The following is a 114310-nucleotide window of genomic DNA, read 5'->3' as shown; positions in this document are numbered from 1 at the left end:
TTGGCCACCTGGTGGCAGCACAGCCTGTTGAAATGGACGCAGGTGTGTGTGCGCTTGTGCGTGTGCACGTGGTGATGGGGAGCCAGTGATTACTGGGGGCACCGGCAATCTCAGGGAAGGAAGAGAAGGAAGGACTCCTAAGCTCACTTCTGGGCTCCTGGAGCAGCGGCCCCCACTCATCCCCCTGGCCACCGTGGACAAGCTTGGACCCTGGGTGTCCATTGAGCTGAGGGCTGTGTCCAGCCTGCCTGGCCAGCAGAAAACCTATCTCAGCCACAAGCCTCAAACACCCATCATGCTCATGACCCCCGAGTGGCTGAGACATCACCCTGCTTCTGCATCAGGCGTGTGTGCAGGTCCCGGGCACCTTGGCCTGTGCCTGACACCCCCCCCCAATGCCCTGCACCCCCAGACGCTCCACGCCCCCAGACTCCCTGCACCCCCAGACGCCCCTCACACCCCAGATGCCCTGCGCCCCCCAGTTCCTGGGGTGTGTCACTCCTGTGTCTCATGTCCATTTTCCATCTAGAAGGTTTTCTGCACACAGCTGCCCCTTGACCTTGTGGGGAGTCAGGTCGCTGTCTCCCCAGCGCTGTGCCCAAGGGAACGAGGGGCCCCAGCAGCCGCATTTGCAGGCTTTTGTTCAGAGCTGCCCTGTTCTGGGGGCCGGGCCTCAGAGGGGAGGGGGCAGGCCTACAGGCTTACATACCTGCTTGCCTCAAAGGACTGGGCCATGCTGGGACGGATGATAGAAATGCTTAAGGATAGAAATTCGTAGAAACGGGAACCAATAACCTCCCCAGCCAACACCTTGGCCTTGTTGGCAATTTTGGTGAAATAAAAAAAATCATTGGTTGTGCAGTGCTGGGTTGGACCCACAGGTTGGGGCCTAAAGAGGCTGGAAGTGATGAAGGTTCTTATCGTGAGAGATGTGGGTCCAAAGGATCGCTGCTTGTGAGGCTGCCTCCCTACCCGACCCTCCTGGAAGTTCAGTTCGCAGGTGGTGTCCTCCGGTGCGGGAGCTGCAGTTCACACATATGGACACCGGATGGCGCCAGAGAACCAGCACTGGCTGCTCTCACCTCAGGCCGGAGGGAGCCAGGCACTCAGATCAGACCTGCCTGGACCCATCGTCCTGGTTCTGAAAACTCCTGTGGGCAGGGCCTAGGCTATGCACAGAGGGGACTCTGGCTGCTGACGGCTGAGTGGACAGTACCTGAAAGCAGAGGGCTTGGAGCGGTTTGAGTCCCAGGGATAGACCAGGAGGTAGACTGCGGTCCAGGTGGGTCCAGCTGGGAGACCTCAAGTGTCCCTCCCTGTTCTCCTGGAGGCCTCTGTGGTAGCAGCCTCGCCTCCTGGCTCCCCTCCTTCACAGGCTCCATATGAACCAGAGGTGCAAGCAGGAGCCCTCAGATGCGTTTACAGGTGGACATATTCCTTCCGGCGTGAGGCACCCAGGGGTCTGGCCCAGGGACCAAGTCGGGGGCATGACTGCTCTGATTGGAGCTGAGGGTTCTTCCCTGCCCCCACGACCCAGGAGTCCTGGACCCTGGTGGCATCGGAGCCCCTGACCTCAGACTGAAACAGGGGCTGCCGGGCCATGGCTCTGTCCTCCTCGGACCTCCTCGGCACTAACTGCCTGGATTCAGATGCTGGGGGGTGGGAGTACCTGCTAAGCGAGTGGAAAGAGTTGGGAGCAGGGGGAGGGTTGGGCACAAACCAAGTTTTCCATCTTAACCACAAGGTTGAGTAAGATAAGTTCATTTTAATTTTGTGAAATCTGAAGGTGAGAATGTGGAGCCTGAGTTCGGTCCAAATGCCAGAGGCTGTGCCCTTCCCACCACCCACAGCTGCTGCTTGAGGCCGGGATGGGAGAAAGGAGCCCTAAGTGTGGATGACTCGCACTGAAACCCCACCGCCTGCCATGGTCCCAGGCCCCAGCCATGTGGGACAACTTTCCCCTCCAGGAGGTGAACCTGAGACTGTGGGGGAACACCTTAAATGTGGGCACCAGTGGGGCCTGAGGGAAGGAGGGAGCCTGGGGGGCGGGGTCTGGGGCTCGAGGGGCCCGGCTCCTCACAGGACACCTCAGTGGGAGCCACCAGGTAAGCTGAGCCCTCTTCCTCCTCACCCCCAACCCCCCCACACACCTGGGCCAAGCAGAGAAGACAGGCATCTGTGTTTGGGGGGCTGAGTGTGAGAGCCAGGCTAAAGGGATGGGCAGGACCTCAGGGGGGTGGGGAGCCCCCAGCCCAGCACATCGGGCATTGTTTAGGGGTGACTCTGCTCTTGCACATGTGGGTGGGCTGTGTGGCTGGGGTGAACCTCAGGTACCAACAGTTGTCGGACACCTGAACAAGGGAACGATACCCAAGGAACGGGTATGATGAAAACTAGAACTTGGAGCAGGAATACTCAATAGCCTTAGGCAGAGAGCCTTAGTCTTACACTGCGCCCTCAAAAAGGCCAACTAGAGTGTTTGGAAAATTAAATCTGGTCATTGGAGAAACTTGATAAATGGGCTGGATGGGTTAGTGGACACAGTTGAAGAGCAAGTAGATGCGTTGGATGATTAAGCCAAGGGCTCGCAGCATGAAAGGACGAGGAACGAAGGTGTAGATGCAAAGGACAGAGTTCATTTTTTGGTCCAAAAGGAGACAAAGATGCAGGAGGGAACTTCCCAAAGCTGAGAATGTCCTGGAACTCAGATTGAAAGAGGCCACAAGGGCCAGGCAGGATGAATCTACCACTGGACAGGGGTTGATGTTTTATTAGAGCCTAAATATTTCCAAACAGAAACCAGACAACTTGTAAGAGAATGTAACAAATACTAGAAACAAACAAAAAAAAAAGGTAGTAATTATCTCCAAATCCTGAGGGAAAATAATTGCACACTCAGAGTTCTATACCCAGCTGAATGTAAGAATAAAAACACTTCCTAATGACATGGGAGGTCTCAGATCATTTGGCATCAGAAACAATTCCTTTTTGAAAGAATACTACTAATTGTTCTCTGGCAAGAAGAAAAACTAATCCAGGAAATGGAATATAAGAAACAATGATGAGTCAAGAATGATAAAAATTTGCTAAGTCTAAAAGCGTGTTGGCTGCTTAAGGATTAGTAACAATTTGGGACTAAAATTATAGATGTTATGAAAAAAGAAGGTAGTTTATGGGACAGAGGAAAGCATGCCAAAGCTCTTGTCGAGGTACAGGTTCAGAATGAGTACAGTACTGGTACAGTAAGGTTAAGTATGTGAGTGAAAGTGTTAAGGGATATCTGCATAAAATAGAGTGTATAACTTGTAAACTATTAGAAGGAAACACTGAAATGGGAAAAATGAAATAAATCCAACAATACTAGAATGCATGAAAGACAAAAGCACAGGAAATAGAAAACAAAAGTGACACCAGGAATAAGATCAAATATTTCAGCCATTGCAGTTAACATGTATGTGTGTTGTGTATGCTCAGTTGTGTCTGACTCTTTGCAACCCCATGGACTGGAGCCTGCCAGGCTCCTCTGTCCATGGAATTTTCCAGGCAAGAATACTGGAGTGGGTTGCCATTTGCTTCTCCACGGGATCTTCCGGACTCAGGGATCAAACCCACGTTTCATTATGTCTCCTGCATGCAGGTGGATTCTTTACCAGTGGGTTAAATATGCCTATTCAGGAAAAAAAATCTCCAGAGATAAAAAACAAAATCCCGTCTTCAAGAAACATGTATAAATGACAATGACCCATGACAGTTTCATAGCAGAAGGGAAAATACCTTCTTAAAAAAGTCCTAACCAAAGGAAATAGATGAGTGCACATCAGAATCAGACAAAACAGAAAACAAAGGAAGAGTACTTTAAAAGGGACGAAATTAGATCCATTCATTCAAGGCTGCAAGAAGCAATCTGCCAGCAAAATAAAGGTTATGGAATGTTGTTCCCCTAACAGCATAGTTTCAATATGTTTAAAATAAAAACTCACAGAACTATAAAGAGAAATGGTCAGTTGCAGTTAGGGATAGGTTTTAGTACTTTTCCCACAGAAACTGACAGGTCAGAGAGGCGTGACTGGGAATATATGTACACAAGCAGTCCAAAGAGACATTGCATTGTTTTCAAATGAACGTGTATGGACTGGTCATAAAAACAAAACGTTGCCAAAGGAAGGATGAAGCTGTGGAGCCCTGTTATAAGGTCACATACCAAAAACCTCTGGCAAAAACCTCACTACCAAGCCCCATAGCAACTGTTGCCATGAGTCTCCGGATCTAAACCGGCCAGTTCCCGTGTATTAGGTAAAATACCCACTGTGTTACCCACCCTATCAGTTGAGTTCACTCAGTCGTGTCCAACTCTTTGCGACCCCATGGACTGCAGCATGCCAGGCTTCCCTGTCCATCACCAGCTCCCGGAGCTTGCTCAAACTCATGTCCGTCGAGTCGATGATGTCATCCAACCATTTCATCCTCTGCCTTCCCCTTCTCTTCCTGCCTTCAGCCTTTCCCAGCTTCAGGGACTTTTCCAATGAGTCAGTTCTTCGCATCAGGTGGACAAAGTATTGGACCTTCAGCTTCAACTTCAGTCCTTCCAATGAATATTCAGGACTGATTTCCTTTAGGATTGACTGGTTGGATCTCCTTACGGTCCAAGGGACCCACCCTATAGCATCCTAATAATCACCTAGTGCCACCCCTCCAGCAGGAATTTACTCTATCTTGAGGCTATAAAAATTGGCTGCTAGCCTGCAGAAGAGTTTGGCTCTCCCTTGAGCCAGCCGGCTATTCTAACAGTGCCTCCCACCTGGGCTTCCAGGTGGCTCAGTGGTAAAGAATCTGCCTGCTGATACTAGAGACACAGGTTCAATCCCTGGCTCAGGAAGATCCCCTGGAGAAGGGAATGGCTAATCCATTCCAATATTCTTGCCTGGAGAATGCCTGGTGGGCTACAGTGCGTGGGGTCACAGTGAGTTGGACACAACTGAGCATACACACACACACACGCTCTCATTCTGGAAATTCTTTTCCAGCCCAGGCATGAAGCACAGCAGGAGCTAGTTATTCTGGAGACAATAAACCATCTCCTTAGAAAAGAGAGAGAAACCTGTGGCTGAGCTCAGCAGACCAGTCAGATTGTATCCTCTTGTGCAGAAACCACAGCGAGGGCAGTGGGACCAGTAGGAGGGAACAGAGGGGGGAGGGAGGCAGCATCAGGGAGGGGAGGGAGCAGGGCTTGCCTGTGAGTCCAGACTTGCCAACCTCCGCCAAGCAGCCCCTGAGCTTTCCGTGAGCCACTCCCTACACCCACTTTGCGGATGCGAAGTCTGAGGTGCCCACAGGTCCAGAGGGTCACAGCAGGGCCAGGATCGGGACCTGGACCCATCAGCAGCCCACACAGCCAGGAATTGCAAAGCCCCAGGGGGAGCATGAACCACTGTGAGAGCGGCTCTGACGCTGCTCCGGTCCCTCTGGGGAGAGAGCTGGCCATCTCAGCTGACCCTCTAAGAAGTTTGTGACCTAGGAAACTTTGTTTGTGACCTAGAAAATTTTAAGAACCCCTGACTCACACACTGGGATGCTTCCCAGAACTGGAAACGAGGGACTCCAAGAGCCAGGCATGGGGGTGGATGGGGGTGGGCACAGACTCCCCCGGGGCCGAGAGGCCCTGGATTGACTGCCCGGGCCCTTCTGGCACACCACAGGTCGGGACAGGACATTCGGAGTGAAAAGATAGACTCTCCAGAGATCCTATCTCTAGTCTAACACTGTTGTTTCACCAATAAGTTCTGAGTCACCTGTGGTCCTTCAGCTGGCGGGTAGCTGCCCTCACCTCGGGAGTCCAACCTCTCCTATGTGACTCCCGGGTGGAAGATGGAGCTCAGTCCCCGCAAGGAGCCTCCAAGGCAACAGAGCGACCAGAAACCATCAGCCAGGGGCCAGATGATATGGCTTGGGTTGTATTTCTTTTTTTAAGTTGTGTATGTGTTAATTGCTCAGCTGTGTCTGACCCGTTAAGACCCTATGGACTGTAGCCCGCCAGGCTCCTCTCTCCATGGAAGAATACTAGAGTGGGTTGCCAGGCCCTCCTCCAGGGGATCTACCCCAGCTAGGGATGCAACCTGGGTCTCATTATGTCTCCTACATTGGAGTGGGTTCTTTACCACTAGTGACACCAGGAAAGCCTGAAGACCCAGGGCAGGAGGGCTGAAAGAAGACCCGGGTGGCTGTGAGTATAGACAGGGTCACGAGCAGGTGGGGCAGGAGACAGAGGTGAGCACAGACAGCCTCCACCTGCCCCAACCTCAGCTTATTACTGTCCTCAGACCACTAGCCCAAGGTACTGCTATGACAGTGACCCCTGCACCTGGCTCCCCTGGGTGACTGTACACATCTCCGGGGTAACTGGCCGCCTTCCTCAGCCTCATCAGTGCCTTGGGCAGGTCCCGGTCAGTGCCTGGGGAAATCTGCCAGGAGGATAAATAGGTGTTCAGATCAAGCAACAGAGCTGTCAAGGATTAGGTAAGGCTGAAGGATCTGTGTTCCTGCTTTAACCCCGAACTTCCTGGGATGGGTAGGGCAGCCCCCCAGGGGGTGCCTCCCAGATGGCAAGGGGTGTACTTTCAGGAGCCAAACACCACCAATAAGAAAATAGGTCTTCCAGGCTCTCCTGAGAGGTGAAGCAACTTCTTGAAAACTTGGAGGGCTTCCTGGAGGAGGCAAGCCCACTCTGCCTGGAACCCAGAAACCAAGTGTATTTCCTTTCCATCAGGGGCTCCCCTCCCCTGGCTCCCAGGCCACAGGAAATGGAAATGGGCAGCCAGCCCAGCTTGGGGACACTGCTTAATTCATCAGGTTTCACTGCTTTCCTGAGCACTGTGCCCTCCAGCTGAATATTCAGGCTGGCTCCCGGCTTAGCTGCGTCTGCGTCTGTGCAGCTCTATTTTTACAGCCGTGGGGATGGCTGACGAAAACATTTTAAAAGACACACAAAAAAATTAAAAATGTAAAAGCCGGGTGCCAGCTGTTTTGTTCAGAAAGCGGGGTAACACCTGCATTCTGTCTCACAGAACGGCACCCTATGTTTTGCCCCCCAGCCCCACCCAAGGGCCCAACCCGCTTCACCCCTCACCCCTTTGTGTCCCCACCAAGCCCCTTCCCATCTGTGCCTTGGTTTCTGCCTTGTGAAAAAGAGATGTTTGGGTGAGAGGATTCCCACTCCACTTGGGTGATTCAAGAACTATTCCCTGCACGGGTGGAGGGAGGCAGGGTCAAGACCCTGGTTCCAGTCCTGCAACCACTGATCCTGCTCCCTTGCCGTGGCCCAGAGTCCATGCCTCCCTCCGCGGGGCCGACACCAGCCACTCTGTCTGACTGGCACTTCTGAGCATCCTTCCCAGGTTAGGGGATTTTCCCATGGGGAAGACGGAAGTGTGCTTCCCTGAGCCCCTGGCTGCCAGGCTCCTGCGCCTGGTCTGAGTTTGGCCAGACAGACAACCCACAGGACTTGCTGCGGGAGCTGTGGGCAGGGCCACCAGGGTCCAGAGGGACTAGTGCTTATGTCCATTGTAAGCCTTCATGTCTTTTTTGTTTCTTCACTTCTAAAATGAGGTTAACAGTGTTTGTCCCTCTAGATTCAGCATCCACCTGGTCCATTGTTGTAATCCTGGACATGGGCCCTTCCTGGGCCTCTGGCTTCTGTGGGAGGATCCATCAGAGAGCAAGGGAGGGAGGGAGCAGCTGGGGGTCTCTTCCTAGCCCCCTCCTCTCCTCAAGCCATGAGTCTCACTAAGGGGCAGCCCTGGGGGCTCTGAGAGGCAGTGTAATAGCAACTGTCCTTGGAGCCCAGGAGAGCACTGTTTGTATATCCTGGCTGCAGAGGATGAAACCAGAGCACTGCTGACGATGCCCTTGGCGCACCCTTGGCTGGCCTTGCTTTCACTCCCGTTGTTTTCCTCTGGTATCACACTGTCATCTTGTTTCTCAAGTGATGATTTTCTTGTCCACTTCTGCCAACAGAGTGGGTCTGAAATGCACAGGCCATTCTCAGCTGTCTCCCCAGCACACAGTCAGCGAGAGCACTCGATGAGTTCATGGTCCCTAATGGGCCCCAGCCCTGCCAGGCGCCAGGAGGAGAGGCAGGAGTGCCTACAGGCCTCCTTGTGCAGTCGTTCAGGTTGCGCATTGCAAGACTTGCCTGGCCGGTGAAACAGGGGGAGCTGAGATCAGCCTGAGTGTTCCCACCAAGCTGCACTTGGGAGAAAGAGGTGTCTTCTCTGAAGCACCCAAAGGGGCTGCATGAATGAGTGCGTCTCTACCCCAAAGCCTGATTTTTATTTATTTACACAGAAGACTCCATCCTCCCGCCTGTGTTCCGCCTCCCAGCCCCAGGCACCTCCCTTTTCATTAAGTCCTCTTTGCCTTCCAGGAAGCCAGCAGCTCCCCTACGGAGTGTTGTGGCCTGAGAGAGGCCTGCAGGGACCAGCGGGGATCTGAGCTCAGAGACGCTGACCTTCCAGATAAAGGCGGGGTCGGGCCACTGGGAGCAAGTGGTCAGGCCTGGAGAAACCAGTCATGGACGGCTGCAAGAATAATGACCCTGGCCACAAAGTGGACTCAGAGTGGCCTGAGAGGCAATTAGCACAGACCCCCTCCCCTACAGCCCATTAAACTTAGGGCGGCTTAAACCAAACCCCATCCTAAAGAGCTCTATTCAGAGTCTGCTTAATATAAATTGTTTTATAAAGAGGAAAAACTCCCAACAATCCAGGCAAGAGAGCAACTCCTGGTGGGAGCTGTTAACGGGTGGGCTGGAGAGGCGTCCTGAGGGTCATTGAGCTGCTGGGCAGGTGGAGCCCAGAGGTGTCAGGCCCAGCTCAGCCCATTCTGTCTCACTCTGTCCCAGGGCCCCCACCACCCCCACTCCCTTTAATGTCTGGAACCCAGAGGGGCTGCATGTGGGGGGAACTGCCTGTCTGCCTCTGCCCAGGGCCATCAGACCTGGGCAGGACTGGACCCCGCAGTTTGAGGCCCTGGTTGTGTCCCAGCACTAGGGGCATTGCACTCAGCTCTCCCCCTCCCCGAGAAGGAGAAAGTCCTGCAGACAGGGCTCCCTCTGGGCAGCACCCAAGTGTCTCCTGGCTGCATGCAGAAAGCCCAGCTGGGACTCCAGGCAGCTGGTGGGGAGTGGGGCCCCGTGTGGGAAATGGTGAAGGTCCCACCTCCATGTGTAGCCGGGCTGAGACCACTGGTGCCCAAGGCCTCAGGTGCTCAGCCTCCCCTTCCTGGGGCAGGCAGGGCCCGTCTCAGACCCCAGAGCCGCAGCTGTTGGGTGGGGCCCCTGGAGCAGCAGCAGCAGCATCACCTGGAAAGGTGTCAGGAATGCTCACACTTCCCTGATGGCTCAGCTGGTAAAGAATCCACCTGCAATGAGAGAGACCTGGGTTTGATCCCTGGGTTGGGAAGAGCCCCTGGAGAAGGGAGAGGCTACCCACTCCAGTATTCTGGCCTGGAGAATTCCATGGGCTGTATAGTCTATGGGGTCACAAAGAGTCAGACACGATTGAGCGACTTTCACTTTTCTTTTCAGGCTTAGCCGCAGACCCTGGAACCAGAAACTGTGGCAGCGGACCTAGCCCTCCAGGGGTTTCTGGTGAGCTCTCACATTTGAGATTCCTGTAGAATTATCGCTGCTGTCCATGATTTTCAAACTTGAACCTGACCAGGACTCACCTGTGGAGCCACTGAAACATAGCTGCTGATGCAGCCCAGGGAGGCCCAAGACTCTGCATTTCCAGCGAGGCCCTGATGCCGCTGGCCACTGACCTGCGCTGAGCAGTGGGAGTGCAGGCACGTTGATCAGGTGCTTGCTGTTTGCCAGCAAGGCTCTGTGCCAAGACTGTGCCCAGATCGCCTCACTTCATCTTCCTGGAAATGCTGAGAGACAGATATTATTCTTAGCATTTCCACTTTGTGACAGCTTTATAAAGAAATAGTTCACAAACCATACAATTCACCCATTTAAAGTGTGCAGATCAACAGCTTTTGGTCCATTCATAGAGTCGCACAGTCATCAGCATGATCAATTTTAGAACATGTTCACCACCCTCAAAGGGAACCAGCTCCTCTTCACCACCCCTCTTCTGGCCCTTGTCTGGAAGCACACTTACCTGTTCCAGACACTTCACGTAGATGTAATTGTACACATGTGACCCATGGTGACTGGCTTCTTCCTGAGCATAATCCAGTCTCATCCACTTTGCAGCATGGTCAGTGCTCCATTCCTTCTGTGGCTGAGTAACATCCCATTGTTGCATGGACCATGGCTTGTTTGTCCATCATCTGCTGATGGACACGTGGGTTGCCTCTATTTTTTCAATATTGTGACTAGCACTGCACTGAACATCCGTGAACAAATGCTTCCATTTTACAGATGAGGACACTGAGGCTGAGGGCCAGGCAACCTGGGCAAGGTCACTGCCCCGTCCAGGGTGCCCTTCGTTTCCTGGCCACCCATCCCAGAGGCCAGCAGAGCTTGTTTCTGGAGGAGGAGCAGGGCCTTGAGGTGGGAGCTCCTGAGTCTTCATCTTGACCCAGCTCCTCCCTGGGGAACCTTGGGCTCTCACTTAAGTCTGAGCCTTGGGAGACAGAAGATGAGTCTGTTAAGAGCTGTGTATCTGGGAAGGAAGCTGGGAAAGTATTCTCGGTGGGGACAGTGGATGAGGTCTCAGCAAGTGTCTGCTAGACAGAGTGCCCAGATCAGGGGTCAGAGGGGCCAAGGGCACTGGCTGGGGCCCTTGTTGGGGGGTGTGGCGTGGGGAGTGGGGAGGGCAGGATGCTTCGGGCAGTGCACAACCCATTCAGCTGTCCGTGGCGGCCCTGGGGGTGGGCAGCTCTAAGGGACACAGACTGAGATCAGCTCTGGTGTGACTGTGGGGCTGGGAGCATTGTGGAAAGGCCCAGAGACTGGCAGTGGCTCCTCGCCACGTTCTTGGGTGCCCAGCAAAACCACAGTCAACATCCCCGCCTCTGAGGCTGGGGCCCACATGCTCAGCCCGTGGGACCACCGAGATGGGGAGCCTTTGGTCTGTGCCCTGGGCTAGGACCAGACACGGTGGAGGAGACCAAAGTCAGGAGCAAGCCCGGTCCTCGATGCACCAACATGGAACACGTGGGCTCTTTTTTAAATTGGAGGTTAATTGCTTTACAATGTTGTGCTGTTTTCTGCTGTACTACAGCATGAATCAGCCATGAGTATACATGTGTCTCCTCCCTCTTGAACCTCCCTCCCACCTCCCACCCCATCCCACTCCTCTAGGTTGTCACAGAGCACCGAGTTGAGCTCCCTGACACACCAGCGTGAGAGCAACTGACGACCGGGTCTAGCTGGTCTGCCCACCTTTGACGATGTCTCTGAAGCAGCTGGGAAAGTGGCCCGAGTGGCCAGAATAGGAACAAGCCATCCAAACCGAGGTTCTAAAAATATGCCTGGGAAAATGGACTTCCTGTGTCCACGCAGAGCAGCAGGTGGACAGGGCAGCCCGGGGGTTGTCTGCAGCCCCCGACCTGCTCTGCCTGCCGCTGAGTGGCTGGTATGAGCCTTCGTCAGCACACCCACCACCACCTCCTCCCACTCTCTGTGCCCAGAGGGCAAGGTGCCTGCTGCTGCCTTCCAGTTACCATCGCGCACCCAGTGTAGGGGAGAGGTGGGTGGGCAGAGGAGGTCAGCCAGCACGCTGACTGCGGGAGAAGCCACCTGCTCCGTGGGCAGGGAAGTTAAAGGACACCCAGAGCCAGGAGGGGTGAGGGCAGGTGCCTCCCCCCCGCACCCCTGTGGCCCAGGCTCTGCCCCTGCCCTGCCCCCTGCCTGCTCAGACGACCACCCTCCACCACCATGCTCCAGCTGCCTGTGGTCAGACCAGCAGGATGAAGGAGCATGGGGGCCCCTTGGCAGGCCAGGGTCTGATGGCTCTTTCCAGGCTCCAGGGTCTGCCCCTCTCCTTGCCCTGCAACCTTGGGGTGGCGACAGCCTCCACTCTGCCAGCCCTGGGCACTGGTTTCCTCCGACAGTGCTCAGACCACATCGTACCCCACCCCACCCCACCAGTTACCTGCTGCGCGTGAGCTCCATCTCCTGCCAGACCCCGGCCGTGGTCCCAGATGAGTACAGGTCTTTAAGGTCAGCTACCCAAGGAGAGTGGCCACCTCTGGGTGGCTGGGCTCTGTCAGGCCAGCCTGCGTCAGGCCCATGGTCTTCCAGAGGGTGACCATGACCCCAGATGAGACCACAACTCAGGCTGGGGCTGCAGCGTGTCTGGCGTGGCCCGTGCCTGGGACTGACTCTCCTGATGACCTGGGCAGTGGGCACCATCCTCGTTTTATAGACAAGGGGACTGATGGTCCAGGAGGTGTGAACTGGCTCAGGCCTGAACACCCAACAGGCTCGGAGCCCACCTCCCCCTCCTAGCCCTGAACACCCCGGCTGTTGCCCCAGATGTTGCCCCTGGGAAGCCCAGGGTGAGAGGGAGCCCCTAGCACATGTCCATGAACGGTGTGGGGGTTTGGGGGCCTCAGTCTCCTGTCCATAAAAGGGGCAGAGCCCCTCCTGGGGTTGTGGCGAAGCTGAAATGGACATGACAGACATGGACGTGACAGCCTTCATAGGACCCTTCCCGTTCTCCCACCTCCCTCCTGCTCCTGCTTGTGTTAAGGACACCCAAGGCTGTGGAAAGGAGCCTGGTAACCACTATGTCCAAGTCACTCAGAGATGCCGGAAGCTACAACACTGGAGGCCAGGTGGGTGTGGCCAGGTCACCCCTCTACCTGTATGACAGCCGAGGCAGCAGGACTGGGGTGTTTGTTATGTTCTGAACATTTCTCCAGCATGGGAGGGGGGTGTGGATTAGGAACCAGGAGTCCTGGGTTCTGGAAAGACAAAAGAGGGCAATGCAGGGGACAGGTGGGGGCCCCTGAAGACACTAGACCCCGTCTGGCCCTCCCCCAACTGGGGTTCTCCCAGGAAGATGCTCCCAAGGCTCCCCGGAGTCAGACGGGAGGATGACCAGGCAGGGTGCCCCCTCTTGTGTCTTCAAGGGACAGCCCGCTTCCCAGTGACCTTGGACGATGCTGTCCCCTCTCTGGGCTGCTTCCTACCCTGTCTGGGGGCATGAACGGGTGGAGACTGGATGGTGTACACCCTCCCCGCTCTGGACTGCCTCTTCACACAGAATTTTCCAAGGAACCTCAGACAGGAGGGAAGTGGAGAGGCCGCTGGAGGCGCAGAAGGTGGAAGGAGCCACGACTGAGGCAATGTCCCCAGCCCCTCCCGCACTGGGCTGGTGTGGAGCACCTGCCCGTCCCAGTGATGTAACTCTGGCCATGTCAGGGGAGGTTTCGCGTCCAGCTGGCTCAGAGCTCGCCTCATCCCACGCTTGTCTGCTGATCTTGGGCGTCCATCCGCAGAGACAAGCTGAGGTAGGGGTTGGAGGAGGGATGATGGGGCTCAGGCACTGTTGCCAAACACATCTTGGGGAAGGAGAGAAGAAGCAAGACACGCAGACCTGAGTCCACTCCCCATGGTGGAGGGCCGTTACTGAGACCTGCCGGGCTTGGGTTCTGATGGAAAAATGCCCAGGTGCAGGACACACCCACCTGCCCTCCCCCACCCATCTCTGCAGGCGTGAAGGGAAGTAACCATGCCAGGGAAACTAGGATCCTCTGAGGACCAGAGGGCCTGTGTGCAGAGGGCACGGAGTTGAGTAATTCAGACACACTGTCAAGAAAGTGCAGGGATGTGGGAGAAGGCGAGGGTGGGATGTTCAGAGAGAATAGCATTGAAACAAGTATACTATCAAGGGTGAGACAGATCACCAACCCAGATTGGATGCATGAGACAAGTGCTCAGAGCCGGTGCGCTGGGAAGACCCAGAGGGATCCGATGGGGAGGGAGGCAGGAGGGGGGATCGGGATGGGGAACACATGTAAATCCACGGCTGATTCATGTCAATGTATGGCAAAAACCACTACAATATTGTAAAGTAATTAGCCTCCAACTAACAAAAATAAATGAAAAAAAAGTGCAGGGACACTGACTCAGCTCCACCCCGACCCCCTGCCAGACTTTGTGCAAATCCACCTCCCAAGACTCAGTCTCCTCGTCTGTAAAATGGGCTCATTCACCTGACTCACAGGGTCCAGCAAGGCTGAAGAGTTGTCTGTGCATCTCCAGGTGCACGTCTGCCATGTGAAAAGTGTATGCAGGTCTCCTGGGGGTCATTCCACAACCAGGGCTGAGCAGGCCTTGGGTTCCCCATCCATGCCCCAGGAGGCAGGCTTCCTGACCCCAGCGTGAGCCCGTCAGAGTTTCTGGGACCAAGAATATGTGATTGAACCTGGCAAAGGGGGGACTTTGCAGGTGTGACCAAGGCAAGGCCCTTGGGATGGGGTGAGTAGCCCGGCGATTCAGGTGGGCCCAGCGCCGTCACAAAGGCCCTGTACCAGAGAGGCAGGAGGGTCAGGGTGGCGGGAGAGATGAGGACAGGAGCAGAGGTCAGAGGGCTCTGAGGATGAAGGAGGGGCCGAGAGTCAAGGAATGCTGGGAAAAGGCAGGAAACAGATCCCCCCACTACCCAGGGCTGCGGCGGGCTCTGGCAAGAGCACAGATCTGCCCTCATGTTGGGCTCTGAGCTCCAGAACTGAGTGGAGACGCTTTTGTTGTCTTAAGCCAGTTAAGCACCAGGTCCGCTGAGCCCTGTGTGTGTTTGTTCTGCCTCATCTTGGTGGCCTTGGCTGCAGTCTCCTCCGGCTCTTCCGACCTGGAAAGCCTCCTCAGTCCTTCTCTCTCATGAACTTTACTTTTCAAAGAGCACTCACCAGGTGTTTTGTAAACCATTGCTCAACTTGGGTTTGTCTGATGCTTTCTAAGGATTGGATGGGAGCTGTGTATTATCGAAAAAATGGCAAAAAAATGGCAAAAAAATGTCAGGAGGGACAGGACACTGCATGCCATTGCTGGGGATCCCAACCTCGTTCACTAGTGACCCTGGTGTCCTCCAGGTCTCTCTGTTATAGAATTATTGTTTTTTCCTCTATAACTAATAAATATTTGGGGAGAGATAACTTGCGACCATGTGGATCTTGCTTCTCCTTAAACGTTCTCCCACTGATTTTAGCGTACAGGGTGGCCCTTGCCTGTAGCAGCAAAATCTGCTGTTCTCCTGTGACCTGCTGTCTCCCTCATGCCTCCATGTTTCTTTTTCTTTTTTTAATTTTATTTATTTGTTTTATTTACTTTGGGCTGTGCTGGGTCTTTGTTGCTGCAGGGACTTTTCTCTGGTTGTGGCAAGTGGGGGCTTCTCTCTATTTGTGTTGCTTGGGCTTCTCATTTCTGTGGCTGCTCTTGCCACAGAGCACAGGCTCTGGACTTTGGGCTCAGAGCCCAGGCTGTGGGCTCAGTAGTTGCAGGATGTGAGCTCAGTAGTTGTGGCTCCCGGGCTCTGTGGTGCAGGGGCTTAGTTGCTCCATAGCATGTGGGATCTTCCTGCACCAGGGATTGAACCCATGGCTCCTGCGTTGGCAGGTGGATTCTTTACCACTGAGCCACCAGGGAAGCCCCAAATCCAGTACTACTCTTCATCTTGATTTGTTCCTCAAATCTCAAAGCCAGTGTGGCTGGAGGCTCTGTGTTGATGTCTGTTTGCAAGAAGGTCGGCCAATCAAGCCCCAGTCTGTCCGTTCATTCGTTGGTTCATTCCTTGGTTCACTCATTCAGTCATTCGTTCACTCGACAAGAATCACTGGGCCTCTGCCCTATGCCGGCACTGCTGGAGGCCCAGCAGCAAAGGAAACAGGGGAGATTGGGGCCTGTTCTAATGAGGGCTGGGAGAGTGAGGGCTTGCATTTATTCCAGGCAGCTGCTGAGGGTCTAGGGTTGTTTTGTTTTGTTTTTGAAACCAAAGTAGCCTAAGTGAGTCTTCCACACAAAAACTCTCCATGGGGGCCATGGTTCAGGATAATTGAGGGCAGTCTTATTTAAAGCAAGATGACTCCTCACCTGTTTACATGACCCCGTAGCACATTTCTGTCTTTGTCCCTTTCAGCAGAAGCAGTATTGCTAGAACCCTGGCCTTCAGAGTCACCTCTCTGGGCAACTTGCAGGCTAGGGTCCTGGGATCCCCTGGATGCTGGGGTGCCGTAGGGGCAGATGTTCAAGAGCCAGAGGCTCTCAGCCTCACTTCTGCAGAAGAGCGGCCCCTCTGCCACCCGTTTTATGAACTGGGCTTCCAGCCAGCGTTTTATTGGAGGAACAGTTTCTGGTGCTAAAAACCAGAGTCGGTTGCCTCTTGTCTTCCTTTCTGAGGAAAGGAAGTGGCATGGCTAAGAATCCAGACCTGGTGGATCCCAGCCCTGCACCTTGTGACTTTAGGGTCCTCTGTAGCTCAGTTCCATCATCTGTAAAATGGGTGACAGATGCAACTTCCCCTTTAGTGGGGCTTTCGTGAGGACTGTATTGCAAATTCCACGACCGGCAGGAGCACACTCCTGATTTAAATTTCTAAGTTAAAAAAATGACAAGGGACCAATCTTCTTAAAAACACTCAAATACTACAAAAGGACCCAAACGTATCTAGAAAATTCCCAGTGTCACTTCCAAGGGGAACTACAGTTAACACAGCTTAGTGTATGTTCTTCCAGACTGTGTTCTATGCCATTGCAAACTTACACAGTCAGGCTTAGAAATGCTTTGTTCAAGTGTGGAATTTCACTGTACTTCCTGCCTTGCAATTTGCCACCCACAAGGGGCGAGTTTCCTCGCCAGAAACTCTGCAGATTTCCCAGAGGAGGTGGCATTTGAGCAAAGGTGACGTGCACAGAGTAGGGGTGCCACCCATCTTGGGGAATGACATTCCAGGAAGGGGAATAGTAAGTACGAAGGCCCTCAGGCAGCGAGCCTGGCTTGTTCTAGAAAAGAGCCAGGGGGCCACTGTGGATTGCCATGTAGCCCTTAGAAAGGTGCATCACCAAATGAAGAAACTGGCCCGGAGAGGGGACCCAGAGTGCCCCAAGGCTTGTGCGGCAGCTCGAATGTGACAGGCAGCTAGTTCCTCCTCCTCCTGCCCTGTCCAGTGAAAGTCAGGGCTACTTGGAGGGGACATGCTGGGAGCCTGAGGACAGGCGTGATCCAGGTCACAGTCCCTGCCCCAGAGCCTCAGTCTCCTAGAAGCTCAGGGCTCCTGCTCTTCCCATCGCTCAGCCTAACGTGGCTGAAGCATGACAAACATTTCTAAGGGCAATCATGAAGCAGGCTCCTCCACTCCCGGGACTGCAGGGGCACGGGGTCTCACAGTCCGTTATGCAGAGACTTGCACCCCCTCCCCTCTGGGTGGGGCCAGGAGTGCCCCACGTGGGATGTGAAGAAGCCTGTCAGACTAGTTGGGCTGCACAGGGGTGACCTGGGCAGAAGGGGTGGAGGCCTGAGGATGGGGTAGGGGTTCATCTCAGATCTGTTCTCGCAGAGTCGGACATGGGCAGGGGGTGTCTTCATGCCGCCAGCACCCCTATACAGACATCAGCCCTCTCGCGGGGGCACCACCCTCTGACCTCTGACTCTGCAGGTCTGAACGTGTTGGTTCTTTCTCCATGCTCTTCCCCAGGCCCAAGCAGTAGACAGGCACAGTCTTCTGCCCACCCCAGCGGCTGCTGTGGGCAGCGTCCCCACGTGGGGCTGCTATGAACACAGTTGCTGGGCCCCTGGTGCCCAGTTGGGCATGTCCTGCAGAGACTGAGTCCTGCTTCATTTCTGCGAGCGGTGGCACCGGGCCCAGGAAGGGTCCTCTCAGGTGCACGGTCAGAAAGCACAGGCCTCCCCATCCACATGGCCCCATGAGCTCGCCTCCCAGAGGCACTGGGGCGCCGGGCCGGGCCGCAGACCTGGGCCCAGCAGCTCTGCTCAGGAGGTATGGGGCTCCTGCTCCCTCCCTCATCTCTCTGGAGGTCAGCTTTGGCCAGTTGCCCCCTCACCCACATCTCCACTTCTCCGATTCCACGTGTCCAAAGCGAAACTCGCTGCCTGCCTCCCAGTCCACATCCTCCTCTGTTTTCCATCTCAGTGACCTTGAGGAGGGGCTGATGTCAATTGCCTCCCTAACATGGCAAAGATGCCCCATGGCCACCCCCACCCCCAGTCCTGAGGATGAGGTCATACCTGAGTCCTCCATCCGCAGCCAGAGGGCCCCTTCCTAAACCCAAGTCTGTGTGCGCACAGTTCTCCTCTGCCTGAGATTCTGTGCTAAAGGCCTGGCTCACCTCAGCCTGTGAAAACAGAGATGGCCATGTGCAGGCGGGACACAGGACCGGTGCCCTGTACCATCTCCGAAGTCGGCTAAAGAAAGAAGAGTGAACCTGGATGCAGCCACAGCCCAGGACCCCAGTTTATGGAGAGCACAAGGGACCCAACACATGCACGGGCCTGGCAAAACTCAGGCCACGCCACCTGGTGGGCTGTTTGCTCCGTCTCCATCTGTCGGAGCTCTGTTAAGTGATGTACAGTCTAATGTAACTGATGTACAGTCTAATCACCATGGGAGTCCTGATAACTTATATACAGTCTAATCTAACTGATGTACAGCCTAATCACCATGGGAGTCCCAATAACTGATGTACAGTCTAATGTGACTGATGTACAGGACAATATAACTGATGTATAGTCCAATGTAGCTGATGTACAGTCCAATGTGGCTGATGTACAGTCTAATGTGACTGATGTACAGTCTAATGTGACTGATATATGGTCTAATGTGACTGATGTACAGTCTAATGTGTCTGATGTACAGTCTAATGTAACTGATGTACAGTCTAATCATCATGGGAATCCCAGTAACTGATGTACAGTCTAATGTGATGGATGTACAGAACAATGTAACTGATGTATAGTCCAATGTAGCTGATGTACAGTCCAATGTGGCTGATATATGGTCTAATGTGTCTGATGTATAGTCTAATGTAACTGATGTACAGTCCAATGTAACTGATATACAGTTCAACATGACTGATATACAGTCTAATGTAATTGACATACAGTCTAATCACCATGGGAGTCCCAATAACTGATGTACAGTCTAACATTAGACTGTACCATATAGAACATATATGGTCTAATGTGTCTGATGTACAGTCTAATGTAACTGATGCATAGTCCAGTGTAGCTGATGTACTGTCCAATGTGACTGATGTACAGTCTAATGTAACTGAGGTACAGTCCAATGTGACTGATGCATAGTCCAATGTAGCTGATGTACTGTCCAATGTGACTGATGTACAGTCTAATGTAACTGAGGTACAGTCCAATGTAACTGAGGCACAGACCAATGTGACTGATGTACAGTCCAATGTAACTGATGTATAGTCTAATGTGACTGATGCACAGTCCAATGTGACTGATGTACAGTCTAATGTGACTGATGCACAGTCCAATGTGACTGATGTACAGTCCAATGTGACTGATACACAGTCTAATCACCTCAAGCAGTGCTTGGCATACAGTGATCGTGCCTGAGCTCAGTTGCCCAGTCATGCCCAACTCTTTGGTACCCCATGGGCTGTAGCCCACCAGGCTCCTCTGTCCATGGGGATTCTCCAAGCAAGAGTACTGGAGTGGGTTGCCTTGCCCTCCTCCAGGGTATATGACACAAAAACATAATTAGAAAAGAAGATTGATCCTGCTGACATTTAATTGGGTTCAAGGAGAAGCCTAGGTCCTCCTGCTGGCATGAGGACCACCTAACACTGAGGCGGCCCTGATGGGACTTTGGCAGGAATGGGCAAGACCTCACGGCAGATGCCTGGCTCAGGGCTGCTGGTGCTTTGACTGGCTTCACCACCCGGGCCTGAGAGGTGATGAATTCTTAGCTTTCGGCTCAAAGCCCTGCAGAAAGGGACTAGCCCTGCTTGCTCTGCCTCTGGAAGGACCAGGACAATCTGCCCCCAGCGCCCACTAGTAGCCATGTATACTCTCTGGCTTTCATCTGTAGAGGCAAAATAAACAAGTTTGGGGAAAACAAACAGGGAAGCCCGGGGCAGGGTGAGTGCTGACGCTTGATTCACTGCTCGGCAGGAGGCCACTTGGAACCAAAACCCTCACCCAGCACTTTCCTTGCCCGGCCCTGAAATCACAAACAACCCCTTGGCCAGAGTCCTACCAGGCTTCTGACGAGCACAGCCTGCTCTTCTGACACAGACTACACGATTAGACATGCACAGGTGCCTGGGAAGTGCCCGGCCAGGTGCTGGACACTTGGCTCCCCAAGAATCCCAACCAGGCTTTCTCAGAACAACGAGTCTTGGGCGGTGAGGGTGATGGTGGCCAAGAGCAGTGAGAGAACACTGTGTTTTGGTGTCGAGCCCTTTGCCAGGGCCAGACCACCAGGCAGAGAGAGGAGAAGAATGTGCAAGGATGTTTCAGGCCAAGGAACTGAGTGAAACACCACAGTGGTGGTGCTGAATCACTCCAGAAGCTGGTGACTTTGGGAAAGTGACTAACCCTGGGGCTTGGGTCTGGTCACCTGTAACACTAGGCTAATAATAGAAACCGCCTCCCCTGGCTTGGCGACTGAATGAGATACTGGAGGTAAAACATTTGGCCTGATGCCCAGCGTGGAGTTCAGGACTCATTCAATTCTCACTCATTAAAAGAACAAGCTTTGCGTGTTTTAGACCATCTGAGGAGCCGTTTTTAAATGTTGGTTGGTAACGTCTGTGCAGAAGCTGGCCGTGAAAACAGGAAGCACAGACTCTGAGGGCAGCTGGGACTGGAGACCTATTCCGGGCGGAGCCAGCTTGCTGCAGAGCATTTGGCACAAACTGTAGTCTGTCTGCCCCTTCTCATTTCTGTCCGCTTCTTCCCTTGGGTGGTGGAGGAAGGGCTGTTTTTGAGGCTGCAGAGAGGAACGTGGGAATCCTTGGTCCTTGTCAGGCTGTAATAAAGACATGAAATCTGCTGCATTTGCTCGTTTTTGCTGCAAACCCCATTATTTTCTAGTTGTGATGATGGAATATCACCTCACGTGAACTTAAGTAGAAGTAAACGTTGGAGATCCCCAGGTGATGATGGTGGTTAAGAACCCGCCTGCCAGTGCAGGAGATGTAAGAGTTGCAAGAGATGTGGGTTTGAGCCCTGGGTTGGGAAGATCCCCTGGGGGAGGAACTGGTAACCCGCTCCAGTGTTTCTTGCCTGGGAAATGCCATGGACAGAAGAAACTGGTGGGCTACAGTCCATAGGGTCACAGAGTCAGACACAACTCACGTGACTTAGCACAAACAAGCAATCCTCTCAAAAAGGGATTTACTGCCCCACATCAGAGGAGAGGACAAAGATGGACCTCAACAGCTTCAGGCACAGCTAGATCCAGGTGCTCAAGTCTCCATGTGCTCTGGCTCTCCAAGCCTCCTGGTCACAGCTCAACTTGCATTTCCTAATGAATCTCCCTCACCCTCCTACACCCCTGTCATCACTGGGGAGCCCCACACTGGCCTCACAAAAAGCCCCAAGAGGACACATCCCCCATCCTGTGGCAGCACCTATGTGTCCTTCTCTTCCTGGATGGTCCAAATGTTCTCACCCACTATGAGCACTGCCAGGAAACTCTAAAGTGCTCCATCTCCCTTCTCTCTCATCACTGAACCACAATCTTCAAAAGAAATGCCAAAAAAAAAAAAAAAAAGAAATGCCACACAATTTAGTACTTGCTCAGGGTACTAGCCAGGACCCTGCAAGACAGAAACCTCAGCTCACACTGGCCTCGTGGCTGCTGGCTTCAGGCTCCACAGTGTCCATAGGACTCCCTTCATCTCTGGTTCCTTCCTGGAGCTTGGCTGTGAGCAGGGCAGCTCCCGAGCCTGGTGGGTGGTGGGCAGGGAGAGGAAACAGAGCTGTGAGGAGACTCATTGGAAAACAGTAATAGTCCATTTCCATCCCCACACTCGCATCCGTCTCTGCTTGCCTACCTTCTCTGATGGGGAGCTTACCACTTTCAGGAGTGACTCCCTCTATGCACTTGGTCTCCTGTCGGTGTGTGTCCCCCACTGGGCCAGTCCGGCCTCATACCAGGATAACTAATCACCATCCCCCGTCCTCTCCCCACTTCCCTCCTTCTGCATGGAACTCACCGGAGGATGGGCTGGACGCACGGGACCATCATCCAGGGAGCCACAGAGCGCTGAGTTGATCTCAAAGGGACAGTCCTGCTATCTCATTTCCCGGCCCCAAATAGCTACTTCCTCGCTGGAGGAGACAGGGTACTGGGGAGCAGGAAAGGGCCGGGGAAAGCTATCCACAGATGCCTGGTTTCCAGGCCTTCCTGGAAGGTTGCTGTTGACATCAGCCAAGCAGTAGGCAGGCCCTTCTGGAGCCCAGTGTAAACAGAGAGACAGAGAAGGGCAATACTGGGGCGGCGAACCGTGAATAAGCATCCCGTCCACGGAGCATGACCTTCTCCCAGAGGAATTCGCCTTGTTTGCAGATCATATCGATGCCCAGCCCTCCCATCTCACGTCAGATTGAGGGGAGAGACAGCCGGCTGCACACAGTGGGGGTCAAGTTAAAATGTGTCCAAGGTTTTTTTAATTGTTTCCCTCTCGCGCTTGTGTGAGCAACTTTGAGCTCAAAAACAAACGGGGCACAGTTACGAGGTGTCTCGGGGCCTGCTCAGTCCAGAGGGGACACGTCTGCACTGGCTATGGGGCTGCCATTTGCTGAACGAGGGGACGGTGGTGTCATCACTGAGCCTGGTTCAGCTCACCCTTCTCCCGGCTCCTCCTCGGCCCAGGGGGTGGACGGGAAGCAGGAGCCTCCTTCCCGGGACCCCCGCACCACTGGCCCCCATGCCGCCCGCCGGGAAGGACACATGCACTGGCCACAGGCCAAGATACTCACCTCACACAGTGGAGGAAGCACGTGGTTTTCTGGAGCCACGTCCGATCTCCAGCCTCTTCCCGTTCTCCTTGCTGTCCCTGTGTCTGTCACCTTGCGGCACTCAGGCTGGCGGGAGGGAGGGGCACCCTGTGGGCCCCACAGGTGGGCGAGGGGGCAGTGGGCAGGCTGGGTCTGGCCTGAGTAGAGGACTGTGGACTCGTCAGAGGGCAGGAAAGGGGGGATGAGTGGGAAGAGCACAGATTTTCTGGGGGAGCTGTGGGCTCCGCTGGAATTCCTGATGGTGGCACCATAGCCTTGCTCCTGGGCCTGGGGTGGGGGCTTCTGGACCAGGTTCTTGGAAGGTGACAGAGGCTGCCGGCATGCACCGTCCTGGATGAGGGCTAGGTGGGTGGTAGGGTGGGGGGACCTGGTGTTTCTCATGCTCACCAGAGGCTTGCTTCTCATTGTGGACCTTGGACCAGCAGAGGCCTGGGAGCTCCTTAGAAGTGCAGATGGGTCAGGCCCTACCCCAGGCCCACTAGTTGAAATCTGCATTTTACTTAACTTTAAATGACCACTCCCCCACTCCAAACTGTTGTATTTTATCTGTGGAGAAGGAGAAGCAGGGATTGAGAATCAGGGCCCCTGCTCAGCCGAGGCCATTTGGAGCTGATGTTTTTATCCAAATCTGGAATCCAGAGCTGGGTCAAAGCATGCTTTTGGGTTCAGAACACTGAAACAGTGCGGGCTTCACGTAGAAACACACTTTGAACAAACGCGGCAGCGGGTCCCCAAGGTGTGTCTCATCACCGAGCCTGGGATGGCGACTTTACTTGGAAATGAGGTTTTTGCAGATGACAAGGGATCTCGAGATGTGAGCCCACGGATTCCCCGGGTGGCTCCTAAACGCACTGATGTGCGCAGGCCAGAGACAGCAGAGGCACAGACGCACACCAAGCGGAGGGCAGTGGCCACAGCTGCCAGGGGCTCTCAGAGGGCACGCTGCCCTGGGGCCACCTTGATTTCAGACGGGGAATAAATCTGGGTCCTTGGAAGCCCCCAGTGTGTAGTCGTTTGTTGTGGCAACCGCAGGAAGCTGTGGCCACGCAAACGCCTTCCCAGACAGAGAAGGAAAAACAGCCAAGAGTGACCCAAGAAGAAGCAGTAACCTGGCTTGTCCCCAGTTTCAGTGATCTCAGCTCTGTTCCTCTCATTTCCTTGTTTCCTTTCCTAAAATTTTTTTAATATTTATTTTTTATTTATTTATCCAGCTGTACCTGGTCTTGGTTGTGGCACGTGGGAACTAGTTCCCTGACCAGGGATAGAATCTGGGCCCCCTGAACTGAGAGCACAGAGTCCCAGCCACTGGACCACCAGGGCAGCCCCCTCCTTGTTTCTTCTTAATGCTCCTTGAAGCCAAAATACAGTCCAGGCTGCAGGCACTGGTCCTGCGTGGTCGGCTGGTCACCAGACCGTCAGAACCAGCTGGGCGTTCAAACGCACTGTGTGGTTTGCTCCTCTCCATCTTGTTTGGAGATTGTTTACAGCGATCATGATGCAGTGGACTGAGTCAGATTTTAACTGCTTACATCCCCCTCAAAAGCGGACTTTTTAAACAAGGCCTTTGGCCGAGTCTGCTCATCCTCAAGGACTGTATTTCAGTTGCTCTAAAGCCAGGGTGGCAGCCCTGAGTTTGGACAGAAACTTTGCAGGCTCTGGGGCTGTTAGAGCATTTCAACACTTCCCTCTAAAGTTTCCAGGATTCAAATACAAAGATTCAGGGCAGTAGTTTTCAACCTCGACTCACCTTGGAGACACTTGGGAAGCTTAAAAAGTAACAGCAGCAGTGTTTGGGCCTCCCACCAGATCAGACTCTCTAGAGGAACCTGGGTAGCCACCTGCCTTGTAGAGAAGAGCCACCTCAAGGGGCTCCACGGAAGTCTCCTGTGTCGACATCCTTTCCATGTGTATTTATTTTACGGTGCAGCCATGTTATTGGCTGCACCGGGTCTTAGTTATGGCATTCAGGATCAAGTTCCCCGACCAGGGGCTGAACCTGGGTCCCTGCATTGGGAGTGTAAAGTCTTAGCCACTGCACCATGAGAGACATTCCTCAGTACCCTCTTTGGAAATGCCTTTCTGCTTAAATTAGCAGCTAATCAACTCTCTGTTGCCCACAGTAAGCACCTGGATCGATGCAGGGTATAGACCATGGTAACCCCCATTTCATAGAGTAGGAACCTCAGGCTCAGAGAGGTGTGGCCCCTTGCCCAAGGTCATACCTCTTGGTAAAGCCTTTGGCAGTGAGCAATCGCTCCCTTGATGATGCTGGAGCAGCTGGGGAGGGAAGGGGTTCGTGGTGTCAGCTGGTGCCCAGAACCCCTCACACAACTGGTGGGCTCTGCCGACCAGTGGAGAGGAGGCGACCTGACCTCAAAAGGACTCCTGGGCACGGGAGACTTTCCAAGTACAGGAGTGTGTGTCCAGAGTGCGCCTCTACCCTGCTCACTGTCGAGGAGCCCTGGGTCAGGGCCAGCCCCCCTTTGGCCATTGCAGGCAGTGGGACGACACATGTCAGCACTATTCATGTGGGTGGTCCCCACCCCCAGGTTGAGTTTTGGTTTTTGGTTTTGGCTTTTGGGGCTTTTGGGTGGCTTTGGGGGAATGTTATATCCACATCTGTATTTGTATCAGGCAGAAGGGGGGCCTGGAAGGTGGTGCTCACTGCCAAGCAACCTGAGCTACCCCATGACTCATCAGAGTGGGGGCCACTTCCGCACAGGTGAGGAGTGGGCAGAGGTCACCCTAGGGATGGTCCCCAAGCCTCCCATCGCAGCCCTCTGCACTGGGCATCTAAATTAGGCTCACTCCTCCAGAAATCAGGGGTTGGGGCCCCAGAGGCCCAGGAGAGGCACAGAGGTGAGAGATCACAGGATGCTGCCCCTGGGGGTGCAGTCTGGACCTCTCTTGTGTCCCTTCTGGGAGGCTGCATGGCATTGGTGCTTACATGGGCTGTAGTTAAAGTACAGTCTCTGACCAGCAGCAGTGTCTGAGGGTTTGGACAAATGAACATTTCTGAGTTCCTACTGAATCAGGAGTTCTGCCTGTGGGGCTCCGTGCTCCGGGTTTTAATGACCTCCGGGTAACTCTGCTGCGCCTCAGGCCACTGGCTGAGGTGAAAGCCACTGGCTTGTGCAGCCCTGTGAAGTAGGTACTACAATGTATTCTGCTTTATTGCCGAGGTAAAGGAACCTCAGAAAGCTTGAGCCAGTTGCTCAAAATTACACGGTTATTAAGAGGGAATGAATTAGAAAAGGTGACTAAATTAGTTCAGATTAAGTTCAGCTCTGAATAACAGAAATAAAACCCCAAAGACTCATAAATACTTTATCAAACTAGTTTATTTTTTTCTTCATGGCCCAAACCACATGCTGGAGCTCCAACCACAATCCAGGAAGCCAAAAGGAGGAAAGGGAGGAAGGTCATGCCCTTTGCCTTTGCGTATGACTTCAGCTTACATCCCATTGGCCACAAATTAGTCAGTTGCTTCACCAGCAGAAAGAGAGGCCCTGGGAAATGAAGTCTGTGTTTCAAGTTACCACGCACACAGGGGAAGCCTGGGGTTCTACTGCTGTGGGAGAACATAGATGTTGGGGACAACCCAAGGGTGCAGATGGAAATCAAAGCTGATAGTTTCACCATCTGATGCTATTTTGTTAAACGATGCCTCTCTCCTCCCCTTTCAGAAATCATGTAAAGACCAAGACTTCTTGAGCATCTTCCTGCTGCTTGCTGCACCCCTTGCACCTAGAACAATGCATTAATAGAAGCAGATTTGTCACTGAGTGTAGATTTTTTCAGGGGGTCACCATGCTGGGTCTTAGTTGTGGCATGTGAGATCTATATTTCCCTGACTAGGGATCAGACCTGGGCCCCTTGCACTGGGAGCATGGCGTCTTAGCCACTAGACCACCAGAGAAGTTCCCTGAATGTAAATTTTTACGAAGATTAAATTAAAGATCATGTATCTAGAAGATCTGTCTGCCTAGAGGTTTAGAATGTGCCTACCTGTTTAGCACAAGCATCCTGGTCAAGCCCAGAGGCCCTGCCAAGTGTTATCTCAGACCTGAGTTCTGGCTGTGACCCCTCCCTCCATGCAAGGATTTGCAGCATCAGGGTTCCTGACTCCGCAATCAGTGCTGTTGATCAGGCCTGGAGAACCCTCCAGCCACAGCCTGGGGCGGGGGGTGAGGACTAGATAGGTGGAGACGCGTCCATGCCTGAAACCCTGGGAACGAAGGCTGTGGCGGGGGTGCATCCCTGCGGGGGGGTGGGGGTGGCGGCAGGTCACCTGTCCCCTTTCCCATTTGGCTTTCCTTTGCAGGCGCAGGTTCCAGGGATCCCGGCAACCCTCCTTTGGCCCACGGGGTGCCCCAAGTTCCCTGTGGGGTCATTCCTGGTCCTGGGCTGCTAACTGGGTCAGGATGGGGCACCGAGGGCTGTCAGCATGGCCGCCTTCCCCATCCCACTCACGCAGCCTCGGAAACTCAATTTCCCCTGAATCCTGACCTGGGAGCCAGACGGACGGGCCTCATTCAAACGCAAGAGGAGAGCAGAGGGCAGGCAGTGCTGTGCTGTTCCATTGTGACTGCCCCAATTACAGAAAAACACTAATTTCATGGGGCTTTTCAGAGCAAAGCAAATCTTTAGAAGGAATTGTCCTCATTTTTTCTCCACAGACAGGAAGCCTACAAGGGCTCATTTTATTTATTAGTCATGTAGATTCAGGTCAATTCCTGAATCTCTTTTGTCCAGCTGCCTCCTCCCATGGGTGCTGTGGGAGAGACAAAGGCGAGGTGTTTGTGGGGTGTCTGCAAGGTCCTCTGTGAGCAGAAAGTGACCCAGCACCAAAGGGTCCCTGTGTGGCCTGCACTCACTCCCCCGAGAGTCACCGCTGCACACCCAAGCCTGGTGGAGGCGGGGAGGGTGGGCTCCAGGAGCCCGAACCCCATCTTTGCTCAGTGCCCTCCCCGCATCTACAGCCATGCTGGGCACTTAGTGCAGATAGTTATATGTTGGGGAGTTTGGGAGAAAGCGGCTGCCTACCATATTGCCTCATGAGTTCAGCATCTCTGAAGTGCCTGGAGCAGGTGTTGTGGAGGAGCCCCTGGAGCCCCTAGAGGGCCAGGGACCTTCGGCAAGAGGTGCCATAGCTCAGAAAGCTTGCAGGCCAGCAGGAGGAGTGGCCAGTTTGCAGCAGCCTGACAGTGGCCCTGACATGCGGGGTCCAGCTGGAGTCACTGGTGTTAGAAACACAGGGGAGGGTCCAAGGGGTGAGCGTAGGTGGGCTGCCTGGGGGCACAGCTCCGCCCAGCTTTCTACCTCCATCAGGTCCACTCTTGGGCCTTTAGTGGGGTCCCCTTTCCTAGCAGGGCCTCTGCCTGGGCCTCAGGGTGGACTGGGCCTGTCTCCCTGGCCAACTCCTTGCTCTGCTGGGTGCAGCTCGGGTGGCAGCTTGACTGCCAGGACTGTGCCTTCATTTCAGGAGCCTTAAAACACTCCTGACAGTTTCCCGGAGATTTTCTCTATCTCACCCTCAACAATGTAATTCTCATCACAGCCCCGCATGAAACTGGCTCCCAGGTGTCATCTAGCTCAAGAAGCCTTGGGTATTTGTCTCAAGGAAGCTCTGAAAAGCAAATGGGAAAACCTGCCCAGCCGAAGCCAACAGGTGCCTATTAAATCTATTTACATTGAGACCTTTTTTTCCCCAAACCTCCTTTATTAGAAACAAATATTTGGACTTAGAGAAGGAAGAAAATGTCTTGCAGGAGGGGTGCCAACTGCACTGTCTACAATGTTCTGCTCATTCCTGGCAGGCAGACTCCAGCTCGGTCTGAGGCGGGTCCAAACAGGAATTGGGATACTTCGGGGGGCTTTTAAAAACTCCCTCCAGAGACATCCCTGGTGGTCCAGTGAGACTCTGTGCTTCCAATACAGGAAGTGTGAGTTCCATCCCTGGTCAGGGAACTAAGATTCCACAATAAGGCGTGGCCAAAAAATATAAATAAAACTAATAAAATGAGCAAATGGCTTAAAACTATTAAAAAGACACACACACACACACACACACACACACACACACACACACCTCTCTACAAAAGCAGAAATCGACTCTCTCTCTCTCAGGGAAACACCCTGGGCCTGACCCCCGTCATCAGGATGATCCCTGAGGAGCAGATGGAGAAGAAAAGGACTTTTTAAATGACAGCAGCAACAACCTCCCCATGAGTGTCCTCGCAAGGCTGGACGTCAGAAGCCAGAGTACATTCCAACGTGGCCGGAAATGAAGAAAGAAGACTGAAGGGTGGTAAGGGCCATCACAGGGCTGTGGCCATAGCCTCTGGCCCTTGGCCCCGTCCTCAGCCAAGGTAACAAAACTACCCTAGCTTTGCAGAGTCCCCGCAAGAACCAAGCGTAGAGAGCAGACCAGGGCCATCACCCAAGGTTCCAGGAGACACCTTGCTGGTGAGGAGGGAGGGTGCGGAAGGTCTGCCGTGTGACGGGAAACTGTGAAGTGCTTGGCCCTGAAGCAGACGGGGTGGGGCCTTCTGGGAGTCAGCCTGCTAGTTCACCAGGTGTCTGGGGAGTTGGTGCTTTGTCCACAAAGATACAAACAAGGCGTGCTCTCCGGAGAGATGCGGGGGCCTGTGGGTCTCTGTTCTGTACGTCCGTAGCCCAGAGTACAGGTGGCCAGGCCCAACCAGGACATCCCAGCTAAGTTTAACATCTGCAAGGCCACAAGCCATCCCAGAAAGCAGGTCTGGCTGTCACTGTGTAGCCTGAGTGAGCCACAAAAGCTAACCTCGGGCTGGCAGAGGGGAACCCAGAGCCCTGCTGACATGTGGTCCTGCTGTTGATATCCTGGGTTGATTCTATGCGTAATAAAAGATTTCACAGAAGACCCCCAGGAACAGGCCTTAGAGACTGATTGGAAATAGGCCCCCAGGTGTTAATAGCAGTCACCATCCTTGCAGTAAAGAGAGTGCCTGGACAATAAGCTTTTGATTGCCAATTCAGAGACATCCAGCTCGAATAAACATACCGCCAGCTGTGTGACACAGTTACCGGCTACACAAGCAGATGAAGAGCCAGGCCACCTCACCCATCAAGTTCTCCCGTCAGAAAGTCCTGGGTGACCCAGATAACTGCCTGTTTGAGGGACCCCGTTTTTCCTTTCTGACACACCAACTCTTTTTTTTTTTTTGACACACCAACTCTTGTTCTTATGTTCTAAATTCATCAACAAAGAGTAAACCTACAAAATTCTAGGTACCCCAACTCTCGACCCCAGTAAAGGTAGAACCCCAGATCTGTGCCCTCTCTCTCTCTCTCTCCTATCTTGCTGGGTGGCCCTGGGTGTCCATGTACCTTCCAGGACTTCTTAGTAATAAACCTTGTTTTTATAAAGTTCCCTGATGGTTATTGCTGAGGTGTGTCTTATACTCATTATAAGAACCACTTGCCGGAGGAGTAGCGAGACCGGGAGCCCCCAGGGCCTTCAGGTAGGGAGCGAATGCAGCATCAGGGGCTTTTCCAATAAGTTGGCTCTCACCTCAGGTGGCCAAACTATTGGGGCTTCAGCTTCAGCATCAGTCCTTCAGTGAATATTTAGTACTGATTTCCTTTACGATTGACTGGTTTGATATCCTTGCAGTCCAAGGGACTCTCAAGAGTCTTCTCCAGCACCACAGTTTTAAAGCATCAATTCTTCAGTGCTCAGCTATCTTTATGGTCCAACTCTCACATCCAAACATGAAAGTGAAAGTGAAGTCGCTCAGTCGTGTCTGACTCTTTGTGACCCCATAGACTGTAGCCTACCAGGCTCCTCAGTACATGGGATTTTCCAGACATGAATATTGGAGTGGGTTGCCATTTCCTTCTCCATACATGACTACTGGAAAAACCATAGCTTTGACTATACAGACTTTTGTTGGCTGAGTAATATCAACTGCTTTTTAATACAGCAGTGTATACAATGTAATACAATGTATACAATGTAATATAATGTCTCTGCTTTTTAATATCAGAGAAGGCACTGACGACCCACTCCAGTACTCTTGCCTGGAAAATCCCAAGGACGGAGGAGCCTGGTAGACTGCAGTCCATGGGGTTGCTAAGAGTCGGATACAACTGACATGACTTAGCAGCAGCAGCAGCAGCTTTTTAATATGCTGTCTAGGTTTGTCATAACTTTCCTTCCAAGGAGCTAGCCTCTCTTAATTTCATTGCTGCAGTCACCGTCTGCAGTGATTTTGGAGTCCAAGAAAATAGTCTGTCATGGTTTCCACTTTTTCCCCTTCTATTTGCCATGATGTGATAGGACCAGATGCCATGACCTTAGTTTTTTGAATGCTGAGTTTCTAGTTTTTTTTTTTTCCCCTAGGTTTTTTTTTTTTAATAGTAGCTATCCTAGTGGGTGTTTTGATTTGATTTCTCTAATAATTATTTATGTTGAGCATCTTTTCATGTACTTGTTGGTCATTTGTATATCATCGCTATACAAATGTCTACTCAAGCCCTTTACCTATTTTTAAATCGGGTTATTTTATTTTTTTTGTTGAGTTTATTGCTATGTCTCAGCACCTGGACACAAGGGAACAGCTTGTCACTTCACACTGAACCATGTGCAAGTCAGCTCGCTGCTCACATGAACTCTGTCTGCCTGCTGGACCACATTCTCACATTTCAAAACTTAGTTTTATCTGGTAACCCTGGTAACTGACCTCTCGATGGCCTATTCGGGAATCCCAACGTCCTGTTCTCTAATTCCCAAATGAAAACAAAACAAAATAACTCTGTCCTTGAGCGTAGTTTCTAATCTTTTCTTTCTGATGTGGGCGTGTGTTTAGATGATAAACTCACCTGGTAGAGCTGAGTTACGTTTCTGTTTTGTAAAACAAACGAAGGTGTGACACGATGTCCTTCAAAGCCCTTCGAGGTCTCACTGAGCCCATGCAGGGAGGCTGTATGTTGCTGCTTAAAAGCCGGGGCTTCACAGGGGTGCCCTTTGGGGTGAAGTCAGAGCAGGTGTAGCTCTAGCCAGGCAGGGGACAGGGAGCCTGTGTCCCTCTCCAGTGACTTTTTAAGGCAACAGTATGTTGCCTCCTGGTTGTTGAGACCTTGATGAACCATGTGTGGAGGGAAGAGCATTAAAGCAAGGACAGGTCTACTCAGGACTCAGTTGAAACAGCCATCGTCAGGCAGAGGCCACAGGCCAGGCCAGCACAGAGTACCCTTGCTGGGCATCTGCTCCCAGCTGTGAGCAGCATGGCTCTGATGGAGAGCCAGAGGTGAGTGTATAGATACGTGTCACTTTTAAGATCCAGTGCCTAGGCCCTTTGGCAGAAAGAGATGACAGGAAACTGATAAAAACCAATTTTCCTTTTAAGAATGTTTAAGAGACTGAAATTAGATTCCAAGATAACTTAAAAAAAAAGAAAAGGAATCTCAGAGGAAGTGAAAATTGCTTCATTTCAATAAAAATGGTCCCCAGAGCTTCCCTGCCATTGCTATGATTCCCCAAAACTCTGCAAGGCTTCTCAGGGAGCCCAGTTCCTCATATTGGCAATTATTGCCCCTTTTAAGGAATTCGTGTTTTTTTCTCCTTGGTTTAGTTTAGGGTTGTTTTTTTTTGGCATGTATCCTTGTATTGAAAACCAAGTTGTAGGTAAATATTAGCTTCTATGGGAAGCCATTCATGGCAAATTGTTGAGGGACAAAACAGGTTACAAAACAACATGATGTCAAATTTGCTTTTAAAAAAATGTATATGTTTAAAATGTAGGCGAAGACAACAGAATGTTAAGCATGGACATCTAGGTGTTGAAAGACAGCATTTTTCTTCTTTTGTGTGCTTTTTTGCACTTCCCCAAAATTCTTTCATTGAATATTTTTTGTTACCAGACTTTAAAATAGGGAATATTATTTTTAGAATTTAAAAAAAAATTCTTGAAAGTCCTCTTTTCCCCATCTAATAAGTCTGGAGGTTTGCCTGTGCTGCTGTGAAATGAGGCCACCAGAGACCCAAGAAGAGACCTCAACTACTCACCCTTTCCCCACCCCGCACTCCCCCACCCCACTGCCCACCACCCAGGAGCAGCGACCACATCTCATTCGCCCAGAGCACACCTGGCAAGTTCTGGGGGTGGTTGCTGCATAGGAGCTGGGTGTGTGAAGGCCAGCCAGCCATGCCACCCCTCTCCCGTCTTCCCACCAAGGCCACTTGAAGAGAGCTTGTCATTTCTGTCTCCCTGCCCCCCGAGCTGGCAGGGCCCACATTGTTCAGACCAGACGCAGTGGCATCTGCCCCTGGTACGTGGGGATGGAGGGTCAGCAAGTATCGCCTCTGGGGAACTCAATTATGGGTCAGTGCCAGACGGCCCTGTGCCTTGGGTCGTGCTCTGTGCACCCCACCCCCCCATACACAAGACAAATCACTTCCTGAGTCACGCCCAGTGCTCTCAGCCTTCCCTCCTCGCTCTTGGCCAGGCTCCGTCAGTGCTGACTAACCCCTCACCTCCCGCCCCCAGCGCCGCATCACACGATGATGAGATTGTGAGCCTGGCTGCACAGGACGCTGAAACCAGAGCTGAAATGCAGAAAGAGCAGGAAAGAAGACGCAGTGATGATTCTATTTGCTCTGATGTCCGCCTTGCTTTTCCTGCACCGCTGGCTAATTGGACACCATGTGTGGACAGCTTCCCAGATGTGTAGCCACAGATCAGGAAGAATCAAAAAGAAATTGTCTTTTAACCCCATTCCCTAGGCCCGAGCCCCGGGCACTGTGCCTCACCCTGGACGGGATGGTCTCTCACAGCCCCCATGCCTAGGTGGTCAGGGATGGGTACCCCTGAGACACCCGTGTACTGGTGGTAGAATCACTCTCCTGAGGGCACAGAGCTGGTGGTACCTGGCACATGTGGGGTTGGAGCCTTTTCTCCGGGCCTGTCCCCAGGGCACACTGTCCCCTATAGCCTGAGATCACATGGGGAGGGGCTCCTGTCACTGCTTCAGGTTAACTCTGCACCTTGGCTCCTCCCCCCGCACCCCCACCCCGATTCTCACTGCACGAAAACCCAGCTGTCACCCAGGAAACCCGCTGGCATCCACCGGGGTCCTCCTGGAGGGCAGCACTGGCCCCCAGGGCCCTCCATCCAAGCCTGGTTTTTCTGTAACTTGGCCGCCCAGGACTTTTCAAAAGTGAGCAGGGAGCTCCTGGGACCCCCCAGTTAGGGGAAAAGTCTTCCACGCTGTCTCTTCTCCTTGCATCCACAGTGGCCACTGGTCAGACTGTGACAAAAGCTGGCCCTCTGGTCAACTGTCACTGAGGCCACCGGAAAAATCACGACTCAGGTAAGCCAGCGATGCTCCCAGAGGTGTAACACCCACTCCCCATTTGCTCTGGGCCCCTAAGCACTCTCCTCACCACCAGCCCTGAGTTCTTCCAACAACAATGAGCACTTCCTGCGGGTTTCTACGGAGTGAAGATGCTGTGGAGGAAGTACATGTAGACCGGAAAAGCCCGTCCCTGAATATCCCCTCCCGATTTTGATTTTGTCCTCGAGTCAGTGTTGCAGGCTTCTCCCAATTCCCCCACAAACAGGTGACTCCGTCCACCTCCCCGGGCCCTGCTTCCTAGTCTATGAGATGAGGGTGCCACGGGGACAAGCCGGGACCCGCAGGCCTGTTCTCTGCAGCTGGGCCTGGGGTCTCCCTCCTCCCTGTCCGGCAGGTCTTGGTACAGACCAGGGGCCAGGACATGGTGTGTGGACCGGCAGGCGGGTCTTCTGATGACTCTTCAGATCACACCTTGTGGCTGAGCCAAAGACTGGCAGGACATGTTCAGCGCTCACAGGGCCACCTTTCCAGAGATGTGGTGAGCAGAGATGGACAGAGGCTGCTGGTCCATCTCGATGCCACTTCCAGGGTTCAGCTTGGAGCCTGTCCTCCTTACAGCCTGGGGACATTCTAAATGTCTGCTATTACAGGCACCTCTTCCCATCCCAAGAGGTCAGAAACCCAGCCATGGGACCAGGGCCACCGGACTAGCTCACAGGCAGCATCCCTGGTCTCCAGCAGCACCGCCAGCTACATAATAATTTTTAACTGTAGTTTTGCAACTGCAGTTAGTAATCAAAAGTCAAAAGTCTTACAGTAAATCCGGTAAGAAAAACAAAGTAACTACCAGAAAAGGGAGGAATTCAAGTGAGGAAAAGGGTTAATAGGACTGGCTCAGGCTGAGCCCATTGAGACAGAAAAGCTTGGCTCACATATCCTCTGAGTGAAAATGACTGAGTGAGGAGGTCATCCAGTGTAAGGCATTAGGACGTAACAAACCATTTTAGACCAAACCACTTCCTTGAAGGGATTGCCTCTCATTTTTATTACATCCAAAGTGGATGGAGGTCTGGCAAAAAAAAAAAAAAGACGAAGGAATAAAGACTTAAGGTTTTATGGAGAAAATTCTGAGTCTGAAAGAAACTTAGTCAAATTTGTGTGCTGAAATGAGGGCTTCTGAGAAATAAAACACTAAGATAAGTAAGTGGAGAAACTGGTCATCACAATAGAATAAGAAGAGGGTGCTTGAAAGGAATAAAAAGAAGATGAAATAGTATTTGGAGAGGAGAAAGACCATCCTCAGGGTGGGTTGAGGTAAGTCCTGAGCGGTGAGTCGTGGCTGTGATTAGCTGATTCCAGGTATCCGTAGCACTGTGCTGGCCTGAACTATGATCACTGCGTTTTTTTTTTTACTTGCAAAAATCAAAGTAACATGTAGTTTTCCAACTCGCCTGAGGCTCCAGTTAATGAAAGAAAAGGATGAATCAGATGTAAGATAGAGCTTTGAAGACAAAGCCCGATCATTCAATGACAAGATCAGTTTAACAATCCCCACGATGTTTGTCTGACAGAGGAATTACTATTTTTGGACTTGACGTAGCAGAGATATATCACGAGCCTATTTACAGCTATTCGTGGTGTAGGTCCGCTGAGCGAATCGGAGAGCTCAGGGCCTTGATGTAGCCTGGTTCTCAAGTGTGTTCTTGTAGTAACAGTTTGTTTCAGGAGTAATCATGAGGGGTTTTTGAGACATTTATCAGAACAGTAGCAGTAGTAGCTAAAGCTTCAGTGGTGGCTCCTACATGTCAGGGACCATTAGGGGTCCTCTCCACAGGGTAACTCCTGTAACCCATTCAGGAGTAACTGCCTGGGTAACCTCCCATTAGGAGCCATTATGATTCCATTTTTCAGATGACGAATCTGAGGCACAGGAAGGCTTGTCCAAGGTTACACAGCCAGAAAGAGCAGAGCCTGGGTTCCTCAGTACCCACTCCCACAGTTGGCACTTGTTCACAGTTTTCCTTATAATATATAAAAGAAATTTGACACCACACAGAAAGGTGCAGGGCCTGTTATACAACTTCACCTGCCCTGTGACCATGAGGTGCACCCTTCAGTTCTTTAAAAACATTTTGACATGTATGCTTTGTATCTATGGATCATACACATTGTTATTTTTCATGTTGCAAATGTATGTATAAGTAGCAATATACTCTATCTGCTTTGTATAACTTGCTAGTTTTTTTCCTCTCAGGGTTAGGACTGAGATCTGTCCAGATAGATATGTGTCACCCAGGTCCATGGACACTGGCTGCACCTGGCTCCTGGGCATTTGAAACATGGCTATTCCAGCTGAGATGTGCTATGCATGTAAAGTACAGAGTAGATTTCAAAGAGTGCTTAGTCTCTCGGCTGTCCAACTCTTTGTGACTCCATGGACTGTAGCCCGCCAGACTCCTCTGTCCATGGGATTTTTCAGGCAAGAATGCTGGAGTGGGTTGTTATTTCCATCTTCAGGGGACCTTTCCAACCCAGGGATAAAATCTGTGTCTCCTGCATTGGCAGGTGTATTCTTTACCCGCTGAGCCATCGAGGAAGCCCAGATTTCAAATACCTCTTTGATAATTTTTAGTACTGATCACATGTGGAAATGATAATGTTTTGGATACATGAGTTAAGTAAAATACATTACCAAAATCAATTTTACCTGTTTCTTTTGATTCTTTGTGTGTGGCTACCAGAAAACTGAAAACAACACAAGTGGCTTGCCTTCTGTCTCTGTCGAGGGCACTCACGCAGCTCACTCCTCCTAAATGCCCTAAGTCTGGGAGAAAGTCTGAATAGTCAGAAGTGATTGTTACTGCTCCCAGGGACTTTTCTAGGTGATGTATGTGGAATAACCCGATCAGTCTTCCTGGGAGGTTATGCAGAGTCTGAAGCTATGAGCCTCAGATGGGCTGAGCAGCACCTGGCCTGGCCACCAGCAGCCTACAGGGGCCTGAGAAGCAGGGAGAGCTTCCCAAGGACTCAGCAAGCTTTGCTCCGGGCATCAATGCCACACAGTTGTTTCTGTGGGGTTTCTGCCTTTCTTTCTTTCTTTTCTTTTTTTTTACTTTCAACAGAGAAGTTCTGAGAAGGCACACACTTGTGTTAATTTCAGCTTTAATGAAGCCAGCACAGGCAGTGTTTCCCTGACATCTGCCTGAAATGTTATGAGGTCAGCTCCACTCTTCGCCACTAATTATATTAACTATTTTTAGGGCAAACTGTCAAGGCACCTACTCCATTCCTGCTTTCTACGTTTTCAATTCATTTTCTTTACCCATATCTATTTATACCTGAAGTGTTTTTTTCTTTTTAAAGAGATACCCTCATCATTCTACCAATGATAAAGTTGGGGCTGGTAATGAAGTTATAAACACGCCAGGAGGGAAAGATAACGTGTGATTTCTACAGGGAGATTATTGATGAACATGGGGTTCTTTTCTGATTCTGAATAAAAACCTCACATTAACATTTTGAACCACAAAGTCACAGGGCTGGTAGGGACCTGAGGTCTCCTCTGTGTTGGTTAAGACCAGAGTCTTGCTGTCTGACAGCTGTGTGACCTGGGTCAGATTCTTCACCATCTATAAAACAGAGACGCTAACATCTACCTTCCAGAGTTTTTTGTGGATTACATGAGATGATTGTGCTCCGTCCCTTGTACCTACTTTCAATACACAGTAGTTGTGGTAATTACTATTATTATTATTACACTGCTCTTATGTCCCCAGGCAAATTCCAAGGGTGTACAGCCTCTTCAAGCCCGTCTGGTCCTGTCCCAGGAGGACCTTCTTCCTCCTTCTCCACCAGAACCCTGAACTTTCTCCCAGGGGGAGAGACCCACAGCCAGCAGCCCCCCCCCCACCGCCCCCGTGCCCACCTGTGGGGTGCAGTTTTTATAAGAAAACTGTGCTGAGGCTATTACCAAAGTGCCCTCTGACACACCGTCCACCCTTCCCACTTCCTTTCACAGTCTCCTCCCCTGGGACTTGCCTCCACAGACTCCTCCAAGATGCCTCTGAAATACCAGCACTGATGCTTCCTTGGCACTGGCCACCTTGCTCTTCAGTGTTGCTGCTCATCTTGCCACTGACTGTGGACTCCTCAGCTCTCTAAAGCCTATGGGGGTGGGTGGGGGTGGGACTTTCCAGTCAAGCCAGGATGCCAGTCGTCATCACACAGCCCCCACATCATGGCTCAAGAGGGCTTGTTTTGAGGAACATACCCACAAACCCACCAGGAGTCCCCTACTTTGACCTAAGATCCCAGGGCTCATGCAAAGGGCACCTTCAAAGGTCAGCCATGTGTCTGAAGTTGGAAAGTGGTTTGGGCTCTACCATGACCCTGAACTAAAGATTTCAGAGGTAAGCATACTGAGACCAGGGGCTTCAGGAGCTAGTCCACAGGTAGGGAGAGTACCTGACATTGACTTCTCCCTCGGATACGGTATTTATTCCTGGCACTGATCCCCAGAACCTCATGGGGAATAGATGGGGAGACAGGGGAAACAGTGTCAGACTTTTATTTTGGGGGGCTCCAAAATCACTGCAGATGGTGACTGCAGCCATGAAATTAAAAGACGCTTACTCCTTGGAAGGAAAGTTATGACCAACCTAGACAGCATATAAAAAAGCAGAGACATTACTTTGCCAACTAAGGTCCATCTGGTCAAGGCTACGGTTTTTCCAGTGGTCATGTATGGATGTGAGAGTTGGACTGTGAAGAAAGCTGAGCACCAAAAAATTGATGCTTTTGACCTGTGGTGTTGGAGAAGACTCTTGAGAGTCCCTCGGACTGCAAGGAGATCCAACCAGTCCATCCTAAAGGAGATCAGTCCTGGGTGTTCATTGGAAGGACTGATGCTGAAGCTGAAACTCCAGTACTTTGGCCACCTCATGCGAAGAGTTGACTCATGGAAAAGACCCTGATGCTGGGAGGGATTGGGGGCAGGAGGAGAAGGGGACGACAGAGGATGAGATGGCTGGATGGCATCACCGACTCGATGGGCATGGGTTTGAGTAAACTCCGGGAGTTGGTGATGGACAGGGAGGCCTGACGTGCTGCGATTCATGGGGTCGCAAAGAGTCGGACACGACTGAGCGACTGAACTGAACTGAATCCCCTTTGGCCATCTCTGCTCGGAGGAAGTTGAGACAGCCTCCCCATCCTTTCCCCACAGTTAGCACAGCGTGTCACCCAGAAGATGCATATTAACTGTTCAGTGTATTTCTGGGTCCATAGGGTAGGCGCAAGGCCTCGTCCCTGGAGGCTTATGCGCGGGTGGGAGCCGTGGGTCCTTCCCCTCGGATCCTCCACGTCCGCGGGCCGAGGGCCTGACACCCGCAGGTGCAGGAGGTGCTGTCCCCTCTTCCTGAGGCCTCATTTATCTTCCTGTATTGGTTGCTTTTGGACTCTCTTTGTAACGTGAATAGGAATAAGATGTTATTCCTGAAGTACACCTTCTACTTCTGACATAGAAAAATTTAGCTGTCTCTGCGTACCACCAAATCCAGGCCACCCAGGACCAGCCGCCCGTTGCCTAGTAACGACCGCCAGGCCCGGCCCCGCCTCCGCGGCGCACGGTGGTGACATCATAATCCGCAACACTTCCGGCGCGCGGAGCCGCCTGCCCGGCTGATCGGCGGCTGGGGTCCCCGGCACCATGGCTTCTGTGGGTATTGCTGCCGGCCGGCAGGCTGAGGACACGCTGCCGCCGCCCGCCGAGCCTCCGCTGCCGGAGATGAAGCCGCTGCCGCCGCCGCAGCCGCCGCCGTCTGTCTCAGCGCAACAGCCGCAGCCCGCGCCGAAGCCTCCATCCCCTGCAGGTGTGAAGGCGGAGGAGAACTGCTCCTTCCTTCCCTTGGTCCACAGCATCATCAAATGGTAAGGGCCCCGGGGCATCAGCCCGCACGCCCCCCGCTGCCCGTCACGTGTCCGAACTCCAGGGGCCCCCTGCGGTACCAAGGTACATACCCGGAGGGGAGCGGCCACGCCGAGACCACCGCGAGCAGTCCCAAGTGTTCAACAGTCGATCCTGGGAGTTGCCAGGCCCTGTGCTGGCAGGCAGCGTTCTTAAAACGAAGCCAGGGTAGACAGCAAATGCACGGACGCTGCGGGCAGACCACTCGGGTGCAGCTTGTGAGCCTGTTTTCCCACAGATCCGACAGATAGTGTCATCTTCCATGTGTGGCACACTGCTAAGTGCTGTGGCGTGTACACGTGGAGGGGCCGACTTTTCATCCCCACCTTGCTCACCAGTTAGAAGGGGAAACTCATGAGCGAAATAACCCATAATGCAAAGAGGTTATAGGGGTGATGATGGGAACTTTACAGGAGTAGGGCGCTGACCTCCAGAGAGCACTCGGGTGCCCTGTCATGGCAACACAGGAGTGATTGTCTTCTTTTGGCCAGTCTTCAGATCACCTGAGTTTTCAAACTCATCCTTAGAAGGAAAACACACACACACACACACACACACACACACACAGCCAAAATCTCCCCAGTCCCCACATTTGCCCAAATTATTTTTTACTGTTATTTATGTCCACATGATAGCAAAGTTTAAACCCCTGGGCTTGAATTTTTTATTCAGCCATTAAAAAATCAAAGCAAAGTGGATTACAACAAAGTTACTTTTACAGTAATATTCAAGTGAACATCAACATGCTCTTGGATGTTTTGCTGAAATGGAATCGATACTCACAACACGAAAGTATTGCTGTTGGCCCAGCCGGTTTAGAGTTGAGGCGGATTAGATTCACTTGCCCTGGGATGACCTGACGCTTCCACTGCTTTCCAGATGACTGTGAAGACTTTGTTCTCACAGTAGTCACAGTAGACCTTGACTTCATCTGGCTTCACTTGGTGTGAACATAGTGTTTATCGGGCAAGGCAGACTGTTCTGTTCCCAGGAGCCTGTAATCAGGTAGCACTTCTAGGCAGAGTGACCAAGCAAACAAACACAGAAGCAGACCTGGAATCCCAGGCATTATCCAGGATCAACCCAAATATGCTTATTCAGGTTTTAGAAAAAATACAGAAAAATGAAGAAAACCCAGAGTGTACACATTCTCAGAGTCTGTTTTTGACCCTGATAGAGCAGTTGGGTTGGGCTGGCCTTAAAGATGGAGCTGTATCGTCCACGAGAGAGAGCATGGGCTTTGAAGTCAGATCTTCTTGAGTTCAGATCTGCATGTTGATACTTGCTTGTGTTGGAATCTTAGTTAAGTGCGTAGCCTTTCTAGGCCTTGATTGTCTTATCTCTAATATACCAGTAATAATTGTTGTTCGTTGTTCAGTCGCTGTCGTATCTGACTGTTTGCAATCCCATGCACTGCAGCACACCAGACTTCCCCGTCCTTCACCATCTCCCAGAGTCTACTCAATCTCATGTCCATTGAATAGGTGTTGCCATCCAAAAATGAACCGCAAATGATAGCTCTATAAGGTACCGGCTGAGTGACCTTGGTCGGACAAGGCTTGTACTTTCCCAAGATTTGTTTTTAGGAAAGAGTCAGCCACAGAGTGTCTGGACTGGGGAACACTAGGCACATTGTGGGAGCTGGGGGAGGGGAGCCATACTGAGAATAGGAGCTTGAGAGCAAGTCCACAGACTGGACATTGAGACCCAGCCCCACCCTTCACCCTTCACCCATACCTCCCCTTTCCTGTCCCCAACTTCTCAACCGGCAGCCAAAGAAAATAGACTCTCTTGAGTGTCTGACCCCAGAGACACTGAACCTGGGAGTTGAGGAGTCATCTGAAGTTTTTGAGCTGGTGCTTAAGTTTTGTGAAGGTAGATGGGACAGAGGTCTTTAGGAGGAGGAGAGAACTGGGGCCCACAGGGAGCTGGGGAGTAGGAGGAGGAATAGGGATGAACCGAGGGTGGTGGCAGGCAGAGCCGCAGCCTGACTGAGGGTGAGGGGACTGTGGGTGCCCAGCACACACAGGTGCAGGTGTGGGATGGTCATCCCCATTCAGACTGCAGGTGATCAGTTAGAAACATCCACATACCCGTAACAGTCAGGTCATCTAGCTGTCCGAGGTGCATTTCAGGTGAGAAAAGCAAGAATCAGAACCATGTGTGTAGTGTGGTTACATTTTTGTCAAAACAAAAACAAAAAATGATTCAGTTACACATATATGGACCCTCTTTTTTTAAAAAATATTCTTTTCCATTATGGTTTATCATAGGCTATTAAGTATAGTTCTCTGTGCTATATGGTAAGCCCTTATTGTTTAGAAAATTTTTATTTTTTTTTTGTTTGTTTTTACCTTGTCTTTTCAGACGTATGTGTTGTGAATCAGTTTTCTTAAAACTATAATTTAATTTCAAAATTGCCTTGGGACTTAAATTCGTAACAGTGTGTTAGCACATATGCCATCCAAGTGAAATGATTTCAGAAGTCCAGATGGTGTCTGTCAAGAGTTGTAGATCAGAGCTGAGACATGAAGGAAACAGAATATAAAACACTTTCTTGAAGCGGGGGTGAGGTGCACCAGAGTTGGTGTGTGTGAATCAAGGGCCTCAGAAGACAACAGGAAGTGTCTTTATTCGTTTCCCAGAATAAACTATTGATTCTCCAGATCTTGCTTCCGAGTTTGAGTTATTGATAAATAGTGAGCAGGCCCCAGTGCATCTCATCTGTCAGGAATGAGCTCTAACTAGCGGATCACCAGGAAAGATGGCTATTCTGTCTGCGTAAGCAGAGAAATGATTAATAATAAACATGAATTAGTACCATCTGGGTTGAAATTGCCCAATAGGGATGAACGTTTATTGAAAGAAATAAATGATCCTTGACAGCTTTCCCCTCTTGTGCCTCAGTGGGTGACTTTTAAAACAGCCTTTGCATTGGCTTTTAGATTTTAGTCTCAACCGCCTGTTTTCAAAGGTTCATCCATTCATTTCCTAACTTAAAAAATGTACAGGAGCAACTGGGCTGTTTCTTTGTTCTCAGGTGAAGAGTTTTGTTCTTGCTTCCTTTTGATTTTGCTGTGACAGGGAACATGGGTCTCTGGGCAGCCGACAGTAGCTAAGAGTGAAGATATGATCCCACCTTTAAAGTGAGCGGGACCAGAAGGCCAAGTTTACCCGAGTTGTTGGGAGAGGTGGGAGAGAGCGAGTACCTGCTGAAAGTTTTCCAGTAGCTGTGACGAATGTAAAATTTATGAATAGCTCTGTGGAAATCAGACTGCGTATTAACAGGTTCAGGCATCAGAACATCAGCTAAAATTAGCTCTTGCTCATTGATCGTCTCCTGAATGGTCTGCAGTGTCTCACGTAAGAAGGAATGTGGTGCTTCATTAGGTTTTACTTGCCACTTGTTGCCTGATGCTGGTGATGGTTTTTCATTCATTCAGCAGATACGTAGGAACTTATCTGTGTTCACTCTTTCAGCAAATGTTACTTTGGTGCCTGAAGGCTGGGCTCGGGAGGCAGCCCTGGAGGAAGGCTCTGCTTCCCATGTGCACCTGCTGTGGGGAGGGGGGCGGGGATGCCTGCCCATCCCCCAGTGCACAGCTCAATGGGGGACACAGGCCTGACAGGCATTCTACTGCGGGGTTGGGGGTAGTGAGGAGGGAGCTCTCAGGTTGCTGGTGCTAATGCCTGCCCTCTGCCCCTGCAGCATGGACAAGGACAGTCCCGACGTCCACCAGGACCTGAACACCCTGAAGACCAAGTTCCAGGAGATGCGCAAGGTGGTCAGCACCATGCCTGGCATCCACCTGAGCCCGGAGCAGCAGCAGCAGCAGCTGCAGCGCCTCCGAGAGCAGGTCCGGACCAAGAATGAACTGCTGCAGAAGTACAAGAGCCTGTGCATGTTTGAGATCCCCAAGGAGTGACGAGCCGACCCCAGGAGGAGTGCTGGGGCCCCGGCTTCCTGTCTCCCAGCCCTGTGGAACGGCTCTGGTACTGCCTGCTTAGCTGAACTTTACCCCTGACTGCAGAGCCAGTCCCCGAGCTGGTTCCCTGGGCATCCTCGTGTACTGTCCCCCCGTCCAGATGCGCAGTAACTGCCTGCTGAAGGAGGAAGGCTTCCTGAGGCTGGGAGCTGGGGCCTCCTCTTGCATCTGGGGAGGGACACAGCAGGAAGGGAGGCGGCTTCCCTCTGCCCCTCCCCACCCACCGCAGATGGTGCGGGTACCAGGAACCTGGTGTCCAGTGAGCAGCAGTGTGTGTGGACAGTTAGGCCTGCACACGCATGGAGAAAGGCCTTGAGAGAAATACATGGTTTCAGAGACTGTGGGGTGGCCTTTTGTGCTGGAATAGTTGTTTCTTTCTGTTTGAGGCATGGGTGTTACTGTTCATGAGGTATCAACCAGGAGCCCACCGGGCGCCCCCGCCCAGGTTCTCTGCCGCCCATGTCCTTGTTACTTGTCACTCCTGCTTGTCTGTCCCCGTCACCTTCCGTCAGCTTAGCCACTTACTGCCCAAGAACGGCCAGACCACCTCAGACCACGTGGTCTCCTCAGCCGTGGTCTGACTAGATGAACAGACGCCCTCTTCAGCTTTCCCAAGTCCTGTCCCTGGTCCACTGATGACCTCCCCTCTGGCCTTCTCACTGCGTGCACTCGGGGATCACATGGAAAAGAACAGCTCTGGGCCATGATTCTGATGGCCCCTTGGAGTGGGGGAAGCTGGCCCTGGCAATCGTGCAGCCCAGGCCTGGTTCATAGATGTTTATAAACACCCTTGTTTCTCCAGACAGACATTGCGTTTCTGTGACCAGCCTGAGGTGAAAGCCTCTGAAACATGTGAGGACAAGTGGCAAGTATCACTCAGATCTAGAGTGGGCTCATCCCTGTGCCAGCCACGTCAGGGCTGACAGGCGCCCGCCAGTTGGCAGGAATGTAGGCTAAGGGTGTTCCGAGCAGGGGTTCTGAGTCTGCTGGCAGCCACCTGTCAGGTGTCCAGGGGAAGGGTGAGGTTTCAGCAGCCTCACCCAGAGGAGCAGGCTCTGAATTTAAGTGGGTGTCACCTGAGGCAGCAGAGCTTGCTGCGGGGCTGTTATAAACTGAATCAGTTAGTTTTTTGAAGTTTCAAGAGTACAGTACTGTGTGGGCCGATTTTAAGGCTCCAACCAAATAACCATGGAATGTGAAGCTCAGAAATACCAGGCGGCCGGGCCTTGCTGCGAGACTGCAGTGGACATGGGCTCCTCGTGGGTCTCCTTTGTGCTCCAGTGTTGTGACCTGTGACGCTTTTCAGGAGTGTGATTAAAAGAACTTGTGCTCTGCTGTCAGGACATCTTGGGTCTGTACTGAGACATTTCACCTTAGGACATCCCCGTGATAGTTGAGAGATAGTCTCCCCTTTACGCAGAGGAGACTGAGCAACTGGGAGCACCTCCATTCCGTGCCCCGCCCCCAGCCCCAGGACATGGCGACACCAACTACACCAGCGTGAGCATGGGGTGACCCTTCTGGGAGTGGCATCCGACACCGGGATACAGGTGGCCCGGACGGTTGTCCTGCCTATGGTCAGCTCCTGGGCCGTCATCCCTCCTTGTGGATGTAGGTCGGGTCCTGGCCGGGAGCAGTCCACCAAAGCAGAGTTACAGTCCTCCCCTGGGACACCTGGACTCCTCACTTGGATTCCTGGGCAGCAGGCGCCAGGCAGAGACGTTGCCCATGGCCCTCAGAGCAGCCCGCAGCAGAAGCATCTGTTCTCTGTTTCACAGGTGGAAAATCGGGCTTGCCAGGGCTCCCTTGCCCCGGTCTTGTGCAGTCTCATGTGGCGGAGCGAGCCAGGTCCCCAGGTGGGAGCCAGTGACCTCAGCTGCAGAGGGGGTGCTGGACCCCCCTGAGGAGGGAGGGGGGCCGGAGGGGCCAGGGCCACAAATCGTGACTAGGTCCAGGTGGCTCGGTGGCAGAGCCTGCAGCCAGCTCAGGACAAGGGTCCTGCACAAAGGAGGACTTGAGTGACCCCTCAAACCGTTCATGGTTCCAGGTTTGGTGGTGTTTTGTTGCCCTGGGCCTGTGCTGAGCATAGGACCTGGTCAGTCCAGGAGGCGCTTGGGGGGTCCGGGGGTGGGGGGGCAAGTAGGTAGTGCATGGCTGAACCCTGAAGCCCTTTATTTGTGTCCTGACTTTCTCAGGAATAGCTCCCAAACAGAAGGACTTCCAGCTGTTGGGAGCTTTTCTGGGGCCTTCTCTCCAGGGAGCTGTTTTCAGGCCAGGGTTAGTGTCCAACTCTGGGAAAAGCCAGTCCAGTTCCACAGAAGTAGAGACCTGCCCTCCCTCCTCCCCCATTTCTAAAGCCAAAGGAAGCATGGTTTTCCATTTTAAATTACTTTATTTTATAATAAAAAACCAGTAGCAATAACTTTAAAGACAACACGCAGTGCAAACACCTAGGTAAGATCTTGTTCATGTCCAGGGTGACACCAGAACTCTATTATAATAAAGTGCAAGTTTTATGTTTTGCTTTGTGCAATTGCACACACATGTAAACAAGTCACTCCTTATGATCTGACCCCACCCTCGGTTTCGGGCCAGCTGTCATGGCAACCCCCAATCACACAGATAATGCCCCGCTCCTCCTGCCAGCAGGACAAGCTTAATTTCCACCCCCGCCCCCATTTTTAGGGCTTTGTGAGAAATGGAGTAGTGGGCGCCAATGGGCGTCAGAAGTGGGGGGGAGTCGGGCCTCAGCCAGTTCTCATTCCTTCCCGAACAGATGACGGTCCCTTCTCTGCTCTCTGAGTCTCTCCGGTGCACGGGCTGGGGCGCCGGGAAGGAAGACGCCCGCGGTTTGGGGCACGTGGCCCCGACACTCGAACTACAGGGCCTCCGGAGGCTCTGGGGCCGCGAGGAGCGGGGGCTCCTAGCTGATGACGCAGCGCTCCTTGTCCTTGGCCTGGCCGCCGCCGCTGGCCTTCTCGCGTATGTACATGAGGTCGCTGTGCACGCTCGGCCTGCGCGCCCAGGGCGCCAGGATGCCCAAGGGGTCGTCGCGGTCGCCGCCCACTCGCCGCAGCCTCTTGCCCTGCAGCGCCTTCTGATGCAGCGCCTCGCAGTGCTGCGCCGACACGCGGCGGTGCAGGTCCGGGCTCATCTCGCGCGGCAGGTTGGCCATGGCAAAGAGCGCGTGGAACATCTGGTCCAGGCTGCTGTTCCTCTTGGCCGAGATCTCGAAGTAGGCGCAGCGCCGGGGGTCGGCGCCCACCAGCTGATGGATCTCGTGTGGCTCGACCTGGCGGTGGAAGTCGCGGTCCCCCTTGTTGCCACAGATGACCAGGGGCACGTCCACGTCCTCCTTGGTCTTGTTTTTGAGGCACGACTTGGTGTCGAGAATCTGCCGCTTGAGCCTCCGGACCTCCTCGAAGGAGTCGCGGTTGTCCAGGCTGAACACCAGGATGAACACGTCTCCTGCGGGGGACAGAGCGGAAGAGAAGAGGGTGAGGGCGGCTACCAGGGGACAGCTGAAGCGGGTTGACTTCGGGCGCTCCGGCCGCCGTGAGGGGCACGCTGACCTCTCCAGCGCCCATCGTGGCGCGCGGACCGCGCCTCCAGCCCGCGCGCCCCGAGACAAGGGGTCCCGGGCACCGCGGCGGCGCGCTCCCTCCCCACGCCCGCTGCTGGCCGCCCCGGCTCACCGGTAAGAATGGAGAGGCGCCGCATGGCGGGGAACGGGTGGTTGCCGGACGTGTCGAGGATGTCCAGTTGGTAGATCTCGCCGCGGATGCAGTAGAACTTGCGGTGGAAGTCCTCGATGGTGGGCGTGTAGGCGTCCTCGAAGCGGCCCGTCAGGAAGCGCGACACGATGGCCGTCTTGCCCACCTTGGACGAGCCGAGGACCACCATGCGGTAGCAGTTCTTGGCCGGGATCCTCAGCTCCGAGTCGCTCGGGCACATCTTCTTGATCATCGCGGACAGTTTCATTGAGCAGAGGGACCGAGGGGGCCGGGCACGGGGCCGTGAGACGAGCAGACGGTGGTTGGGGCGCAGGGCAGAGCTCGGCTCGACCGGCTCGGGCTTGGGCTCAGCGGGGCTCTGGATCTCGGACAAAAGCTCTGGTTCTGCGCGTCCAGCGCCGCCCTTATATGCAGCCAGCGTGGCCGCCCCGCCCCGCCCCGCCTTGCGCGTCACCGTGCGCACGCCCGCGGGCCCCACTGCGCCCTCCGTCCACCTCCGCTGGCCGCTGCCCTCTCCCGCTGGCGGGACTTGGGAAGGGCAGCCAAGGGTCTGCCTCCTACTTGCGGGCGCGCGGACCCTGCGCTTCTCCGCTGCTTCAGCGGCCGCAAGGGCGTCGGGGACCCAGTTCTGGCTGGGCTTCCGACCACATGCAAGGACCCCGTCCCTCCCTCCACCCCTTCCCCACCGCAGGACTCACACGCGCATACTTTCTTTGGAACGCACTTTCCTCGGAGAATAAGAACAATGGGCAGCATGACGGCAGGTGTGTGCCAGGTGCCAGGCACCGCGCCCGGGTCCTTGCGCACCTTCTCACCACCTCTGAGAACGGGGCCGGCCCAGCCCTCTGGCGTCCCGGGAGGCGGTGTCAGCGGGAGGTGGGCGCTGCCCGCTCCCGCCGCCAGAGGGCAGCTGAGGCCCCGCCGGCGGAGTCGGGATCCCGGAGCTCGGCGCTCAGGATTGGAATCCGCGAAGACGGAGCTTCTGGATCCCGCGCCCCACCGCAGGCTTCAGCTCCTTTCTCCCAACCAGAGAGGCGCTGGTTCCTGGTAGGAGTTTCAGCCAGAGGTTGCCCCTGCCGTCTTCCTGTTGGAGCCTGGAAGGACCAGAGGCTTGCCTTTCGGTAGTCAGGCCGACGTTCCCTCCCTCCCTCCCCCATAGCATCTTGTGCCTTTGGAGTCCCATGGGCCAGCATTCCCATTTTCTAGTTGGGGCAGATGGTCTGGAAGCCAGGATGAGTCTGAATGCTGCGTGGGCATCACAGCAGTCGCTGGCCTTCTCTGGACTTGGTATTCATCTCCTGGAAGATGGAGCTTTGGCTCTGATTGGTTGGGAACTTGCAAACAGTGTAGGGCCGTGGTAATAACAACAATAGTAAATGACCGACGAGGCCGCAGAACAAACCAGGGGGCAGCGGGTTGATCAGTAACCAGGAGTGGGCTGCTGCTGACAGGCCTAGGAAGAGGCTGCCGGAGCTGGCCGGCTCCAGCCTGGAACTGGTGGAAAGGCCATTGCTCCCCATGGTGACAGGCGAGGCTGGACTGTGCTCAGCTTCTGATTTGGGAAAGAGCCAGGGCTATTAGCTGGTGCCACCCACCCATCCACCCAGGCCACGCTCTGAGCAGTGCCAGCGTACCAGTCTGCACACAGGTTTGCACAGGGCCTCTGGACTCTCATGGGCTTCTCAGGCAGCCCTGTGTGACCGGGATTCCAGCAGAATCTCCTGCCCTTTGCAGGGGAAGCCGGGAAAATGTTGGTTCCCATTTATCCCATCCCAGGCACAGTCTTTGGGCTTCCCTAAATAGCTCAGTTGGTAAAGAATCCGCCTGCAATGCAGGAGACCCCGCTTTGATTCCTGGGTCGGGAAGATCTACTAGAGAAGGATTAGGTTACCCACTCCAGAGAATTCCATGGACTGTATAGTCCATGGGTTCGCAAAGAGTTGGACGTGACTGACTTTCACTTTCAGGCACAGTCCTTAAGTCTTTCTTTGTGGCAGCCTTGGGGGTGGAAACTATTACTATCTCCATTTTACAGACAGAGAAACTGAGGCAGGGGAATTACTTGCCCAGGGCCCACAGCTGCAGGGTCCAGCTCTCCCTAGGGAAGCCAGTGGGCCAGGACCCAGCCCAGAGTCAGAGCCTTCCTCCCCCCCACCCCCGACCCCAGGTCACATGTCAGGACTAGGATAACCTCACTCCCCTGGCACCTTCCAGCTGGTGACAGTGGCAGGTACTGAGCCCAGCCTGGGTTCTCAACCTCAATTCCCGGCACCTGGGCATGACTTCACCCACAGATGCCAGGTTCTAGGACTTGTCCCTCAAGTCAGCTAAGTTCATTAGGCCCTGAGCCCACCTGCCATTCTTTCCCCTGAGGGTGCCCCCACCCTCCAGCCATTGCATTAATTCTAGGTTGCACAGGTTTATGATGATACCGATGGTCTTGCTTTCTGGGTCTGGGCACCTGCCTGTATGATTTCTTTGCAATGCAGCAAATTTCCGGCTCAGAGTGGAATAGGAAACTTTTAAACCATTTGCTAAAATATTGGGGGTGGGCTGGAAGCAAACAGCTGGCCCCCAAGGCAGGAAGTGTTCACCATGGCCTGGTCTGCTGGTAAAGAGTGGTTTAGAAGGTTCCTGAAAGTTGTGTTGAGGCATGCTGAGTGCTGGCCTGCCGCCCAAGACCACCCCCAGCAGCTCTTTGCACAGAGGGTCCTGTGTCACTCCAGCCCACAGCCACGGCCTGACAAAGAGAACATAGCTAACCAGAGCTGCTTTCCCTTCTGACCTTGCCTCCACAGCCAAGGTCACAGCTGTCCAGCAGTTTCCTCCTCAGCTGTGGGCTGTTCCCATCACAGTAGACCCTCCTTGCCCCAGGCCTGACTCCCACAGCTGCAAGACCCAGGAGTCACACAGTCCTGCCCTGACAGACAGCTCAGGCCATGGGGGCCAGGATGTCAGAGGTGCCCACAGGGGGTGAGCTTCCTGTCCTTGAAGGTATGCAAGCAGAGGCACTGGTAAGACCTGCCTCCATGCCTCCTTCAGCTCCTCGAACCCTGAGACCTCTGAATCCAAGACACCAGAGGGCAGCCTTGAGGAGCTCCATGGCAGAGCCAGCTGGCACTGCCCACAGCACCCAGGGGCCCAGGGTGAGCATGGCTACTGGGCTACTTCACAGGTGAGGATGCTGAGGCTAGGGGGCCAGGTGCACAGGTGGAGCCCCCTGTCTCCCATCCCAAAGGGAGTAAAGTAGGTTCTGTGCCCTTGGAGGGCCAGGGGCTGTGCAGGTGAGGCTGGACCTGGACAAGGGCCCCACCCTGTGCCCACAGCTCTGCAGTCAGGCCTGCCCACAGGCCCGGTGGCCCCATGGCTGCTCCTTGTGGCCACGTGAGGACCATGGGTCATTAGGAGAGAAATGTCAGAGTAACCAGAGATGCCGGCAGAGGGACTCAGTGCTTCCCTCTCAGGAAGCTAAGGCTGGGCTGTCCCCCAGAAGGGCAGCAGTGGGGTGAGGTGGGGGGCACAGGAGGCCCAAAGGCCTGGACAGTCCCCCCACTGTCCAGCGTGGATGATGGCACCCCTCCCAGCTCAGGGACCCTTTCCCAGACCCTGGCTTGCCCCTCCCTGACCTGGACAGATGGAGACCAGAGAGGGATGGGTCAGGCGCCTTTTATTAGTCAGGACAAGGTGGGCAGCAGGGCAGGGGGCTCTGGGGCCACAAGGCGCCTGTCCAGAGCCCTCAAGCCGTGTTTTCAAGGCACTGGACAGTCCTCGCCAAGCACCGCTCTCCCCCTCAAGGGGCCTGTGCTTGGGGCAGGCCTGAGGTGGGAACTCTCACGGAGTGGCCGCAGCCGTCAGCTTCTCTTACAGGCCTGGGAGGCTTTCTGCTGATAGATTTCGGCGGTGAAGGGCCTGCAGGGGTGAGAGAGGCTTGGTCAGCTGGTGTTGAGCTTGACACTGCCACCCATGCTTCCCACCCAGGGTGGACAGGGTCGGGGGTCCGTGTGTGACCAGAAAGGGCCAGCACTGCCAGCCTGGCTTCCGGGCCTGTCCTGTACCCGCTCAGCTGCCCATCTGCCGCTCTGACAGTGACCTGGCCATGGCCAGCTGCCAGGGTCACAGGGAGGCCCTGGAGGGAGAGGAAGGCCCAGTGCGGGTCCCACGGGCACACGGCGTCCCCAGCCCACGACAGCGCCTACTCACTCCTCATACAGGATGGCGACCATGTAGATGAGTGCCACCACCGCGGTCAGCAGCAGGCCGGTGGGGCTGGCATGCCTGCAGGGAAACGCTGGGTCAGGGGCAGGCCCAGGGCCAGCCTTCTCTCGGACGAGGGTCCACCTCACCATTGCCCATCCAGGCCCGGGCTGACGCAGGGAGAAACAAATGACTGGCCTCCCCAAATCACCCGAGCGGTCAGCGTGTTCTTTTCCGCACAGGAGGTCGTGGGGCCTCTGCCCACCAGAAGCCATGTTCTCAGGCTGTTTTCTAGAAATCGGGCCAGGGCACCCAAAGCCAGGTGGAGTGTCCAGTGAGCCCCTTCACAGGCTCTCTGCTAGTGACTGCTGCCGGGGCTGGGCCCTCACATTCAGACAGCTGAGGAGGAGATGAAGGGAGCTGGCTCGTGGAGCCCAGGAGCTGGAGGGGAGCCTGAGGCCCAGGCTGGGGGGCTCGAGGCAGATGGGTACCCCCCCGGGGACCCTCTGCCTTCCCACCCCCACTCCCCAGAACCTCACACTGTCTCTCTGGGGGCTTCAGGGACAGTGAAGGCCAAGTGTCCCCTATGACACCCCCACCTTCTATTCTGTGGACTCCATTCAAATCGACCTTGAGGGTGAGCGGGGCCACCTGGTCCTCAGCACTGCCACGTGGACATGCCAAGGGCACAGATGCTTAGGGGCTGAAACGAGATCTGCCCTCCTGAGGCCCTGCTTACGGTCCTGGTGCTGCTTCCTGGAGTGGGCAGAGCCTCCCCCCGCCCCCACCCCCACCCACTGGGGGACCTCAGGGCCAGGGCTCCGTGGCCACAGTATCCCTAAGGCGGCCAGCCCCCGGCCTGGGAAGCCAGCCCCTTGTCAGCTGGGCACAGATGCTGAACGGGAGCCAAATGCCCTTCTCTGTTCTATGTGAACTTTCCCACCTTGAAAGCACTGTAACTGAACAACCGTGTGCAGGTGATTGTCCCACACTACAGATGAGGAAACTGAGGCCCACAGGGACCCACCTGCCAGAGCCCAGAGCCTGGGGTGGGGTGGGGGGGGCGGTTCCCAGGGACACAGCTGTGCACCGTGGGGAGGGGGCATCTCACTCAGGCTGATGGGCTGGTGCCCCGGGAATCCCAGCACCTCAGACCTTCTGGGGCTCCCACACACCTGCTTGCTTGGGCCAACAGGAAGCCCTGTCTGTGGGGCCCCAGGCTGGGGACAGATGGGCTGGGAAGGCCTGGGAGCAGACTGCTGGGTCAGCGTCTGGCAACCCCAGGTAATGGAGTATGTCTAATGAGCTCTCAGACGAAGGGCTCCCTCCCCTGCACATCTGAGGCCCCTCCTCATCACCACATGGCTGGTGCCCTCCTGAGGGGTCTGTGGGAGTCTGGGCCCCTAGGGCTCCTCATATGTTCTTGAGAACCTTGGCCTAACAGCCCTGTAGAGGGGGCAACCTCTCACTACTGGAGACAGAGACATCTAAGCACAGAGGAAGTGTGTGTGTGTGTGTGTGTGTGTGTGTGTGTGTGTGTGTGTGTGTGTGTGTGTGTGTGTGTGTGTGTGTGTGTGTGTGTGTGTGTGTGTGTGTGTGTGTGTGTGTGTGTGTGTGTGTGTGTGTGCGTGTGTGTGACAGACATCTAAGCACAGAGGAAGTGTGTGTGTGTGTGTGTGTGTGTGTGTGTGTGTGTGTGTGTGTGTGTGTGTGTGTGCGTGTGTGTGACAGACATCTAAGCACAGAGGAAGTGTGTGTGTGTGTGTGTGCGTGTGTGTGTGTACGTGTGTGTGACAGAGACATCTAAGCACAGAGAAAGTGTGTGTGTGTGTGTGTGTGTGTGTGTGTATTGCAGGAGGTCAGGGAGGACTTCCTGGAGGAGGGGACACCTCAAGCTGGGTTTGGAAAGATTGACTGGGAGTGGAAGTGAGAGGGAACGGTGGGTGTGCTGGCAGGGAAGTTTGCAGGAGGACCTGTGTGGGGCTCCCCCTGCCAGTCTCAGGTCGGAGACACTATGGGGAGTGGGTAAGCCTGTGGGGGGAGCCTGCCTCCCTGGATCCCACTGCCCCAGTCCAGGAGAGAGGGGCCAGGCTGAAGGCAGGTGGATGAGGGGTTGCCTGAAGTGGGGCACAGGCAGGGGGTCCCAGCAGACCCACACGTGCCCCTCCAGCTCCTTGTCACTCAAAGCCCAGAGGTTGGATCCCATGTACCCGACCCCCCGAAGGTGGGGCTGGTGGGGGAACGTCCGCTCCAGACGGTCCACCATTGAGGTTTGTTCCTTTAGGCCCTGTCGTCCTTCTGGACTCTGGGGGCACCTGTGACCTTCCTGGCAAGTTGTTTTCCAGCATTCGGTAAAAGCAGAATTCTTTCTACAAAGAAAACCTTTCTATGGAAGAAGTCCTAATCCAGAAAATGGACAGATGGGAGCTGCCCTGGGGGGTGTGTGTGCCAGGCTCCTGGACTGCGGGTTGCTGGCCAGAGGGACCCTGGTGTGTGGAACGCAGATCCTGCAGGCTGGCTGCGGGCAGGGGGCCTCCCTGCCCAGTTCCAGCACTAGGTTGGCAGCCTGTGGTCCCCAGGCAAAGAACAGCTTTTATATTTGTAATTGTTTAAGAAAATCAAAAGAATATTTTGTGACTTGTGAAAATGACGTGAAATTCAAATTTCGCAACCACGGCCACTCCGTCACCTGCTGCCCAGGAGCCTCCCGCTCTTTTAAGAGGAAGTCTGCCAGCCTCATTCTAGGATGTTCTCTGCTCCCACCGGTGAGGGGCTCCCCAGGAAAGGAGCCCTGACCAGTGCCCTGGGCTCCATGGGGCACAAGGGCTGACTCACACGATGGCCCAGCCCAGGTAGATGGCTGTGCTGCCCCAGTACATGGGGTTGTCCAGGACGCTGAACGGGAACATGGTCACTCTGGCCTCCTTGAGGATCCCGAAGTAGTCACCTGCAAACAGGGCGGGCAGGAAGGAGGGTCACAGCCTGGCTGCCCCATCCAGAGGGAGGTGTGCAGGCCACTGGGGGGGTCCCCAGGGGCTGTACCCCCACCTGCTTTTGTCTCTGTGCCTTTGCATGTGTTGTCCCCTCTGCTTGGGGACTCTCCCCACTCTCCGGACACCTCTCCTCCTTTGCCATCTCCTCGGCTCATGGCGCTTCCTGTAGACCTTCCCTTCACCTGCCCCCCACTGTCGAAAGCAGGCCTACCCCTACTCACTATCTCTGCTCCACCTCCCCCTCCTCCCTTGGCTGGGCCACCCCGACCTGGGCTGCCAGCCTGGAGATCAGCTCTCCCTCCGCAGCCAGCCCAGAGCTTTTCCCAGGGGAGGGTGTGGCGGTCCAAGAGGCAGGGGACAACAGATCCGGTGTCCAGCGCGGTCTGGCCCGGCCCGGCCTGGGCATGGCCCTCAGGGAGCAGCGCTGCTCACCAGGGCCCGCTGGTCCCAGTGTCCCTTGCGCTCCAGGCACATGTGGGCCTGGAGGAGTAGCAGCTGCATCACCATCACTGCTGTCTGGGGACAGAGGGCTCGCAGCCAGGGAGCCTTTCTTCCCGGTGACAAAGAAGTCTGCTTCAGGGTGGCTCACAGGTGGGGCGGGGCGGGGCCTCAGCCACTCTGACCTACATCTCTGAGCCTGAGGGCCCCACGTTCCAGGCCATTTCTCCTGGGGGCCCCGAGGCGGCTGGTGTTCCAGGCCCTTCCCCCTCCCTCCTCCAGACTCTGGCTGCCCCTCACCCCGCCCCTGCTGTGGGGCTGCTCACCCCTGGTCTCCTGAGGTTGGCTGGACAGCACCACCCCTCCCTCCCCTGGCTCCCTCCCTCACCCCACCCCATGAGGCCCACACCATGATCCCCAGCTGCTCCTTGGCCCCCAGAGGACCTCCCCTGCGGGACTCTCCTCCTGGGAGGATGCCCCAGTCCCCTGCATGGCCCTCAGGGACTCGAGCGATGTGATCCCTGGCTGGCCTTCTGCTCTGGCCCCACTGCCCCCAGCACATCAGCAGCCCTGCTCCCGCCCCCCGGAGTCCAAACTGGGAGTTGGATGTCTAGGACATCCAGCTCTGCCAGCACTGGACTCTCAGCCCCAAAGTTCCGGAGCCATGGGCAAGCGGAGGGGTCAGTGCCCCCAGCTGTCGCCAGCGCCAGACTTGCACCAGCCCCAATCGGACCTGAACACAGCAACAGAAGCTCGGCCCATCCTGGAGGCCAAGAAGCTGGCTGGGGCTTGAGGGCCTGGCCCCCCATGCTGAGCAGGGCAGGCTGAGGCCTGGAGTTGTGGGGAGCAGGGCCCCAGCCCCCCACACTCAGGGTCTTACCTAGGAAGGTCCCGGTGAAGCCCAGCGCCAGGAAACTGGAAAAGACGAACACGCCGCCCACTCCCAGGAGCGCCAGGCCCACGTGGTAGGCCGCGGGGTTGTCCAGGCTCTGCATCCGGGGCTGGCTTAGCATGGCCTGCGTGAAGCTGCGGGCAGGGCGGGGAGGTCACCGCCGTGCAGAGGGGCCACCTACCCTGCCCCTAGGCCCCCAGAGTAGCCTGTCCAGGGGTCTTAGGCGGGTGCCGAGGATGAGTCAAGTGGCCTGCTGAGGGGCCGCCACGGAAGAAGTGACTGGAATGGGGGGCTGGTGCCTGCTTCCAGAGAAGCTAGAAATCCTGACTTGTCTGTAACACATAGTGGTTTTTAGAAATAGATCATGAATGACAATATTTTAGACTCTGCAGGACAGCAGGGTGTTCAGTCCGAGGGTGACTGGCACTGCAGAAGGAAGGAGACTCCGAACTCACGCTTCCACCCAACTCTCCCTCCGTCGTGAGGATGCCCACCCGCCCTCCGTCCTCCCTTCCTCCCTCTCTTTCCTTCTTTTGGCCACACCCCACAGCTTGTGGGATCTTAGTTCCCTGACCAGGGATTGAACTCGTGCCCTCGGCCGTGGAAGCAGGAGTCCTAACCGCTGGACCACCCTGTCAGGCTCTTTCTAGCAGAGCAAGTTCCATCTCCATTTGTCCACTCCATTAGCCGGATGTCGTCAAACTCTCCTTAGGTTGAGCTAAAGCCCTGGCGCCTGCCCACGCCAGGCAGAAGGGGTCATAGTCTGTGTTCATAGACCAGGAAAAGCAGCCCCCTTGCCCCCCGCTCAAAGTGAAGGAAGGGGAACAGGGAGGCGGGAGAAGCATCTGTTTGAACAGCAAACAGGACACCACGGGCAGAGGCCTGCACGGTGACCTGTTAAACGGCAGCACATGTGTCAGGGCACACCTGGCCCCCGGTCACACTGCCCACGCCCCCTGCTCTCCACCCACCTCTCCTGCTGCTGGGCTCAGGGTCACCCCGCAGCTCCAGGCTGAGCTGCTGGGACTGGCTCAGAACCACACACCCCGTGCGATGCCAGGTGGCCGCGCCCATGCCCCACCCCTGCACCCTTCCTGGGCTCTGATAAACCCGCAGTTCTGAGAGCTGGCAGCTTGGGTCAGCCCTCAGGCCAGCACCCTCCCACCCCTCCACCTTTCCTGTCTATAGAGCAGGTGGGCTGGACACAGCCCTGTGAGCTGACTGACAGATATCACTCCCGGGGAGAGGTCCTAAAGGTCACAAAACTATACCTCAAGGTGGCTGAAATGGTCAATTTTAGTAAAGTGTCTTTTACCATCCACACCCGCACAAAGGCACAGAAAACCCACCTGCAAGAACCACATAAAGCAACAGGTGAAGGGTGCTGGGGAGCTGGAGAGCAGGACTCCCACAAGCCCTGTCCCTGAACCCCACCCAGACCTGTCAGCGGGGGGCAAACAGGAGGAGGACCACAGAGGAGAGAAGGGAAAACAGGCCTGCTTGGGGTGGAGGGGTCCTTTCTCTGCCCCCAAACTCCCTGGGTGGTTAGTTCATCCGGGAGGAAAGCCCTAGCCAAAAGGTAGACATAGGCTAGGCTGACGGTGACACTGGGAGAGGGGCTGGGCCTGGGGTCACTCCCCCGCCAGGCCTCTCAAGGGCCCAGGATGTGACACGTCCTGCCAGCGCCAGCCTTGTGGTAGGATGGGAGGGACAGCAGCTTGTCTATAGACCTGCCTCTGCTGGCCTCTGCTGGCCAACGGGGGTTTGAGTCGGGGCCACATGGAGGACCCCGTCAGCCCTCCGGACAGACTCCATCATCTTGCCCTCCGCCCCTCCACTCCCCCCACACCCACCTGGCCGCTCCCCTTGGTGCAGCCCACCTGCAGGCTCCACCCCATAGGAACAGTGGCGGGGCTGGGCCTGGGGTCCCGGGTTTTTTTCCCTACATGGTGGACTCAGGAGGCCAAGAATACACAAGAACTAGAAACAGCACATTGTTGAAGGGAAACAGGCAGCATGTCCCATCTCCTGAGACACTGATGTTTCAGGAGCTTTAAATGCCCCCTCGGTGACAGCCAGGGAGAAGGGGCCACGGGGTTGCTCTGTGCTCACTCATTCATTCATTCACTCGCTCACTCATTCAGAAGGGCCAGAGTGCCTGCAAAGGCTCCTTAGGGAAGAATGCAGGAAAGCAGCCAATCGAGTGGAAGGGTAGCACCTGCACTGGGCGGCCCGCCAGGTGGGGCTGTTTGGGTCTACCCGAACCCCCACCCCGCCACACCCCCACCACCCGCAAGCTGAGTTTTCAGAGTAACTGGGGGAGGAAGGGGGTGTGCAGCACTAACCCCATTGTGGAGGGGTTCCACTGAGCTGGCCTGGCTGCCCTCCCCTCCCCCGCCACTGACCCAGGTCACTGCTCGCTGTGTGGGGCCACCTCTCCAGATGGAGCCCAAGTGGAGGTTTCTCTGAGCCAACAGAGCCAGTGGGGGAGGTAGGCTCAGAGCAGCTCAGGCCTGGTCCCCCCGCCCTGCCTCTCGCCCCTCGCCCCAGGCGCCTCCCACCTCTTCCCTGGTGGGGATGGGGTGGAGGAGGGGGCTCCCCCAGGGGCTTGAGGTGAGGTGGGGGCTAGCGGGGGAGGGGAGGGGTCCTTACCAGTGGGAGCGCAGGATGTTCAGGAGCAGGATGGCCCCACCCAGGGTGTAGCAGGCCAGGCGGGGGGACCCAAAGGCCTTGCTCAGCTTTCGGGTCTTGTGTTCCCATCTCGCGACCTATGTGCAGAGAGAGCAGCTGAGACCCAAGGGGCCCTTGCCGGTGGGGGAGGGGTCACATGGGGAGGTCATGCAGGGGCGGGGTATGGGGAGGGGTCTCGGCCCACCTCCACGGTGGGGGAAGACCTGTGCAAACAGAACACAAAGTCCTTCTGGAAGCAGCTGAACACTGAAGCAGGAGGAGGCCAGGAGACCAGGGGGTAGCTGAGCCCCTCAGCCTTGAGCAGCTCGGCTTCCCCACCCAGGGTCCAGAACACACTCACAATCACACACTCCATGGACGTGGGGTCAGGACCGTGGAGGGGAGGGAGCCTGGGATGAGCCCAGCGCCACCTTCTCCCACTGGACACGCCCACTGTCCCAGACCCTTTGCCCTACATGCCCAGAGCTTTCACTTTTTAGCCACAGAAACCTTCTTTTATTTTTCCAAATTCATCAGGCCCAGACTGTCAACCTTCAGCAGCTAATGGTGGAGCAAAGTGAGAGGGGGCTCCCCAGGGCCCCTTCTGCCTCTGCTATCCCCAGTCACCTTGCCTGTTGCTCTGGCATGAAAACCAGCTGGCTGACTCACTCTCAGTCAGGAGGGCATCTGGATGGTCAGTTTTCAGGACAGGAACCTGCACATGGTTCCTTCTGGGGGCCTGGGAGACCATCCCCTTCCAGAGTAGCTGGATCAAGGCGGGGTCCACCGAGGGGTGAAGAGAGGTCCTTGTAGGGTAAAGTGTCCTCGGCCAGAGGAAGCAGCCTGTGTTCACACATGGACCCCAGGCTCAAACCACAAGGATGGACAGGACGTCCACACTGTTCCCAGAACCCAGGGATGTCAAGATTCCAACAGTAGAAATCACATCAACATCAACTCAGCACCTAACAATTTTAAGTGTTTCCACCTGAGCTCACTTAACACTCAAAACCAGCCTGGGCTGGGTGGGGTGAGATCCATTTATATGTGGGGAAGCCAGGGCTCCTCAGAAGTGACCAGAAGGGCCATCCAGCCATAAGGGGAGAATCTGAGTGACTCGTCAGCTCCTATCCTAGCCTAGCACCCTTTCTGTCTGAAGGGCTCAGCTGTTCTTCAAAAACGCTATCTTTGGCACACAACCTTGTTTCTGGTGTGGGATGTCAAGACGCAGATTTAAAGGCCATTGATTTTTTTTCCTCTCTGCTGATGAGGTAATGCTTTCAAAATCAGCCACGGAATCACGTCCTCACCCCTCCTGTAGGCCAGTGGGAGGAGCACAGACCCAGGCCACCACTTGTCCCCCACAATCGGGGACCACCAGGTGCGGTGGAGCAGGCATGTTCCTTGCTCTGCTTCTCAGAGCTCTGCGCCCCCCACCTCTGAATGGGACCCTTGGACAGAGTGGGGCACATCATCACAAAGATGTAATCACCCAAACCCAGACACCCTACTAGACAAGTGACTCACTCTCCTCCCAGAGTAGATGACATGGAAGAAAGTGAGGGGCTCAGGAGTCACGTCTACCAAGTGCAATGCCCACCGAGTGCAACGTGCAAACCGCATTTGGGTCCTGATGCATACACACCAACTGGAACAAGATAGTTTTGACACAATCGAGAACTGAACACGGACTGAGTACTGAATGACATTTATTACTGCTATCCTTTCTACTCCTAGCCAAGAAGGATGGCATTTGCCCACTCACCTGAAACACACACACACACACACACACACACAAAACAAATATGCAAGGGCTTTCCAAACACTGGACATGAAGGGTGAAGGATGCTGATTTAAGCCTCACCCCATCAATAATAACATTAAATGCTTATGACCAAACATCTCAATTAAAAGGCAGAGATTGTCAGACTGGATAAAAAATGATCCACTTGCATGCTGGCTACACGAAATACACTTTACTTATAAAGATACAAACCAGCTAACCACAACAGGCTGGCACAACAGTCACTCTACTAACACTGGTGGAAAGGAGGCTGAGTGGTTGTATAAATTTTAGACAAAGTAGATTTCAGAGCAAACATTATTACCAAGATAGAGAAGATTGTTTCACAATTAACCAAGAAGACATAACCTCCTAAACATTCAAGCACTTGATGCCAGAGCTTACAGTCCATGAAGTAAAACTGATAAATCTGCAAAACAGAAATAGTTACTTCAATACTCCTCTCTCAGTACTGTTAGAACAGGTAAGGATAAAGATTTGAATACTATCAACCAACTCGGTATACTGATGTTTGTAAAAGACCTCACTCAACAACAGCAGGGAAGAAATTAGTTTCAAGTGCACACAGGACATTTACCAAGACAGACCACATTCCGGGAAGTAAAACAAGTCACGGTAAGAGTTACACATCATACAACGTGTGTTTTCTGACCACAGTGGAGTTAATCGGAAATTAATAACAGAAAAAGCTCTCTGAAAACAATCCCCAAACATCTAGAAACTAAGTAACACATTTCCCAAAAAACCAACTCCTGGGGGAAAGAAAAAATGGAAAAGGAAACAAGAAGGATTTTGAATTGAGTGAAAATGAAAGCACAACATACCAACATCTGTGGGATGCTGCAGCTTGGGAGGGTTTATGGCACTGAACACCCACAGGAGAGAGAAGGAAGGTCTCATTCACTGGTCTCAGCTCCCACAAGAAACTAGAGAAAGGAGAGAAAATGAAACCCATGTAAGTAGGAGAAAGTGTGGAGTGGAAATCGATGATAGAAAATAGAAAAACACTAAAGAAAAATCAATGAAACCAAGAGGTGGTTCTTGAAAACCTCTACTCAGACTGAGCAAGAAAAAAAAAGACAGATTCTCAACATCAAGACTAAAGTCTACAGACATTAAAAGGGCAAAAAAGGATATGCGAAAAACTACACCAGTGAATTTGACCAAAACTTGTGCAGGAAAAGCAGCAGAGAGTTCGACCAGCATACACTACGTCCATCCACATATTTTGACATAGAGTCAAAAATCTTCACAAAAGAAAGTTCCAGGTCCAGCGGGCTTCACTGGTGAATCCAGCAAACATTTAAGGAAGAAATAATCCCAATTATGTACGAACTGTTCCCAAAAATTGAAAAGGAAGGAACACTCCCCAACTCACTCCGTGAAGCCAGCATTACCTGATACCAAAACATCACAAGAAAACTAGAGAAAAAGACCCTTTCTGAGCAAAATGCAAAAATTCTAGACAAAACATTAACAAATCAGCCAATGGAATCAACAATATACTAAAAAGATAATACATCAGCACAATCAAGTGAGGTTTATACCAGGAGTGAAAAGTTGGTTTAACATTTGAAAACCAATCAATGTAATTCACCATGTAAACAAACTACATAAGAAGAAAACACTATGATTGCCTTAAGAGACACAAAAGAACATTTGACAAAAATCCAACATGCCTTCCTGACAGAAAGTCAGTCAGCGCGGGAGGTATAATAGGGAACACCCTTGCCTTAACGCAAGGCACCTGTGAAAACCCTGCTGCTGACATCACCCCAGATGCTCCCATAGACCAGGAAGAAGACCTCATGTCCACTGAAACACGCACGACATGCAGTCACCTACACAAACTGATGAAATCGACAGACAGTGCAGGATGCGCACCCCGAAAACTGAAGCTTCTCTAAGAATTTGAGAAAAGACCTCAATAAATGGAGAGGGACTTCCCTGGTGGCCCAGCGGTTAAGACTTCTTTCAACGCAAGGGATGTGGGTTTGATCCACAGTCAGGGAGCTAAGATCACACAAGCCTCGAGACCAAAAAATTAAAACATAAAACAGAAGCAAGACTGCAACAAATTCAATAGACTTTACAAATGGTCCACATTAAAAAAAAAATCTTAAAAAATAATAAACAGAGTGTCAGTGGATCTGGAAGCTTAACATTAGTAAGAAGTCTATTCTCCTTGATTGGTCTATAGATTCAACTTGACTCCAATCAAAATCCTAACAGGCTTTTTGCTGCAAATTGACAGGCTGGTTCTAAAATTCTCACAGAAATGCAAAGCACTCAAAATAGCCAAAACAAATGAAAAAGAACAGAGGGGGGCCAACTCGGCAGATTTTGAGGCATGTTATAAAGGGACCTGGATCAGGACTGGTGCTGGTGCAAAGGCAGACACATGGACCATCTGAACAGAACAGGAAGTCCTGAAGTAGGACCACGTGTGTTGGGTTGACTGATGTGTGACCAAGTGAGAGGGCGATTCATTCAGAGGACAGAGGGTAACGGTGCTGGGTGTCACACGCAGAACCCGTAACTCAGACCACATACAAAAATGAACACAAGCAGCTTAAAAGTCTGAATATGAAACCGAAACTACAAAACTTCTAGAGGAAAACGTACTAGAAAATCCGTAGACCCTGAGTTATGTAGTGATGTCTCAGACACACATGACTTGCAGAGGAGGTGATGTGATGAACCAACCTGAGGGAGGGAGGGGCTGGGGCTGTCATCACGCTACCCCACCCCAGGGGGCAGTGAGCTGCCCTCCACCTCCTACTGCAGGGTCTGGGGTGGGGTGGTCTGGAGGCTCTCAACTGGCAAATTACTCAGAGGACAGCTCGGCTGTGAGGCCCCACCGGTAGCCCACCCTGTCTGACCCACCCTTCCTGGACCCACGACGGGGCCAGTGCTGGAGACACCCCACCCATGCCCACCTGGAGGCAGCAGGAAAGACCCCCAGCACCTCTACAAGAAAGCTAGTCACACCCTCAGTAGGCCACGTGGTGGCTGCATGGCCCAAGAACCCCAGGCCTGGCAAGGCCAGGCATCCCAACAACGTGGTCTTTGCTTAAGCAACCCAAGTGCTCGTTTTTAAGTTTTACATAGTCAATACACTAAACAGACAGGGAGACTTCTTACTGAGAGAGGTCCTTGGTGATTCACCTAAATGTGCAGGTCTTCCTCCTGCACTTACGGTGTTTGAATGACACAGCATTGTAGGATCTCTTAACATAGCAAAACCCAGGCTTCCTTCTCTGATCAATATTTACATGGACTTCAACCCCAGCAAGGAAATTTGGCTGTGTTGGCGACAGCTGGGTGGCTGTGTGGGTACGTGGGTTCAAGAAGCAGCTAGCTGGGCCTCCCTCGGCATCGGCGGGCTGGGTGGGACACACCACGGACACCATCGCTAACACCAACATCAATGTCAGCATGACCCAGCATGAGCACCTACGGCCAGGAGGCTTCTTTCTTTCTTTTTTTTCTGAGATAAGAGTAGTTTATTTTAGAAGAGACTCTTTCAGGGCAGATTTAGAGGTAAAGCAAAATTCACTGAGACAGAGGACACTTCCATTGCCCTGGAAAATTCCCCTCAACCTCCCCCTTCCCCTGCCCACCAGCCTCTGCCCTGGTTTCTGCCCCATCCAGCCTTCTCCAGAGCCTGTCCACATGGAAGCCCGCCTTCTGCAGCCACCCTCCCTCAGGCACCAGACCATCCAGGGTGCTGGGCATGGATGGACCGCAGCTGGCTCCACACCCCTGCACATGTGGCTGTGGGGCTGGAGGGAAGCCAGTCTTCAGTGCCCTGGGCACCTGTGCCCACCCACCCCTGCTGGGCGACCCCCAGGAGGGTGGGCAGGAGACCCTCGGGGGGCGCTTCCCACAGTCCACAGCCCGAGGCTCAGGGCAGGTGGGGGCAGGACTCCTGCCGACGGACAGTGAGGAGCCGAGGCCTGGGGCATGGAGATCCCCTCCGAAACTGGACAGCGACACAGAAAGGAAAGGGGTGAGGGGTCCAGGGCAGAGGTGGCCAGTGGGGCCACAGGCAGGGTGTAGGAGGCTTCCGGGGAGGGTGCGGGGAAGCGGGGAGAAGGCCCCAGAGATCAACAGCTGCGTGTCCATGTTCCAGGGGAAACCTCAGTGTTCAGAGATAGGAGTGACAGAGCGGGGCTGTGCCCAGGGCTACAGAGAGGCCTGCTTGTGAGCCCCCTGCCCAGAGAGGATGGGCCTGGGCCCAGCACCGCCTAGGAGAAGGTGCTGTGGGGCCAGCGAAGCCCCCCGGGGAATATCAGAACATCAGTGCTGAGCCTGAGGGTGCAGCTAATCCTCTTATCCCCTGGGGTGAGCGCTGCACTGAGCAAAGTGCTTTGCCTAATTGTGTTTCTCACAGTTAATCCAGGAGAGAGGCAGGTCTCCATGGACCGAGGTGACACAGCCTGAGGAGGCCTGGCTCGGAGAAAGGTGGCCAGTTCAGGCCACGCAGGGCACTCACCCCGCCGGGGCCCTCATCCCGGCTCACTTCCAGGATGCACCTGGCCAGGCATCGGGCTGGGAGGGGCCTGTCTCTTGGCCACCACCAGCCTCCCCGAGTGAGCTGGCCAAGGCAGGGCCTCGCGCTTGGTGGGACTGTCTTTCGAGGAAGACAGATAGGAGCATGGCCTGAACCTTCCAGCCAGGATGGCACCCCCTCTGGCACCGGGTGTGAGCAGGACGAGCCAGGCCTGGAGCCCTCACTTCCCTGAGGTCATCGGGGGCACAGGTCGAGGCCTCCGGGCTGGCCTGGTGATGCCGTCTGGCGGGGACGCAGCCCCGTCTGGGGGTCCTGACGCCAGGAGGGCTTGGGGACAGGGTGCTGCTCCTCCTGGTTGCCTCCCATCTGAGGCTGGCCTCCCACTGCCTCTAAGTGGTTCCTCAAACCCAGCGTAGTCCCCAGAACAGTAGGGTGGCCACCGAGTCAGAGTCTGCACTTCCACCAGACGCCTGGGGTTGTGGAGGAGCGTTGTGCTGTTCCAGGACAGGTGGGGGCCTGGAAATTGTTGGCCCCTGACTCAGCTCCTCCATAGCCAGCCCTGGGCCCCTTGGGGCACACTCACTGCCCTGCTGACACTCTACTCCTCAGGCCCTAGCTGGTGTGTGAGCTCTCTCCATTCATGGGATGACCCCTAAAGGTTGCTGTCCTAGAAGCAGTCATGGCATTGCACACCCCTGGGGCCGGCTGGGGTCGGAGAATGGCTGGAGGCAGACAGCAAAACCAAGCTCCTGCTTTCCTCGACCTCTGAGCTTGACCACGCACGGCAGTCTCCAGGGGATCCTAGTAGCGGTCTGGCACTTGTATCAACAAGCTCGCAGATGGAGTTCCCCCTCTGATGGGTCCCAGGAATGCCTTCCTGGGAGAAGTCAGCGCCTCTCACAGAACACAGCACCAGCTGTGAGCAGCACCCGCTGGGGACCATCTCAGTCCCTGCCACCGCCCACCAGAAAAGCGCTTCAGTCAACACATAAGGGAGCAGAGGCACAGAGAGGTTAAGTGACCCACCCAAAGCCACACAGCTGGGAAGTGGGAAAGCCCACTCTTGGACCCAGAGCCTGTCTCTAACCACTAAGCCCCTGGGCCTCCTGGCTATCCCTTCCCCAGGCATCCCCCACCCCTGATTTGCTGGTTCTGAGCTACACTTCCTGGGGGGCAGGCTGGGGGCCCAACAGCCCTCTCCCATCAGACCAGGAATTTGCCCATGTGAATCCAGGGAAGGGGGAGGGGTGGGGATGCAGGCTCTTTGTACCCCACCACCCCACTGCTCCGTGGAAGCCTTCAGTGTTTCCATCATGGGAGCTAGAAATGCTGGTGGGAGCGAGGACAGGCGCACTGGTGGTGGAGGGTTGTCACAACCCTGAGCTCCTTCCTGAGCCATCCTGGCCCCAGGGCCTCGGCCCCAACAGCATTTCCCAGTCATGAGGGCCACGGCACCCCAGCTTCCCGAGGGCGGCGGGTCGCTGGGCCCCCGAACAGCCCCACCCTGCAGAGCCAGACTGGTCCTGGGTACTTCAAGCAGGCCGGCCAGAACCACCAAGAACAGAGCCCAGCCACGTGGGTCAACTCCAGGTGCCTCAGCCCATGCAAGAGGCCGCAGGCCCCATGTCCCTGACGTCCATCTGCCCAGACACCACGGCTTCCTGCCCATTTCTGCCACCTGGAGGGGCTGCCCCCGCCCTTTGCATGCTGTCGGCCGCAAGAGAGGCTCTCCTCGAGCGGCCTCTCCACCTCGTCCTGCGACCTGGGTCCTGGCCTCGCCGTGTGCAGACTCCCAACTGCAGGGTCTGGACGGCCTCTCCTGTCCCCCGTCTCCGGGGTGAGCTGTGACTCAGCTACTCGTTCCAGAACACAGAACAAACCCTGCTTTTGCTTCCAAACTTTGCTCACGATGTTCCCTCTCCTGATAATGAGGCCGTGCTGAGGCAGGAGACGTCCTCAGCTTTGGAGACGTGGGGACGGCAACTGTGCAAGGTGTCCTGGGACCCGGGTGACGCGCGCTGCTCTCTGTTCCGAGGATGTAAATTTTGCCAATTAAAAGCAATGTTCCTTCTGCCTCCCATCCTCAGGCATCTCTGCCCTGTCCCCTCTGTCCCTGGGCCCACATTCTGTACCTTGCCCGCCCCCGTGGCATCTTCTGAACCCCGGAGTCTTTCCAGAGGCAACCCCCATCCCCCGCAAGCAGCCTAGGAGCCATGAGGAGCCACTTTGGCTTCCCTGAGCCTCCTGGGCATCCTGCGTGTGGACACAGGCTGAATCCCCAACCTGCTAAGAGCCCACATCCTTGGTCGCCTCTGCATGTGCGGGCACCCAGTCAGAGCCACGAGGGGGACGGAAGGCAGTGGCGGTGTTGGTGAGAGTGTGTCACTCAGTCTGGTCACGGCAGGAGCCCAAGGGCCGGTGCCGCCCAGCAGCCTGGAACCCACCAACTCACTGAGCACTCGTTCAAATGAGCTGGGGCCCCGGCAGGTGCAGTGGGACTTTTTAAGAAGCAGGTGAGGCTGTGTGCGCATGGCCAGGCTGGAGATGGCCACCAGCCTCTGGCCAGGGACCAGCACGAAGATGCTGGGAACCAAGTGAGCCCAGGGAGGGGGACCCCACTGTTCACCCCGGGTGGGGTGGGAATCAATGCCACCGTGGTCACCCCTAGGGTTCAGCTGGGTAAAAGGGGAAGAGGGACTGCCATCCCAGGGGAGGGCTGTAGCCCGTGGCTTATGACCCGGGGCCTCCACCAAGTCCAGAGCTCCTGAAAACTGCCGGGCTCCTGCACCAATAGGCGTGCCTGGGCTCTCACAGCCGCTGCAGCACTGACCTGGGGCATGCCTAGCCCGGCCCTGGCCACTGGGCGCTGTGTTCTCCTTTTAAAGGACAGAAACGAGGTGGCTGGGGGCTGGGACTCCGCACAAGTCTATGTGATCTTGAGGGCTGAGCCTGGTGACCCCCTGAAGGCTGGGGGAGCCCGTGGTTCCTCAAGGCCCGGAGCTGAGCACCCCTCCTATAGCAGGTGCTGACAGCAGGGCCTGACCTCCTCGGGGCAGAGACTCAGGACAGTTAATCCAGCACCCAGGGGCACCAGAGAGAACTGTTTACAGAGCAGCCCAGGTCAGGCCTGGCTCCCAGCAGCTGCTGGGCACTGAGGAGACCAGGGCAGCGTGGTCTCTGCCCTTGGGGCCTCCAGTGTGGGCAGGCATGCCAAGGATGTGATCACCAGAGAATAGGTGCTGGGAGGAAAAATAATTTGGCCTGGGGGGCAAGGGGAGGCCTCCCTGGCAGGTGACCCTCACTGGAGGCCTAAGGGCTGAAAAGGAAGCCCACACAGTGCAGAGAAAAGGGTCCTGCAGCAGGAGCAGGTAGCCTGCCATGCTCTGGGGTGCTGTCCTGCCCAGACCAGCGAGCCCCATCCAGCTGGCCAGGCCATGTGCCGGCCTCCGTGCAGGGTGGACAGAGTGGGCCGGGGTTCTGCTCTACACCTCGGACATGGTATTTGGCAGGTAAGGTGTCTTTATCAGGAAGAGCCAGAGGTGCTAGGAGAGCCAGGCAGTCTCAGCAACAAGGGACATCACACATCCAGAGGAGACAGCAGAGCAGAGAGCCAGAGACAGAGGGAAATTCCTACCCCAGACCCAGCAGGTCAGAAGAGCAAACACGGGGGCCAAGCTGGGGAACCCACGACGGCCAGGCTCATCGGCACCACCCCACCAGCACCACCCGACCTCACAGGGACCGCAGCTGATCAGGACCTGCCGTCCGCAGACCAGACTCGGGAGCTGCCTGTGTCCAGTGGGGAGCAGGTACGAGGCCGGGAGCTTCGGCGGGAGGGGGATCCATGGTGGAAGATTCAAGAGGCATTGAGAAGGACGAGGAGTCATCATGCCCATGGTCCACAGAGGCCCAGAGGCCCCATGGTCAGTGGCCAAAGGTGTGGACACAGGCCTCGAAGACGGGCGGGAGGCCCATCAGGCAGTGGATGTAGAGGTGGCACTGGCCTCCCACGTGCCCAATCTATGACGTGTCCAGAGGTCTCCCTGACCCGGCGCTGGGTCCAGCTCTGCAGGGACTGCAGCCTGGCCTTTTACTTTGGACCTGAGTAAGTTTCTGTTAAAGTGGCAGAGACAGAATGGGGGGTCCCCGTGTCCGGCTACTGTCCCCCTCCCCACGAGGCTGTCGCCCCCTGACCCCCTGCCCACTTGTTAAAACCATAGCTGAGAAAATCCACCCCTTCCTTGGGCAGAAGCTGTGCTTTCCCACTGGGCCTGAGCGCTGTGAGACGGCACGTCCTGGTCACGGCCATGGACCACCTGGGCCTGAGTCCTCCCAGAGGCTGTGGAGATGCAGCAGCGGCTCCCGCCGCCCACCCCACCCCCAGCAGAGAAGCACAGAGAGGCTTCATCCTGACGGAAACCCGATCCCCTTCACAGAGCTGTGTGACTGGGGACAGTCTCTCCTCCCCGGGTACAGCCTGGGTCAAAATACCGTGTTCTGGGCTAATCTTCCCCCTCCAGCAGGGCAGAAACGTGCCTGGGACCTGGGCAGGGGGCAGTGATCACGGCTCTGTGTCCCCAAGGACGGACAAGACAGAATACGGAACAGTGTGGTCCCTCCCGCAGCGCGCTCTCTCCAGGAAGAGCCTGCATGGCCTTCGGAGGGGCTCAGGGACTCCTGCTGCACCTGGGGGTCAAGGATCACGCACGAGCCGCCTGGCCGGTCGGCCTCCACTCAGCCTCGGGACACAGGGCCTGGGCCTCCCGGCCATCTCCCCCATCGCCGCCCCGGGACCTGGAGCAGATAAGCACGTTTGCTCTAGGGCTGTTTATGGGCCAAGTCTGAGACCAGGCACTCATCTGCTGGTAGACCCCAGTGAGCTGAGGACAGCACGTCCCCACGAGGGGCTGAGACAGGGAAGAGGCCTCTGGAGGTGAAAGTCCCCGCCAAGGGGTCATTGGGAACAGGGCCCAACACTTAGGAAACCCCAACACAGGCCAGTTCCCACGACTGCTCTGAGGTCAGCGTCCCCCAATTTTCTGAAGGAAAGGAAGAGGGGCCTACTGGGCCTGCCACGGGAGCAGGAGGCGTCTCAGTGCACCCAAGCCTCGACGCAGAACACGCCCAGGGCTGGGGGCAGGGGACAGATGGCCATTCTCACCGTCTACCATCTGCAGACCATGGGCCGTGGGCCATGCACGTGCGTGGCCAACATTTAAACTTTCAACATATTAAATTCAGAGAGACCAAAAAAAGAGACCCTCCTCTCCCTGGGGGAAGGGCAGATAGCAGGGACCCCAGGGAGCCGGAGCTGACAGATCCTACATCTTCAAGGCCAAGGAGACAGGGGTCATGCGCTTTTCCAGGGTGACCCCCCCACCCCACCCCAGGGAACGATGACTACTGCTTCCAGTGGACATGGCTGCACTTCACACACGATTCTAAGGAGCCCCAGACAGCAGGTGAGAGGCAGGCCAGGAGGGAGATGCGGGTAGCAGACATGTCAGCAGGTGAGGGGTCAGAACCACTGGATGAGCCCAGGGCCTGCTTCCCAGCCTGTCCCCCCACTCCCCTGCGCCCCAGCCTCTTGAGTCCTTGCGCTCCCAAGGACAGCAGGGCCAGGGCGACCTAAGTGCTTCTCTGACCAGTTCAGGCAAGTATTGCCCAAAGCAGGTTCCTCCCAGAAGGTGCTGGCCAAACCTGCCTCATCCACCTAGTAACTTGCCCTCTAGCAATGGAGGCCATGGCCCACCCGCTGGCCAGTCCCTCCCTGTGTCTCCACTGCGCTCCGCCCAGGAGGGGCCCTGAGAGAGAAGCTCTGCTCCTGTCCACTCCCCCACCACAGGGAACATGCTGGCTTCACAGCTAACAGGGGGTGAGGCCAGGCTGTCCTTGTTCCCTCTCTAATTCTCCTGCTGTTCTGACACGCACACCCAAGGTCTAAAATTAGGCCACTGGATCTCACACCTGACTTTCCGAGCTCCTGGGGAAGGGGGGGTCAGCACTGACCCACGAAGGTGTCAAATCTGCATCAGGAACAACGTCTTCTGGACACGCTGCTCCACCCGCCGGGTGGTGGGCTGCTTGCCCGTGTGCCACAGCCTTCAGGGTCCCAGCCCCCCAGTCACCATTTGCACAATTTCAGACATGAGGGTGTCTGGCAGGAAGGGGGATAAAAAGGCTGTGAGGTCCCCGCCATGTCCTCGAACCGAGTACTGAGACACCCTGCAGCCACGCTCAGACCTGGGCCAGAAAACCAGGGTCAGAGCTCCAACTCCCTCCAGATGGGAAGACCCGGCCAGTGCACTCTGCCCGAAACCTGGCCACCAGGCTGCTGGCAGGGCTCAGCACGGCCATCGGGGTTCATTTTGGAGGGACCCCGAGGTGCTCCCAGCAAGGCCCTTCCCCTGCCTGTTGCATCCATGGGGCCGCCTCAGGGAGGTCACGGTCCTGCCAGCTAGCTGAGCAACCTAGTGCTTTCGACCACACCTCCCCTCTCCCCACGCCTGGTGCAGGTGTCTGGCTGTCGGTACAAGGAGACAGCTTCAGGCAGTCAGGACCCTTCACCTCCGCCACCAGCTGACCTGTGAGACCTGGCCGCTCCCTTGGCAGCAGCCTCACAGTCAGGGCCAACCTTTTCACGCTTCCCACCCTGCCTACAAGCCTCCTGCTATGGGCTCCAGAGGCACTGATGAGGCATCCAGGTGTGGCTGACAATGGAGAGAGCTGAGCCGAAAGTGGAGCCCTGCCACTGCAGGATGGCACCATCACCCGGGCAGCCCGGCCACGAAGAGTGACCAGGAGAGGCCAGGCGGCCAGACAGGAGGAGGGGTGGCAGCTGCCAGCCAGCTGCAAGCGAACTTCTAGTCCAACCTCAAGACCCTGACGACTGTGCCCGTTTTACAGATGAGAAAACCAAAATCTGGCTCAGAGAAGCCAAAATTCCCACCAAGGTCCAGGTCAGGAGGCCTCAGCAGCAGGACAGGCCAGTGTGCTCAGAGGCCCACGCCCCTCCCCGGGCTGGCGAGATAGGCAGGGAGGACTTAGGGGGCAGGGGCACAGCTGCACTTGGCTTCTGGGGCCAAGCAGCCAAGGATGGGCCCAAGGTCACCGGAGCCTTCCTCCCCCGGCACCCCTCCCAGGTGGCTGCCTCTCAAGGCCGCCCCAGAGAGAGCCCACACACTGTCAGGGTGGGGTGCACACCAGCCCGGCAGGCGCACCCTAGGCTGCAGGGGGTGGGGCAAGGCTGCAAGGCTGGACCCCCGACAGGGACCAGGAGGGCCTTTCCTGCCAGCAGAGCCCCTGGTCCTGCCCCAGCTGGGCCAGCCAGCCTGCCACTCAGGGCTGTGTCTACACCGGGCAGGCCCTCCTGGAGGGGGGCCCGAGGAGGAGGGGGGTCCGGGGGGGCCAGGGAGGAGGGGGTAACGCACAGGGGCAAGAGCCCCGGCTGTCAGGCTCAGCTCCGCTCTCACAGCTGTGTGACCTGGGCAGGTCAAGCGACCTCTCTGGTCCTTAGCTGCCACTTCTGAAAAAACCTGGGGTGGACCCGCCCATCCTCCCCCACCCGGAGTCTGCACATCAAATCCATTTGGGAGGTGGTGACAACAATGCTTAGTCCCAGGACGGCCATCAGTGAGTACACCAGCCCCCAGCGCCCCCAGTTTCTGTCCTGCCCCCCTTGCTGCAGTGCAGTCCCCTGGCCCCCCACCCAAGGCTGGTGGACACATTGAGAGCAGCTGGCTGACCCCCACCTGCCACCTCGCCCAAGACCTGCAGGACAAGGCTGGACTCTACAGAGCCAAGAGCAGAGGAACTGGGTAGGAGAACTCTGCCTGCACCCCTTCCTCCCACGCTTCCCAACGCTAAGAAGTGCTCGTGCCTGACACCCCGAGAGAGGGCAGGGAGAGCTGAGGGCGGGAAGATTCACCTCCGTCCCCACCGGGCACAAGGGTGGGTCTGCCCTGAGTGGGGCGGGTCCCAGAGGCAGCGAGGACAGGCCCAGCCCCAGGGTGACTCCCCCAGCTCATCATCTCCCAAGGCATCTCCCTAACCCTAACCCTAACCCTTCCCTGAGGCGCCCTGGGCATCGAGTCCCAGGGTCTTCGGGCTGGTGTTTGACCGCCTCCCACCCTAACCCCCTTGAGGCTCAGGGAACCAGGGCAGGGCCAGGAGGCAGGATCAGAGGAAACGCGGCCGGAACGGGCTCCCGCAGCTGCTCCTCCTGGCCTAGTGTGGCCTGGGCTTCCAGACCCTTCACACCCATTCCCCTCCCCACACCGCCTGGCGGCCACCCCTGGAGGCAAACTGGACAAAGGCTACCCCTTGCCCCAACACCCTCCAGACCTCAGATGAGACAGCTGAGGCCCAGGCCAGAGCAAGTGGGCAGTAAATAGAGACAAACTCCACCCCTTGGACATTTTTCCTGAATCTCAGATGGCCTCAGAGGAGGACCAGGGAATGGGACAAAGCCAATGACACAGCCAGGCTGGCGCTGTAGGTCAGTGGGAGGACCTACTACTCGCCCCCAATGGAGAAACTGCCTGGCCTCTGGCCCCCAGGCCACTCAGGGCTCACCCACAATAACTTACTGGGCCAGGCCCTGCCCTCAGCTCCCAGGAGCCCTCAGTCTAAGGGAGGGGGTGAAACAAACTCACGAAGATCAGTGCCCACAGACGTCTGCTGGGGCCAGGGCTCAGGGAGGGCTGGTGGGAAAGGGGAGGCCCTTCTCGGAGGAAGCAGACCCTGCAAAGGCAGGGGGGTAGGGGCCACACGAGGAGACCCGGGGGGTGTGTGTCATCAAACCACTCCTCCATGCAGCAGGGACCCCAGAGACCCACCAGCCCCCAACACCTGTCCTGCCAAATCAACACAAGCTCAAATGCAAATGCCGCCCACTGCCCGCCACCACCTCCAGTGGTGAAGCACCCCAGGGGAGGGGCTTCGTCTACCCCCACACCCCGGCAGGACTGAGAGGAACTCGGGCTGCACCCCTGGAGTATCAGGACCCGGGAGGAGAAGCAGCCCAATCAGGTGGGGTCTCGCTGGGACTCCCTCCTCGCTCCCTTGCCCACCACACGGTCTGGGCCCCTGGCAAGCTAACTGGTACCATATGTACCAGTCACCATGTATGCTTTACCACCGCCCTGCTCAGACCCCTAGACTCTAAAGTTAGCCCGGCCGCTGCCCGCAGCCCCACACAGCTCTCCCTTCAGGGCTCGGGCCATGGGGCAGGCAGGGCTGCTTGCATCTGAGGACACATGTCCACGTCCTAAGAAGCACATGCACATACATGCATGCCATGGCACATTCAGGCCAGAGGAGCAAGTGTGGGTCCTGGTGACACTGGGCTGACCGTCCCCACTGGGAGCCGAGGCCAGACACCCCATAGCTCTGCAAAAATCCAGTTCGGCGTGGAGCCCAGTGGGTGCACAGCCGTGCCCTCGGAGTCAGACTCCGAGCCAGACGGGAGCAAGGGTGTCAGACAGCCTGTCCACGTCCAACCCAGCTCCCCGTGCTCACATGTGCACATGCGTGTACAGTCACGTATGCACCTCTCACACACATCTCGCCGCTGCCTGAGACACAACTAGGGTGCAGGCCAGCACTAAGGGTCCGTCCTCGGGACCGCCGGCCTGTCCACCTCCCCACCCACCCCCACCTGGCTCCTCCCAAAGCTCAGCCCAGCCAAGGAGCCCCGACCCGGCTGGCTGCCTGCCTCCAGGACAACTCCGGACGCCAGCTTCTGTGTAACTGCTCACTGGTTTCAGGCTTTTGGCCCCTAGAGCTGGGGGAGAGTGTCCCTGCTGTTCTGGACTACCCAGCCAGTGGTCATGTGTCACGGAAACCAGCAGGGCGTGTGGAAAAGGACACAAGTCCCTCCCCTCAAGGAGACCAGTCTGTCAGGACGGAAGGACGGCATGTTGACCAGGGCGTGTCCCTCCCCTCAAGGAGACCACTCTGTCTGTCGGGAGGGACGGCACATTGACTGTGGCCTCTTTGTGATGAGCAGCCCCGCCCCCACCCTGCTCCCACCACATGAAGAGAAGATCTAACTCGTCAACCAAATGCAAATATGTCCTGTTCTGCCCCAGGGACCGAGCGGCCACCTGAGATGAAGAAAGCTTGGAACAGCGTGTGCCGACGTCCTGGAGGTGAGCATAAGGCGTCCACAGCTCTGCCAGCTGGCGCCTCGGGGGTGGCCTCTCCCTCACCCCCAAGATGCTGCTGCAGACAGCAGACCAGAGGCCCCCAAAAGCTTCCCCTCATCCTGCCGGGGAGGGGCATCTCCAAGAAGGGCTGGCAGAGGGATGGCCCAGAGCCCACTGCCCTCCGTCCACCTCCCACCCAGCCCCCGCAAGGCCCCGCACCCACAGATGACCTGGCACGGGTCTGCCACCAGGTTCACTTGCTGTGGGTTCCTTCCTGCTCCCCAGTGCCCTTCAGCCCAGGGGCTGCAGACCACTCTGAGGGAAACCTCATTTGGGAAAAGTGACCATGGCTACGGAGCACATCTGGTGCTGGGGTGGGAGATTCACAAGAAGATGGCTTTGTTGTGCAGATAGCAGGAGGGGAGCAAACCCCAGCCAAGACCTTCCAACTCATCCACCGGAAGAGCGGGGCCCCACCAGGCACACAGGGCAGCCCTGGGCTGTCTGCTAAAGCCAAGATGTGGCAGGACCCCAAGGGGAGGGGCGTCTTCCCCGGGTGCCGACCTTGGCAGGGAAACAGGAGGATGTTCCCACGCTGACCAGAGACAGACGGGGAGGGAAGAGCCGCCAGTCTGTCCATCCATCCACCTGTCCGTCCACGCAGCCCACCCTGGGTGCACTTACCACATTCCAGAAGAGTGGATTGAAGACAATGGCAAGGACGGCAGCCACAAAGTGGGGTTCCGAGAGGTCCACGTAGCCGAGCAGCCGGGTCATAATGCAGAGGTCTGCCTGAAAGGACAGAGTGGCGTCAGTGGGAGATGGGCCTGCCCCACCCGGCCCCGCCTGGCCAACACCAGAGAGAAGACAAGCCCAGAGCTCAGAAACAAAGTTACCCTCCGGGAACAGGCCGGCAGGCTCGGGTGCGTCCAAGTCCGGCAAAAGTTACTACAGTGCAATCTCATAAATCTGAAGATAAAAAGCAAAACCCAGCCAGCCGTGTTGTGCCTGTTGGAGGGCGGTCGGGCCACAGCGGAAGCCAGGGAGGAAACCAGTGACTCTGAAGGTGAGCGTCCAGCACCTGGTGGAGCAGCGACCCCACTGGGGTAACCAGGACCCTGCGGGGGTGTTTAGAGCCAACCCAAGGGGCCGACACCCATGTGAGGATGCTCAGCATCTGAGAACCAGATGAAAAGAGCAGCAGTGGCTTTTCCCACCCGCTGGACTACACTCCTAAGTGTTGGTGGGGGGTCCCCAACTCCAGGCACCGGCCCAGGAACATACACTTGTGCGCATGGCTGCTCCTATTGGCATGCATGGAACATGTGTGCATCACAGGAGTTTGGAAAAACCAGATGTACCATTCCCAAAGCAACTAGGGAATTTAAACAGACCAGGTCTGTGCCAACTTGCCTTGTTTTCAAACACATGTCAAATGGATAAGGAAGCTGCAACACCCCAGAGTCCTTGTGCATTTTCAGGAACTACCACCACACAGCTGAGCGCCCCTCCTGTGCCTGGGCCGGGTCTCCCCCACCTTCTCCCTGTCTACCCTCTGGCCACTCACTCTTTGTGGCCCCCACCCACTCCACGCTGGTAGCCCTCCGCAGCTATGACAACCAAAAATGGCTCCAGACACGGCCCAGACATCCCTGGGGACAGAACTGAGATCCGCCCCCCATCCGCCTCTGGGGACAAGCAGGAGACTGCCAGATGCTTCCAGCACTGAGTTCTTTCTTTAAAAAGGATGAGACACCACTGACATTCTGAGTGCTAAGTCACTGCATCACTCTCTGTTTTTTCTTTTTAGAGATCCATGGTACCTCTCCACATGCAGTTCAGTTCAGTTCAGTCGCTCAGTCATGTCCGACTCTTTGTGACCACATGGACTGCAGCACACCAGGCTTCCCTGTCCATCACCAACTCCTGGAGCTTACTCAAACTCATGTCCATCACGTCAGTGATGCCATATCTCATCCTCTGTCATCCCCTTCTCCTCCCGTCTTCAATCTTTCCCAGCATCAGGGTCTTTTCCAATGAGTCAGTTCTTTGCATCAGGTGGCCAGAGTATTGGAGTTTCAGCTTCAGCATCAGTCCTTGCAATGAATATTCAGGACTGATTTCCTTTAGGATGGACTGGTTGGATCTCCTTGCAGACCAAGGGATTCTCAAGAGTCTTCTCCAACACCACAGTTCAAAAGCATCAATTCTTTGGTGCTCAGCTTGCTTTATAGTCAAACTCTCAGTCTGTATATGACTACTGGAAAAATAGCCTTGACAAGACAGACTTTTGTTGGCAAAGTAATGTCTGTGCTTTTTAATATGCTGTCTAGGTTGGTCATAGCTTTCCTTCCAGGGAGCAAGTGTCTTTTAATATCATGGCTGCAGTCACCATCTGTAGCGATTTTGGAACCCAAGAAAATAAAGTTTCTCACTGTTTCCATTGTTTCACCATCTATTTGCCATGAAGCGATGGGACCAGATGCCATGATCTTAGTTTTTTGAATGCTGAGATTTAAGCCAACTTTTTCCCTCTCCTCTTTCACGCTCATCAAGAGGCTCTTTAGTTCACATGCAATTCACAATAAAAATAAGCCTCAACTGGGAAGAAAGTCAGGACCATGGGGGTTCTGGTCTTTCCCATAATATCACCTGCAATGGTGTCTGCACTTCATTTCTCTCGGAGACACAGTCCATTCTTTCGGAAAGAGTTTGTCTCAGGCCACCCAGCCCTGCAGACACTCCACAGGTGACCACTCCCAGCACTGCTCAGCCCCCCATGCCGCTGAGCATGGCTGCGAAAGATTCGGGAACGTCTCGGAGCTCAGATGCGGGCATGTCCCTCCCATGTGGCCTCCTCTGTCTGTCAATTGGCAGGGCCCAGGGAAAAGCCAGACTCAGTTGACCACCCAAGACAGGAGAAAGGCTGAGCCAAGAACCAGAGGTGCACGGTTATGGGAATGCTGGGCGCACTGGCCCAAGCCAGGGCCACAGAAGCACAGGTGCAGGGTAGACAGAGGATGGCCAAGACCCCTCAGCAACCATGGGGAGCAAGGTTGGACACAGGACCCTGCCTGGATGGGCCACAGCAGGGCACCCTGTAGGCTGCCACCCTTTTGGCTAGCTTCCTCCAACCAGGTGGCACCTGCCAAGGTGTGGAAGCCCCTAAGAAGGACAGGCTGCAGCCTGAGAGAGACCCCCACCAGCCCCAAAGCCTTGAGGAGTGGCAGGACCAGAGGACGTTTCTTAAGCACATCTGACTGTGAGGCTCCGTCCACTGAAATGCTGTCTGTGTATGTGTGGGGTGGAGGGCGGGATGGACTAGAGTCCTGCTTGGGTCCTGCTCAGCTGCCAATGGAACGGGCTGAGGTCCGGCACCAGCCCCCTCCATGAAAGCAGACCCTCACAGCTGGGGGGGGCCTCACTGGCCCCAGTGTTCCTCCTGCTCACACTGCCTCACTGCCAGGTCCCTCCTCTCATAGCAAGTCCACTCTGGTGGTGCCCCCATCATCCCCCTACTCAAAACTCTGCCAAGTGTCCCAGTGCCCCCAGGAAGGGGCTGGCTCCCAAGCCTCACTTCCTGCCACACCAGTACCCATGCCTCCCCACCCAGCCCAACATCCCTGATGGATTCCCCTCCACCGGTCTTACCTGCCATTCTTCCTGCCACCCCCACCCACAAATAGCGTATTCTGAACCTTTTCAAACACCTTTTCAAATACCCTCTGTCCCTCAAACTCCTATTCATCCCTCAAGACCCAGTGAGAGCATGTCCAGTACCCTCGCCATGGCCCCCGCCTGTGTCTTCAGTATGTACCCCATCACAAGTATTTGGCCATCTGTCCCTGTTTGGTGATGGTTCCTCCGGATGAGGGGCCATTTCTTCCCCATCTCTGTATCATCTGCCTGGCACAGAGTGTTTGTTGGGTGAATGGTGGCCCTTGTCTCATCATCAGTAAAACACAGGGTGGTTAGGGAACATCTCGGCCGCCTGTGCTCCTGGGACTTCAACCCCCTCCCTCTGACTTCAGAGTGAGACAGGAAGAAGCCCAGGTAGCGTGAGTGGGCCCTGCAGGGAGCGACCCTGAGCCTGCAGACCCCTCTGCTTCTGAGGCCAGAGATTCACCAGCTGCCCAGATGCTGTGCTTCCTAAGTACGTATTTTTCTGGCAACTCTTAAGCTGAAAAATCAAGCAAGGTTCTCAAGCCTTGACCAGGGGTGCGGGTGCAGTCCTCAGTTCCTTAGAAACCCAGGGGTGGAACCCACTCAAGGCGGGTCAGTCTCCCGTCCCCAGGGGGCAGAGCTGGGTGGGGCAGCCATGTGCAATGAAGAGCCCAGGGACTTGCTGGGAGTTGAGCTCTGACCTGTGCCATACTCGATCACATTCATCAACTCTGAACCACACTTCCTGCTAATGGCCCCCAGCCCCAGCCAGTCCTCTGAATCACCACGTCCAGCTTAGGGCCAGCATACAAAACATGCTTCTCAACATGTTTATGACAGCGACAACTCCCACGGGAGCTTCTGTGGCATTTCTGCAGATAAGGGTGTCATTGTCAGCAGATGCTGTTTTAAGGAGTTCCTCTGAACAGGAAGAAACCAGAGCCTCCAGCTTGGCGACTATGTCCATGGGGAGACCAACACCCCTAACTGCCAGGGCCCAGAGGTGGCAGTGGACTGTTCCCACTCAGCAGAGGAGAGTCAAAAACCCTTCCTTGCAGCCATGCCAGCAACCCTGGGACTCAATGTGTCCGCCCTGACACCCATCACATTTTATGGAGAAGCGCACAGAGGTTGCCGGCGGGTCAGATCCCCCAGACCCCGCCGCTCACACAGCCTCATCCCCTGTCACTTTTCACTACCAGCCAGCAGACATCTGAACAAGGATGGGAAACCCCACAGTCCCACAGAAGCCCTGTGTCCTCAGGCTGTGCCTCCTGCCCCACAAGTGACCCTGGGCTGGCAGGGCCAGAGGAGAGAGGGCAAAGGGTCAAGCATGAGGACTGCCCATGTGGGGAGCAGGTGCAGATGGTGGCCAGGGGCTCGAGGTCACCCAGGCTCTGACCGGTGAGCAGGAGGGAGCCGGCATGCAGTCCAGTGGCTTCCTGGAGGGCGCAGGGGGGTCTTTTGGGGTGATGGAGCCTGGGTAATCTGGGGTACATGAGAACTCTCCATCCGGGCAGATATCACTACATGAATTACACCTCAGGAAAGAAAGTCAGCAGGGGAATTGGGAACTGTCTCCCTTTCCCCAAAGGGTCCAGGGAGAGTCGAGGTCCTCCTGCCAGGCTTCAGGTATTTACATTCAGCAGACACGGAGCACCCCCAGGAGGCACCACTCTGGCGGGACTCTGCCAGCTAAGCCCCTGCAGCAAGACCAACATGCATCTACTGACACGTAAGTGCTCACGCCTCACCTCAGGCAGTCACTCAGCAGCACCAGCCCTGTTGTCATGCCTGCTCGGAGACAAGCAAGCCAGGGGCTCGCAGAGGCCAGGTCAACCAGCCCTTCCAGATTCCAGATTCCAGATTCCAGGTTCAGGCACTGGGGCAAAGATAAGTCCTGAACATTCCCTAGGGGGCCAGACAAGTGAGCAGAAGAAAGACACTGGCTGAGGCCACCGGAAGCTGACATCCCGCCGGGTCCCCTCCAACACCCTGTTAGGACCGTGGCCCCTACCCAGGTCCCAGGGCCCTCGTCACCCGGGAAGCAGCTGGTCACCTTGAAGGGGGATTTGCCTTGCCCAGAGAGGGGCGTGCGGAGCAGAGAAGAATGACGAACAGGCCAGGTGGCAGCAGAGGGGCCCCTCCTGGCTTCAGGCTCTGAGGCCAGCAGGTCCCTTTTCGGCTGCTGTCATCCCTGTGACCCAAGGAGGCCCTCCCTCCAAAACCCCGTCAGACAGGAGCAGAGCAGGCGGGTCCCCAGTGCCGCCCCCAGAACCCTGCACCCCACCCCCGGGGCCACCTCAGCCATGGGAAGGGTCCCCCCACCTTATTAAAGCCGCGGAAGTCCTGGCCCTCTGCTCTTGGTAACTCTAACGATGCAGCCCCTGCGGCTCCAAGGTCACAGGCTGCAGGGTCCTGGCGCTGGAACGGAGAAGAAATGCTCTGCCTACTGCACCCTGGCAGCGCTCCGTGAGGGGCTCAGAGGCTGGACCATACCGCTTGCCATGCGAGGGGTACACAGATGTGGCAAGTCAACAGCACCTGGGTCACATTGTGACATCCAAACAAACAGCAGGGGCCCAGGAGTCAAAGTCACATCGACCGCAGGTGGGACCCACGTACTACTCAGCACAGAGGGCGGGGGATAGGCTGGGGGCAGTGTGTAGGCCTCCAGCAGGACCCTCCATTTCAGGGCCTCCCAGCAACCAAGGAGACATTTACCAGGAAATGAGTGCTGTGAGCCCCGCACCAGCACAGACACACAAAGGAGGGCCACGAAGTTCTGTACTAAGACAGCCATGACCTTGATCGGGGCACCAGGCACAGAAGGTCTCCAGGCAGCAGACAATCCGGGCTGGGGGCTCCCTCCCACCCTCCAGAAGGACCACAGGGGGCCTCTGTGACCACTTCCCCTCGGGGATAGGCGGGGGAAACAGGTGCAACCTGTCTTTTCTAACGAGTCAGTTCTTTGCAACAGGTGGCCAAAGTATTGGAGCTTCAGCTTCAGCATCAGTCTTTCCAATGAATATTCAGGACTAATTTCCTTTACGATTGACTGGTTTGATCTCATTGCAGTCCAAGGGACTCTCAAGAGTCTTCTCCAACACCACAGTTCAAAAGCATCAATTCTTTAGCACTCAGCTTTCTTTATGGTTCAACTCTCGCATCCGTACATGACTACTGGAAAAACCATAGCTTTGACTAGATGGACCTTTGTCGGCAAAGTGATGAATTCTACCAAACATTTAAGGAACAAAGAACCACAATTCCGCACAGTCTCTCCTAGAACACTTCCCAGCTCCTACTAAGAGGTCTGCATTCCTTTAATGCTATAACCAGACAAAGACACTATAAGAAACTAGAAACCATACTCCTCAAGAACACAGCCCTCCAAAACCCTGAACAAAATGATGGAAACTCAAAGCCAGCAATGTATACTAGGAGAACAGATCAGGACCAAGTTGGGGGTCACCCCAGGAATGCGGGGCTGGTGCGACAACCAGCATCTGCACGGACAGAGGAGGAAAAGCCACATGGCCATCTCAACAGAGGCAGGAGAAACCAATGCTCTGTACATTGACATGACTTGCCAAAGGTCTGGACTCTTACCCCAAAACACTGAGGACAAAAATTACATCCCTGAGAACTTCACAGAATAAGTTGTCCAAAGAAATGGCCTGATGTTTATTCTGACCAATGTGATAACACCAAGACAGTTTGAGAAACAACTCTTGTGTAGTACGCAAACATCTCACCCTGGAAGACAGCTCCGACATGCCCCGCGCCCCCTGGGATTTGCCTCCCAAATGGTCACAGAGGAGTCACGTACAGGGACTATGCAGCCCAAGGGGCCCGGCCCCCAAGCATGGCCTGGACGCAGCCTGAACCTTGCCTTTGGAAGACCACCCACCCTCAGTGTGGTCACCCAAACTTCACAGCTGACAGAGCTCTCATCTCACACAGCAGGTAACTGAAGGGCCCCTTTGGACACCTACCTACACCACCCACGCTCACAAGGGACAAGGGCTGGGGAACCATCTGGAAATGGGCATGAGTGGAGTCCCTGACTGTGCCCTGGCAGCCCGGGCTCCCCAAGAAGCTGGCACCGTGAGGCCCCATCGGAGCTCTTCTGTCTGGCTCCATCGCCCACCAGCCAGCGAGCTTCACGCGGCTGCTGAGCCAAGGAGGAGCCAAGCCAAGTTCAGGGTAGAGAAGGCCTTGTTCAACGAGGCTGCAGCAGGGACACTCCTCAGCCCGGGGGGCGGGTGTACTTTCTAAGCTAAAAACAAAGCCCTGAATCCAAACCCACTGGAGCAGGCCCAGGAGCTACTGGTCAAGGGCACTGCACCCACGTCAGCAGGCGTGTGGCTGCTGGGGTCGTGCGGTGGTGCATGACGGAATGACATTTTTTTATGTATTGGGTCGAATATATTATTAAAAGTAACTTCACCGATTTCTTCTTTGTTGTTAAACTGTGGCTACTAGAGGAGTTTGGATTTTCATGACTGTGTTACCCCCACCACCACCCCCGCCCCAGCCATCAGACAGGGCAGGGTCAGCTCGCTGTCAGCCTGCAGCTCAGATGTGTTGGATGCAAAGAAACCATCCCGGGGACAATATCTCTCCAAACCAGAGATTCTGACAGAGGAGGGAGGAGGGCTGCCAAGCAGCACAAATAGACGTGGAATGTTGTTGGCAACAGGAAGCTTAACTGTACCACCAAGGGCAGTGGTGGAAAACGGAATGTTAGCCAGTGAGGGTCACCCTGACCCATCTCCTGAAAGCTCCCAGGCCGGTCCCACTGTACAACCCCAGAGGGAAGGGAGAAATAGCAGAAGAGACCTGCCTGCACATACCCAGGAAGTCTCCCCCTCCCCCGCTGCCAGGCCTTGCTCAGACCTTAACCTTGCAGGGGCTCCACTGCCCAAAGCCCTGAAGGTCTCCCCACCTCTAGTCAACGGTGCCCATCCTTCCACCTGGAGTTCTCATCCGTGAAGCAGCCACCCCAGGCTGGGCAATTCCAAGGGTCCCCTCTGGCATTCCAAGATCTCTGCCCTTCTCGTCTGAGATCTGCTAGGATAGAAAGCACGGCACGCCATAGACCTCATGGGTTTCGAGACCTCTAACGCCATCAGCAATCTAGGATTCAAAGGATGCCGTCAGATACATTCGTCCTCCCAGGGCAGCTGGTGACATTCACCTGGATCTGGATGCCCATTACACCGGAGAGCTCGCTCTGAACTGCCCAAGTCATGTGGAGTGACCCAGCACTTCACGGAAAGTTCTCTGAAATAATAAGTCTTCCTCCCCTCCTCTGCTTTCCTCCCATCCCCTTGGGCTGTCTGGCACTTCCTGGGGACAGACGTGAGGCTTCTTTTTGTTCCGGAACAAATCCACCTCCTCACGGCCTTGGCTCTGCCAGCCCTCCACCAGAGCACCTGACCCCCTGGCTTATCTCTCAGGGCTCAGATCAGAGGTTACCTCCTTAGGTAGGGGACCAGCTATCTCGGGATCGCAGTCCCCCTCCCCATCTGCCAGTCTCTAAAACATCGACCAATTTTATCTCCGGGAGAGAATTTTAGGTTTCCGGGCTCACTAGAGTGAAAAGTCAGTGAGAACCAACAAAGAATGTCACCTGCCATTCCAGTAAGCAACAAAAGTTGCCCCCATCAGGCCATTGGCCACTGCTGCCAACCCAGGTGTGCCCTGAGGGGGGTTAGGATGGAGAAAAGCAGGAGATTGGCCCCAGACAGGATGAGATCTAAGGAATAATTTCAAGGAGCCCAGACTCTTGCATTTTCCCAGATCCAGAAATGCGCTAAAATCATGAAAGAGATGTCTGTTTCGTGTGTGTGTGTGTGTGTGTGTGTGTGTGTGTGTGTGTGTGTGTATGTGTATGTGATTAGCAGTAATCTTTTGATGTTCCACGACATGTTTTAGGGTTTTGTTTTTCCAGCAAAAACTTCTATATATCCTGGTTCCTCCCTAATCTCCCTGGAACAGTCTCTCAGAGCTACTGAGAGGCTCTTTCCCGGGCTCCAGTCCGCAGGAAGACCCTCAACACAACATAACTCGCAACCCTCAGGTTGTGCATTTTTCTTCGATGGACACCTGCTCTCAATCAGGACCAGAGGTACCAACGAATGGACCACACAAGGTGGCCTCGAGCAGAGACCTATCTGAGGCTCCACCAGGAGTGGCAGACTCCAGAAACGTGCATGTCTTGTCTCAGAGGCGGCTCCGAGGGAGGGGGCCGGGGGCCGGAGGGTCTCCAGCACCGGGTCCGCCCGGTCCATCCCGGTCTGTCCCGCGCGGGGCTCGGCAGGCCGCGAACTCCCCGCTCATCCACCAGAGAGGAGGCCAGTCCGCCGACCTCGGCTCAGGGCGCCGCCCTCCCGGAGCCTCGAGATCCCCGAGGTGCACAGGAGTACGCGCCCACGCGCGGTGCCCTAGACACCGCCCCGGCGCCCCGCCCCCGTTGCCTGGTAACGGCGGTCCCGCCCCCCCGGCGTAAGAAGAGGCCCCGCCCGCGACACCCCTCCTGCCCCGCGCCCTGTACCTTCCTGATGTCTAGGTTGCCGAGGCCTCCGCAGCAGTCCGGCGCAGCCACCGAGCTGCGCACGGGCCCCGCCCGGCCTGGACCCGCTGGCCGCGGGCTGCCTTGCAGGGATCGCGCTCGGGCCTCGAGGAAGCCCCCGACACCCAGAACCGGCCCCTTCGGGCCCGAGAAGTGCCGCCGGCCGGGGTCCTTTCGCCGTGACCCTGCTTCCCCGGCCTTCTGGGAAATGTAGTCCCTGTCCCCGCGCAGCGCCGAGCTCCCTGGTTCGCGCTAGCCTCTCGCGGAGCCGAGAACTACAAGTCCCAGGGCCGTGCGCGGCCGCGCTGGCCGGTCCCTAGCCCGCCACGCAGCCGCGGGGCGCTTGCTTGTGGGCCCCCGGCCCCCAGCCCCCAGCCCCCAGCTACCCACTCGGCCAGCCAACTGACCTGTTCCTGTTCTTGGCTGTCGTCTGGCTGGAGGCCGCCAGCGGCGGGTCGTAGGTTTAAGTAGCGTGCTGCCTAGCCCCTGAGGACCTGGACTTTGGCCGACTCAGCCCCTAGTCCCTCCTGGGGGCCGACTGTGGCGCGGAGGGGGAGTGTTGAGGGGTGGGAACGCCCCTCAAAAGTCGGCGACCCTCCTCCACTGGCCCTCGAGCACTCACCGGGGCTGCCCCCTGGGGTATGAGAGCCGAGCAGCAATAAATGGTTGCAAGCCGGGATGGCAAAACGGGGAGGTGAGGGGGCACTGCCCTGGAATGCTCAGGGAAGGACCCGAGGGAGGCCTGAGCGCTGGAGAAGGTGCCAGACATGCAGATTTCGGGGGCAGGAAGGGGCTCACCTGTGCAGGTGCTAGGCGACAGGAGGGGTCCTTCAGAAATCCCGAGAGGCTGGAGTAGTGGTGGGGGGGACAGTGGGAGGGAACAGGCTTTGGAAAGTAGGTGGGTCACTGGCTGGTTGGGTCCCAAGAGAGCCCTCTTTGTAGCTAGTTGCTACATACTTGGGAGCCTGGCAAGCCATCTGATTCCAGCCCACGCCTCTCTCCCTTGCTTCCCATCCACCCTACACCTGCCAGCCCAGGGCATTTGTGAGCTGCCACCGTGTGCCCAATCATGTGCAACGTCCACAACGCCCCTGGGATGGGGCAGAGGCAGGCCCACCATGATACAGAAAGGACGCTGGCATTGATGCACACACCAGCTCCGTGGTTGTGGGCAGCTGTCAGTTCCTCAGAAGCACAAGTGAGGTACCTGTTGGTAAAACCCACAGCACAGGACCTGACTCCTGGAAAGTGCTTGAGAACCACTGGCTGGGTGCACAGCAGGTGCTGAAGGGCTGGTTTGCCCACTGACCACCTCGTGCAGGGTGTCCAGGCAGGGCCTGCTGGAACCAGAGCCGATTCTGGGGAGCTCACCAAGGGGGAGGGCCCCCAGGGAGCGCTCCCTACCCACCACAGTCCATTTCACCCGAGCCCCAGTTTTCTCCCCACCTGGCCAATCCTCCACCCTCCCGACCTCCAACTCGTTCTTTTATTACGCCGGAAAAATTAGTTTTTGTGTGCTTGGTCTATGTGGGAACAAAGAAAATGTCAGAGGTCACACCACAGCTGATGCAACTAGCGGAATCCACTCTTCACCCCAACCCACCCCCACCACTTTCCCTCCTAGAAAGGAGCACACCAAGACTCAGAAATCTGACTCAGCTTCCAGAGTGGTCGATAGATTGGAACTGTTCAGGTCAAGAACCTGCTGCTGAAGGTATCTGGGGTCAGAAGTCCAGCCTGGCCCTTTGAAACACCCCGGTCTGAGCTTGCAGGGAAGCCACCCAGGCTGACTTATCTCAGGGGCTATGCCTCCTCTCGCATCCCTGGCAAACAGAGAAGTCACTTCTGAGGCAGTGTGCTTCTCTGTTGGACAAAATGTTTGTTCCAGATTCTGTCCCAAAATCCCTGTTTCTGGAGCTTTAACAAATAGCTTCCTTTCTCCCCCACTACCCACACCGCTCCCCCCCATCCCGGGGTTATCTCTCTTTACCCCTAGATAGCTCTCCACATATCCGGAGCTGTTTATCATGAGCAGCTACCGTCACAGGCTCCAGGGCAAACGTCTCCAGATGACCTCTCTGGCCAGGAGTTTGACCTTTGCTGGGAGAGGATCAAAGCTAATGGCCATTTCTTCCAACTCTCCCCTCCCCCAGCGGCCCTGCATCTGAGCACCTGGCTCCTTTTATTACTAAAGCTAACATTTGCTTAACGGGTGGCCTTGGGTAAAGCCTAAACCGTTCCCTACTCTTGAGTCTCCTTTCTGTTCATGGAATCAGTCTGATTGAGAACAAGAGGAAAAAGGGATGACAGAGGATGAGATGGTTTGAATGGCATCACCAACTTAATGGATGTTGTGCTTAACCACTCAGTCGTGTCCGTCTCTTTGTGACCCCATGGACTGCAGCCCACCAGGCTCCTCTGTCCATGGGGATTCTCCAGGCAAGAATACTGGAGTGGGTTGCCATGTCCTCCTCCAGGGAATCTTCCCAACCCAGGGATCGAACTCAGTTCTCCCGCATTGCACATGGGTTCTTTACTGTTTGAGCCACCAGGGAAGCCAGTGGACATTAGTTTGAACAAACTCCAAGAGAGATTGGAGGACAGGGAAGCCTGGTGCACTGCAGTCCATGGGGTGGCAAAGAGTTGGACTTAGTTTACGTATTTACTTGGTTTACTTATTTGTTCTGTGTAGTGTCAGTGCCCCCACCCCCCACCCAGGAGAAGATGAGCTTCCGGAGGGCAGGGTTTTGTCTGTTCCTACACAACTCTCCCTGGCACCTGGCTCCTTCCTAGTTCCACGCATGAAGCAGGCACTCAGTAAACAATCAGTGAATGAATCATTCAGCGACTCCCAAGTCTGGAGCGTCCTTGAAAACAATCTCCCTGGGCCTCTCAGACCCCATCTGTGGAATGGGGAGGGTGAAGGATCCTGTCTGTGTGGCCTCCGGCAAGTGACTAATCAAGTGACTTCTCTGACTCTCATAAGAAGAGGAAATCTAACTGTAAAGACCAGAGCTAAGTCTGAGCTCTTGCAAAGCTGCAGGCCCAGAGCCCAGTGCCATTTTCTCTGAGCTGCAGAATAGGAGGGAGGGGAAGTGGACTCATGTGGGAAGTGCCATGAGTAAATGGTGGGCTTGGAACCTGCCAGCCTAGAGCAGGTGACACAGGAAGCCCAGTCTGGGACCCTGTGCTGGAGCCAGCACTGGTTCGGATGGATACTCAGTACTCAAACCCATCTTGTTTCTGCCTTCTTCTTGGTTCCTTTTCACACATGCCATTGCCCCCATCATGGGCCAGTTAAAGCTGTGGCTCCTCTGAGAAGCCTCACTGCTCCTGTAAGAATGAGGGCAGAGCGTGATCCTTGCTCCGAGGTCCCGTGTGTCTCGGGCACAGCCATTCTGCAGCCCTTCCTGTCCCCTGTGCTCCATGCACACACTTCCCCCTCTTCTTGGAGAGCAAGGGCATGTCCTGCACCAGCACACACTCAGCACCAGTCAGCTCCCGTCAAAGACACAAGTGAATGACGACTGTCAGAGCTGCATTTCAGTCCAGGGAAGTTATCCTTCAAAAACGGAGGCAAAGAAAAGGCGTCTTCAGACAAAAGAAGGAACAGGATCCCAGCTGGAAGCCTGGGGAATGCAGGAAGGAGTGAAGAGCACAAGAAAGTAAATCTGATGTCAGATGTTTGTAACAATAATATCTTGTGGGGGTTAAAATATTTATATTGATAACTGAGCATAAAGATCAGGGAAAGCCCCATAGGGTTTGGTCCCCACAGAGCTTCCTCCCATCAGCAGAACATGCGATCTTATCAAGGTCACTCAGAGCATTTCCCCAAATTGACCAAGCACTGGAACATAAAGCAAATCTCAGCAGAATTGGAAGGACTGTGATCACATGGTTTATTCTCCCAAACAGTGGGATTAAGCCAGAAAACAGGAAGACAACTATCAGCTTCCCTGATAGCTCAGTGGGTAGAGAATCCTCCTGCAGTGATGGAGAGCTGGGTTTGATCCCTGGTTTGGGAAGATCCCCTGGAGAATGGAACAGCTGCCCACTCCAGTGTTCTGGCCTGGAGAATTCCATGGAGCATACATATACAGTCCACGAGGTGGCAAAGAGTTGGACACAACTCAGTGACTTTCACATCCCAACATTTGGAAACTAACCAAAACATTTTACTTAAACCCCAGTAATGAGTTCCAGTTGCTTCTACCTGGGCCAGGTGTCCAGGGACCAACAAGAACTTTACCTGGAGTGATTCGGGTGGGGGAGGGGGCAGCAAGGAGACTCTAGGAAAAGCGGCTTTTCCTGTTTAACTCCAGGTTCCAGGAGCAAGGAAGGGACTGATCAGGTGCGGAAACCCACAGTCCTGGACCAGAGCTCCGGACGACTGGCACAGCAGCAGGTCTTCAGGCTGAAGACCCTGCAGCTCACCCCGAGGGCACATGAACAAGGAAGGAGGCAGAGCAGGGGCCAGAAGCCCCTGGTCAGAGCCAAGGCTTGGCAAGGCCTGTGCGCAGGGTTGGCTCCAGGTGCGGGATCTGACTTAGGGCCGTTTCCTTAGCAAGGGACCCCAGGAGCAAAGAGGATGCAGTCAGTCCAGCTGCGTCCACAGGCCTGTGCCTGGCTCGCTCGTCAGCATGGACTCTTAGTATTCCAGACACTTACCTTAATTTAATAGCTGAATAATTATATCTTATTTAACTTTTCCCCCCTATTATTTGTGATGCTGGCCACTTTCCCATGGGGTTTTCTTTTTGATCAAGAATAGTGTTTAATTTGCAGTATTTACCAGCACATCTCCTGGGCCTTCTTTCCAAAAGACCCATGAGCTTCAATGTCAGCAAATACTTGAACTTTTTAATTAAATGAATTGGGCCTTTGTAATTTTTAAGTGATTAAAGTTTGTTTTTACCTTGCAAATTTTCCAACCCACAAAAAATTTGCAAAAATTATGAAATAAACACCTCCATATCCTTCACCTGAATTGACCCCTTATCATTCCCCAGAATTTCTTTTTTTTTTTAGCCATGCTGCTTCGCATGTGAATCTCGACCAGGGATCACACCTGTGCCCCCTGCAGTGGAAGCATGGCATCTTAACCTCTGGACCACCAGGGAGGTCCCTTCATAAAGTTATTTTTAAATGAACTATTTGAGCATATGTAGTCGGACACGACTGAACAACTTCGCTTTCACTTTTCACTTTCACGCATTGGAGAAGGAAATGGCAACCCACTCCAGTGTTCTTGTCTGGAGAATCTCAGGGATGGGGGAGCCTGATGGGCTGCCGTCTATGGGGTCGCACAGAGTCAGACACGACTGAAGGGACTTAGCAGTAGCAGCAGACTCTTCACCCCTAAACCCTTCCCTGAATATCTCCTAAGAACAAAGACATTCTGCTAGGAAACCTCGATACAGTGATGTCAGAATCAGAAGGTTTATGGTTGATCCAGAGCGCGGCTAACATTGAAGCCCTGTCAGCATCCCACCCATCGTCCTGCTGTGTAGACCAGCCCTCGAGTGGGTTTTTTCTGGTGGTTTCGGGGCCAGAGTGCCTTCTCAGTGCGGCATCCTCCGAGCCTGCGTCCAGCTGCCTCGCCTGTTGCTCAGGCTTGACCTCTGGGCACAGGCCTCTCCTCCACAGAGATGCGAGGGTTCAGAGCACTGCTGTCCAGAGGCCGGGAACTGACCCGACAGCAGCACCCTCCTGCCCCGCGGGGACCAGGCACACGAGGGGTCCCTCCCGGCTCTGCACTCACCTGCTGACTCATCCAGGAGGATGCCCCGGCCTCCTCAGGCCCCCAGGTCCTCATGAGCTTGTCATGAAGGTCAAAGGCAGGAGCCCTTTATCTGGCTCCAGGCAGATGACTTCTGCTGACTGTGGGGAGCTCGGGAAGAAGACAGGGTGAGCTGGGGCACTGGGGAGGCGCCTCCAGCCTTGATGACCCTGAGTTGACGGGCAGTGTCCCGGCACCCAGAAGCCTGCAGGTGGCACCGTGGGGCACAGAGCCACAGGAGTGCACCCTGCTTATGGCCACTTCATGTTCTGTTCTGCTTTTTTAAACGGACTTTATTTTTCAGAGTCCTTTTAGGTTTGGAGAATATTTGAGCAGAAGGTACAGACAGTTCCCATATACTTAAAAAATGGTTTTGTACTGATATAAAAGCAATCATTTCAGCCATGTTAAAGTGTGCACGCAACTCTGAACTTCCAAACATGCTTTTTTTGATCCCTAGTCGGGAAATAGGATCCCACAAGCCAGGTGACATGGCCAAAAACTTTAAAAAATGAATAAAATAAAATAACACTACTTCCAGGTGCAAACTATTAACAGTATGTATAGGATGGATAAACAACAAGGCCCTACTATATAGCATAGGAACTATATTTGATATCCTGTGACAAACCATAATGGAATAGAAATGTATATATAAAAAAACCAAAGTATACAGTTAGGTGGCTCTAGCACCTTCATGGTGTTATGTGACCGTCATCACCTCTCTTTCCAGAACATCCCTGGCATCCTCGTGGAAGCCAGAAGCCATTGGCAGTTACTCCCCGTCCTGCTTCCACCCGTGCAACCTCTGATCTATACTCTGTCTCCAGGGGTTTGCCTGTCCTGGAAGTTTCATACAAACAGCACCAGGCGACAGGTGACCTTTTATGTCTGGCTTCTTCCACCGAGTGCAACGTTTGTGAGGTTCACACACATGGTGGAAGGTGTCTGTACTTCAGTCCTTTTCACAGCTGAATGACAGACATCCCACTGTGCGGCTGGACACACATTTCTGATCACCTGCTGATGGGCGCCGGGGCTGCTTCTCCCTTCTGGGGGCTGTGAGCAGGGCTGCCGTGGACATTCATGCACAGGTGTTTTCTAACGGACACTTTTTATTTCTCCTGGATGTGCTCCAGCAAGGAAATTGCTGAGTCACGTGGCAACTCTGTATTTAGCTCTTTGAGGGACGTCCAGACCATTTTCTGCAGCAGCTGAACCACTTCACGTTCCCAGCCGCAGCACTCAAGGGTTCCAGTTTCTCCACATCTTCCATGCCGACTCCCTGGTTTTGTGATGACTGCCATTCTCACAGGGGTGAGGCAGTGCTTCAGTGTGGTTTTGGTTTGCGTTTCCTTGATGTCTAAAGCTCTGAGCATCTCTTCCTGCCCTACTGACCGTCTGTACATCTCCTCTGCAGACACGTCTGTTCAGCTTCTTTGCCCATTTTCAACTGAGTTATTTGCGTTCCTATTATTGAGTTCTAAAGTAAGGGGTAATCACACATCGGAGTCTCTAAAACAGAAGGCGGGACATCTCAACTTCCATTGCCAGACACGAGTCCCTGCTGGGTGCAGGCTGCCCCTCTCCCCCATACCCAGGGAGGACAGAGCGCATCTTCCCCTGGGAGGTTCAGTTCAGTTCAGTTCAGTTGCTCAGTCGTGTCCAACTCTTTGCGACCCCATGGACTGCGGCACACAGGCTTTCCTGTCCATCACCAACTCTTGGAGCTTGCTCAAACTCATGTCCATTGAGTCGGTGATGTTATCCAACCATCTCATCCTCTCTCATCCCCTTCTCCTCCTGCCTGCAAACTTTCCCAGCATCAGAGTCTTTCCCAGTGAGTCAGTTCTTCGCAACAGGTGGCCAAAGTATTGGAATTTCAGCTCCAGCATCAGTCCTTCCCCTGGGAGGCTGCTTCCAGGAAAACCCAAGGTCTTCCACCTAATCCGGGGCTCTTGAAAGTGTTTCCCAGCCAAGAGCTGCCCTTCCTCTAAGCATCAGTGCTGCTGCCGCTTCCTCTGAACACAGAAATAGCTACAGTGGCTTCTTAAAATAGAATTACATACATGCTTTTTTCTGCCCGTCACTACACATGACTCCTGATTTCCCATTTCTCATTAGATTTCTCTTCCAGACTCCTTCCACCCGCCGAACTCCTCACCTGGGGTAGAGTGGTATCTTCCAGCACCTCGCCCCCAGCCCTCTCTACTCCCTGGTCCCCCACCCAGCAATCCCCGCTCCTCCATCCCCCCCCCACCACCACCACCACAAGGAATCAGTCTTCACCTCCTGTAACTGTTCCTCTGGGGTTCAGGTCTCATCACCTCCCACCTGCACAATGGAGGCGGCTGGCCTCCCAGCCTCCCTCCCCCATTTCCAAAGCATCCTCCACCAACAGCAGGTGGCCCTTGTTCAGAGCCCTGCAGTGGCTCCTGACTGCTCAGACAGAAACCCAGGCCTCACAGGGCGGCACAGGAGACCCACCATGAGTGGCCTCCTTCGTTCACTGGTTAATTCACTCATTCATTCAGTTTTCTGAGCACCTACGGTATGCGAGGGCCTGGGACACAGGGGACAAAGGACCAGGCTTTGAGGGTCAGCAGGCTTCACAGGGTGGACCTGGGGGAGACAGCGGGGACTGAGAAGAGGAGACCAGACCCAGGGAGCAGGTGGCTTCCTGGAGGGGTGGTGCCCCCAAGTACCCCACCCACAGCAAATCACCTCCAGCTCCCAGAATGCACCTGCTGTCCCTACAAACCCACGGAAGTCCCCCCTCCCCGCCAAACTCCCCAGCCTTCAGACCTAACTGAAGTCCCCGGGAGCTGAGCCCTTGGCCCTGCCTTTGAGACACCTCCAGCCCTTTGGAGACCCCCATCCCAATGCTGATCTCATCCAGTTACTGTGTTACCTATGACTTTCTGGGAAATGAACTGCCATCCTGGTGTTCCTTCTCCTGCTGTAGGCACAGGGGGAGTACCCCAGCCCTGCCCCCCGCCTCTGCCTCACACCCCCACCAGGGAGGAGAAGGCCGCTGCCTTCTCTCTCCAGAGTTCCACCCTCTGCAAGCCCAGGTTTCTCAGTCAGGGGACACTGGGCACAGTCTGGAGACATCCGTGGTTGCCACAGCTGGGAGGTGCCATGGACACGGGTGAGGCTGGGACGCTGCTCAGCCTCTTACAATTCGGGGCCTGGGCCTAGAGCCAGGGGGTCGAGGAAGTTTCCAATGCGGGCAGATGTCTGTCCAGGTGTGGGTAGGGTGAGGGCAGTCCTGGGTCCTGTGGGTGCTCACTGGGAGACGCAGGTGCATCCAAGGCACGGGGTGGGGGCACGTGATCGCATCCCAGCAGAGGAGCAAGAGGAGGTGGTACCCCGCTTGCCTTCTGTCTGGCCCAGGCAGGCCTGCCCAGGGCAACCCTGTGTGGCTTCCTGCCCTCCGCTCCCGTCCACGCAGGGAGCCCCTGAGATGCTGGTGTAAACCAGGCCCCCACCCGGACCCACACGTTCTCTGGATCTGCACAGGCCTCACGTGTGCAGGGCCAGGTCCCTGGGCTTTTTCAGCTGAAGCTTTAGGGCCCCGCTTTGACCCTGAGAACCCACCCCCCATCACACTCTTGTGCAGGTCTTCCAACCCTGGCATGTGAGCACGAAGGTACAGTTAAATCTGATTTCCAAAAGAAAAGGGATTCCCTGCCCCCTGAGAGCTGGGAACAGTTCAGATTAGTTACACAACTTGTTGCCTTTTTTAGTGGCCCATGACACCCTGAGGGGTGGGTCTGTGTGGGGGTCTGAATCACCCCACCTCAGCAAAGTCCAGCAGAGGCCTTAGCACAGGGCCATCCCAGGAGCTGTTTGTGGACCTCTGAGCACGGATGGGCTTCACAGCTGCCCACCTGGCCTTCATGTCTGTATCACTTAGGAGGAACACATTTAACTGCAAAACACCAAATTACAACCAACAGAGGCAAACAAGTGGATAGGAAGTTCTTTTATCCCCATAACACAACTAGAAACAGGCAGTTGCTAGCATAGGAATCTTGACTCCACCATCCCTAATACAATTGACCTCTCAGCCTTATGCTTTGACCTCACAGTCACAAGATGGCTGCCATAACTCTAGTCATCACACTTGGGTTCCAGGCAAGCCAAAGGTAAAGGAAAGGTTAAGGGCTGCAGTAGCTGCACCTCTTTTCATCAGGTAAGCAAACGCTTTCCCAGAAATGTCTCCAGCATACTGTCACTTTAGGACTGATGGGCCAGAACTGGGTCACACGACCAGCATGAAAAACTGGGAAATGTGATGACAAAATGATCATGACTGGCTTAGAGCATTGTATCAAAAACTAATCAAGGTTTTGTGAGCACAAAAGGAATAGGTGTTAGGAATGAGACCAATGGTGTCCGCCTCAATTTCCAGTCCTATAGTTGGGGTTGCTACTAAAAAGTCTGCTTCTCCCTCACGCTTGGTCCTCCCAGGCCTGAGGCTCTGTGGGGGTAAATCAGGGGAGAGTCCATGGCTCCTTTGCCTACACTCCCCCATCCGCCTGCAGCTCCATCCTGTGCATCTTCCCAGGAAACCTTCAGTGTATTCTCGACACCTGTCCAGGAGGCCTCTCCCAGCAGAGATCATCCAGTCACTCGGCGGAGCTCCACTGTGTCCCCAGGAGAAGGAAGGATGGTCCATGAGTCACTGCTCAGCAAAGGCTGGGTCAGTGGATTCTGCAGAATAAACAGCATTCCCAGTTACTCCATCTGAGTAACTGCCACATCTCCCCACAAATAACTGCGGGGCTCACATGTAGAATCCAGAATTCTAAAGAAACAGACCTAAAAATAGCCAGAGGCGGGAGGACATGCTCCCAGGCAGACAACACTTAGACAAATATGGGAAGCAGACAGAAGGGTTGGGGACAAGGCCAGGGTAACGACAGCGGCCAGGGGCAGGGCACCTACTGTGTGCCAGGTGCTGACCGAGGCTCATCCAGGCACCAGGGCCTCACTGGGTCCTCCAGCCAGCTTGGGAAGCTTTGTCGTCTCCCTGATCCACAGACAGGACACCAGGGCTGTCGGGGTGAAGATGTGAGCTCTGTGGTCCCCCAGTTTGTCATTCCCTGGCTGTACATGAGCCCTGTGCCTCAGTATCTTCATCTATAAAATGGGATGATAGCACTACCTACCTCCTGGGCTCACTGGGAAAACTACGTATTAATATCAACACAGGTAAAATGCTCAGAACAGGGCTGGCAGGAAGTGAGCCCTTGAGCTGTGTGACCGGAGCAAATCCCTCAAGCCTTGGTTTCCGTATCGATTCAATGGTGATAGGATTTCCCTCCTCGTGTGATTGTTGAGATAGTGGTCCAGGTGACATGTGAGCACAACACTCAGTGGCTGGTTTATGAGCCTGACCAGCTCGTTCCCACCCATCGCTGTGCTGTTATCACCCACTCCACAGCTGACCCCTCCAAACCACCCTGATGATAAGCTCCAGCTCTGGGCTGACCTCACAGAAACAAAGGAAGTATTTAAACACACCTCTACGGCTGGGAGGAGGAGGACACGCACAGTGCTCACCAGGAGGTGGGCCGTCCACTTCCAGGTCCTTTCTGTGGGATGTGTATTGACTAGAAGGTAAGCATATCTGCTCACTCACACCTGGGGGTGGCCCAGGTGAGGATCTGAGGGGCAGGTTTGCAGGAAGCAGAGGGGCAGCCCTGGTTATCTCACAGGCAGGAGAACTGGGCAATGCCATGAGGTGCAGCTGAGCCCTCGGGCAGTGTCCACCTCTGTCCCCAGATCAACACCAGCTACTTGTCCTGCAGCTGCTGCAGCCCCCACCCCCATTCCCTACGCCCCACCGGGCCACGTTGCAATTGCCCTGGCCCACGTGGGGCTCAGGCTGGGTCTCCTTGGAAGCAGACTCCAAGGTGAGGGCTCCAGAGCAGTGACTACTGTGGGAGGTGACCCCCGCCCCCAGAAGCGCGGGGAGCAAGCTGAGGCGGGCAGGTATGCTGACCAGGCGCTCAGCATCGGAGCCTGAGCCCCAGGCGGCGCCAAAGCTCAGCGTCCAGGCGGATGGTGGGCCCAGTTCCTGACTCTGCAGCCTTTTGGAGGCTCACCCTGGGCTGGTTGCCGAGCCTCCTCCGCTAGAAGGTGAGCTCGGCCTGGGAGAGCAGACGTGAGGACTGCAGGTGGAACCCGGGCGTCAACAGCGCTTTGGAAAGTGAGGGAGGGAGTCATAGCCAGGGGAGCAGCGCCACCTGGTGGACAGCTGGAGAATGACCGGCACTGGCCGCCGGTTGGCGGTGGCGGGTCGGGGGACGGCCCCCAGAATCCTCGCCTCGCCCTGGTCACCAACACTGTCTGGTTGGTTCCTCTTTACCTTCTTCCTGACGAGGCTTCCTGGGGTTCCGCCCCTCGCGGGCACCACCCAAGGTCCCAGTCTGGGTAGGCCCTTCAGGTTCCGGGTGCCTCTGACCAGTGGGCCGCAGGCAGCCGTCTCCCCACCTCAGTGCTGACGACCAGCAGGCGTGTCACTGACGGATACGGAGGCAGCCTCGTGCCTTCTTTCCCTTGCCAGCCCGGCGATGCCCGGGGTCCTGCCCGCTTTCACTCCCGGAGGCCCGGTATGGAGAATCAGTCACAGGCAGGTCAGCAAACCTGTAAATAGCCAGCAAGTGGATACAGCATCTCTGGGACTGCTGGGCTCGTGTCGTAGTCCTTAACCCTCAATCTGGACTTGGTTCTGGTCCCTTTCAGGAATCCCCAGGCCCGGGAAGCCAGGGTGCTGGAAGAAACCTTCAGTATCCTCTGTCCTGTCATGCAGGCAGGTGGCCCCTATCCTCTGGGGTCGCTGACTGACTGTGACCAGGAACGATGGTGACCATGGCCTTCCAAGCGTCTTTGTGTCCCCTCTTCCCCTTCTGAGGACCCCAGTCATTGGATTCATGCCTAAATCCACGGTGATTTCACCTTGAGATCCTTACCTAATTACAGCTGCAAAGACCCTGTTTCCACAGGAGGTCACATCTGGAGGACCAGGGAACATGAATTTGGGGGAGTGGGCACTGCTCAACCTCCACAGCCAGGATCATCTCCCAACCCCCCACCTCTTCCCAGTTTCCCTCGCTCTCCAGAGCCAACCTTTAGCCTGCCCTTCTTTTTGGCTCCCTCTTACTTTTGCCCCCTGCCCACTCAGGCTTTTCTTCCCTCCTACCAGTCACCCTCAGCCTCATTCTCTGCCTCTTCTGTTGGCAGTGGTACCCTCCTCCCCACCCCCACAGTGGACCAGAGTCAAGGGGCCCTCGGCACCGTTCACGCCTCCTTCTCTGCCTCCTTGGACAGAGGCAGGAAGCTGAGACCATGCTCCTGATCCCGTGCAGCTAGGTTCCAGATTAGAAATTGCCCCGACCGTACAATGCACTGACCCCCGAGACCAGGAAGGATAGTAAGGAAGGGGGTCCTTCCTGCCTTAGGGTGGGGGTATTTGCTGCTGCTGCTGCTTCTGCCCAGTCTCCAGGGTCCAGGCTTGTGAGTGTTGGGGGGCTGCTGTAGTGGCAAGAGGGTTCCTGGTTTCCCACTGTCCGGGTCATAGCAGAACTGGACAGTTCATTCTGGAGTCTGACTCTGTAAGCCAGGTGACAATTTAACAATTCAGTTCTAATTGCTGCGTTAGTTAGGACAGGTGAGGCTGTGCTGTGATAGCAGGCAGCCCTGAGATCTCAGTGACTTTTAAGCCTTAAGAGAATAAAGATTGTTGTAAGACCAGAAACTATAAAACTCCTAGAGGAGAACATAGGCAAAACACTCTCCGACATAAATCACAGCAAGATCCTCTATGACCCACCTCCCAGAATATTGGAAATAAAAGCAAAAATAAACAAATGGGACCTAATGAAACTTAAAAGCTTTTGCACAACAAGGGAAACTATAAGCAAGGTGAAAAGACAGCCTTCAGAATGGGAGAAAATAATAGCAAATGAAGAAAACAGACAAAGGATTAATCTCAAAAATATACAAGCAACTCCTGAAGCTCAATTCCAGAAAAATAAATGACCCAATCAAAAAATGGGCCAAAGATCTAAACAGACATTTCTCCAAAGAAGACATACAGATGGCTAACAAACACAAGAAAAGATGCTCAACATCACTCATTATCAGATAAATGCAAATAAAAACCTCAATGAGGTACCATTACACACCAGTCAAAATGGCTACTATCCAAAAGTCTACAAGCAATAAATGCTGGAGAGGGTGTGGAGAAAAGGGAACCCTCTTACACTATTGGTGGGAATGCAAACTAATACAGCCACTATGGAGAACAGTGTGGATATTCCTTAAAAAACTGGAAATAGAACTGCCATCTGACCCAGCAATCCCACTCCTGGGCATACACACCAAGGAAACCAGATCTGAAAGAGACACGTGTACCCCAATGTTCATCGCAGCACTGTTTATAATAGCCAGGACATGGATGCAACCTAGATGCCCATCAGCAGACGAATGGATAAGGAAGCTGTGGTACATATACACCATGGAATATTACTCAGCCGTTAAAAAGAATTCATTTGAATCAGTTCTAATGAGATGGATGAAACTGGAGCCCATTATACAGAGTGAAGTAAGCCAAAAAGATAAAGACCAATACAGTATGCTAACGCATATATATGGAATTTAAAAAGATGGTAACGATAACCCTATATGCAAAATAGAAAAAGAGACACAGATGTACAGAACAGACTTTTAGACTCTGTGAGAGAAGGCGAGGGTGGGATGTTCAGAGAGAACAGCATTGAAACAAGTATACTATCAAGGGTGAAACAGATCACCAGCCCAGATTGGATGCATGAGACAAGTGCTCAGGGCTGGTGCACTGGGAAGACCCAGAGGGATGGGATGGAAAGGGAGGCGGGAGGGGGGATCGGGATGGGGAACACATGTAAATCCACGGCTGATTCATGTCAATGTATGGCAAAAACCACCACAATATTGTAAAGTAATTACCCTCCAACTAATAAAAATAAATGGAAAAATAAATAAAGAAAGAATAAAGATTGAGCAATGACTTTTTTTTTTTTCTTTTTTTTTTTTTGCTGTACCGTGAGGCACGTAGGATCTTCGTTTCCTGACCAGGGATCAAACCCTCACCTCTTGCAATGAAAGCATGGAATCTTTGCCACTGGACTGCTTGGGAAGTCCTGAACAATGACTTTTTAAATACATCATCAAGTCATGGTCAATCAGAGAAAGAATTGATGAGTTGGGCCTCACTGAAATTTAAAACCTCTGCTCTGTCAAAGGCACTGTCAAGAGGATGAGACAGGCAGAAAGTAGGAAAAGGAGATGACTTCTCACTCAGGCTTCACGTCTGACCCGAGGGGCTGAGAGACACCACTCATCAGAGTCATCTCGGGGCCTAGGCTGATGAGGTTCTGTCCTGGTGATGGTGGGCAGCTCTGGGCAGAGGGAGAAGGGAACTGCAATCCTGTTCTTGAAGCTGCTTCCTGAAGGTGGTGTCCTCACTTCTGTTCATGTTTCATTGACCAGAGCCAGTCTCCTGCTACCTTGACATCAAAGCAAGCGGGGCGTCCATGCCACCTCGCCTGGTGCTGGGAGTAAGCCGGACCCCTGTGATGGCCACACCCACAGTCTGCAAGTCCACATGGAACACTGCCTCATGCACACTCGTGCACTCACACACACACAGACAACACACACACAACTCCTTGGCACACCCAACTTGTTTGATCAGTTGATCAGCTGATCCTCAGGTGTTGCGAGAAAGGACCCTCGGTTTGAGGAGGGAATCATTTCCTAAGCAGTTGATCAAACATTTACTGAGAAATGGCTCTGCTTGCAGAGCCAGATTGAGGCCCCGGCAGCCAAGCTTGTGTCTCTGGACCTCCTCCTGGCTCTAGCAAATGCTAGGAAGTGGTCAGCATCAGTCTTTGTGACCAGATCCGCACAGTGTAGTGACATACAGTTAAATTCACTGGTTTTTAGTGTATGCGTCTATCTTGTGTGCTGTGTTTAGTTGCTCAGTTGTGTCTGACTCTGCAACCCCATGGACTGTAGCCCGCCAGGCTCCTCTGACCATGGGGATTCTCCAGCCAAGAATACTGGAGTGGGTTGCCATGCCCTTCTCTGGGGGAACTTCCCAACCCAGGGATCGAACCTGGGTCTCCTGCATTACAGATTGGCCTTCCCCCATGCCCAGGCCCTGTCTCGTTCTCTGTCCCTGCCATCTCCATGCTCCCAGAACATCATGTAAATAGAATCACACAGTCTCCAGCCTCGAGATCTGGCGCCTTCCACCCGGCATAGTGCATTCCAGGCTCATGGACAGCTCTGTCTGCACTGCAGTTCATTCCTTTTTATTGCTGAATAATATTTCATTGTATGGATGTGTCACGTTTGGCGTATCCATTCACCAGTTGATGAACATTTGGGTTGTTTTCAGTTTGGGGCAATTATGAATAAAACTGCCACGAGCATATGTGCGGACATATGTTTTCATTTCTCTCGGGTAAACACCTAGGAGTGGAAAGGCTGGATCGTATGGGGAGTATATATTTAACTGTATAAGGAGCTGCCAGACTGTTCTCCAGAGTGACTGCACATTTCACGTTCCCGCAGCCACGTGCGAGCGCCCCCGCTATCCAAGCCCTGGATCCTCACCGGAACTTGGTGTTACCCGTTTTCCCTTGTGGCCGTGTTGGAAACTGTGATAGGCATGGTTCCCACTGAACCTCTTCTTTGGGAAGCCATCTGCTCGGACCTTTGCTCGTCTCGGCTGGGTTATTTGTCTTCTCACCCAGTTGGGAGGGTTCTGACTTCGTCTAGGAGAGCAGAGCGTGCAGAGGGGTCAGAGCAGGGTCACTCTGGGCAGGAGGGGAGGAGAGCTGTCTGCCACCAACACCTTTTGTCACTCACCTCTTACCCACCCCCCCCTTGCTGTTCGTCTTTCACACCAGTACCCAGGCTCACCGGGCCTTTCCAACGTGAAGAGCTGTCCAGGCTTCTTTAGCCTTGGCTAAACCCCTTCTCTCGGCCCAGCATCCAAGCCCCAGCCTGCCCAGTCCTGGGGACAGCCCTGGTCGCTCTCCCCGCTCCCATCACCACCTGTGACCTGACAGCCCCTCGGGCTGGAACCCATGATGCTCCAGCACAGCAGCCCCGCCGCAGGGCCTTTGAACTTGCTGTTCCCTCTGCTTGCCTGTCCCTCCTTCCTCAGGCCACCGCTGGCAGCCCTGTCCCCATCACCCCCATCATGCTGGGCCCTCATCAGCTGACTTGGTCTGTTCACCTCTCGTTGGACTGAAGATGCCCAGGAGAGAACCTGGGATCGCTGAGTCCCCAGGGCCTGATGCAGAGTCAGCCCTCAATACACACACGCTGAATGAATATGTGAAATAGTGGGTGAGATTGCCTTTCACAATGTGCTATGTCCACAGAGGAAACTGCGGTTCCGAAGGGGAGGGGTGACCACGACGGCCGCAATCAGACACCTGGGCGGCTGCCTGTCCACACCGCCTCTGGTCAGGAACCCAGAGACACATCATGCGCACCTGCTGCCCACATGTCACGACGGGTACACACTCACAGCCTCACGCAGACATTCCGTTCACCCACCCGTACACATGGGCACACAAATCACGCATGCCTGCCTCCCAAGCACAGGCCCGGGTGACTGACAGCCCAGGACTTCACGGGCTTCCGTCACCATGACAACGGACAGCGCCAGCTTGGGTGTGAACAGTAGCCAGGAAGGACTTGAGCAGTGCATGTCAGGGCTGTGGCAATGGTCCCAGGCTCCCCACAGACCCCTGGTGCCAGCCCTTCCTGGGGACAAGGTGGCGTCTCAGACGTGTGGAAACTGCACTTGTTCATCTACTTCCAGGGCAAGACGCCCACCCCCCAGGGTCTGTGCCAGGTGCAGCGTGGACCCAGCACTTCACACGTGTGCACTCCCTGACTCCTCACCATCCTCCAGATGAGCACTGCCAGGGAGCCCATGCCACAGGTGATGAGCTGAGGCTCAGAGAGGGAAAGTCTCTTGCTCAGGGCCACATAGCAGCTAGCCAGCAGAGCTGAAAGCTGGACCACTGCCGTGGGCTCCGTCTCAGCCAGCACAGATTCTCCAGTAGTGAGCAGCTGGCCACCCTCTGCAAGGTAGTGAGACCCCCATTATGAGTGGTGTTCAAACAGAAGTTGTCAGAGCTGCTATGGAAAAGGATTAGGCACTGGGGGCAAGGGCCTCTCATTAGTCTTTGAGTTGCAAGATGACAAGTTATTTGGTGAGCATAACTGGAAAGAAACCAGCTTCAGGAATAGCTGGATCCAGCTCTTCAACTTCAAGGAGCCTTCTGGGTTTCCCTCTCTGCTGTTTACTTTATTCTCAGACCAGCTTTCCCTGGTCTGGGTGGTCCTTAGAGCTCCAGATTTATACCATACAAACTTAGCAGTCCCAAGAGCAAACCCAGTAAACATTTGTCAAGTGTATGCTAAAGCACGAACAGGGTAGGGGTTTGAGTCCCAGAGAGTCCCAGCCCGGCTTCTGGGAGAGAAGCCCAGGTACCCCTGTCCGCTTGGACACAGCACAAGGCCTGTTTCTCTGTGTGGGAAGGACAGCGACTCTGAAATGTCAGGTGGTGGACTGGTGTTGACTGTGTGGAAATCTCACAGCAGCCTAGGAAGGCTGTCACAGTCTCCATCACCTGGAAGGGAATCTGAGCCAACAAGAAGTGAGGTGCCGAGCCTGAGGCAAGGCTGGAGCCTCAGGGCCACTCAGCCAGCCAGAGTCGGGTGTCCACCTCCCACAGGGGCAGGATCACTGTCCCAAAGCCCACATCCCTCCAGGGGTGCCCAGGGCCACTCTGCCAGGCCGCCCTGGGGATACTTCGGATGGAGCCTTGGGGAGCTGAAGGTCCCAGTGGCTGGGAGCTGTGTCTGGTCTCAACTTCCCATCTGTAGAATGGGCAGGTCACTCCATTCATGAGTGTGGCTCTCGTGTTGTGCTGGACAGCAGTAGCGTAAACCTGAGCTGTGGCTGTTGTGACTGGGAACCACAGAAAACATTTTTTATCTCCTTTAATTAGTGGCTGCTGACACCGCTCTCAGCAGCAGCTTCCAGGGCTCCAGACGTCAGACTCAGGTTCTCCTCCTAGTTCTGTCTGCGCTTTATCCACCCCTCCCCCACCCCCCTAGGCAGGCCACTGGGCATTTCCTTCCCCAGGCAGTTTTGCTGGTGTCTCTGCCAGCCAGGAAGAGGTGGTCACCAGTGCTGGCCCGCAGCCCCGCCAGGCAAGGTGGCCGCACTCAGAGTGGCCTCGACACCTTCTCCTCCCTGGAGGGGACACCTGCTGAGATCCAGCTTCCTGCCAGGCAGCTGGAGGCGGGCTCAGCACAAGACTGAAGTCGGTTTAAGGACAGGAAGGAAGCAGGCCGTTTCTGGCACACCTGGGTTTCCCTCAAGGTGTGTACCAGATGCACATACCTGCTCTGCACGGGAGTGCTACACACCTGTGCCCCACACCCCAGCATGTGCACACACATGCACACACATGGATGGACTCGGCCCTGCACTGGGGGCTTCCCCCTCCCCCAGAGCCCCCAGCAAGCTTCAGGGTGTCGAGGTCCTGTAGCCTCTGGTCCGCCTCCTCCAGGATGACCTCAGTGGAGCACAAGAAGCCGCAGACACAGGCGGACAGTCCCGGAGACGGCACAGGTGGACAGCTCCACGGTCCATCACACGACGAGACCCTGGCCCCTCCCCTCCCACCACAGCCGGAGAAGGGAGGCAGGCCACCCAGGTGTGGGGGCTCCATCCGGCAGGAGAGGAGACTGGGTCCCAGCAGGTGGCTCCCGGCCCAGCCCGCCCTGCTGGCTTGGTCACCTCCCCACCCAAGCGTCCAGGCTGTGCCTCCGCCCTGCACGCTCCCAGCAGCAGGGCCTCCAGTCTCCACCGGAAGAGCTTATCACCGATGACTTTCCAGACAGAAATCGATAGAAAACGTTTTATCTCCTTCCCCAGGGGCAGGCCGGCCTGAGAGCAGAGCCGGCTCCCGTTACTATGGCGACGCTCCTGGCCCCCTCCCTCACTTCCCACTCCCTTCCCCCTTCCCTGCCCCCTCTTCCACTTCCCCCCCTGGTGCCCCCTGTCCCCTGTCCCCTTCCCACAGAGCTGGCCCTGCTGCCTGGTGGCTGCACACAGCCTGGTGGCTGCAGAATTGCCATTCTGTGGGCCTGAGAGGAATGGCCCTCGGGCCCTCGGGTCCAGCCACCCTTGACCTTGGGGCCCTCTGCTTCCACGCCAAAGTGCAGCTCTTGAAGCCAGCTTGGCCCCATCCCTGTGCCAGGCGCTGGCCTCCGTGTCTGTGACACTTCTCTGATCACTAAGCTTAGTTTACCCTCTGCATGATCAGACGGGGGACAGTGTGTCCCTACAGAGTACTGTGGGCACCCCAGAGCCTGGACCTGTAAAGCAGGGAGCACAGGCGTGGTCAAGAAACACCAACCATGGCAGACAGGCCTCAATCTGCACACCCATAGAACGGGTACATGAGAGATCATATAGTTGTGAGGTCTAAGTGGGAGATGGGGGAAACCGTCCGGCTCTCTGCCCAACATGTTCTAAACAGTGCATCCTCTGGAAGGACCATCGTCCAGGCCCTGCTGACCACCAGGTGTGGGGCGGGAGGAGGTGGGAGGGACAGATGTGCCCTGCCCTCCACGAAGGCTCCCGGGTCGCTGCCTCCTTGTGGCCCGCACTGGAGAGTGATGCCCTACCAGGTCCATGTAACTGGTGCCCTCCTTCCACCCACAGGGCCGCATAGGTTTTCTTCCTACCTGCAGGCTGGGGGCTTACTCCCTGCTTCCTCCTGGACTGCCCAGCCCTGTGCGGTCAGCCATGCCCCAAACCTTCAGGACGGGAGGCGATACATACAGACCAGAGACTGGAGCCAGACCGGGGGTGGGGGGTGTCTCAGCCCCGCTGCCCAGGGGCGCTCCTGTGATTGCTGGATAATGGCCCCAAAGATACCCACACTCCAGCCCCGAACCTGTGTGTGTGACAGCAGAGGGCAGAAGGGACCCTGCACGTGTGACCAAGGGAAGGTCCTCAGATGCAGGAGGGTCCTGCCTTAGCTGGGTGTGCCTTGAATGTCATCACAAGTGTCTTTTCAGAAAGAAACTGGGGAGAACCAACACAGGCAGGAGGAGGGACGATGACGGAGGCAGGGAGGTGGGGGTGGGGGCGTGGGCCGAGGGAGGCAGGCAGTCCCAGAACCTGATGGGAGACACAGCTGTCCCCTGGAGCAGCGGAAGCTGGCACCCTGACATCAGCCCGGCGGTGCTGAGCTGGACTGCTGACCTCCAGGACTGTGGAAGTCCATGTATGCAGTCCTAGGGCGGCAGGTCAGTGGCCATGGGTCACGCCAGCTATGGGAGAGGCACACAGTCGCCCGGTTTGCCTGCATTTGCGTGAACTGACACACTCCTCCACCCTCCCTGCGCTCCTGGGAGGATTACATGAGTTGGTAGGTGCAAAGAGCTTAAAAAAGCAAGAAGTATTGTTTTTAAGAGGATTGTGCAAAAAATGGTCTGCCCAACCCTGAGGAGGACAGCAGTCCTGCCCTCAAGTAACTCACCACCCAGAACCAGAGAGACTTGCAAAGGGTAGTGATCACAGGACAACTGAGGCGGCCGGCAGGGGGTCTGGGAGGGCTTCCTGGAGGAGCCCACTCTTGATCTGAGCCTGGAAGGGTGTGGAGGGAGCAGCCAGACAGGACAAAGAGGGAAGGGCATCTCTGGCAGAGGTAACAGCAGGGGGGACACTCGGAAAATAGGGAGATGAGGCCATGGAGGGACCTGTAAGGCATCCAGGAGGGGTGAGCAGGGAAGGATGTGAATGGGTCAGCCCTGGGATGTGGGGGGCCTTGCAAGCCAGGGACAGACACAGTGGAAGGAAAAGGGCCACTGCAAGGAGGGTGGATGGGGTGTTGAAACAGGACACAAGTTACAGAGGCTGTGAGCCCGGGGTGAGCAGTGGGTGGAACTGACAGGATTTCACGACCACCTGAACGAGGCGGGTGAGCAGGGATGGGTTGGGGGAGCTTGGGGCAACTTGCCCGGACGACCGTCATTACTTCTAATGCCAGAGCCGAGCCCACCACGCACACAGCCGGGGACATGCCAAGGGGTGAGGGGGGCTCATCTCAGTCTCAGTTCTCACAACCCTGACACTGTGATTGTCCACACCGTGCAGTGGGGTGGGGAGGGGAGACGGAGCCCAGACATGGGGCAGGGGTGCAAGGGGGCCAGGGCCTGGGGGGTGGAATAGCTTTTATGTAAACTAGACAAAAAAGGGTTCAAGGACTGCTTTTGTAATAGTTTTTTATTACCAGAAAGAAAGAAGGGAGAGAGGGAAGGAGGAAGAAAGAAAGAAGGACTCCCTGGTGTTCCAGTAGTTAAGAGTCCGCCTTCCAGCACAGAGAAATGGGTTCGATCCCTGGTCGGGGAACGAAGATCCCACGTGCCACAGGGCAACTAAGCCCAAGCACTGCACCTACTGAGACTGTGCACTCTATAGAGCCCAGGCTCTGCAATGAGAGACGCCCACACACCACAGCTAGAGAAGCCCGCATGCCTCAATGAAGACCCAGTGCAGCCAAAATTAAGTAAATAAATAAAACCATCTTTTAAAAAAGAAGGAAAGGCGGGAGGGAGAGAAGGGGGAAGAAGGAAGGAAGAAAGAAAAAATAGATGTTCTATTAGCAGCAAAGCACGAAGACCCTGATGCTGGGAAAGACTGAAGGGAAATGGAGAACAGGGCAGCAGGGGACGAGATGGTTGGATGGCATCACCAATTCAATGGACATGAATTGAGCAAACTCTGGGAGATGGTGAAGGACAAGGAAGCCTGGTGTGCTGCAGTCATGGGATCGCAAAGAGTTGGATAAGATTTAGTGACTGAATAACAACAACAATCACTTTTATTTTCACCACTGTTAATAAACAAAAAATCTGCAGAGCTTGAAAGTAGGACAATTCTGACTCTCTGTTTAGGAAAGACCTGTGGGCTCCATCACCCTTAGGACGGTGCACACACAGTGAGAGCTTCCAGCTGGAGGCAGCTCTGTGACCAGGAGCTCAGCTGCTTTGGTGAGGTTTTATTTCTCCAGCTGACAATGGTGGATGCTGCGGTGATCACTGAATGCTTCTTGGACCTTCTTGACGATCCTAAACATTTTTACAGTTTAGCACAGGAGTCACTGATGCTCCCCAGCTGTCCACTAAAGTGGATCTGAGGTCCCAGGCCGTACTCATCCGATGACAGGACCACGGTCCTTGCAGCCAACCTGAGTCCTTTTCACCACATGCTCCTTGTCTACACAGCCCTGAGGAGGGGGGCTCCCCCCCTTCTGAGCCAGTGCACAGCCCTCGTTGAACAGTTCTCACTGTGGGAAGGTCCTGCCTCATGAAGAGTTCTTCCACCCACTGGAAATCAGTGTGCATATGAGTACAGATGGCCAGGGAAGCCCTTCAGATCTTTGAGGACGTCAGGCCCTGCCTTCCTCACCCCAATTTTTCTTTCTCCAGGCAAAGCAGCCTCAGTTCTCTCAGAGACAAGTGACAGAAGAGAAACTTAGGCTGTTTATGCAGACAGGTAAACTATATTGGCTTCAGGTGTATCACAAGCTTCAGGCATAGCTGGATCCAGGTGCCCAGCTGGTGTCTCTGTGTGTGTTTCGACACTGTTCTACATGTTGGCTTTATCCTCAGGCCCACAGCCAGCCAACTTCCCATCCCCTGGAGGTTCTAGCGAGGCTCGTTGCTCCCTGCAAAACCATCAGCAGGCTTGGGTCATGTGGCCATCCCTGAACCAGCCACTGTGGCCAGGGAAACAGAGCACTCTGATTGGTTAAACCGGAATCACAGGAGCATCAATGCATCCCGGAAGCAGTGTCAGCCCCGGCTGAACCACGTGGGCACAAAGTGGGAAGGAATGCTCCCCCCGGGAAATCAAGGTGTTATTACCACCAAGAGACAAGGTGTGTGAGTTAAGACTGAGGTTCTGTCACAGAGATCCACAGTGGCTGAGCCAAGGTGGAACTTTATCTTCCCTGACGTTCCTTAGATGCGATCAGTCCTGGGCTGATGCAACTCATTCTGACAGCAGGCCCCAGCAGCTGAGTATTATCCACATTGGATGTAAAAGCTGTGAAAACATGACCACATTTGCTGCTGCTGTCCTGGCCACTTATAAACTCAGTTCCCACTCAAACATCCGCCCTGCTCAGCAAGTCTCCTAGCCTCTGCCCTCAGGATCTTTTCTGTCCGAGTCACACATGCAAGTTGATGACAAAGGAAGTCTTCACATCTTGCTGAAGCTGTAGAATGTGCTGAACTTGCTGGGAGATGATGCTGGAGAACTCAGGGATCCCACAGACAGTCGCTGACAAGCTGAGGCTCTTTCTGGCTCCACCGGCAACGTCTGAAGAATGAGAACACCCAGCGTGAAGGACAACACGGTACTCCAGAGAGTGAATTGAATGTCACAGAACTCAGAGGCACGGGGTGAACCGGGCGCTTTGAGTAGTTAGTGCTCGAAGGGCCAAAGAAAGACCACTGGGCATTTCTGTGGGAAAACCATTCCTCCTCCAATGAACTTTTCCTCATTCTGAGAATTAGTACATTAATCTAAGAATTAGCAAATTAACCTAAATTTTGTTTGCTGGAAGATAAAATGTAGGTATTTTCATAGCTTCAACTTCATTTTCTTCAAAATCCCAACTGAACAGTTTTCTTCAGTTACTAAGAAATGCTCATTCCCAGTGGCAGGGGATTTGCGGTCAAAGTGGTTTTTTTCTTCGGCTCATGAGGCCCCCAGCACGGGTCCAGACTCTGGGTACCGTGAGGGTGGGGCCCACATTGGGTCATTCCTGGAGAGGAGTCTGGAGTGGGCGTGGCTCCATGCCTGCTCATTAAATGGGGGAGTGAATGGGCGGGTGATGGGGCCCAGGGAGTCCTGGGCACTGGCAGAGCCTCCTAACCCTGCAGAGCCTAGCAGAGCTGTCACCTCCTCCTCACCTCTCCGCTGGAGGAGGGAGGCCCAAGGGTCTCTCCTGCCCTGCTAGCCATCAACGCCCCCAGGCAGAGGGCTGCCTCACCCCCGTCTTCCTCGTGGGGGTGGTGGAGCCTCATGGGCCTGACTCACCGGGTGGGGAGGAGTCCCAGAGCGAAGTCTCCCAAGGCCACGCCCCTTGAAGAAACAAGGGGCTTGGGGAGGCTGTGCTGTGGGTGCGGGGCAGCGCTGGGCCAGTCCCCTCTGCCTTCCACCTTGCTCCTCGGTGACTGAGGGTTTCCTGCCCTCTCCAGGCCTCTGGTTTCGCCTCTACAACACGGAGGTGAGCCTCGACCTCACAGACCCCAGTGCACAGGGCCTGGCACATAGACGCCGGCTCCGTCCTTACCGAGGGCGGCCCGCGGCACGCCCCGCACAGGTGGAGACGATGCCAGTGTAGGCACGCCGCAGCCCTGGAGCGCGTCCTCCCTGGGGAGGTGGCGGGGCCCTCGGACACACCCGCAGCCGCTCCGCTCTGCACGCCCCCAGCCAGGTGCTGCCCCTCCCTGCGCTCGGTCTCCTGAACCATGGATGACCCGACCGGCGGAGGTGGAAGTGGAGGTAGGCCGCTGACACGCCAGTCCCTCGGGGTCTGGGCCTCTGTCTGGAGGTGGATCCCCCTTCCCTGTCTCCCAGTCCTTGGGGACCTCTCTCTCCCCCGAGACAGGACTCACTCTCTGCTTCTGACCAAGGAGAAAACCCAGGGGAAATTGGAGGCCAAGGCCACAGCTGCAGAACTGAGTCTTAAGACCCCTGGGGAGAGGGGAGGGTTTCTCAAATCCAGTGCCTTGGGGGGCAGTTCGTGATTTAAATGTGGGTGTGGTGGTGGTTAGACTCCTTAAAGTTATTTCAATTCCAAATCTTTAGACACTGCTCTACCTACCAATTAAAACAAGCTGGCAGCCTGGATCCCACCTTGGAGCTGCAAGTTCAGCACCTAAGTACTAACACTGTCTTTACTGTGTGTCCGTGTTGGGGCCACTCCTGTCTTACCTCCCACTTGCATCCCATGAAGGATGATGAGCAGCTTCTCAGCAGAAATCTCCCTGGGGGCTGGCTCTGCTGACTGACCCCTAATGGTGCCCACAGCAGTCTGAGCACTCCCCTGCTCAGAAGCCTCCCCTGTCTAAATTAGGCTACCCAGCCTAATTTAGAATGAACACTCTCCAGATCTCAGTCATGTCCTCCAGGAAGCCTTCCCTGAATTCCTCAATTAAGCCTTCCCTGAATTCCTCTGTTCATGACACTTCGTACCTGGGCTCCAGAGCGCATGTTTCACAGGTGGCTTTTACATGGCAACCCAGAACCTCACCTAGTGTCTGACCCACAGTGGGCACTCAATTAACATCCATGGGAGAGGTGAACAGACTCACCTGCTATTGACCTTGGATGAGGGATTTACCTTCTGAGCAATTCTTTGACCTGTAAAATGAGTTGTAATGAGGAAGCACTGAGAGGATGCATGGAGTGTGAGGCTGAGCACCGGCTCACAAAAATATCAGGGTCCCAATACCTGGAACCTGTGTGGCAAAAAGGTGGTGGTGGGGAGGGTCCTTATGCATGTATGCTAAGCCGCTTCACTTGTGTCTGACTCTTTGCGACCCCAGGGACTGTAGGCTGCTATGCTCCTCTGTCCATGGGATTCTCCAGACAAGAATACTGGAGTGGCTTGCCACTCCCTCCTCCAGGGGATCTTCCTGACCCAGGGATTGAACCCGCATCTTCTGTGTCTCCTGCATTGCAGGCAGATTCTTTACCCACTGAGCCACCAGGGAAGCCCTGGAGGGTCCTTGTAGATGTGATTAAATTAAGGATGCATTAAATCCAGGATGGGAGAGTCTCCTGGATTTTCCAGACAGCCTCCTGGGATCACAAGTTTGAGTAAGAGGAGACAAGAAGGTCAGGAGAGGAAGCAGGAGATGTGGCAACAGGAGCGATGACTTCCTGTGTGTTCTGGCTCCTGAAGGGCAGGCGCTGAGGGGGCGGGACAAGCAGGTGGCCTTCAGAAGCCAGAAGAGGCAAGGGAGAATAACATTGAAACATGCATATTATCATATGTGAAATATATCGCCATTCCAGGTTCGATGCAAAAGACAGGGTACTCAGGGCTGGTGCACTAGGATGACCCTGAGGGATGAGATGGGGAGGGAGGTGGGAGGGGGTTCAGGATGGGGAACACATGTACACCCATGGTTGATTCATGTCAATGTATGGCAAAAACCACTACAATATTGTAAAGTAATTAGCCTCCAATTAAAATAAATAAATTAATTTAAACAAAAAAGAAGAGGCAAGGGATGTTCCGCCTGGAGCCTCCAGAGCGCATCCCTTCTGACACCTTGCCTTCAGCTCGCTGAAGCTGATTCTGGATATCTGCCCTCCAGAGCTGTAAAGAATAAATCAGGGTTGTCTAAGCCACTACATGTGTGGTCATTTGTCACAGGAGCCCAGAGAAACAGCCGCAGAAGGCACCTGGTGCTCTCAGAATGGCAGTGGTTAGTGCCCGGACTGCGCCATCCCCTCCTCCCTCTGGGACACCCCTCTTCTCACCTCCCTCCGAGGTCTCTACTGCCAGGCCTTCCCTGGGTTCTCCCTGGGCAGGTGAGGGCAGGGAGGGCAGGGGCCAGGAGCCCCTGGATGTACTGAAGCCCCATCCCCGTGCCTCCCCACCTGTCCCCAGCTTGTGAAGGAAAGCACTTCTAACAGAATTCACAGCCTCCAGGCTCCAGGCGTGATGCTCCACACACCTACCTCTTTTAGTCCTCAGGAACCCCAGGAAGTAGACGCTACTATTGCCTCCATTTTACAGATGAGGAAGCTGACACTCAGCAAGTTAACTTGTTTTTCCAAACCCTCCCAGCTGGGCGCAGAGCAACCAGACTTATAAATCAGGTCTGTCTCCCCCAGAACCTGTGCTGAAAACCGCAGTGTCCATCATCTGATCCTGATTCTGTCCGGCTCCTACCCTCGCCCTGGGCAGTGGGTGGCTGAGCTGGAGGGAAGGGCTCTGGGTGCAGGTCTTGCCTGTAACTTAGCTTGAAAGCCTGGACAGAAGACCTCACCGCTCTGTGCCTCAGCTTCCTGTAAACAAAAGGGGTGGGTCTGCCCCTCTCCCGGGTGGGGGGGCACTGCCAGGATCAGATGACAGGACACGCAGACAGGGGGACAGTCCACAGCATAAGGGCACCCTCCCCACCATGTGTTCTTACCTACAGGTGAGGAGGCTGAGTCCCCTGGGACCCTGAGGCCTTGATGGCCCTCCGCTCCGTCACCCACAGGACCAACAGACCCCAGAGGCTGAATCGGGGCTGGAGATCTTCTGCCTGACCTGGGTGAGTGGAGGCCTGGGGTGGGGACTGCCAGGGGGTCTGTAGGGTCACAATAGGTTCACTCACCCATTCATTCAACATCCCTCTGCCCTGGCTCTGCCAATGGCACTAGGATTGCATCCGAATTCCCCACTAGGCTCAGGTAGCCCTGAAGACACTGGTCCTCCGCAAGGCTCTAACTTCTGCCCACCACCTGTCC

At 55.0% G+C, this 114310-nt stretch overlaps 3 protein-coding genes and 2 long non-coding RNA genes across 11 annotated transcripts; 2 read left to right on the top strand and 3 right to left on the bottom strand.

The window, feature by feature from the left end:
- Positions 1-19700: 19700 nt before the first annotated feature.
- Positions 19701-22421, bottom strand: LOC122693447. Its single transcript, XR_006340902.1, has 3 exons — positions 22153-22421; positions 21779-21882; positions 19701-20960 (listed from the first exon to the last, which is right to left on the bottom strand). It is a non-coding gene; the product is annotated as an uncharacterized LOC122693447 (long non-coding RNA).
- A 17531-nt stretch (positions 22422-39952) lies between these two features.
- Positions 39953-45593, top strand: MED9 (mediator complex subunit 9). Its single transcript, XM_043904070.1, has 2 exons — positions 39953-40225; positions 43972-45593. Exons 1-2 carry the CDS (start codon positions 40005-40007, stop codon positions 44186-44188), a joined length of 438 nt encoding a protein of 145 aa, XP_043760005.1. The 5' UTR covers positions 39953-40004; the 3' UTR covers positions 44189-45593.
- Positions 45594-46620: 1027 nt separating this feature from the next.
- Positions 46621-48933, bottom strand: RASD1 (ras related dexamethasone induced 1). Its single transcript, XM_043904069.1, has 2 exons — positions 47944-48933; positions 46621-47716 (listed from the first exon to the last, which is right to left on the bottom strand). Exons 1-2 carry the CDS (start codon positions 48227-48229, stop codon positions 47172-47174), a joined length of 831 nt encoding a protein of 276 aa, XP_043760004.1. The 5' UTR covers positions 48230-48933; the 3' UTR covers positions 46621-47171.
- A 2699-nt stretch (positions 48934-51632) lies between these two features.
- On the bottom strand, positions 51633-86829 carry PEMT (phosphatidylethanolamine N-methyltransferase). 7 transcript variants are annotated; one of them, XM_043904064.1, is made up of 8 exons: positions 81629-81827; positions 81055-81211; positions 76322-76429; positions 59152-59267; positions 56488-56633; positions 55012-55123; positions 52183-52257; positions 51633-51891 (listed from the first exon to the last, which is right to left on the bottom strand). In XM_043904064.1, the coding sequence occupies exons 3-8, from the start codon at positions 76412-76414 to the stop codon at positions 51834-51836; spliced, it is 600 nt and encodes a 199-aa protein (XP_043759999.1). In that variant the 5' UTR covers positions 76415-76429; positions 81055-81211; positions 81629-81827; the 3' UTR covers positions 51633-51833. The 7 variants fall into 7 exon arrangements, with proteins under 7 accessions (XP_043759999.1, XP_043759998.1, XP_043759997.1 ...); XM_043904063.1 differs by lacking the exons at positions 81055-81211; positions 81629-81827 and adding an exon at positions 86679-86829; XM_043904062.1 differs by lacking the exons at positions 81055-81211; positions 81629-81827 and adding an exon at positions 86288-86433.
- Positions 73098-76315, top strand: LOC122694821. The gene is made up of 3 exons (XR_006341245.1): positions 73098-73306; positions 75581-75640; positions 76048-76315. It is a non-coding gene; the product is annotated as an uncharacterized LOC122694821 (long non-coding RNA).
- Positions 86830-114310: the final 27481 nt, after the last annotated feature.

The sequence above is a fragment of the Cervus elaphus genome, chromosome 5 (genome assembly GCF_910594005.1).
Source record: "Cervus elaphus chromosome 5, mCerEla1.1, whole genome shotgun sequence".
NCBI lineage: Eukaryota > Metazoa > Chordata > Mammalia > Artiodactyla > Cervidae > Cervus > Cervus elaphus.
The sequence above is the reverse complement of the archived record's forward strand: the minus strand, read 5'-3'. Positions and strand labels throughout refer to the sequence as shown.

What these genes read in the sequence shown, in the direction of transcription:
- MED9 (XM_043904070.1), top strand. Translation starts at nt 40,005, where the DNA reads ATGGCTTCTGTGGGTATTGCTGCCGGCCGGCAGGCTGAGGACACGCTG. An exon ending in GTCCACAGCATCATCAAATG is followed by an intron (nt 40,226 to 43,971) that starts GTAAGGGCCCCG and finishes CTGCCCCTGCAG; the next exon opens with CATGGACAAGGACAGTCCCG.
- RASD1 (XM_043904069.1), bottom strand. Translation starts at nt 48,229, where the DNA reads ATGAAACTGTCCGCGATGATCAAGAAGATGTGCCCGAGCGACTCGGAG. An exon ending in GCGCCTCTCCATTCTTACCG is followed by an intron (nt 47,717 to 47,943) that starts GTGAGCCGGGGC and finishes TGTCCCCCGCAG; the next exon opens with GAGACGTGTTCATCCTGGTG.
- PEMT (XM_043904063.1), bottom strand. Translation starts at nt 76,414, where the DNA reads ATGACCCGGCTGCTCGGCTACGTGGACCTCTCGGAACCCCACTTTGTG. An exon ending in TACCTGGGCTGGGCCATCGT is followed by an intron (nt 52,258 to 55,011) that starts GTGAGTCAGCCC and finishes GTTTCCCTGCAG; the next exon opens with GCATGCCAGCCCCACCGGCC. An exon ending in GTCGCCATCCTGTATGAGGA is followed by an intron (nt 51,892 to 52,182) that starts GTGAGTAGGCGC and finishes TCACCCCTGCAG; the next exon opens with GCCCTTCACCGCCGAAATCT.